We start from the raw sequence: 144,179 nt of genomic DNA, 5'->3' as shown, positions 1-144,179 counted from the left end.
TTGAGTAAGAACTATCTGCATTTAATGACTGGATTGATGAGACAGGGATTTGTGCTGGTGGAGTTAATTATGGTGACAGGTAGATTTTGGATCAAATAGAAAAAGCTACCATTGTTTTCAAGAGATTATTGGCCCAATCATCATAGGTGCCAAGAAATTTAATTGAAAGGCTTCCTAAAAGTCTTCTGACCTCTCCTGACCTCATTATACCTGCCAGGAGGCAACAAGGACTATTGGAAGGAGAAAGTGAAGATGGGAAAGAAATGGAAGAGATTCCAATTTCAAATTTGTTTCCTGAGAAACAAAACAAAAGAAAACTACTCATTGACAGTTTGGTTTTTTTGTCTCTTTTTTGTTATATCATGCTCTAGTTTTTTATGATATCACATTAAATTTGGTGATTTATGTTGCCATATATTTTAAGTTTATAATTAAAGTAACAGCTAACAGACTCTGCTTAAAGTGTGTTATGTAAATTAGCTTACCCTGCCACAAAATCTTCTATGATATATATATATTTTTTTTTTTTTTTGTGAGACAGAGTCTTGCTCTGTCACCAGGCTGGAATGCAGTGGCGTCATCTCAGCTCACTGCAACCTTCGCATCCTGGGTTCAAGCGATTCTCCTTCCTCAGCCTCCTGAGTAGCTGGGAATACAGGTGCGCTCCACCATGCCCAGCTAATTTTTGTATTTTTAGTAGAGGCGGGGTTCCACCATGTTGGCCAGGATGGTCTCGATCTCTTGACCTTGTGATCCGCCTGCCTCAGCCTCCCAAAGTACTGGGATTACAGGCGTGAACCACCATGCCTGGCCTCTTCTATGGTATTGTTAACATCATGTCCATTTTAGAGATGACGAGGCTTAGAGTAATGTGTGCAAGGTGTCACAGGTGCTAGATAATTTTATGGCGATTTGAACACTGGTGAGCCCACAGGTATAATCACACTACACGGGTTCACAAGCTGTGATCCAGCAACCCTAGCTTAAACTTGCTAGGAATGCACATTTTCTGCCTCACCTTAGACTTACTGAGCTAGAAACTCTGTGAGTGGGAGCCAGAAATCTGTGCTCCATGTGACTCTAAGGCAAACTGATGTTTGAGAATCACTTCTATATTGTCTTCTCCTTTGCATGGATGTAATTAAAATGTATATTTGCTAATCATTCACCAATAACTTGAATTACTTTACTATCTTCTCAAATCAGTGTCCTTATTTGAATTAAACTCAGCCCAGTATATGTAAATTACTGAGTTAATATCTTTGTCATGTTAAAAAATAAAGCATTCAAGTATCAATTACAAACATACATAAAGAAAAGCAGTACATCCCCTCATTAAAGGCAATTAGCTTCTCTTAATAGAATTCCTAGAAAGATATTGGAGTTGGAATTGTACAGATTTAAATTGCAGATCTCAGGCAAATATTTAACTATGATATTGGAAAGTGGGAGATTAAATGTTCATTTATGTATGCAAATAGGCAGAGATGCAATTACACAGATTCCAATGCTGGCTTACACAGTCTAGGCAAAAGACCAGTTTATTTGTGTATCGATTTTTCTTCAGAGGCCGTAGCATGTCAATCTCTGTCTAAAATAGAAAATATATGGGTTAAAAAGAAACCATGATCTAGCAATTACTGCTAGGTATTTACCAAGAGACATGAAAGCATATGTCACCACAAAGTCTTATACAGCAATGCTTATAGCAACATATTTGCCCCAAACTGGGAACAACCCAAATGTTCAGAGCAGGTGAATGAATAAACTGTGGAATATCCTAAAATAGACTACAACTCAGCAATAAAAAGAAAGTAATCGATGCTCACAACAACATAGATGAATCTCAAGCTAATTATGCTGAAAAAGTCAGACTATAGAGATCACATCATATATTATTCTTTTCATATAAAATTCTAGATAATGCAAAGTAATGTATAGAGACAGAAAACAGATCAGATTTTCTGGGAAGTAGGTTGATGATGGAGCAGGTAGGTGTAGAAAGGGGCTAATGATATGTTGAGTATCTTGATTGTGAATATGGATGCATAAACTGTGTATACTTATATATGTCAAAAGCTATTGCTTGTACAGCTTAAACATGTATGGTTCATTGTATATCAATTACACCTCAGTAAAACTTTTAAATATTTCAATTTAAATAGTTACATGTGGATAATGGCTACAGCCTATGTAGAAAAAATATAATGACTCACCATCAGTTGTGGTGACTTCAACATCCACATAAATGACTCACCCCAATCCTGGTGTCTCTGTTGTTTGACCTCCTTATTTCCACCAACTCTTTCCCTCACTCTATTTCTGCTACCTACTGCCATAGTCATATCTAAGACCAGCACTTTACAAACTGCAAGCCATAACCCAACAATACATCTAAAATATAGTAGGTTGCAACCTGCAATTTTTAATGAAATAGAATAGATGGGAAATACCAGAGTATTTCTGGTATTATCTTAGTGTGTCTCAGTGGTAACGATCAGTAGTGTTTTGTGAAACTTAATTATACATGTAGGGATATAAGCATGTGTATGTATATTGAATTGCATGTAAGATTTTTTACTGTACGTTGCCAGGCACGGTGGCTCACGCCTGTAATCCCAGCACTTTGGGAGGCCGAGGCAGGTGGATCATTTGAGGTCAGGAGTTCGAGACCAGCCTGGCCAACATGGTGAAGCCCCATCTCTACTAAAAATACAAAAATTAGCCAGGCGTGTTGGTACACGCCTGTAATCCCAGCTACTCAAGAGGTTGGGGCAGGAGAATCGCTTGAACGGGGGAGGGGGAGCTTGCAGTGAGCCTAGATGGAGCCACTGCACTCCAGCCTGGGTGACAGAGCAAGACTACATCTCAAAAAAAAAAAAAAAAAAAAGAAAAGAAAAAAGATTTTTTACCATAAAGTCAAAAACATTCCAACATTACTGCCTTGTCACCATTACACATGACTGTACTATCTCCAAAAGCCCTCAAATCATTGCATCCTATTTTTATTCATTCCTCACATGTGTATGTTGATTCTTCTGTTTCCACTGTTTGATATTTCCTTGTTTTTTTTTTTTTGTTTGTTTGTTTTGTTTTTTTGAGATGGAGTTGCGCTCTTTGTTGCCCAGGCTGGAGTGCAGTGGCACAATCTCGGCTCACCGCAACCCCTGCCTCCCAGGTTCAAGCGATTCTCCTGTTTCAGCCTCCCGAGTAGCTGGGATTATAGGCGCCTGCCACCACACCAGGCTAATTTTTGTATTTTTAGTAAAGATGGGATTTCACCATGTTGGCCAGGCTGGTCTCAAACTCCTGGCTTCAGGTGATCCAATCCACCCTCCTCAGCCTCCCAAAGTGCTGGGATTACAGGCATGAGCCACAGCACCTGGCCTCCAGTGTCTTTTCCTTTCTCCCAATCAGCTTAGATTCCATAGTCTTTCTTACAATCTCTTCCATCTCTCCCATGTTTCTTCCTTAAATTCCCTTTCTTCTTTTACTTCATAGTTATTTGTTTAAAAAATTACACCTTGGTTGGTCCCAAATCTTGATCTATTTCAACCTACACTCAGGCATCTGAACACAGCTCAAGAAAATGCAAATGAAACTGAGCTGATGTGTTGTATTTAAAAGTTTGTGAGCAAAAATGCCAGGTGGGCTGTCTTTTTTGAAGTTCCCAGAAAATTCACTTTCCCCCTTAATTTCATGCCTTCTATCCCTCCCTCAAGGACACACCTTCTGTCCCTACCTCAAGCCTCCTCCAGCAGCAATCCTATAAGCCTGCCTTGAAAAAACAGAAATGAGCAGTGAAACACCAGTATGAGAAAAGCACATTCGAGGTCTTGGTAAGATAAAATAAATACTGAAATAGGATTTCCTGAGTAAGTTAGCATGAACAACAGAAGGTGATGGAATGGTTAAAATGAAAGATACGTAAGAGAAATCCATGCCTTATCTTCGTCTACCACCAAATGTCAGATTCACCTGTACCTGTACCCATATACTTTGCCTTAATCTACCTGTGCCCAGGGCCATTTTCTCTTCTTGGGTATAAGATCTTTTTACTTCTCACCTACCCAAGTATGAAAGCTGAAGCAACTTTATCTTGGATGCTAATCACCATGTTGACTTCTGATGAACCCCTGTTCCTGGAAGATCTCTAAGGTTTCCAGTTTATCTATTGCTCCTTATATAAGAAGGCCTACTTACTGTAAATCCTGCCCTTAGATCAAACAACATTGATATTGTCATACTTCAGTTGTCCTACACATTCCTTCTGAATCACCCTTTTCCAATGGTATATAAGCCCTGGCTCTGGGGGGTAATGGCGCCAGGATCCACCATTTTGTCTTGACGTTACCTGGGACACAGACTTGGCTTCTGTGTGTAAGTCCCTATGAACGGTTTCTAAGAAGCTGGATTTGTCAGCCTCTTTTTTTGAGGCTATCAGCTTCCTTGGACTTTGGGGTAGGTTTGCCCACTGTGAAATACCAAGGCCTTAGTTCCTGTAATTGTGTCCTTCCCTTATGGACTGAGTCATTCTTGTCAACATTAAATATAACATATAACATACAACATACAATAGATCTCATCTTTCAAAAAATCTCCCCAACCTTCCCCTCCAGTTTCCAGCCTATTTCTCTGCCCTCCCTTGTTTGCCAAACTTTTCTCTAGGTTACCTAGAATGCTCTTCCTCTCAATTGGAGCATTGCCATCAGGAAACACACATGCTACACGTGTACCTTTTCCATCTGAAAAAGATGAAGCCCTCTCTAGATCTCACTATAATAATTTAATGAAACCATTATTGCCAAGCTCAGGAGCAAATTACATCTTGCTAAACTCTATCTCTTATGTCTAATTCTACTTGGTTAATAACACCACTGGACCCAGTGGACACAGCTGATCTTTCTTGAAACTAGTTTTTCCTCCACCTCGTTACGCTAGACTTATTTTCCTCTAACCCCACAGACTGCTTCTTCTTGTGTTTCTTTTCTGGCTTCATACTATGGTTTGAGTGCATCCCTTCTAAAATTCAGGTATTGCCACTGTGATAGTGTTAAAGGGTGAGGCCTTTAAGAGGTGGTTAGGCCATGAGGGCGCCTGCCTTGTAAATAGGATTAAGGCCCTTATAAAAGAGGCTCCTCGACTGAAACCATCCTGGCCAATATGGTGAAGCCCCGTCTCTACTAAAATACAAAGAATTAGCTGGATGTGGTGGCACATGCCTGTATTCCCAGCTACTCAGGAGGCTGAGGCAGGGGAATTGCTTAAACCTGGGAGGCAGAAGTTGCAGTGAGTGGAGGTTGCAGTGAGCCAAGATCGTGTCACTGCACTCCAGCCTGGCAACAGAGCAAGACTCCTTCAAAAAAAAAAAAAAAAAAATGCTCGGCACAGAATGTGGCCTTTGCTTTTGCTTCTCTCACTTTTTGCCATGTGAGTACACAGTGCTCCTCCCTTCTGGAGGCTGCAGCATTTAAGCTGCTGTCTTGGAAACAGACCAGACCCTCACCAAACTCTGCAGTGCCTTGTTCTTGGACTTTCCAGCCTCCAGAACTGTGAGAAAATAAAGTTCTCTTAGTCATAAAATACTTAGTCTTGGGTATTTTCTTATAGCAGCATGAATGGACTAAGATACTCTTCTTTCTTTTCCTAATTTTATGTTGGAATATTCCAGGTTTCAGACCTTGGTCTTCTTTACTTTTCTACTTATACTGTCTTATGCTCTCTTCTCAGGACAAAATTAAATTTATTTCCATGGTGTTAAATGCAATCAGGGCCAGGTGTGGTGGCTCACACCTGTAATCCTAGCACTTTGGGAAGCCGAAGTGGGTGGATCACTTGAGATCAGGAGTTTGAGATCAGCCTGGCCAACATAGTGAAACCCCATCTCTGCTAAAAATACCAAAATTAGCTGAGTGTGGTGACACATGTCCGTAGTCCCAGCTATTCAAAAGGCTGAGGCAGGTAAATCATTTGAACCTGGGAGGCAGAGGTTGCAGTGAGCTGAGATAGCACCACTGCACTCTAGCCTGGGTGACAGAGGGAGACTCCATCTCAAAATAAATAAAAATAAATAAATGCAATTAGTAAGTTGGTGGATCCCACATTTACATCTCTAATCTGAGTTTATATTCTGATCTCCAGATTTATATTTATTTGACATCTCCACATAGATATCTAATAAGCACCTCAAACTTAGTATGACCAAATCTCTATATTTCATTTTTGCTTCTGAACCATTCTACCCGGAACCATTCATTAGCCATTTTGCACTATCTCTGTTTCTCTAAATATTTACGTAAATGGCATAATCATTCTCTGAGCTGCTCCGGCCAAAGACCTAGAAGCCATCTTTGATTTTTCCCTTTTTTCTTATACCCCACATTGCATCCATCAGCAGATTCATTTACTCTACCTCTAAAATATATTTCAAATATCCTCTCTTATCAGTGTCTTCATCAATAACACTCTAGTTTCTCTCCCAGAAAACAAGTCTCTTCACTGATATTCTTGCTCCTTCTCTTGTCCCTATAAAGTTCATTCCATATGCATTGCTAGAGTAATCTTTTCAATAAGTAAATTGTAACATATTACTCTTATTCAAAATCCCTCAATATTTTCCCATAACAACTAGAAAGATCTCTATACTGCTTCCCCATTTTAAAAGAAGTAAATGATCAAGCCCATATTTATCTAATTTCGCATGTGTTTAATGAATAAATGAATGAGTGAACACGTACATAAGTGGAAAAATAAACAAAATGAGTAAATAAAGACAACAGAGTTTCATGCTTATGAGCATGGGCTCTGGTGTTAGATTACCTGTGATCATATTTTGGATTCAAAAAATAATTATGGGATCTAGAGGATTTAACTCTGTCTGCAAGGACTGTTTTGATTCTAAGTGATAGAAAATCATCTCAACTAGCCTAAACAAACAAAAAAGAGAGAATTTATTGACTTCTATCACCAGAAAATTCAAGGGCTGATTCTGGCTTCAAGCACATTTTGCTGTAAGTGCTCAGATGATATTATTAGGGATATGTCTCATTAGATGATATTATTAGGAATATGTCTCATTTTCTCCATAAATCACCAACAGTATCCTTGTATTGTCTTCAATCTTAGGCTAACCTTATCCAAAATGAGGAAAGAGTTATCTGTTTTCATTTTGTTTTATAGCTAGAGAGTCCATGAAAAAGAGTATTTTTTTTTCTTTTTGTTTGGAGAGTTCCAGCAGAAGTTTTAAGGAAGACTCCAGTTGACTGAATTTGGGCCACTTGCCTCAACCTGATCCTATAACTGTGGCCAAGAAAGAGTTAGCCCTGCCTCATCTGTCCACTCACCCTTCTGGTCAGGCAGGATCCACGTTTCCCAAAACACATGGACTAAGAATGCGGGTGTGTTGGCTACCCAAAGACATGCTTCACTTCTCTCGCATGTAAAATGGGACAAGAGCGTTCCCACTTCTTAGAATTGTTATGATGATTAAATGGGATGTCATATATAAGTTTTATTGCACAGTGCCTGGCACATGACAAGTAATCTGTTAGTGTCAGTTAGATACAATCAGCACATAGAAAACCTTTGGGATGTGGACAATGTTCCATTCAGAAAAAAACAAAATCCTGAACACTTCCATCACCAAAAAACAAAAAATAAAAATAAATAAAATATAATCTTTGTTCTTTCTCAAAATTCTAAAACAGCACAAGATGCATCTAAGAAAAAAAGAAAGAAAATAACAAAGTTACAAGCAAAAAAAAATCAATGAATTGGACAATAGGAAATGATAGATATATTTCTCAGTTGCTTTTGTGAACAAAATAAATAAATATGTATAACTCTAGCAAGCTTAATAATAAAGCTGAAAAGCAAATTACTAAATGAGAATTAAAATAATGGCATAAATAGATACAACATTTTTAAAAATTAGAATCGGGTACATACACTATTAGGTAAATATAATAATTTTAGCTTTTTTAATGTTTATTAATTATGCTAATAAAACATTGTTATTATACAAAGAAAACAATTAAGTATAGCAAAATAAGAATACCTTTTTTTCCATATTCTTTCCCTCTTACTCTCCTTCTTAAAGACTGAACCCGGGAGGCGGAGGTTGCAGCGAGCCGAGATTGTGCCATTGCACTCCAGCCTGGGCAACAAGAGCCACACTCTATCTCGAAACAAACAAGCAAACAAACAAACACACCACTGTCAAGGGTTGGGTGTTCATTCTTTTTCCCCACTGAAGCATTTACATGTTTTCCATGTCAGATGGGAAAAATCTACATCTGAGATTATTCTGTGTGTACTCCTCTGAAACTTGCTTTTTCACTTAAACAAATGTGTTGATGAAAAACTCAGTTAATGACATATGGGTCTAACTCACCCAATTTTACACCCTCAGAATGTTTCCCAGGAAGGTTGCCTTTTAATTTATTTAACCACTCCTCTATTGATGGATATTTAGGATGTCATCAATTTTGCTGTTACAAGCAACATGGAAATTGAACATCTCTGCATAAACATCTTTGAATACAAGTGCGAGTATTTCTTTAGCATAAATTTCTGGAGGGATTTATCATTTCTATTTCTATAGAGGGTGGCAAATTGCCTTCCTAGAAGTCAACACAAAAGTACTTTTCCTGTAACTCTTTCAGATTTTCTATTTCCTGTTTGTCGTTGAAAACATTTTCTATAACCCATGTTTTTACTCTGCCAGTATGTGGGGCCACCTAATAACTAACTCCTTTCACACATTTCACCACTCCCCAGCAGCAATTTCTACCTCTCATTGGTCAGGAGAATAAAAAACAAAGATGGTCTCTCTGTTTTTATCTCACCAGTCTTGAGAATATTCGTAAAAATCATCAGGCTTATGCCAATTTTCCAGAAGGCATAGAAGCAGAATTAAGCTTGACTCCCCAGCTCTGCTCTAATTAAATGAGATTTCCTCTCTTTTCCTTTTATTTTAATTGATGGATTTTAAAATGGGAGAGAGGTAAGTTATTTCTTCATGTTCACCAATTCCTTTATTGGGAAAGAGATTTTCTGTGTAGAAATTTCAGTCGTAAGGTGGATGTCTACCTCTTTTCTAGGAGTGTAATAACCTCTTGATCCTCTCTGATATTAATTTTACTTATTGAAAGTGTTTTTGCTGTTGTTGTTTCCTCTGTTAGCTATTTTATCTCCAGGTGTTTCTTCTTTTAATCCAATTAAGTATTGACCTTTCCCATTGGTTCAAATTAGGTGGAACTCAATGCCATTACTGATGTCTAACTGTTTTGTAACCCACAAAAATGGCTATTTCACTTGTTCAGCCTAACATTTGGCAAGTCTTGTAAGAGTCCTTCTTTTCATGCCTCTTTTTCTCCGTGTAGTTTGGTCACAGTGATAAGGGGTTCGAGCTCTGGCCAGCTTGGCCCGTGAGGACCAGAATGGCTGAGGGTTTTTCCATTTCTGGGCCACACGAGCACACACTGTGGGTGAGAGGGTAGGGCAGACGGTTGCATCACCCTGAAGAATGGCCCTTCTGTGTTTGGAACCCACCCCTTGACTGTGGCATTGTAATCACATGAGACCACTCTCATCTCTGTAATGGTTTTCTCCAACATTATTTGGACAGACAGTTGGCTCCATATACCTTATCTATGCTCCATTTTGCTTTCATCCATTCTGCAACATTTCTAGTCTACTTGTTACTATTTTTCCTCTCCCTCCACCTAAACTAATAGATTCACTTTGAGTGGGTAGGAACATGGAGGAGTGTGTTCAGTTTACCATCTTGTTCTGACTTCTCATGAGTGATTTTAAGGAATAATTACTGATTCAAGAAATGGTAGAAAATTTTAATAAAACAACCATGAACAAATATTTAATTGCCAATTAAGGCTCCAGACCTGAACTGATTTATGAATAATTTTTATATTACCTGCAAGAAATATATAATCCACAAGTAATTTATATTTCTTGGAAAAACAGAAAAAAGTAAACAACAACAAAAAAAATTTAAAGTTTTTATGTCATTTTAGAAATTTGCCTTAATCATTAAAATATACCTGGCAAAAATTGGATACAACAAAACCTGGTCTTTTGAATAAATATAGCTGCAAACACCCCAAATAATATCCTAGCAAAACACATACAATAGCAAAATGATAATAATAATATCACATTACCAAGTATGGGGATATGTGTACACTTCAACATTAAAGCAAATTGATGTAATATAAAATGTTACTAGATCACAGAAAGCAAAAAAGCGAGTATCCCAATAGTTGTAAAAGGCATTAAACAAAATCCAACAACTATTTGTAAAATGTGTATTTTTAATATTAGCGATAAAGTTAGCTAATTCCTTAATTGGATGAAGAATGTGTAGGAGAAAAAGAACAAATGTCATTCCTAAAGATCCAACTATAGAAACATCCTCATTATTAACATAAACATAAGAAGGATACCTGCTATTTTACTATTATTTTATACTTTTCTTATACTTGTAACCAATGCAACATGACCAAAAAAATGAATGAGTTAGACGTTTTGGAATGAAGATTTTAAATTGTCATCATCTATAGATTAGAAAATTGTCTACTGGAAACCATTGAAACAAATAGAAGGGCCTGGTAAAGATGGAAATTATTGAATGTATATGTGGAAAAGTTAATAACTTATTTATATATCAGTGAAACATTATGAAAAATATTATAGGGAAAAGATTTATTCACAAAACAATTATATACCTAAATGACTTAGGAATCAGCATAACAAATGATGCAGGAATTTTATGAAGATACAGAAAAATTTTTCCTCTGTGATGAGCTAGGATAATTGAATGAGGCAAAAAAGGTATACCATGTTCATGGAAGGAATTATATTATATTATAAATATGTGAATCCCCTCAAGCAATATATAAATGTAATAACAGTTCAATAAAAATGTAAGTATTAAGGGGGTACTCGATCTTATAAACCTAAAATTTCTAGGAAAATAAATACATAAAGATAGCTGAGACATTTTGAAATGCCAGTGTCTCAGTTGGAGCTTAAACAACAAACATTTATTTCTCACAGTTCCAGAGGCTGGAAGCCAGCTTCGTTGGGTTCTGGTAAGGGTTCTCTTCCTTGTTTATAGGTGGCTGCCTTCTTGCTGTGTCCTCTCATGGTGGAGGCAAAGATCATCTTCCTTACGTCTCTTTTAATAAGGGCATTAATCTCATTCATGAGGGCCCCACCCTCATGACCTCACAAGGGTCCCATCTCTAAATACCAAAATATTAGAAATTAGAGCTTTAACATAGGAATTTGAGGGAGAGGCATTTAGTCCATAGAAGGTGGTTTAGGGTTTGGAGTCATAAGATGAATTGCATAATACTATGATAATATGTGGTTCTGATTAAAATGACGGATTAATGGAACAAAATAAAATGGCTCAGGATTCAGGCATGTGTCAAACATAAGATAAATGCATCATTTCAAGTCAGCAAGGAAAGACTAGGTATCAGGAAAACTACTTCATTATCTGGAAAAAAAAAAAAAAAAAGGTTAGACTTACCTTACAACAAATAGAGAAATTGATTAGGCAAAAAATTTTACACAGAATTGCTTTCTCAGTAACTCTCCCTAAACTTACTTTTTTCCTTGGGATGTTTAATACATCAGTTTGAATTTCTCTGCCTACTCACAAAGAGATCTAATCATATACAAGAAAAATATGGGATCTCTTTTGTCTCAACATGACTATGTCTAAAAATGCTATTTTTTCCTTTGTAAATGGGGTTTTCTGATTTTTTTTGTTTTTTTTTTGAGGCAGGGTCTTGCTTTGTCATCCAGCCTAGGGTACAGTGGCACAATTATAGCTCATTGGAATCTCAACCTCCCACACTCAAGCATTCCTCCCACCTCGGTCTCCAGAGTAGTTGGGACCATAGGGTCATGCCACCATGCCTGCCTAATTAAAAAAAAAAAAAAAGAAAAGAAAAGAAAAATTGGTAGAATCAGGGTCCCACTATGTTGCCCAAACTGTTTTCAAACTCCTGGGTCCAAGTGATCCTCCTGTCTTGGCTTCCCAAAGTACTGGAATTATAAGCACAAGCCGTAGCACTTGGCCCTAAATGAGTCTTAAAAAGTTGTGTTCTTAGATAGTCTGGGATTTTAGTCATTCTAAGTCCTTTAAAAGAATATGGTCTGTGTCAGAGGTCAAGCTGTAAAAAGCTTAGAGGTGAGTTTGAGCTTTTAGTGTTTAATTAGTAAAGTTAAGCATTATCTTCATAGCCCCAGCTAATATAATTCCAGCAGTTAAAGGGCAGGGTGTTAAAGAGATGAATGAGGCTATAAAATGCTCCCTTTTTTGGATAGGAAATAAAAGATACCTTCAGAGTAGTAACACTGGAAAAATCAATCTCTCTCTACCTCCAGGAATTATGAGAAGTGGTCAAGTTTGCAAGAAAATCAACTATAGGCCTTTTCTAGGAAATGACAAAAGTTAGAATGAGCAGAAGCTCTGGGAGAAGAAAACTTTGGGGAGTTTTAACATGTTGAGGATGTTTCTATTTGTCCTAAAAGTGTGAACGAAACAGAATAAGGAACTGCAGATTGAGTTGAAAAAGTGTGTTTTAGTCTGAGATAAAATAAGAGTATCTTTTAAGAGTAAGTTGTGTTAAGTAGGACAATGCCCAGCGTAAGGATTAATATTGGCTTTGGAGTTAGGCAGAGGTGTGAGAGAGCTTGATCATGTCACCTCCCAGCTGTGCAACTTCTGGCATGTTTGCCCATCCTCTTTGGACCTCAATTTCCCCAGCTGTCAAATGGGGCTAATACAACTTACACACAAGCAGGCCCTGGGAGGACTCAGTGAGATAATGGTTGCAAGGCACTTAACACAGTGCTTGACAGATAGCAAAAGCTAAAACTAATTCGCTATTATTATTAATTGTATAGACTAATTGTTGCATTATTATTATTATTATTATTATTTTGAGGTGGAATTTCACTCTTGTTGCCCAGGCTGGAGTGCAATGGCTCAGTCTCAACTCACCACAACCTCCACCTCCCAGGTTCAAGCGATTCTCCCTGCCTCAGCCTTGAGTAGCTGGGATTACAGGCATGTGCCACCACACATGGCTAATTTTGTACTTTTAGTAGAGACACGGTTTCTCCATGCTGGTCAGGCTGGTCTCGAACTCCCGACCTCAGGTGATCTGCCTGCCTCAGCCTCCCAAAGTGCTGGGATTACAGGTGTGAGCCACCGTGCCCAGCCTATTGCATTATTAATTAGCTATTATTATTAATTGCATAGTCATGTGTGCTGTGGCTTGAATTGGTTCCTCCCAAAAGATACATTTAAATCCTAGCCCTCAGTACCTATGAATGTGACTTTATTTGGAAAGAGTCTTTGCAAATTAAGATTTAAATTAAGATGAGGTCATACCGGATTAGGGCAGGCCCTAAATCCAATCACCTGCATCCTTAATAGAAGAGACACAGACACATAGACAGGGAAGATGATCATACGCAGAAATTGAAGTAACACATCTACAGGCAGAAACATCAAGGGGTGCTAGCAGGCACTAGAAGCTAGGAAGCAAGGAATGGGTAAGGAAACATCCTTTCCTAGAGCTTTCAGAGGGAGCATGCCCTGTCAACACCTTGATTTTGACTTTTAGTCTGCAGAGCTAAGAGAAAATAAATTTCAATTGTTTAAACACACCTAGTTTTTGGTAATTCATTACAGTAGTTCTAGGAAATGAATACAGTACTTAATCTTTCACTTTTAGTTGCTTAACAATACGCCTGGAAAAGCTATATTGTTGTACAGAAAATAATAACTAAAAATGTACATTTATTTAACTGTTGTTCTATATGTGTTTTCATTTAAAAAAATAAATTGATGCAATCATTCTGTCCCAGAAGTTTCAGTACAACTTGAAAAGAACTATTAGACAAGGCAAGAGAAGAGACGGACATTAGTGCTTTGGGGTTGACATCATTTAGATTTTTGTCTCCAATGGCAAAAATGCAATGGAGGATGAAGCAGTAAAGGGAAGAGTGTTGCAAATAGTACCGTAAGAGCCTGAGCCCATATCTGACCTGGAATAAAAACCTCATGGGACACAGAAAATAAAAGTCCTCTTCTTTGTAGCCACTGTCTACTTCGTTTTCAGTTACCCAACTGTGCACCAAGCCTTCTGTGATTTTGCAGATAATGCAATATTTTCCATCATCTCTAAAATTTCATTTATTTTCTACCGTCTCCAGGGGGTTTATGTGCTTTATGAACTAACCTGCTCAAGGTAAAATTTGCTTAAGTGGAATATTAAATAACCTGAGGGGCACCTGCAATGATTATTCTAATTCCAGTCAATATTGAGGCTCAGCTGTATTCGTCATTTTTTTTCTACTTAAAAAAAATCAATTACTAGCAGGAGAAATGAGATGGGTCCTAAGAGAACAATCAATTCAAACTTCTTGCAGTAAATATAAAGCTATTCATATTAATGTGTGTCTGTATACTTGTGTATGATGTGTCCCTGTCTCCACTAGTTATTCCAGAAATGAAGAGGAGATTATTTTGGCAATGAGCGTAGAAGAGATCCCTGACTTGAAAGTATAGCAATTCTTAAAAGCTCTGTAAATATTTATTAACTTAATTAAATAAGAGCTGTTTAGACTGCAGGAGATTGAACCATCCATACTTTAAAACTGTATTTAATTCTGATTAAGTAAATATGCATAAAACTACCAGTAATTAATCTTTCACTCTGAATGTTTAATCATATAACTCAAAAATCTATAGTGTGTAGAAAATAATTAGAACTAAAAAGAAAAACAAAAAATCATTTGTTGAAAAAGGTGGCATGGATGGATGTTTTAAGGTATGCCTTGTAGGTTCCCATTAGTAAATTCATTTAGTAAACTCCTTCAATGACTGTTGCAGACACAAAATGTTGGGTAGGACAATCAGGTATGTAAAAATTAACTTCCTTATGCTTTTTGAAAATTGAACTGAATTTCCATTTCCAGGGCCCATTTTTCTTGGTCCATTCTGGGTAATCTCAGGGTCTCTCCCCTACTCCCACCTCACAGCCTTTATCAGTTCCTCTGATCTTGCCCCCAGGTCTCCTGAGTGGTCTTAGAGAATGCCAAGACATAATACGGAATCTGGCTTTGGCTGCCATTATTCATACATGGGCCATCTGGCCCTTGGTCACCACTCCATAGTGATCACAGCTGTATCGGTTACAGAGACCCTGGCTTCTCCAGACCTGGCTACTTTTTAGTTGTTTCTGTGCCTTTTCCATTTTGGAGCTTTGAGGGGACCCTGGAGAGTGGTTGGAGGTGCTACATCACAGGTGTTCTTTTTTTCTGCTATCATGAATCTCTGGGACTCTTTGAGACTTACCCCTTTCCTTGGCCCTCCTACAGACCTCCTTTGCTTTCAGATTCCCTCAAGCTATCTCAGGACCCACGTCTTTCCTCCAGCTTCTGCTAGACTTGTGGCTTAGAAATGGTTCCTGCTTAGGAACCAGCAACATTTCACTCTCACTTTCCCCCTAACTTACCTCCCTCTCCTACAACACAAGGAATGTTTTTAAGCCTCCTCTAGAGATGGGGAACAAAGAAAACTAACTCAAACTCCTCTTACTTTTCAGGTCTAGTATATATGTCCACCTCCTTCAAAAGATCACCTAAAGATTAATTTTTAATCTACTATGAAAAGCATATGGTACCTTTAAAATAAAGGAGTACCAGTATTATAATAAAACAAAAAATAGTATGGTCCTCTACTTTCAGAAAACAAATTGAGAAGAGAACAAATAAAATAACCACATCACCCTCATTGAATCAACTTTTAGCAATACGCTACTTATTTCAATATGTCTCATTTTCCAACTATGAGTTTTTCTTTCTTCTGATGCTTTGTTTTTATTGTATCCAATTTTGAAAACCTGGATGCTGTACATGAGACTCAAACATGCCTCTTGACCTTTTTGCACACCAATTTATTTTTAAATGAGCTATATTTCAAAACCTGCACCCATTTCTTGCATATATCACAGAATAGGAAAGAATTTACTCAGGGTACAAGCAAGAAGCATGAGGTGATCTCTATGTAATTATAAACCTTTTCAATTATTTTTGGCCAAATCAATAATTCATGAAAATTGCCATTTGTCAGGACCTTAGTTAAACCCCATCCCTTGGGGAAAGTGGGCCCTCCGAGAAATAACAGAACAAAGAAAATTCCAGATATTTGGTGAAATATCCCCCCACCTGGTCTCAAAGTAAACCGGGCCCTTACTATATGCAGCTGAGGCCCCAATATGTTCACAAAACATTCATCCTCCGAGGTTCCTGATAATAGCAATCCCTATAAAGCTGAGGATTGTGTTTGCTAATGTGTGTTCCTCGGAACAATGAATGTCACCAGATAGGGCATAAACAAAGAGATCCCATGGTCCTAAAGCTTGGAAAATGTTGAATTCAACTAGTATCTTTACTGCAACATCATCTCAGAGACTGTAATATGCTAATGTTTATCAGGAATGTTCAAGAGGGGATATGGTCTCCCAAATTTATTTCATCACAGCATAGTTTTTTATGGGACACTTTTCAGGGTAAAGATTACACCTGGGGAAATGCTGGCCTCTTTCAATACTGGAAGTGACAAGAAAAAAACCTGAGCATCCACTCAGAGAAAGACCTGCTAGGAAAACCCTGGTGCTGTGTGTAATACCCAGCCTTTAGTAAATATCAGCCTCATTTCCTCTCCCTTCCTCATCATCCCTCTGGTCCAAACTACAAAGAGTTTTGGTCATAATATTGGTAAGAGCAATTCTTACCATTGGTAATAATTTTCATTTGTTTTATTTCTCAACCTGGGACACCCACATTGCTCATATTCATCTGCAAAAATCTTACTTCTACAAGGCCCTATTTAAATTTCACTTATTTGGAAATTCTTGGTGATCTCTCTCTCATTTTATTTTAACTCACTCTCAATAATAACTCACAGTTTAGCAATTGATAGATTTTTAATCATCATTTCACCCAAGACTAAGGAAACAATTTTGCCCCCAACATGAGATTAATAAGAATTGTATATGGTTTAGACAGCAGTTGAAATAGTCACTGTGACTTCATTTCAGGCCTGCTTCGTCCTACAGTGAGAGCTGACTTGTGACCAAAGCTGTAGCTTCGATTCTAAAAGTGACTTGACCCGACCTTTGTCCCTGCTTGCCCTTTTGTCTGCTGCCCACTCAGGGCTACCCCTCCTGGCACATCCTCAAGTCAATTTGGAGCAGGGCATCCGCATGCCCGACTGCAAAGACAGAAGACAAAACCAGCCAGTAAATAAACACAAGGCCAACTGTGAAGGAACCATTCAATGGCAATACTTGGAGTGGCTTTTGATTTTTGCTTTTCTTTCACCTGCTTTATCTACCCCATCACAGAGTTTTCTGCTTCTTTCTTTGGAAGATAGTTTAGATTTTTCTATTTGCACGCTCTGCTGACAGCATAGTTTGGGCTGATATGATTTCATGACTGGCACCTAACTACAGCTTCTCTACTGGGTTATCTACTTCAAGCTTTTCCAACCCATCCAGCATACAGCCCTCAAAGCAATTTTCTAAAATGCTAACTTCATTATTCCTGGGATTGAGAACAAGAAATCAGGCACTTGAATTTGAGCACTGAACATCCTGAGGTCCTATTTTTGTTGGTTTGTTTATTTTTATGTGCTTTGACTCTAAATAAACCCAAGGTTTTCAGACCAGGTAGCTTTCTATCCCAAGCAAGTCTGAATCAGTCCTTTTTTTCTCCTAATATTGTTGTGATTAAAATAATTTCAGAGAAGCAAATGGTTTTCATTCATGAACAACAAAGCTTTTGAAAACTATATTGGAATGATTTGCACATAAAATCCAAAGCAATGGGTATACTTGTTATATAAGAATAATCAATTAGACTTCAAAAGCAAGCACTCCTGTTTTATAGTCAATAATTTAGTAATGTGTTAAACCCCATTAGAGTAAATAAAAATGGCTGTTTAAAATGTCAGAAATAGTTAACTCCAGTTGAGCAGGCTCTCTAGAGTCAGGCTAGGTGGCCTCAGTTCAGGCCTGGCTGGTGTGCTGGGAGCAGGAAAACAGGTGCAGTCATACAGGTGAGAGCAGGTGCGTCCTGGTAGGTTTCACCTGGTGGGCATGAAGCAGGACAGGCTGGAGTCATTAAAAATATCACTGGTGTCCCAGCTACTCCAGAGGCTGAGGCAGGAGAATGGTGTGAACACGGGAGGCAGAGCTTGCAGTGAGCCAGGATCATGCCACTGCACTCCTGCCTGGGTGACAGAGCAAGACTCTGTCTCAGAAAAAAGGGAAAAAAAAATCACTGGTGAAAATGTCTGGTCAGGCAGGCAAGGAATTTTGTAGGGTAGAATAGAAAACCAAATTTAGGCTGGGCATGGTGGCTCATGCCTGTGATCCCAGCACTTTGGGAAGCTAAGGTGGGTGGATTGTTTCAGCCCAGGAGTTTGAGACCAGTCTGGGCAACATGGTGAAGCACTATCTCTACAAAAAGTACAAAAATTTGCCAGGACTGGTGGTGCATGCCCGTAGTCCCAGCTACTCGGGAGGCTGAGGCAGGAGGATTGCTTTAGCTCAGAAGTTGGAGCCTGCAGTGAGCTGAGATGACATCACTACACTGCAGCCTGGGTGACAGAGTGAGAACCTGTCTCAAGAAAAAAAAAAAAAAAAAGGAGAAAACCACATCTGTTGAAATCGAGAGAGATCTGATATTCTAACATCCTGATGAATCTTGAAAATGACAACAGCAACAACAGAATTTATCAGCGCATGTAACTACAAGCTCCAGGGTAGAGATGAATCCAGGGCCTCAGATTAATTTTCCTGGAATCTCTCTCTCCCTTACTTGCCTCCGCATTCCTGTGTTGATTCAATCAGAGAGGAAAACATGATAACCAGCAGCTCAGGTTTACACCCTGCCAGTCCAGCAGCCCAGAGAGAAGAGCACTTCTTTTTCGGTAGTTGCAGCAAAGTCCTAGAGTTGAACCTCTGAGCCTGACTTGATTTACTCGCATCTTTTAAACCAAACCCTCTGAACAGGAAGCTGGGCTGCTTAGACAACTAAAGCCAGAGGGTGAGGCTGGCTTTATTGGGATTTTGTGATGAGTCCGGGGAAAAGTATTTGCCCTGAGGAAAATCTGGGTGCTATTATTAGAAGAGGGGGAGAGAAAAATTAGAGCTATTCACTTCCATCGCTCCCCAACTCTCATCTGCCTCTCAACACACATAGCAGAAAGCACTCTTCCCAGGACTGGCACATGTCTGGGGCAAATTTTGTCAGGAGAGCGCTAGAACCCGTGTGAGTCCCCTTGACACCACTGTGCAAATTAGATCAAGGTACTGCTTCTTCAAAAACATTTTATTGCCATCTGACAAAACATTAGCATTATAAATTACAAATCTGCGATGACTGCCATGCAAATGACATCCTGGAACGTGATTAAAATAAGTTCGGAGAAGCAAATGGTTTCCATTCGTCAATAACAAAGCATAACATAAAAAATATAAAAATAGAAAAAATATACGTTAAGGTGGGTATAATCTTCACAGCCTAACTGTGGCCCTAAGTTTGATATTTGTTCACTGCATTCCTTTTCAGGTGAACAGGGACAACTTTGCAAGATTCCTTACTAATTTATTGATTTCAGTCCTTCTTTTCTTTTCTTTTCTTTTTTTTTTTTTTTTTTTTTTTTGGTCTTCAAGGTGGTTTCTGACAGCAAAATCCTGATGCAAGTTTTGAGAGCGAGAATGATGGAAGCGAAAATATTGGGTGACAATGTTATGAAAAAAGGAACATGACTTCTCATCTGGTAACTTCGTTCCCAGGAATTGGGCATAACCTACAGAAAACACAAGGAGTGGGTAGGTCAGAAAACAGAGACTACAACATAATGCAGACTTTCTTTAGCCCCAGAGGCTAAAGAAATCCAACGTCTGCTTCTAGGAAACTTTCTTAAGTTAAGGGATAGAAACACTTTCTTTTCTTCCTATCAGTGAGCACACATTGACTGAATTTTTAAAAAAACACTGCGTAAACCCTATAGAATAGATTTAACTATCCTCTACTTATAGACATCTAAGCCATCTTTTTTTTTTTTTTTTTTTTGAGACAGAGTCTCACTCTGTCACCCAGGCTGGAGTGCAGTGGCGCTATCTCAGCTCACTGCAACTTCTGCCTCCAAGGTTCAAGCGATTCTCCTGTCTCAGACTCCCGAGTAGCTGGGATTACAGGTGCCTGCCACCGTGCCTGGCTAATTTTTGTATTTTTAGTAGAGATGGGGTTTCACCGTCTTGGCCAGGCTGATCTTGAACTCCTGACTTCATGATCCACCTGCCTCGCAAAGTGTTGGAATTACAGGCGTGAGCCACCGAGCCCGGTCCCAAACACTTTCTTAACACTAAAATAGGGATAAATGAAGATTTGGTTATAGTTAATCATTCAACAAATATTGATTGACGGCCTCTTGAGTGGTGCTTATCCCTTGTGACTCAATGTCCCCTCTTGCCCCACATTTCTCAAGACCCAGTTCGAAATCTACCACCTCCACCAAATCTCCCTCTAGTTTCTAGCTAATAATTGATTGTCATTTTTGCTCTCTTCTAATAGGAACTGATCACTCAACTGGAATCCTGCTCTCCTGACTTGACACTGTGTAGGAGAGCTTTCTAGAAATGCAAAGTGGCCTTTTCAGTCTCCACTGATGTCCCACAAAAGTGCAGCCTGTCAAGAAAATTGTACAAGTTCCTCAAGATCTGCTCTTGACTTCTGCTCTAGTCTTATTTTCCTGCTACTTCTAGCTCCCTTCAGTACCTCCACTAAGCCAATCACATACTTCATTCCCACTGAAACACAAGCTGTTCACAGCACATCATGTCCTTTCTGGTCTCTTGGCTTTTTTTTTTTTTTTTTTCTTTTTTGAGACAGAGTTTCCCTCTTGTTGCCCAGGCTGGAGTGCAATGGTGCGATCTTGGCTCACTGCAACCTCCGCCTCCCGGGTTCAAGCGATTCTCCTGTCTCAGCCCCCTGAGTAACTGGGATTACAGGTGCATGCCACCACACCCGGCTAATTTTTGTATTTTTAGTAGAGATGGGGTTTCTCCATGTTGGCCAGGCTGGTCTCGAACTCCTGATCTCAGGTGATCTGCCCACCTAGGCCTCCCAAAATGCTGGGATTACAGGAGTGAGCCACTGCGCCCAGCGTCTTGGCCTTTTTATGCAGTGTGCTCAGGCCCTGCCCCACCTCTGGATGCATCAGTCCATTCGGCACATCTTTACTGGGCATCTCCTTACAACAGGTAATAAGCTAAATGTTCTAGGTATACTAATGGGCAACGATGTAGGGTCCCTTGGTGTGCTTGTAGTCTAAGGGAGAGGCATAGACACAACCACACATCTATATAGCAAGAAACTCTCATACAGTCTGTAAGGAACAGTGCTGGGCACTATGAGAATCCATACCAGGAGATCTCATCAAACCGGGGGCAAGAAATGGACCAGGAAAACATCCTTGAAGATGAGTTTCGAGCTGATATCTGAAGGACAGGTTGGGGTAGGGGAGTGGTGCATTCTAAGTAGAAACACCACGTGCCTCAAATCAGAAAGAAACAGGTCAGCTGGGCGCGGTGGCTCACACCTGTAATCCCAGCACTTTGGGAGACTGAGGCGGGCGGATCACCTGAGGTTGGGAGTTCGAGACCAGCCTGACCAACATGGAGAAACCCCGTGTTTACTAAAAATACAAAATTGGCCGGGCGTACTGGTGCATGCCTGTAATCCCAGCTACTCAGGAGGCTGAGGCAGGAGAATTGCTTGAACCCGGGAGGCAGAGGTTGCAGTGAGCTGAGATCGCGCCATTGCCTGGGCAACAAGAGCAAAACTCCGCCTCCAAAAAAAGAAAGAAAGAAAGAAATAGGTGAAATTTGTGAATTGAAAATGAATCTGGTGAGTGTGGAACATGAAGTCTGATAGTTTATTAAATACAATATAATTTTGCATTCTGAGGGGTGTGTTCATGTTTTGGCCGCTAAGCTCATAAGCTCTTAAATCTGTTTCCCCACTTGTGGGACATACTCTGTTCTGAATGCCTTTTACCCTTAACCTATATCTTGACCTGGATATAGATCGCATCAATGGGCTCCTGAGCTCATTGGCTTCTGTGTTGATTTGGCTGGCATGTGGTAATCTGGTAGGCGATGGAGGCAGGGATGTGACTGAGAGACAGATAAGAAAGGAGCAGGGCTCTGGAGAGCTGTAAGGGTTGTTTCTTAGATATGTGGGTCTTTGGGGAAAGGGAAAGTAAAAAATCTTCGATGAAGCACTCTAATTCTTGGAGCAGAACTATCCATGAGTTTCTGCACATCAATTATGCTTATTATTACAGGAGGCCAAAGGGTGATCTCCATATTCTCCACACTACTAGAAACTTTTAGTATTTTTTTTAAAACGTATCTGTATTTCTGTCTATCGATCAATCTGTCAATCTATATCTCTCATATATCTATATCCACTTCTCTCTGAGAGAGAGAGAAAGAGAAAGAGGTGGATGTGCATATGGATGTAATTGTTTTATTTGTTATACACTAATGTATATTAAGTTTTCTGAGTGAGTATAAACTATTGATATATGGGTCAGTGGGAGTGAGTCCTCTTTAAAAATATTACTTACTTTACAATGTTAAACCTCGGTGGTAGGGCATGAGAGATGGTAAGCAATGTTTGTACGGTAGAATAACAGGTTTATAAGATCCAGGCCTGGGAAGGGATTGAAGGTGGGAGGCCTCAGAGGACCCTGGGTGGCATTGCAAGAGTGGGCATCACAGTAAGGAAGCCAGAAGGGTACAGAGAGGGAAGCTGAAAGTCACTGAACACAGACCTCACCCATTTCACCACCGAGCATAAGACCAGCTTCTGTGATAGCAAGATAAACCTGGAGCTTTTTCCAAGGCAGAGCCTTATTGCTTTCAAGGGTCTTGAAAGCATGCTTTAACATGATGTGATAATTAATTTTACGTGTTAACTTGACTGGACTGAGGAATACCTAGAGAAGGCATTATTTTGGGTTCTTTCTGTAAGGATGTTTTCAGAGGAGATTAGCATGTGAGTCTGAGTGGACTAGGTTGGAAAGATCCACCCTCAATGTGGGCAGGCACTATCCAACTGGCTGGGGGGCCTAGAGAGAACAAAAACAGAGGGAAGGCGAATGTGTCTTTTTTTTTTTTTTTTTTTTTGAGATGGAGTCTCAATCTGTCACCCAGGCTGGAGTGCAGTGGCACAGTCTTGGCTCACTGCAATCTCCGCCTCCTGGGTTCAAGTGATTCTCCTACCTCAGCCTCCTCAGTAACTGGGATCACAGACACCCACCACCATGCCTGGCTAATTTTTGTATTTTTAGTAGAGACAGGGTTTCACCATGTTGGCCGGGCTGGTCTTGAACTCCTGACATCAGGCGATCTGCCTACCTCAGCCTCCCAAAGTGTTGGGATTACAGGCATGAGCCACTGAGCCTGGCCAAAGGTATCTTTATCTACCTCCTGGAGCTGGGATACATTCTCCTCCTCATGTTACTGGGCATCAAAGTCCAGGCTGTCTCGCTTTTGGACTCCAAGGCTTACACCAGTGGACCTGTTGTTCTCAGAACTTACACCATTGGCTTTCTGAGCTCTGAGGCCTTCAGACTTGGACTGAACTACACTACCAGCATTCAGGGTCTGCGGCTTGCAGATGGCTTGTCGTGGGACTTCTCAGCCTCCATAATCACGTGAGCCAATTCCCTAGTAAATAACCTCTCATCTCTCTATCTCTATCATCTGTCTCTAATCCATCTATCTATATTGATGTCTATTTATATCCATATATCCTGTTACTTCTATCTCTCTGGAGAACCTTGACTAATAAACATGGAATAATAAAGAGAAAGGGAAAAACAAGAAGAAGCTGTGCAATAAAGTCTATTGCGCTCTTTGGTATTTTGGTAGGCATTTATTTCCCCATTAAAGAACCATAATAATCATCAGCTCCAACTTGTTTCCATTCTAATGTAAGCATCTGAGTGGATGAAAGAAGACATGTTCTAAAAGGCCATGTAGCGTGACTGTACCTAATTTTATCATGAGACTTTAATCACCCTTCTTGATTTTCGTCACGATTAAACATAATGCCACATACCTATCCCCTATTGTCTTATCAAGAACATTTATTTCCCTGATTCCTTTTCTAAGAGGTGCCTTGGACAGGCTGTGTGTCATGACGAAAGCTTGCTGCCACTCTCAAGGGCCTCTTCTACGGACTTTTCCCCTCCTGGTTTTGGTAGCCCTTCCTTTCCCTCATTCTTTCAGACATAAGGGTAGTGACAGCGCCAGTGCTACTAGCTTAGGGTTGTTGTCTTTTCTAGTCCTTTATAAACAGATCTTTTGTAAATAAACCCTCCATGCATTATCCTAATTTGAATGTGCTGTCTGATTCCTGTTAAGACCCTGACAGATTCACCCCTCCCACCAAAACAACATCCCCATTTGTGCTGTCTTACTAGGGTAGCCACCAGCCACCTAGGGGTATTGAGCATTTGAAATGCAGCTAGTCCCAACTGAGATGTGCAGAAGTGTAACATTCACACTGGATTCCAAAGACTTAGTATGAAAAGAAAGAACATACACGACTTCAATCATTTTTATATTGACTACATGTTATAGTCACATTTTTGGATGTATGGGATATATTACGAAAAGATAACTTTCTCTGCTTCTTTTTTAACCTTTTGTAAGATGCTAAAATTTACTAGAAATTAGCCTGGGCAACATGGCAAAACCCCATCTCTACAAAAAACAACAACAAAAAATTAGCTAGGTGTAGTGGCACATGCCTGTAGTCCCAGCTACTCAGGAGGCTAAGGTGGGAAGATCACTTGAGCCCGGGAGGCAGAGGTTGCAGTGAGCCAAGATTGTGCCATTGCACTCCAGCCTGGGTGACAGTGAGACCCCATTTCAAAAAACGCAGAAAAAAATTACTAGAAATTAAAAATTATCCATGCAGCTTTTATTTGTGGCTCACATTTTGCTTCTAAAGTGCAGAGCTGTCCTACATGTCATGCAAGTGATGGTGAGAACCATGTTTCCTACATCGAGCATCTTTAATACCCACGTAAAGGAAAGACCTGTGCTCAGAAAGTGAAAGACTAAACACATGCTATGACGTCATGTTGGAGCTAGAAGGGAACTTCGAGTCCATCATTTTCCAGTCCAGGAAACTGGGGCATATTTATAAGCATTCACGGGACTGCATACCTTCAAAACAACTTAAAAATGGTCTTTGTTTTGTTGTCTTCCTTCTGCAAATCTGACTGAAGTACTTAGGGAAAAAATGTGAAAACACAGGAAAGCTTAAGTTAGCATTAGATCTCAACTGGTTTGTCAATATCCAATTTTAGAACACAAAAGGACTTTACAGCTTGGCAGGGCTTGTCCATCCTCGTAAACGCCCAGTGCTTTATGGCATCAGAATCTAAAAAGCTCTTCACTGGTTGTCGAATCAGTTGGGATTGGTAGTTCATAAGCATAAAACCATAAACCATATCCAGCAGTGAGTATTTATCTAGCAGGGCACAAATTCAGGGATCCATGCAAGCCCAGAGTTAGAACCACCGGGTCCCCCTTGGAAGCTGAAAGAGTGGAAGCTGATTTCCACTTCCGTGGTCAAATAGAGCACACAAAGGCTGCGAAGTTCCTGCATGGGGACGCAGAAATGCCTGGTAAGTTTCCTGCACCGTGGACCTTGAGCCTGCGGTGGGCCCTTGTTAGCACCCACAGTGGTCCCAGAAAGCTGCCTCCCCAGCTTGCAGGGGCTGGTATGAAGCTGCCAGGCTACCGCCCACATGGCGAGGCATACCGTGGAGGCAAGGAAACCAAAAAATAAGGAACAAATAGGATTGGAACAAAAAACCACCTCATGCAGGTTCCACGGGCCACCTCCCTCCATTAGACAGCAAGGCGGTTTGTATCCCCTGACCTCTTTCCGGGGAGCGCACGAAGAGGATATAGGGTCAGGAGAGGCAAGGGAAAGAGGAAACCGCAGTTTATGAAACGACGTTTCACCCCTTTGCGAGCGCGCACGCGCGCGCGCGCGCACATACACACACGCACACGCACAAGTACAAACAACATTAAGGAAATACACACTACATTAAAAATTGGGCATAGGGACTTGGAATTGGAGTTGAATTTTTTTTTAATTTTAATTTTGCCTTTGATTTATGCATTGTTTTTTTTTTTTCCTAAGAGGTTGTTCCTTTCTAGGCCCTGGAGGACTGGATCATCTTACACAAATCCAAGGGAAAACAATCAAAAGAAGAAAAGAAAAGAAAACAAACAAACAAAAAACAAACTGATGGGAGAAAGAGCTTTGCTCCAAGACCCGCAGCAGACAGTTGAGTAGGTAGAAGTCCAAGCTGCTGCAGAGGAATTCGGTTTGCTCCAGACAAACGGGGGCGTGGCGTGCAGCGCAGTACTGGGAACTGCTGCAAACAAAACTTCCAAGGGGACGAAGAGTAGGTTCCAGGCGATGGAAAGCGGTGGGATGGGGAAGAATAGGGCAACAGTGCCGAGAGGGGAGCAGAGCGCGGGGAACCTGGAGAGGGTCAGGGCTGTGGAGGGCTGAGCTGCGGTGGAGAGCTCTGGAGCCCCTCACCAAGCTAGTGGCGTCTTGGGTGGAAGTCAGGCCCCCAGAGATCCGGCCGGCCTTAGCAGTCACTCAGGCAACCCCGGAGCCGCCACAGACACCGGATCCACTGGAAGGGGGCGAAGCCGCCGGGAGGAATGGGGGACACTGGGGAAGGGGCGTCGCCCTGCCGCCCCCGCCCTCTCCAGTGCCATTGGGCGGCTGCTGCGGAGCCCGCGCCACCTTTTCTCCATCCCACCCCGCCCGTCTGGCCCCGCCTGGCCGCTGGTCCGCGCCCCGCTGCGCTCGTCCGGGGGCTGGTCCGGCCCGGGCCGTTGACGTCACCAGCAAGTTTGCTGCCCTCGGCGTCCCACGTGTGGCGGCGGCAGCGGCGGCCCAGGAGGCAGCCGGTGAGCGCCTGCGAGCACAGTGGCGGGGGCCGCTGACAGGTCCCGCGCAGCCCAGCCCAGCCCAGCCACGCGGCTCACAGGTGGGGTCCAAGAGCAGTTTGGAGCAACCCGGCGCGTACGGAGAGTGGACGGCCCTGCACGGGCCTCCTGTCTCCCGCTCGGGCAGAGGGACTCGGGGGGACCTCGCTCCTTGGCGGAAAGAACCTGAACCCGGGCGGAAAGAACGCGCCCAGAGGGCAAGGGGACCAGAGAAAGCCGGGGCTGGAGGTCACTGTCGCTCGCCACTGCCTGGAGTGCACGGAGCGCAGAGGGCCGGCAGCCGCGCGTGCCCTCACCGGGACCGAGCCACGGATGCAGGATCGCTGAGCAGAGATCCGCGCCGAGAAGTCTCTCGGGGCCGGGGCTGAGACGCACGTCTTCGACACCGCTGCCAAGACCCCGATTCCGGCGACTCTTGCGGGGAACCGGGGGGGCCGAGGCTGCCCCAAGCTCAGGACTTGGGAGAGTCTAAGACGATGGTTTCTTAAGCACGGACCCGCGTTCCCCTTCCCGCCCCCTTGACTGGAGGCAGGGATCCTGCGCGGGGCCCCCGGGATTCCGTCTTCCCGCGGAGCCCCGGCCGCTGCCTCCCGGGACAGTTTGCACGGCCACAGGGGCGCACGGCGATGTGGCCTCCGTCCAGCGCGCTGGCCCGCCGGGGGGATGCTCTGGCACCTGTCGGGGTCCAGGCCTAGCATGGCCGGCGCGTTGCCCGACGTCGCCTCCGGCTAGGATGGCCCCTCCGGGCCCGGCCGGCGCCCTCTCCACCTCGGCCGAGCCGCTGTCCCGCAGCATCTTCCGGAAGTTCTTGCTGATGCTCTGCTCCCTGCTCACGTCCCTTTATGTCTTCTACTGCCTGGCCGAGCGCTGCCAGACCCTGTCCGGCCCCGTCGTGGGGCTGTCCGGCGGCGGCGAGGAGGCGGGGGCCCCTGGTGGCGGCGTCCTGGCCGGAGGCCCGCGGGAGCTGGCGGTGTGGCCGGCGGCGGCACAGAGAAAGCGCCTCCTGCAACTGCAGCAGTGGCGGAGGCGCCGGCCGCCCGCGCCCCGCGACGACGGCGAGGAGGCGGCCTGGGAAGAGGAGTCCCCTGGCCTGGCAGGGGGTCCCGGCGGCTCCGGGGCCGGAAGCACCGTGGCCGAGGCCCCGCCGGGGACCCTGGCGCTGCTCCTGGACGAAGGCAGCAAGCAGCTGCCGCAGGCCATCATTATCGGCGTGAAGAAGGGCGGCACGCGGGCGCTGCTGGAGTTCCTGCGCGTGCACCCCGACGTGCGCGCCGTGGGCGCTGAGCCCCACTTCTTCGACCGCAGCTACGACAAGGGCCTCGCCTGGTACCGGTGAGCGGGGCGGTCCCGGGCGGGGGCTGAAGGATCCGGGGGTCCTGGGCTGGGAAAGACGTGGGAGAGCCCTCGGTGACCCCCAGTTCGCCTTCCTCCCCAATTCACGCAGAAGGCGAAGGGTCATCAGGGGTCTTTCTTCCCTCTCCGCCTTCTCCTTCCTGGGAAGTGGATGTTGAGGGAGAGAGTGGGAGGGAAATTCTGGCCATTTTCATCCTTGGGAATCCCTTGCCAGCAAATAGCCAGTCTGGTCCCTTTCTCCTGCTCTGCGAAAGTATTCATGTAAAAGAAGTCTCTTCTAAATTAGAAACCTGTTCAACAATTAATAGATTTCCTTCTTCTTCCCAAGGAAGCTCGTTTTCATTCTTTATCTTTTGGAAAGTTCTCTGTGGTTAACACAGTCTTTACCATCAGGTATTTATTTACCTTGACCTTTTGCCAGATAGTTGTCCTAGGTGGGAAGTAATATAGCGACTTAGTAAAAGTGTCAAGAACCAGAGAATCTGGGTAGTTTGGAAAATATATGTCTGTCTGAGCAAGGGAAAGCAGCCAGGCACTGTATTTTAAAGGACGCTTGGCAATAACTTTTGTTTGAGGGCAAGGAATGAGTTTTGTAAAGTGCTTTTGATATTTGTAGGGAAAAGTAACTTTTGTCTCTTGACTGACAGAAACTTTTCTAAAGATCTTCAATCCTCTTTACAAATAAGGTAGCCAATTAAAAGAAGAAGACAAAAGAGAGAAAAATACATTGGCGCAACTTTGCCAGTACAGTTTAGGAAATAAGTCTCTCTTAGATCTTAATCTTAAATTTGCCAGTGTCTTCAAATTCGGACCACCTTTAATAATAAAATCAGCCAGATTCTAATAAATCTAGTGTTGCCTGGATTTTGTTTGCCATAATATATTGGCTTTTTTTTTTCTTTCTTCATAGTACCAGTCAAAATTACATTGCTAGAATTCTCCATTTTATAAAGTTTATCTTATTCATAAAATATGCATTCTCTTTGTTATTTTAACTGAAACAATGTTACAAAAGTTACAATACAATTTAGGTATATTTCAAAAAGCCCATTAAATTAATCATTCATCCCCAACACAGAAATGGATATGATTTGACAAGTTTATTTACTTGAGGGGCCAATTGCACCTCAGATTGATTTCAGGAGCTGAATTTACAGTAAATCCACTCATAGAGAAAAGATTTGGCCCTAAAAATAGAATTCGAACATTAAACACTTTTAAAACAGTAACTTTCCATTTGTTGGAAAGAAAAAACAAACAACCTTCCCTTAATATAGATTATATATCGTTTAAAATCATCAGCCACTTAAAATATACCCTCGTGTTTCTGTCATCTATGTTGTATCCTCTGGGAAGTTCTTATAAAAATGACCTGTTGAATCTGGAAACAACAGGTCCTTCTTTTTAGCACAAAGGCAGCTCTGTTTTTTCCATCAAGGACACGAGAAAGAAGTGATTAAAGACCCCTAAAACTCTTATCTATAGCAGTTTGCATTGAATTCGGCCTCGTACCATGCTGTAAGTGAACACATTTCAAGCTGACTGTCTGAAACATCTAACACTACTTTGGGCGCTGAGGTGCTATTAAATATGGTGAAATATTTAGTACGAAAACCCTTTATTTTCCTTTTGCCATATAAACTTTATTTCCACAAAGTAGGATTGTTTCTTCTTATTCCAGAAATGAGTATTTGAGGGCACAGTGTATCTGCAGACCTGGATCTTATTTTCCGTGGACCTTTCTGAGATCCTGTAAGGGGAGGAAGGTTTCAAGGTAACCAGAAACACAAGTATTTTTTTTTAAAAAAGAAAGAAAGAAAAAAAAAGAAAAAAAGAGTCATAAACTTGTAGGCCAGTCTTTCCTTTGGAAACTGAATGTATGCTATAAAGTAAATCTCTTTCTGGATTGTTTACTCCAGCAGAAGAGTTTTGTAAAGCAATTTATGGTGGTTACAAAAATAACTGCACAGTAGACTTCATGGTTTGGTGAATTTAATTTTCTAAGTGTTGGAGCAATGTCTTTGTTTTACCATTTGCAGTGGTTTTTTATTGGATGCATAAATTTACGTTTAACTCAATTACATAGGAAACATTTAAAAAAAAAAATCCAACCTATGGAGCCTGGATTATGTGATTGTTTAATGAAATTTCCCCACAGTTCTCTTTCATCTTGGCTCTGAACTTGGAGTTTGATGTTTGTGAGCAAGACTGAAGGCTCAACTATGAAAAAAAAAATCTCCCACCCAGAATGCCACTTAAATATTAAGTGCATTTTAGCTACTTATATTTAGCTAATAGTTTAGAACAGGGGATTCAGTTAGACCTGCATGAGTCAGCCCAAACTTTGCAATACAGGATTTGTACCACACACTTATGACCACACTATCACAGACACACACACATGAACAGAAATAAATTCCAGATATTTGCACCCAGCAGTGAATTATGGAAGAGAAAAACCTGTATAATTATTTTTAGGTGTACATTGACACGGGAGAATCCTAAAATGTCTAGCCTTTTTTTGCCCGGTGAAATCACTCAGTTAGCCATGATAGTTTGTGGTGGCAGTGCCACCTACTGTCCTCACAAAGGGACAAATCTGCTGCAATTAGCAAGTTTGAAGAAAGTGTCTTGGAGAATGAGTTTGTGAGTTAGAAATGCCTGTTGCTGAACTTTTTCAGTCAATTACTCTCACTGGGAAGAAAATAAAATATTTCATGAAGTTTTTTCCAAGAGTGAAGTAATAAACACTTCCTTCATTTGAACACACTTGTAGTAAAGATAAAGAAAACATTTATTATTCAAAATCTCTAGAAAGAAAATTATTCTCACTAATTTAAATGTCCTAATAGACTTCCTCTAAAATAAATAAAACAAAGGCAAATTTTTATATGCTGAGAAACTCGACCCTGATGGAGTTTTAAAAAAAAACACTCCTCATTACTTAATTTAGCAGACATGATATCACTACAACAAATGTCTGTGGCTTACATGTCACAGTAAAGCAGTCCCTTGCAATGAATAGTGTCCATTTCTCTTGTATGTATGGTGGCTTCATAAAGGAAAGGAAAAAGTTTCCGTAGCTTCAGAACATTGAGATCTTTGCTGGAAGTCAGGACTGAATACCTCTACTGTAGTTCAAGAGCAGGCGAGCTTAGAATTTAATAAGGAGGCTCTCTTCTGCTTGTTTCTATCTGCACCAACTAGAAGGTATGTCTCTTTTTTTCTTGTAAGCTAAAAGATACTTATTGATAAAGTAGTTAAATATGTGTGTACGTGTGTGTACACATACACATACATATGTATGTATATAAATGTTTAGATTCAATAACAGTTCAGTCTATTATTTTGGTACAAGATAGGAAATATTTATTATCCAGTCTCTTACACTAGCATGTCTATTTCTTATATTTCAGTTTCTTTTCTTTAGCAAGTCTGGACAATTTCAGCAGAGAAGGATATCACTAGAATCATTTTATTCTAGAGCATATAGGAAGATCAAAGATTGTCCAGCTCACAGTTTAGGAGCTAGTGCTCCCCTGACTTCATCAAAATTTGAAATTTTCTGGCCTCGAATGATCATGGCCCCGTTTTCCAAGTCCATTAGAGAGGCGTACTGAGCAGAGGCCCTTTCGATTCCTAGGAGGAGAAATTGGCATTTCGTAGCAGCTGGGAGCAGCTGCAAAGTCTCTCCATGTGCAGTTTCCCACCCTCCTGTACTGTGCAAGCCCCTTCTGTGTGAAGAGTTTGAAATGAAATCCGAGCCACGAAGCTGCAGTCTGGCCACCCATGCAAGGTCATGTGGACTGAAGGCCAAGGGCGCTCTGTCCTTAGGGCAGAGGAAAGAACATTGGGAGTAGATGATGGCTAGGAAGAGAGTGAGATGTTGCTTTGGACTCTGAGTCTAGAGTACTTGTCTATAGAAGTTCTCAGTACCTAGACATTCCCCACCTGGTCACAGGTTGGGGACCCAAAATACTGTCATCTAGTTTGCTAAATGTCTGAACTCTGGGCTCATCCCCAATAGACAACCAGAAATGCAAGTTGATCAGCCTAGTTCCTCTGTGTGTGTGTGTGTGTGTGTGTGTGTGTGTGTATCTGTGTGTGTGTGTGTGTGTGTGCGCCTTCACACATGCAGGAGCAGACACCGAGAAGGCAGGGACAATGATGGAATTTATGAGAGGAAAGTTACTAAGTAGATGGGGAATTTCTGAGCAATATTGGACATCCTGAGTAGGGAACAGTTTGGGGACACTATTGAGATCATAGTCCAGGCATTAAACAACACCAAAAACACTTGGTAGAGCTTGGACTGGAATGCCTTGTGTGAATGAATGTTCCTTTACAGGGATGAGATTTATAATACGCTCTTACACTTCATGTGAAATTCATAGACTTCTATGAAAATCCACCACTACATTATAATCTCCGGCCTGCTCTTTAAAAAGAAAATACCCTGGCCAAAATATTTGTCTCCTGTAAATAAGTCTGTTGATTGGCCAGGAAAGAATAAGTGCCAAATCTGTATTTTGGCAGGGTCATAGGAATGAAATAAGCCTGTGTAATTAATGACAATAGGGGCTAACCTCACATAGACCAGATGCTTACTTCATAAGAAGGGTGTTGCAGAGCAAGCAAAACTCTCTGATATCAACAACAACAACAACAACAGCAACAACAACAACAACAAAGGCCTCGTATCTCTCCGGGACACAGTTGAACAATTGCAAATTGCAATTACCATCAGTCAAATTGCTGGGCCCAGTTGGGAACTTGATATTCTTAGCTCTTTTCCTTAGGGGGATATCTTCCTCCACCAAGTGATAGTAACTTGGCTGAAAAAGAGCATCATTTCTTGGTATGGGTTTCCTAATGATATTAAACTCCAAGCTTTTAGAACATTTGTTCTGCTTAAGTGATGAGTTGCAATTGTGAACATAAGGTTTCTTATTAAATATGTGCCTCTAATATGTAATCAGAGGAAATTGTACTCCCTCATCTTTGCATTTTATAAGGATGTCTTAAAAATGCTTGTCAGCACTTTAAAACTTTCGCTAATTTGATACAGTTTAAAAATCTCTATGGGGGATATTTATATAGTGAATAAATAAACTGTTGTGAAGCCAAAATTTAGAAATTGAATTTATGAGAGGAATGTTATTAAGTAGTTGGGGAACTTCTGAGCAATATTGGACATCCTGAGTAGGGAAGAATTTGGGTGGGCACTATTGGGATCATATTCCAGGCAATGCTGAGTTAGTGAATGGAAGCCTTTCCCCAATTTCTTGCCTTCGTGATGTAACTCTTTAATTTTTGCCTTACTATGTAGTCATGATTCTTCATGCCCCTAAAAATTTACATTTATCCTAAGATTGCCCGACTGTATTACAGAAATTTAGAACTGGCCTGTTTCAGTTGTCTGATGACAATAAATGTGAAAAGAGACAGGGGAAGTGTTTAATTAACAATGAAGTTTAGTACTTGCCATCGGGAGTTCGAGAGACATTTTTGCAAAGGTTTTAACACAAACTATTCACCGACTCGAACAGCCCACTTTGAATGTGATGTGTAGCGCCACCTAGTGGGAGGAGGAGTCAGCAAGGAACCCCTAAAGAGAGAACTTTGAAAAACCTCATCATCATAGAGCATATTTGCAGTCTCAATTTAAAAAAGAAACTACAGCAACAACAAAAGCTTGTGTTTAGGTAGCACTTATAGCAAGATGATCTGCCTAGTACGGATGAGCTGCACTTTGCCTTCTTTTCAAACAAGGATAATTCACTTCTTTTAGGCAGGGAGTTTATTCTTTGGAGAGAAATAAGAGATTTGGCTTCACAATAAACTGAAAACCAAGATATAAATGATTAGGGGATTTATATTAAAAATGCCTATGACTGAAAGGAATACCATATGCCCCAGATTACTTTTGTTAGTGTGTTTTGCCTCTATGTCTGAAAGCCAGCTTCAAATGAAAATACTTCCAGATGATTTTATTTCAACATCAGTAATGCAGGCCTGTTCCTTCCCCTGTGTGGTACAGGCTCTGGAGGAGGGTCCTGTGATTCTAAACAGAAGCCTGTTTAACCCTTCAGGTGCCTGAGATGCCCTGTTGAGAATCCTGTCCACCACACACCGGACAGCTTCACAGGAAAGCGCTTTGAGAGTTCCGACAGGACAGGCGTTTCTGCGCGTGCAGTCCAGGGCCTGGGAGAGCAGGCTGGGATGAAGGGTGGTGGTCAGATTAAAGGAAGGCAGGATGAAAGGGACAAATAGGACAGATTGAGTGGAGAAACTGACAGACACCACCTTAACCACGTGACCCAGGTTAGCATTCCCTGTTGTGTTGAGATCATAATCCCCGATATAATACAATAGGATGGCACTTCACCTGTGTGGTAATCTTCCCCCAAATCCATAACCCCGGTATAGCCATGAGAAAACATTAGACGAACACTGATTGAGGGACATTTTACAAAATACTTGACCAGTACTCTGCAAAAGTGTCAGGATCATACAAAACAACGCCAAGACCGCTAAGCTATCCCAGATGTGGGGAGACAAAGGTGAGTCATTACTAACAAGTAAACACGAGGGTGCCCTTGGTCGGATCCTGGGTCCGAACTAAGGCATTTATGGGAAAACTGGGGAAATGTGGATAATGTGTGCAGCTTAGTTAATAACATTATACCAACGTCAGTTTCTTGGTTTTGATCGTTGTGCTGTTCTAGGGTTATGATATCCCCTAAGATGATCATTTGGGTGAAAGGGGTATGCGAATTCTCTGTACTATTTTTCACAATTGTAATATCTAAAATGATTCTAAAATCAAAGGTGAAAACAGCAAAGAAGGCAGCAGAAGCCTAACAGGCGTTGAAGGATGAGGGCTCATACTGAAATCCTGTCTGTGCTTATTCTCTTTTATTCTGTGTTTCTTCTTTCCTTTCCTTCGGAAGGGCCCCCAGGATGGGCCCGCCAGCTTCCCCTCCCCTGCCCCGCACCTGTTGCTTCCAGACATGCTGATCTTTCCTTCAGCTGATTTCATAATCATATTGGCTCACGGCTCCCTCCTACTCTCTTGTTCCCGAACCAAGCACAGAGACAGTTTTGTATTCCTTTCTTTCTGTCTTCTACGGGGGGCAAATGTAAAGTGAAGAAGGTGTGAAAGTTTCGCCAAAGCTTCTTGTCATAGAGAACAAAAACGTTGATGTAAATGACAGGTCTCTGAGGGCACAAAGAGCTAAAAACTAAAGTAAGGGTCAGAGGAAAATCAGACTTGGGCGTATGACTTTTTTTTTTTTTTTGCTACAAACATAGAAGGAACAGGTGTCAGTGGTTGAAAGCTGGTTATAGGGAAAATAGATAGGGCCAGAGCTGTAGATGCACCTTATGGCAAAGATGACAACACGGTCCAGATTTTTGAGGCCAGCTTAGGAATTTTATCTGCTTACTTCACTTGTTTTAACCTTTGTTGTAGACACTTTGGGTTATGAAACTTTCCATAGGAGCAAAACAGACCTGGAGCAATTAACGCATTCAAGGAAGAGGCAGGAAGAGAGAAAGTGCAACTTTCAGAGCTCTGGAGGACCACTTTCATTGCACCTTCTAACTATGCGGGTTTATTCCACTGAAACTGCTCAGCCACGCTCCCAGCGTTATCAGACTCAAAGTTCCTGTCTAGGTGGTGTGCTGTCGTTTTCTGCTTCTGTTTTTAAATACACAATTGTGTTTATCTGGGCTTCTGGTTGACTAGAGTAATGAAAATCTCCCTCAAAACATTTCCTCTGATATTTTTAACAACTGTAAAAATAGTTTTATCCATATTACATTTTTACTTAAGCAAAACAAAACAACACCCACTCCATCAAGAGACTCCGAGAAACTAACAGTATTTTCTTTTAATCGTTCATTCACTTATCTTTATTGGTTCCGTTTTATCAACTGCTTTCGTGCGAGGGACAGACTGCAAATGCTTATGTAGTTAAAAATAATTTCTGTGATTTAATACCATCCTCTACTTGTTTGGCATTTTTCCATTTTAGTGGCTATACACTTTTCTTCATGCGTTTTAGCCTTTTTAAAAATAGCAAAATAATTGGACCCTGCAGTGTATCTTTGATGAAATCTATCATTTTAGAGGTGAGGTGATATTAACTGTATTTGTTGAGGCCACGCTATGTGCTGGATGATGCGGAATGATCTGTCGCTCGTAGTCTGATGTTATTAATAGGATTTCTATTTTTAAGCAGGTCCTATCATTTTCTACATTTTATAGATCAGAAAACAGGTTCAGAAAGATGAAATAACTTGTCCAAGGTCGTAGGACTATGTACGTCATAGAACTACTGCCAAACCCAGATTCACCCACCTCCAGCATGCCAGTGCCTCACCACTGGGGTGAATGATCTCTATGAAGGTCTCTGGCAGAACTGCCCACAGGTAGTTCCTGCCTACATAGCAAGCCATCAGTGTCTCAAAGGTGCAGGGGATTGAAAGGCTGCCCCATGTGGTAGAGTGACTTGGACATTCTGATCTTGGACCTTTAGTTAGAAAATTGGGCAGCACGTTAGGGCCAGGTGTGGTGGCTCATGCCTGGAATCCCAGCACTTCGGGAGACAGAGGCAGGCAGATCACTTGAGGGCAGGAGTTCGAGACCAGCCTGGCCAACATGGTGAAATCGCATCTCTACTAAAAATACAAAAATTAGCCAGATGTGGTCATGGATGCCCCGCAATCCCAGCTACTTGGGAAGCTGAGGTACAAGAATCGCTTAAGCCCAGGAGGCAGAGGCTGCATTGAGCTGAGATTGCGTCACTGCACTCCAGCCTGGGCAACAGAGTGAGACTCTGTCTCAAAAAAGAAAAAAAGAAAAAAAAAAAAAAAAGAAAAAAGGAAATTTGGGCAATACATTAAAATATGGTTGTAAAGTGAATTTTTAAAAGTATTTAAATATATCTGTTAGTCAATTGGCCTATTATGGAATAACTAAAACCGCCTTCATTTTTGTCAACTTTTCTCCCTTTCTCTAAAGAAGTCGTGTGATCACAGAACTTATCTTGTTGAACATATCAGAAATCTTGTGTCATTCAATTGATTTTTCCCCCATTTATTACAAAATAACAATAACCACTAAAAACACTCTCCAAATTGCTATGTGAGTAAGCCAATATGTTGTCAAAAATGTAATCAGAGCTGGGTGCTGTGGCTCATGCCTGGAATCCCAGCACTTTGGGAGGCTGAGGCAGGCAGATCACTTGAGGTCAGGAGTTCGAGACCAGCCTGGGCAACACGATAAAACCCTGTCTCTACCCAAAATACAAAAGATTAGCCGGGTGTGGTGGCCATGCCTGTAATCCCAGGTACTCCAGAGGCCGAGGTAAGAGTATGGCCAGAGCCTGGGAGGCAGAGGTAGCAGTGAGCCAAGATCTTACCACTGCACTCCAGCCTGGGTAACAGAGTGAGACTCTGTCTCAAAACAAAAAAAAAGAAAAGAAAAAGAAAATAAATGTAATCAGAAGGACGCTTGCTGCTCCTGGAATTGCAGCAAGGAGAGCTGAGGCCCATGTGCCGTGGCTAGTGTCATCGAGCTACCCTGAGGTCCCTTTTGCACTGTAGGGATCCCCCAATCCAGTGCTCTCCCGGAAGCTTGCTGAGCCACTCTGCCAGTCTGTCTTTTTCACTATTCCATATTTTCACCTTTGGATTGATGCTTTTTAAAAATTCTTCAGATATGTTAATACCCCCAATGAGAGCACAACCTGGTTGTTATCCCAAGTACTATTCTATCTTCACTATTATTGTTATTAATAATGTTTGTCTAATTGATTTCCTGTCATCTGGTCATTATTAGCACCAAGCCTTTACTGGAGTGGTCAGACCATTAGTCACATAAGACATGACTGTTGATCTGAACTTCCTTTAGTTTCAATAAGATAGAATCATAAACAGATAGGATGTTGGAGGTAGAAGGTATCCGAAAGATAAAGATAGTCTTCCGAATAGGAAGAAACAGAAGTGCTTTGCCCAAGGTTAAGCTGAAAGACAAGAACTCAGTGCTTCTAATTCCAATGGTATAATTCTTAAATGCAATTGGGAAATAATTGCATATCTCCACAAATATAAGTTTAGTTTTGGCAGATTTGCAACAATGATAAAAATATTTTTTTGAATGGAATCAGTCATAGCATTATTATTATTTTTTTGTTTTACTTCACAGAGCTATTAAATTAAAGTATTGAATTGAATTGAATCAATGGTCAATTAATCTTTAAATTTCTGGTTTTCATCTCAGATGTTTTCCACAATATTTTGATACTTAGAGGTATGGGAACCCATCGAGCGTGATTGGTCTTTGGGTCCTTGGAAATAATTTGTGTTTTATGGCCGTTGCCTGCTTGTTAAAGATTAGCAGGAGAAATCTGAGTATAGACAGGAAAAAGTTTGCTTTTTTCTCTCTTGAGTGTTCAGAGTAGGAAGTAATCAATCAAATTATGGGAATAAAATTTCTTTCCCTTTTTTCAGAGTTCTTACTTGGATTAGATCTCTCCTTTCACTAGGAAATATCAAAGTTGCCTGGCTGGTTTGAATGACAAAGTCAAAAATGATGTGTTTGTTATGGTCATAAATCTCTGGGGATTCTCATTAAGTTCAGGTATTTAACAAAAGGGAACTGGATTAAGCCGCAACGAAAGTTACATTCCTGGAGCTAACTGCTCCCCTCGTCACCTTTCTAAACGGAAGCCATGTTTGCCCTAACTCCATGTTTTGAAAAAACGCTGCAACGATGCAGTGATTTCATTTCACAAACAAAGCTTTTCACAAAGTAAACAGAAACTTACACGTGTGTGTGCATGTGTGTGTGTGTTTAATTTTCTGGTGAACTCTAATTATTCTTGTAGTTTCCTTTGTCAAATGTTGTGTGTTTGCTTTTTTGTTTTTTCTTGTTTTAAGAAAGGCAGGCCACTTTTTTCTTTCTAATGAGGCCTTACTCTTACTGCTTGGTGTAGGAGGCTTTTGGATTACAACATTATTTGTTCAAAAGCCAGAGGGTCTACTAGAATGCCTTGCTAGGGTTTAATGATGGAAAGAAAACAGATTGGATCAGTTTTATATTTATGTGGGGAGAGGTCATAGGGAGCTAAAGCTTGTGATGAAAATTCTGGGGATTTTCAGGTGCATTTGCCCTGTTGGCTAAGGGTGGCAAATTGGAGAGCAGGCCTTGGAGAAACTGCTCAGCTCCCACGGATTGTTACCAAGTGGGAAGGAGGGCTCCTAGTGCCTTGTCCTCTGACTTTTTAAAGAAACTTGGAATATCAACTTTTTAAGAACAGATTGGAAAAGAATTTATATATTAAAAACCGAACCCCACATGAAAACCAAACAAACATCTGTGTGGATGAAGCGAATCAATCTCAACTGAAGTGAATGGCTGCAAGTTTACAGCCTGTGACGTGTGGTGAAGGTCAGAGTTAGACAATCCACAGCTGGAGTGGAGCAGTGAGTTTTTCAAACTGTGAATCACAAGACATGAATGTCTGATAAAATCAATCATTCTTTAAAAATGGAACTATATATCACGCCTCTAATCCCAGCACTTTGGGAGGCCGAGACAGGCAGATCACAAGGTCAGGAGATCAAGACCATCCTGGCTAACATGGTGAAACCCCGTCTCTACTAAAAATACAAAAAAATTAGCCGGGCGTGGTGGTGGGCCCCTGTAGTCCCAGCTGCTCGGGAGGCTGAGGCAGGAGAATGGTGTGAACCTGGGAGGCAGAGCTTGTAGTGAGCTGAGATTGTGCCACAGCACTCCAGCCTGGGCAACAGAGCGAGACTCTGTCTTAAAAAAAAAAAAAAATGGAACTACATATAAAATGGACTATACTAAGAGAGTGAATCCCATGTAGTAAGAAAGACAAGTATTGTCTTGACAAACTTGGTTCTGTTTGTTATATTTACTTATATAGATGTGTGTGTGCTGAAAGGGTTGGGTGTAAAATGTATTTGTTATAGTGGATCTCAATAGAAAAAAACAGTTTGAAAAACATTGACTAGTGTACATGGAAGTCATGTTTGAAAAGACTAAAATGAATGTGCTTCAGGGCCCCTTGAGAAACTAAGTGTGAACATTTTATGCTATGGATTCTAAACTTCAATTCTTTTAACCTTATATGCCTATGGCTTGGAACTGTACCGTGAATAGAATCACTATGAGTTTAATGAAAAAACAAAAATGTAATGACCCCTTAGGCCAGGTGTCAGCAATCTTTTTTTTTCTGGAAAGGGCCAGATACTAAATACTTTAGGTTTTGTGGGTGGTACAGTGTTTATCACAACCACTCAACTCTGCTTGTGTAGCATGGAAGCAGCCACAGACGATATGTAAATGAATATGTGTGGCTGTGTTCCAATAAAACTTTATTGACCCAAACTATAAAACCACTGGCTGTTTGCAGACTTCTGGGCTAAGCCAGAGGCTTCAAATACCTCATGTGTGCTTCCTTTATTTATGGGTTACTCTCAGGTAAGCACCCGCAGCTAATATTCATGGCAATGTTAGGGAGGCAGAATGTAGGTGATGAAACTCCAATTCAAGATCCAATTCAGAGATAACAGAGCTCGCTGTGGCTGTGCAGGAATGGGATTAGGTCATGCACTCTGGAACTGCATGCCAGTGACCTGTATTTTTGAAATGCACAAAGTTGTTTGGGAGGATGACATTTTCTAGAATGTGATTATATGCTCAACTACAAATATTCTGTTTTGAAATAGACATAAACACCAATCAAAGTAGTGGTAGGTCTTTTTTTTTCAATTAGTAATCTGTTTTGATGCTTCCTTGACTTTGTACTTGAGTGTGTTTAGTTTATAAACCATCCCCTGCACTCTCTTTTTCCTTTAGATGCCTGGGCACCATATGAATTATTTAGGAGTAGTAGGGGTACAGTGAGGTCACTTTCATTGTTACCTGACTTCTGCACTGAAACAGCATGTCATTCACTCATCTGTCTGTGCAGGTGAGGAGTGAGACATCAAGTTGCGAACAAAGGTTGGGAAAGATTTTTGAAGATTATTATTATTTTTATTTTTGAGACGGGGTCTCGCTCAGTCACCAGATTGGAGTGCAGTGGCACGGTATCGGCTCATTGCAACCTCTGCCTCCTGGTTTCAAGCGATTCTCCTGCCTCAGCCTCCCGAGTACCTGGGACTACAGGCGTGCGCCACCACACCCAGCTAATTTTTGTATATTTAGTAGAGGCGGGGTTTCACCATGTTGGCCAGGATGATCTCAATCTCCTGACCTCGTGATCTGCCCGCTTTGACCTCCCAAAGTGCTGGGATTACAGGTGTGAGCCACCGCACCTGGCCTGGAAGATTATTAAGCATCATGTTTAAGGAGTTGGGACTTTATTCAAGGTCAGCACAGTCCAATGGAAATGTAATGAGAACCTTATATGTAATTTCAACTTTCTAGTAGCTACTTTAAAGAGGTAAGAGTAAAGAGATGAAATTAATTTTAATAATATTTTAACTTAAGCCAATATGTCTAAAACATTATAATTTCAATATGAAATCAAAATAAAACATCATTAGTAAGAAATCTTGCAGTTTTTTCTATTAAGTCTTCAAAATATAGTATGCATTTTTTTTTTTTTTTTTGAGACAGAGTCTCGCTGAGTTGCCCAGGCTAGAGTGCAGTGCTTGATCTCGGCTCACTGCAAGCTCCGCCTCCTGGGTTCACGCCATTCTCCTGCCTCAGCCTCCCGGGTAGCTGGGACTACAGGCGCCTGCCACCACGCTCGGCTAATTTTTTTGTATTTTTTTAGTAGAGACGGGGTTTCACCGCGTTAGCCAGCATGGTCGCGATCTCCTGACCTCGTGATCCACCCGCCTCGGCTTTCCAAAGTGCTGGGATTACAGGCGTGAGCCACCGCGTCCGGCCTAAAATCCAGTATGCATTTTACACTTACTGCAGATTTCAATTTGGGTTAACTACATTTCAAGAGCTCAGTAGCCTCATGAAGCCAATGGCTATTCTACTGGCTGCTCAAGGCACTGGAAGCAGAGTCAGAGGAGGGGGCATTGAAGGCTTGCAGTGGAGGACTGACTTCACAGATCCCCTCTGGTTCTGCTTTGGAAATCTAGTTCTCGGTGGCATACAGATGCACACTGGGGTAGGTGGCTGTTGAGGAATCTAGAGGACAGATGATAGAGGCTGGAACTAGAGCAGTGTGGTGTGCATGGGAAGTGAGGGAAAGATTTGGTAGATGTTTCAGAAGTAGGACTTACAACACTGTGTGGAATACTAGCCATGCGAAAAGGAGGAGGAAAGGGAGAGTAGCTGAATACTTATTAGTAACTTTAACTGTGATAAGGAACACAGAGGTGGGTTGTGGTGGCTCACGCCTGTAATCCCAGCGCTTTGGGAGGCCGAAGCGGGCGGATCATGAGGTCAGGAGATTAAGACCATGCTGGTCAACATGGTGAAACCCCGTCTCTACTAAAATACAAAAAATTAGCCGGGCGTGGTAGTCCGCACCTGTAGTCCCAGCTACTTGGAGGCTGAGGTAGGGGAACTGCTTGAATCCGGGAGGCGGAGCTTGCAGTGAGCCGAGATTGCGCCACTGTACTCCAGCCTGGGCGACAGAGCGAGACTCCGTCTCAAAAAAAAAGAAAAAAAAAAAAGGAACGCAGAAGGAGGAATAACAGGTCTCAAGGGGAACGAGCAATTTTGTTTCATACACATAAAGTGGAAAGCGCTCGGGGTTAAGCTGGAGCCCAGGAGTAAGGGGTCAGATTTGGGAGCCGTGATCACTACGGTTGTGTCAGTGGCCAGCACAGCCAAGATGTGAACGTATATAGAGGAGCAGACCTAGGTCTTCCGAGTCTTACTTGTGCTTATTTCTATTCTAGACCCAAAGAGAGAATTTCTGCAGTCTATACCATGCATGCAGAAATGTTTAGTGTGAACTGCTGTCCACAATTTACTTGGAAATGCATTTAAAAAAGGGGGAAAAAAAAGGAGAATAGGGCTAGGTGCAGTGGCTCATGCCTGTAACCTCAGCACTTTGGGAGGCTGATGCGGGTGGGAGTTGGGAGTTTGAGACCAGCCTGGTCAACATGGTGAAACCCCGTCTCCACTAAAAATACAAAAATTAGCTGGGCGTGGTGGTGCCTGCCTGCGATCCCAGCTACTCGTGAGGCTGAGGCAGGAGAATCGCTTGAACCCGGGAGGCAGAGGTTGCAGTGAGCCGAGATTGCGCCACTGCACTCCAGCCTGGGCGACAGAACAAGACTCCGTCTCAAAAAAAAAAAAAAAAAAAAAAAAAAAAAGCACAGAAAAATGAGTATTTAGATTGTAATTGGTGGCTAAATGGTTGTTCATGGTATAATTCTTTCAAAGTTTTGCTCTAATTTACATTTCCACAATAAATGCTGGTAATGGGGATGGGAGGATGGTTTCAAGGTCCGTGGTATCAAATACTACAGAAAGGATGAATACAGGTTTTAGTATTTGCCTTGTGAGTTAAGAAGTCATTGGTGACGTTGAAGCCAGGTGGGCTTTTGCGGTGTGACAGAAGCCACATGCCATGGGGTGATGAGTAAATGGAAATGTGTCAGAAGACACAGGAATGTAATGAACTTCACCAGTGTATCTGTGTAATCTTTGCCACCTTCCCTATCTTTCCTGGACTTCAGTCAGCCAATGGGATCCTCATACTTGCTTTGTGATGATTATGACTAGTTATCCATGTGAATAAAACTTCCTGAGATGAAAAGAGGGTTTAGAATGTGCTTACTGTATTTTTTCCTGGTCACTGCACTTATATGCCCTGGTTTCTGTGCTTATGTGTTTACTTAACTACAGTGGCTTAATAGTTTTTTTTATCAGAGAGTTTTAGCCAGATCCTTCCTTCCTTCCTTCTTTGTCTCCCTCCCTCCCTCCCTCCCTCCCTTCCTTCCTTCTTTGCCTCCCTCCCTCCCTCCCTCCCTTCCTTCCTTCCTCTCTCTCTCTTTCTTCCTTTTTTTTTTTTTTTTTTGGAAATTGCAGGTTGAATGCTTATGGTTTCCAGCCTTAATTATTAAACACATGTAGCCATGTAGCATCTGAAATGCCAGTTTAATTTTTGTGGACATTTTGGTAAAAGCACAGTGGTTCTTCTTCAAGGCAGCACTTGTACCAGTCTATTCTAAGCTCCATTGCAAGTATGAAAATAAAGACAAACTTGCTTTAAGAATCTCCATTTTTTGAATACTTGCTTGAAAATTTCATCAGAGAATGAAGAAATTTCAATACCTTATGGTTTTTCCTCATTAACATTGAAGGCTTTTTAAAAAGTTTAAACCATTGGCTATTCTTCCATCAGTGACATATTTTTATGTGTTCACTATGAATACCAGATAGCACATAGAATCCAGATACTCTTTGCTTTGCATTCAATACTTCCCTTTTTCTTCTCTGGAAATCATGGTAATGGTGAGAAACCCTCAAAAACGAAGCAAAGCAAAAACCCTCAGGAGTGAGAAAACCAAACCAATGTATTATTGCTTTATTGTCTGACTCATAAATGTATTGCTTCTGGCAAAACAAAACCAAACTAAGCCAAATGCCATTGTAGTGTTCAATTTCTCATTTAGTTCACAGCAAATATTTCTCTCCAACTCATAGAGCTTCGTAGAGAAAAGAATTAGAGAAAATTTCAAGCTGAATATTATTTAAAATAAGTGGAGTGACTGTATGTAAAGTTCAGCAACTATGTTCATGTCATCTCTTTAGATTTAATATTGGGATATTGCAAATAATTTAATGTATTTCACCATGAATTTCTTTCCCAGTTTGATAAAAAATCTAAGGGTAGGCCTTTAGCAGCATGGTGACGTGTTAAGGGGTATTTTTCTGGAGCAGATGAGGGAGAAGAGAAATTGAGAGTATGAGGAGCCCAGAAAACTGAAGAATGTAAAAGCTGGTGGCTTAAGTTTAAACAAATAAGTGCCTGAGATCTTCACTTTTCTAATATCCTGATTAAAATAAAGCCAGACTCCTTGTGACTGTCTGCATATATGTAACAAAATTTAGAATATTTCATTGCATGACCAGAAACTCCACACAACTGCAGCAGAGGAGAAAGTAGAAAACTAAAAGGGGAAGAGAAAAGAGAAAGTAGCCCTCATCAAATGCTTCAGAGGCCCACCAATAAAAGGGCAAAGAGGCCAACATGAAGGGGAATGTGATTTAAAGGCAGTTTCAAATTTTCTTAGTGGTCGAGTCAGATTTTTTCAAGGAATAACTCTGAAGACTTCTGTGAGTCCTAAAATTCACAGATGCCGAAATGTTTGTACCTTCTCTACGTCTCCTGCGTCTCATGCCTTTCTATGGCTGTGGATTTCCAGTGAATTTCCTCATACCCACAATTTATTTCCTTTTCAGTTAGTTACCACTATAATTTTGTTGACAAAGATGCATTTTTCTCTCATATCTGGAGAATGAATGGCTATAACATCTTCACAGGAATTTAAACGATCTGCCTGTACAAAATTAACAAAAGACTGAGTCTCAGGAACTGTGCAGGCTACTTACACATTATCAAAGAGCAAATGTGAATCTTTGCCTGCCAGAGGTTACTCTGTATTACAGCATTATCTAAAAAATAAGGCGCTCGGAAAGACACAATAGTATTTTAAATATGATTTCTGATAGACTGATTGATTTCTTAGGGAAAGAAAGCATGAAAATCATTAAGTAATATAATGAATGAGAAAGTAGTACTATGCAAATGAAAAGGTGATTATTTTGAAATCTTACAAATACATTGGGCATTAAATGTTTCATTTCACGTGCAACTCCTTGATCGTTTAGCAAACCACATCAGTGGACAGATTATATTTTGGCTCTATTCATGCAAGCATGTTTTTCCTTCATTTATAAAAAAACAAATAAATCATAGTTCATTTAAATAGCTACAAGAGTATATTGATTTGGACTTCTGACTTATGTATTCCTATTATCATAGGATACTAGCACAATTGTAAAGGTTCGGGCAAAATTATTGCCCTTTTAAACAGGAAGTTCTTAAAAACCAAATAATAACTGGATATTTAAGCAACTTCAATACGCTGATTTGGGCATATGACTTTTATGTATGCCTATTATCAGAATTGCGTAGAATATGCTAGCTCAGTTTTAAAAGCTCAGGCAAAATCATTTTCCTTGAAAACAGAAAGTTCTTTTTCTTCCTCCCCAAGGCCGCTAAAAATTTGAACTATTGAACTCAGATTTGAGTGATGATGTACTATACTTTGCCAAACGAGTTGTTCCCCCTTTTATAACATCCATCAGAAAAAAAAAAGAGGAGGAACACTTCCTTTCATTTGTTCATTGGTCAAACTGTTTGCCAGGAAAGTCTTTTTTTGTGCGTCTGTTTGCTTAAGTCAAGGTAATTTTAAAATAGGAAGAAAATTTCACACCGTTCTCAGGTGACATTTAGGAAATAAAAAAGTATGAGTCTATGTGTTACGTTCTATTGGCACAGAAATGCCCAGACAGTAGTTAAAGGGCGACCCCCGGGAACTGAGTTTATTTATTCTTATCTAAATATAAAGTACCTTGTTATTAAGAAAAAAGTACACTATCACAAAATCTCATTATTAGCATTGGAAATGAACTTGGGGTCATTTAGCCCAATACTTATCTGATAGACCAAAGTTTATTAAAACAGTTCTGTAGCTATTCTAGTCCTCAAATAATGTTTTTAAGATAAGTTCTCAAAACATTGATATAACATAACTTATTTGGATGGTAAAAATATTTATTCAGTCCATTGCTTGCTTTGCCTGCTCATTGACAAGCAGATTCACATCTATTTATTCTGTATTTGTGTGGCTAGTTGTTTTCAGACAGTGTTGGGTGTGAAGACAACTTTAGAAATATTATTTTATTAGCTTATGTTAAAGTTTATTAATTAGGAAGTTTCTACTTTTGTTTTTTTTTTTTTGAGATAGAGTCTCACTTCGTCACTCAGGCTGGAGTGCAGTGGCTCGATCTCAGCCCACTGCAACCTCTGTCTCCCGGGTTCAAGTGATTCTCATGCCTCAGCCTCCTGAGTAGCTGAGACTACAGGTGCGTGCCACCACACCCAGCTAATTTTTGTATTTTTAGTACAGATGCAGTTTTGCCATGTTGGCCAGGCTGGTCTTAAACTCCTGACCTCAGGTGATCCATCCACTGCAGAAGCTTCTACTATTATGTGTATATAGCACATATATAAATGTATATGATAGACATATAAGTTAAGTCAGTTCTGCTGTAATGCTTGTATTGAAATGCAAATTTTTTCCAATGGAATTAATATATTAATATTAATATCTTTGAGCATACCATTTGAACATAATGTGAGCTTTGCATTTGCTTATGTGCATTTTCATTCACAAGAAACGGCAGGTGAATACAGAAAAGCGAAAGTTGCACCCAGCCTCACAGGAATACACAAGCACACACATACAGGTACATGCCCCAGCCGCCTACCAGAGACCTCAGTTGACTGTGTGTGTTCTTTTTTTTGTTTGTTTTTGAGACGGAGTTTTGCTCTTGTTGCCCAGGCTGGAGTGCAATGGTGGGATCTCGGCTCACGACAACCTCCGCCTCCTGGGTTCAAGCGATTCTCCTGCCTCAGCCTCCAGAGTAGCTGGGATTACAAGCATGTGCCACCACGTCTGGCTAATTTTGTATTTTTAGTAGAGACGGAGTTTCTCCATGTTGGTCAGGCTGATCTCGAACTCTGACCTCAGGTGATCTGCCTGCCTCAGCCTCCCAAAGTGTTAGTATAACAGGTGTGAGCCACTGCGTCTGGTCCACTGTGTGTGTTCTGAGTCTTACCCATAAAATCTGGCTTTAAGCTGGATTTTACTTTACTGTTTTTCTTTTTAAAATTATTATTTTTTATTAACTTGTTTTTAATTTACAAATACTAATTATGTGTATAAATGTATAAACAGGGTACAGTGTGATGTTTTGCTGATCTGATTTTAGATAACCTTCCATTCACCACTTCACAATAATTCACAAACTGCAACCCCTCCAATGCCCACTTCATGAGAAAACACTAGGGCTTTTTCAAAGTCAAAGTGTCATTTTTATTTTAGAATTTCTGGATTTCTTAACCATTAACATGTATGGAACTGTGTTACCATTGTTATTTAGGTTCTTTTTATTTTTTTTAATGTACCACTGATGAAAATTTTAAGTGTTGTACCTTAATCCTATTTTCCTCTAAGTTCTGTGGTTTTTTTGATCTGTGAATTTTTATCAGCATAGTGATTTGAAGAACGCATGTGCTGGCATTATAGCAAAACAGACTGCATATGCTCCCCCTTACGAAAAACATGGCAAATGCAAGACATGGCAAATGCAAAACTGGTAGCCTTGCTTTTGTTTTGTTTTTAACCTAATTAAGGTCATAGCATATGCATAATTTCTTTTTTTTTTTTTTTTTCAGACAGAGTCACTCTGTCACCCAGGCTGGAGTGCAGGGGCACCATCTCGGCTCACTGCAACCACTGCCTCCCATGCTCTCCAATAACTGGGATTACAGGCAAGCACCACCACGGCCCCACTAATTTTTGTAGTTTTAGTAGAGACAGGGCTTCCCCATGTCGACCTCAGGTGATCTGAGGAGTTCAGTCAGTCTCTCAAAGCATAATTTCTTATGATGCTTTTTTTTTTTTTTTTTTTTTTTTTGGAGATGGAGTCTGGCTCTGTCACCCAGGCTGGAATGCAGTAGTGTGATCTTGGCTCACTGCAACCTCTGCCTCCCAAGTTCAACCAATTCTCCTGCCTCAGCCTCCCGAGTAGCCGGGATTACAGGTATGCGCCACCTGCCCAGCTAGTTTTTGTATTTTTCAGTAGAGACAAGGTTTCACCATGTTGGCCAGGTTGGTCTCGAACTCCTGAGTGCAAGTGATCTGCCCACCTCGGCCTCCCAAAGTGCTGGGATTACAGGAGTGAGGCAGTAGGCCCAGCCTAAATCTTCTTTTAAGAGTATCTCATAGTAATCATTACCCCTTTAAAGTACTTTTTAATTTGGGACTATTATAAGGGATACTTTTGATGGAAATCTTTGTTTGTAATGTTATTTCTAATATTGAGTAAGAGTTTAGAATACATTTCAGGAAGTAGAATCATAAGGTCAAAGGCTATGAACATTTGATACATACTGCCAAATCAATGTCCAAAATGGTTGTATGAATTTACACTCCCAGCAGTACTGTACCAATAGAACAGTGGTAGAGTTTCCACATCTTTATGATGCTGAAACAACAAAGATAAAAAATTTCATTAAAATGAAAAAATGTGTCCAGTTATATGAATGGCTTTCTTTTTCAAAAAGAAACACAGTGCTAGGCATCTGGGAATTTAAAAATATATAATTATGTGATATGGTCAAGAAAATGTTCAGCTTATCTAATAATAGATGTTTTCCTAGGTAGCTGCATGTTGCTTGCATATTTTGTATATTTAATAAAAATGACAAATTTGAGTATCTTTAATAATGAAAAATCAACATCTATTTTGAATACATGAAGTAATTCAAACAATCAAATACTTGACACACCTGCAAATAGTTGCTTATATTGACATGGTCTCTGTAATTCCTCTTACTCAGGTAAGATTTTGTTATTAGGGTGTGTCTGGTGTTACGCTAAAAATCTAATGAGCATTCATTTGTTCAGTATTACCAAGTCTCTTCCCTGTGGCAAGCACTGTACTGAAATACTGGATATGTCTAGGAGAGACTGGGCCCAGACTTCAGATTAAATTGAATAAATTTTCAGACACCACTGTGGAAACCATGACTTACTTTTTTTTTTTTTTTTTTTTTTGAGATGGAGTCTCGCTCTGTCACCCAGGCTGGAGTGCAGTGGCACAATCTTGGCTCACTGCAACCTCTGCCTCCTGGGTTCAAGTGATTCTTCAACCTTCACCTCCCAAGTGGCTGGGACTACAGGCACCCACCACCAAGCCCAGCTAATGTTTTTTTTTTTTTGTATTATTGTAGAGACGGGGTTTCACCATGTTGGCCAGGCTGGTCTTGAACTCCAGATCTCAGGTGATCCTCCCACCTCGGCCTCACAAAGCTCTGGGATTACAGGCATGAGCCACCATTCCCAGCCTGGAAACACTGACTTTTAAAAAGATTTTAAACATTTTTTAAAAGATTGCCTGGATTCTGTTGTCTGGATGTCCCATAAGTCACTTAGGCAATCCTTATTGTTCAATGTTTAACTTGATTCCAATATTTCACTATGACAAATAAAACTGCTGTGGACTCCTTATAACTAAATCTTTAATGTTCACCTATCATTATTTTCTTATGATAACTTCACAGCAGAAAAAATGGCTGAGTAAAGTGATATATGCATTTTTTAAATCTTTTGACGGCCGTTACAAAATCGCCCTTTGGAAAAGTTGTATCAAATACTGTCTCTGGTGGTGTGAAGAGGCCCATTTTGATTGGGTTCTAGATTAAGAGCTATTCTAGGAATTCTTTTCTCACACACACACACTAGAAACTGCTACCAAAACTTCTTGGCTTCCTTAAAATAGTCATTAGACATAAAAGCTGGGGCCTGAACTTGATGCAAATGGTAGTCATATTGACTAGGATAATAAAGCACTTTATAGTAGGGATCTAGCCGTGGCTTTGCCATTAATTAATTGGTGAACTTGTACAAGGTACTTGTGTTTTATCTGTGACTGAGTTTTTTTCATCTTCTAAATAAAAATGTCAGATTTGGTGATTTCTGTTGGTTTCCTCCAAGCCTACAATTGTATTATTGTATATGTATTCTGTCCTGGATTATGTAAATTTTGACTAAGGAAAGCTTATGGGCATAACTGTTGTCATGAATGTCCTCAAGGTCTCATTATTCCTCTGTCCCGGGAGGGAGCAGTTAGCTATACTGGTTTCCTTGCCAGATCTAAAGGCTCTTCAGAGTGGAAGGCAGTGGGGAAGGAAGGTCTTCTTTCATGGGGCAGCCAGAAAGCAACCCCAGGAATACAATGAACTGATAATAGCTTGGAGAACTGGAGACTAGCAAGATTTCCTCCAGTCCTGGCCAGGCAGACTCAGGGTGAAGAAACCTTGGTTCTGTGAATTAATAGCATGCAGAGTAGGTGTTATGGTTTGGCTGTGTCCCCACCCAAATCTCATCTTGAATTATAGCTCCCATAATTTCAATGTGTCATGGGAGGGACCCAGTGGGAGGTAATTGAATCATGGGGTTGGATCCTTCTTGTGCTGTTCTTGCAATAGTGAATAAGTCTCATGAGATCTGAAGATTTTATAAATGGGAGTTCCCCTGCACATGCCCTCTTGCCTGCCACCATGTAAGGCATGCCTTTGCTCTTCCTTCACCTTCTGGAATGATTGTGAGGCCTTCCCAGCCATGTGGAACTGTGAGTCCATTAAATCTCTTTCCTTTATAAATTACCCAGTCTCAAATATGTCTTTATCAGCAGCATGAGAATGTACTAATGTAGTAGGCCATCCTACCGACCAAATGTCTGTTCTGCCATCTAGTGCTAGACATGAAAATTGTGATTAATTACACTATCCAGTTTATTGGTTAAAAAAATCATTAGGATTGTTGCTTGCTCTAGGAATAGTGAACTAATTTTTAGGATGTGCCTTGATCTTTCCCGCTGGGGAGGCATTAATTAAAATCGGATGCCTCAGATGTTAGGTGTTATTAAAGGTTTTTGGACACCCTTAACACCGCTGTGGTGATCTTCAAGATATGTCCACAAAGTCATATACTCTTGATACTCTTTTCTTTAATAATTGAAGCGTAATCCTCCTCTTGGATGTGGGTTACACCTAGTCATTCACTTGCAACAAAAAGAATACGAGAGAAGTGATGAGATGTATCTTCCAGGCTTGGCTTGTTAAAAGATTGTGCTTTCTGTCTTGAGTGCGTTCTCTGTCTGGAATGGCTTGAAGTAGCAGAAGTTAGCTGCCATGTTTTATGAACAGCCCCTATGGAGAGGCCCACGTGGCAAGGACCTGAAGTCTTCCAACAGCCATGTGAGTGAGCTTGGAGTGACTCTTCCACTTTAGTCAAGCATCCATGTGTCTGCAGCTCCAGCTGATGACTGTGATCCCAAGAGATACACTGAGCTGAGCTGGAACCACCCACTTAAGCAGCTGCAGCATTCCTGACTCTGGGCAACTGTGTGAGATAAACAGTGTTTGTTATTTTAAGCTATTAAGGTCTAGAGTCCCTTGCTTTGCCGCAATTGTTAATGCAGCCACCACCACCATTTGCTAAGGCAGTGCTTAACCTAAGTTGCATCAGAATCACCTGGAGAGCTCATTAAAACTCAAGTTCCTCGGCCTCAGTCCCAGAAATACCAATGCAGTAGGCTTAACGTGAGGCCTGAGCATTTGCATTTCTAACAAGCTTCCAAGTAATGCTGATGCTACTAGTGTGGAGATCATCCTTTGAGCGGCAAGACCTTTATCTGCTTTCCAGAAAGACTTGCTGTGAATATGCTGTTCACAGCAGGGTAAATCTTTTCCATGGCACTTTTCTGGGAAATGTTTCTAGCTCCCCCAATCTAACTGGAGCCTCTGCTTCCCAGCATTGATGGAAATGATGGTTAATACTTACAATGGCTATTTTTGAGGCTTCTAAACCTGCTGGGCTTTCGGTAGACAGTCCAGCCACTAGTCAGTTATCAGCTCATTATTTTCCAATACAATTTCCCTCCCTTCTTAGCTTCTATTGGCAGACTCTTTGCTAACCTCTGGTATGGTCTTGTGCTATCTGGGAACCTCAGATAAAAGCAGAAGGAGCTAAAATCTTTGATTGACCCCTAGAATAAGCTGTGAGCGGAAAGATTTTTTGTATTCTTTTCCTGATGCAAGTCACCACAATTAGAAGTGAGAGAGCAAAAACTCCCTGATTGGAACTAGGAATCAACAAGGTATAGATTCATGCTCTATAGTTTCTTCTTCAAAGCATACCCCCGCCTTTATCTTACCAGTGTGTTTCATTTGCAATGTCTTATGAATTTGGCAAATTATGAAATCAAAATTGAGGCTGGGAATTTCACGTCTTTCTGACCTCATCCATTATCCATTTTTTTTAACCTAAAAGATGCTTTTTCCCCACTTAGTGTAGGAGTTTGCAATTTGATGGAGGAATCAGAAAAGAGCCTCAGCATGGGTAGTGAATATAATGCTAGGCAAAGGGTGTAGGTAATAATTATCAGAGAGTTTCACAACTGAGAGAGCAAGCAAGAGTGGTCTTGGTATGCTAAAGCAATTGGGGGAAGGCCTCCTGAAGGAGATGGGATTATTAAAAAATGGATAGGAATTAGATAAACAGAGAGACACTAAGAAAAAATTCCAGGTAGGGGCAACTGTGAAGTGGAAGAGGGAAGTATATGTGGATGCATTACAGGATGGTGGCAAGAGGATTAATTTTACTATAGGGGATATTTTGTCTTCAAGCAATATTTCAAGGTGAGATGGGTAAGAAAAAGCAGACCCTCCTTGCAGGGGACCCTGGACATCAGTTTTAGTGTTTTACAATTACCATCTATTGATATGGAGAACATTTTTGAGCAGGGTGATGATGAGACATGCCCTTCATTGTTTTTTTTTTTTTTCTTTTTTCTTTGAGACAGAGTCTTGCACTATTGCCCAGGCTGGAGTGCAGTGGCACGATCTCGGCTCACTGCAAGCTCCGCCTCCTGGGTTCACGCCATTCTCCTGCCTCAGCCTCCCGAGTAACTGGGACTACAGGCACCCGCCACTACACCTGGCTAATTTTTTGTACTTTTAGTAGAGACGGGGTTTCACCGTGTTAGCCAGGATGGTCTCGATCTCCTGACTTTGTGATCCGCCTGCCTTGGCCTCTCAAAGTGCTGGGATTACAGGTGTGAACCACCATGCCCAACCCACTGTTTTAAGAGTGATACGGGCCGGGTGCGGTGGCTCATGCCTGTAATCCCAGCACTTTGGGAGGCTGAGGTCAGGAGATCAAGACCATCTTAGCTAACACTGTGAAAACCCATCTCTACTAAAAATACAAAAAATTAGCCGGGTGTGGTGACACACATCTGTAGTCCCAGCTACTCGGGAGGCTGAGGCAGGAGAATCACTTGAACCCAGGAGGTGGAGGTTGCAGTGAGCTGAGATCGCGCCACTGCACTCCAGCCTGAGTGACAGAGTGAGACTCCATCTCAAAAAAAAAAAAAGAGTGATAGGGCAATGGGTATATACTGAATTAATTGAGCACAAGGACAGAGAGTACTGGGGTGAGAACTTCATTAGGGAATGGTCTTAGTTTACCTGCTATAACAGAATATCATTGACTTAAACAACAAATACAGATTTCTTACTTCTATGGAGGTTGGGAAGTCCAAGACCAAGGTGCCAGAAGATCTGGTGTCCAGTAAGGGCACTCTTCCTGGTTTGCAGACTGCCATCTTCTTGTGTATTCTCATGTATCAGAGAGAGCAGAGAGAAGGAGGCAAGCTCCCATGTGCCCTTAACTCCACTTTGGAGGCTCTATCCTCATGCCTTCATGTAAATCCAGTCACCTCACAAAGGCCCCCAGCTCCTACTACCATCACATTGGAGATTACAGTTTCAACATATGAATTTGGTGGGGGGGGTGGGGAACAAATATTCAGCCTGTGTTGTTGACACTCACACTCAACATTGAGCTCAGTCACATGTTGATTGTGAGGATAGAGGGTTCTGGAAGTGGGAACTCTGCCAGAGCCACAGTACTGTCTTTTGGGCTGGTGACAATGAAGATCTGGACCAGGAAAGACTGGAGAGGAAGAATCATCAGATTTTGATTTCTGGTTGGTTCGGGAGACTAAAAGGAATCACAAATGAGTTTCCCAGCTTTGCAGCATGGTGGTGTGGAAATGGGTAGAACTGAGGGAGCATGGATAAGGGGGCATGGTTGTGGATGGACAGAAAGGTCAGGTGGGGAGCTTCAAGTTCTAGGTGGAACCTTCCATGAGACAGGGGTAACACTACAAATGGAGGCTTGGAATGATCTGCTTAGAAGCGGGAAGACAAAGCATGGATGGATTGAGTATTTATGAGTCGGAAGGAGGAGGAGGTCTTGGAAGAAGCCTTCCTGTGGGCATTGGGGTATTTCTAAAATGCATTCAGAGAGGGTGGATGAGATCTAGGGCAACTGTAATGCCAAAGAGGTCAGGGGAAAGGTCATTTTAAATGTGGACAGGAAGGAGGCTAAGGAGAGCCAAGAATACTGAAAATCTGGTGGATTTGTCAACTAGGAGGTCAGGGTGAGGAATCTCATGGTGTTCAATATTTTGACTGAAATCCAGACATCAGTGGAAAAACTTTAGTGGAGTTGGCTATCATCTTTCTTCCGGGACCTCCTGAACTCCAGGACTCCACATAAAAGTCCTTTTCTGCTCATTGGAATCAGGCTGTTAAATAAGCAGGGTCTTGTGGCAGAAAAGGGTCATCTGCTTTCCCTAATTCAATATATACAATTTTAACTTATTCTTTTCCTGCCTCCCATATCCCTAACAGGACGGCTAGTTCCTTGAGTTTGTTTTGCTCAATTTTTTATTTTCCTGTGGTTTCTGGCACAGTGCCTTGCACATGGTAAAAACTCAGAAAATAGCTGTTGAATTCCCCATCTACTTAATCCTGTAAAATAAAAGCATGGGTGTGAAGATCAGGCAGGTGAAATGACCTTAACAAATTAAAACACAGCCTGGACCTCTCCTCTAGGGAGCCCAGCCTGTATGAACAGAAGCCAGAGATTTAATTACAGCCAATTCAATTGTGAGCCCTATATCAACCTCAGGATCAAATCCCTGTAGCAGCTCTCACATCCTCTCTGCTGGCCCCCTCGATGCCCTTTTGTCATGGGTATTTCTTAGCACCCTGACTTTCTCTAAACCTCCATTTACAATTTCCAAATGCGTTGTTTTCCTAGTCCTTCCAGGTAGGGTCCCACAAGAAAGTGGTCCAAGCGGTCACCCCCTAGGAAAGAAAGGATCCTTGGACAGAGGAGCCCAACCTTTGATCCTGCACCTGCCATATGATGACCTGATTTGGGATAAGTCAGTTCCCTTCTTTAGGACTCAGTATTATCCTCTCAAAAATACATTTGATTAAATGTTTTCTGAGCATATTCATTCATCTTTAGAGAAATATCCCTAAGCAATTCATAGACGTAAAAAGGACATGGTAAGGAGAGAGATGAAGAGAGACAGAAAAAATAAATCTATCCAGCAACATTTTGTTACTCAGCAAAGCATTTTCCTGTGGAGTCTCTCTGTTTTTTAAAAACATTATTGGCCAGGCACTGTGGCTCATGCCTGTAATCCTAGCACTTTGAGAGGCCGAGGTGGGTGGATCACATGAGGTCAGGAGTTCGAGACCAACCTGGCTAGCATGGTGAAACCCTGCCTGTACTAAAAATACAAAAATTAGTCAGATGCGGTGGCACATGCCCATAGTCCTAGCTATTCAGGAGGCTGAGGCAGGAGAAACGCTTGAACCTGGGAGGTGGAGGCTGCAGTGAGCCGAGATCATGCCACTGCACTCCAGCCTGGGCAACGGAGCATGACTCCATCTCAAAACAACAACAACAACAAAACACTATTATGAAAATTTCAGTATATAGCAACACTAAAATAATTTTGTAGTGAAAACTCATCTACCCATCGTCTAGATTCTATTCTTTACATTTTACTAAACTTGTTTTTATCATATATATTTCCATCTACCTATCCTCTCTCCAGCACTAATTCCCTTTTTTATTTCCTGATCCCTCTGAGGATATGACTGTCCTGAGACATCAGAGACTTGCAGGAAAGTTAGGGAAAATTGTCAATTAGCCATTAAGGTGAAGTGAGGTTGGCCAGTTGGTAACCTGTGCCATCTAGGTTGCCCTCAGAAAGCGATTTTCTTCATGCAGTCATCAAAGCATAGAGCACTTGCTAAAATAATGCATCAACTGAATTATGTAAAATATGAAAATAGGAAGACTGAGTTTCTTTGAAAACAGACACACATAATTTATAGATCCAATTAAGTAATATCCATCAAAGCAATCTCCAGCAGAGGTTATGTACTTACTCTAGTATTGCCATCACACAGAGTATTTTGGGGGATTTTTATCTGGAATTCCCTCTAGAACTTTATGTGTCACAAGGAAACTGGCTTTATTGTTTCTAGACAGGACATACACTGATTAGATTCATAATCACAGCTTCGCAAAGCCCCCTTCCTCCCACCTTTCTCCCTTTAATTCCAGTTTGGCTCTAGTTCTAACTACCCATGAGTTTGTATGGGCTGATAGCGCAATTGTGAATTCCCTAGGTTTACGGACACCTAAGAGGAGAGCCTTGGTAACAACAGGCTTCTCCTATATCTCTAATGCTGAGCAACTCATTGCCAAATGCCTGTGTCTCAGTTTCCTTCTCTGTCAAATATGGTCAAGCACTTTTACCTTGCTTTAAGTGAGAGGGTTATTGTGATTAAAAAAACAAAACAAAACAAAACAAAACTGAGATGCGTAGGAACCTAAAACTCCTGTAAATATGTGAAAAATACATGGATATTTTGATTTTAACTATGTTTAAATAAGTTGTAGGCTGGACACAGTGGTTCACCCCTGTAATCCCAGCACTTTGGGAAGCTGAGGCTGGCGAATTGCCCAGGAGTTGGAGACCAGCCTGGGCAACATGATGAAATCCCATCTCTACAAAAAATTCAAAAATTAGCTTGGCCTGGTGGCATGCACCTGTATCCCAGCTATTCGGGAGGCTGAGGTGGGGGGATCACTTGAGCCTGGGAGGTTGAGGCTACACTGAGCTGTGATTGTATCACTGCACTCCAGCCTAGAGAGCAGAGTTTGTTTGTCTCGAAAAACAAACAAACAAAAAGGAAATAACCTTAGGATGCTAGCAATGCTGGAATTATGGATGAGTGATTATCTTTTTTTTCAAAACTGTTTATAAGGTGATATTATTACCTTTATCATGAAAAAGCGTATTAGAACTAAGCATCCAATATTCTTTTCACTTTTAGGACAAACAGCAAGAAATGACTTTTGTAGTAGTTAGTTAGTTTAAGAAGGAAACAACCAGTCATTTGAGACAGAGATTGAAATAGCGTGGAGAAGGTCCTTCTTTGTCGCCTGGTAGCATTGAGTACGATTTACGTCTTCCATATCCTAAGACCATTGGTTTACTTTGCATCTCTGAGTAACAGCTGGAATCTCTCAAATGTGGTGAGAATATTCATATATCAATCATTCTAGAAGATTTTTCTTCTACCAGTTTTGAGCTATAAGAGGATTTTGAAAGGTTAGAATAACTGTTTGTTAACCAGCTAACTCCCATCTTCTGCACAGTGCCACTTTCCAACAGGGATTAATGGGAAGTCCCAGAATAGAATTTCCAGCCTACACATGTAGGACACAGCTTCTGTAAACAGGAAGGTGGGAGGAGTGGGGAATGGTTAAAGACCCATTTTAGATGGAGACGAACAGAGAATGTGAAAACCAGGAAGGTGACAGCCAGAGCTGATGATAAGCCAGCTCCAAAGGAGAGGTAGCACTGGGATTCTTCAGACGTGCTTCTCAGTTATATTTTACTTTTTGTTTCACTACCTTTCCCAAGGGATTGAATTTACATCAGAATTTTACTCCCAGTGGAGGTCTCTTGCATTAAAGTTTCAGAAGTTGATAGTTGTAAAAAATGAACACCTGAAAAATCGCTACTGGTTGTATAGAGAGATAGAAATGGAAAGAGCTGGCAGGGCATGGCTGGGGGACACCGGCCGTGAACCACCTGATTCATGCAGGCTTTGTGTACTTGCTGGCAGGCCGCAGCAGTCTCCAGTGGAGGGCTGGGACTGGTGTGTGTATCTGCCATGTCTTGCAGCAATGCATGTGGAGCTTGGATGCCTAGCCTCTGTTCACATAATATGGTGCCAATAAAGCATCATAATTAAAATCTTTAATTATCACAGAAACATTTCCAGCAATAAGAGGGACTGAGCTGAGGAAAGAAGTGATCTACTTCTCTCTTCTTTCCACCCAAAATAAACACAAAAGAACGCCGCATAAAATGTAACAGCTACCACAACAAAAACAAGTATACCCAGCCAAAGTTCAAAGAAAGGAAATCCTGCCAGGGCAGTAAATGGGAGCTGAGGCTGCTGTAGCCCACAGACGATAAACAGGAGAAAAGACCTGGGTTGAAAGCTGGGATTCAGGAATTTGGCCACTGCCTGCATTTGCCCCAGGAGACAAAACCATGCCTATACATAAAGCCAAGCATCTTGACATGCTCTATGCTCCTTGACCTCATAGATTAGAAAACCCTGCCTCCCAGGCTCAGCAAAAGTGCCAGGAAGCTTGCTCTCTCTGTAGACTTTTGGACAAAAAATAACAATAAAAGTCACTCATAAGGAATTAAAACCACAGGTCTGAGCTGTATGTTTGCATGTGGCCTGAGTTTATGCTTCCCGTGAAGTGTGAGAACCACAAGCTGAGAAATCAACAGAAGAACTGGTCTCAGGACCATTGAAACCCTTGGTATCTTTGGCAAAAGAAAAACTGAAGCTGTTCCGAATGATTTTTTTACAACTTGGTTCCCAGGAGACTACCCCAGAGGGAACGACCACAATTGAGGATGGGAAACACAGTTAGAAATTTCAATCACTCGAAGAAAGAAACCTACTGTGTGGAAGAGGCAGTAGAACCAACAAACCCCAAACTGACCTCAAAATCATAATACTCTGAAAGATACTTACATGCTTGTTTCAAATTTATTAAAGAAACAAAAGAAAATATTAAAATTATTACGAAAAATCTGGGCAGCATAAAAATATTTGACAAAGAGCCAAATAGAATGTGAAATGAAAAATTGTAAATGTTGAAGTTAAAAACTCAATAGGAAGGATAAACTGCAGAGTAAAATAGCAGAAAAACATAGTCCAGGCATACCTCAGAGATCTTGCAGGTTCTGCTCCAGACCACTGTAATAAAGCAAATATCACAGTAAAGCAAATATTACAATAAAGTGAGCTGAACAAGTTATTTGATTTCCCAGTGTGTATAAAAGTTATGTTTATGCTATACTATAGTCTATTAAGCATGCTATATAATTATATCTAAAAAAGTACATACCTTAGTTTAAAAATACTTTATTGCTAACAAAGTGCTAATGATCAGCTGAGTCTTCAGTGAGTTGTAATCTTTTTGCTGAGAAAGAGTCTTGCCTCAGTGTCGATGGCTGCTGACTGACTAATCAGGGTAGTGGTTGCTGAAGATTGGGGTGGTTGTGGCAATTTCTTAAAGTAAGGCAACAATGAAATTTGCCTCATTGATCCACTCTTCCTTTCATGAAAGATTTCTCTGCAGCATGCAATGCTGCTGTTTGATAGCATTTTACCTACAGTCGAACTTCCTTTAAAATTGGAGTCAATCCTCTCAAATCCTGCTGCTGTTTTATCTACTAAGTTTATGTAACATTCTAAATCCTTTGTTGTCATTTCAACAATGCTCACAGCATCTTTACCAGGAGGAGATTCCGTCTCAAGAAACCACTTTCTTCGTTCATCCATAAGAAGCAACTCATTATCAGTTCAAGGTTTCTTGTGAGATTGCAGCAATTCAGTCACATCTTCAGGCTCCACTTTTAAGTCTAGGTGTCGGGCTATTTCCACCACATCTGGAGTTACTTCCTTCTCTGAAGTCCAGAACTTCCCAAAGTCATCCATGAGGGTTGGAATCAACTTCTTCAAAACTCCTGTTTGTGTTGATATTTTATAACCTCCTCCCATGAATTATAAATGTTCTTCATGGCACCTAGAATGGTGAATTCTTTCCAGAAGATTTTCAGTTTACTTTGCCAAGATCTATCAGAGGAATCATTATCTATGGTAGCTATAGCCTTACAAAGTATATTCCTTAAATAATGAGACTTGAAAGTCAAAATGACTCTTTGTCCTGTGGGCTACAGAATGGATATTGTATTAGCGGGTATAAAAAACAACATTCATCTTATACTTCAGAGATCTTAGATAACCAGATGCATTATCAATGAGTAGTAATATTTAGACAGATATCTTTTTTTTCTGAGCAGTAGGTCTCAACAGTGGGCTTAAAATATTCAGTAAACCATGCTGTAAACATATGTGCTGTCATCCAGGCTTTGTTGTTCCATTTGTACAGCACAGGCAGAATAGGCTTAGCATAAATTGTAAGGGCCCTAGAACTTTTGAAATGGCAAATGAGCATTGGCTTCAGCTCAAAGTCACCAGCTGCATTAACCCCTAACAAAAGTGTCAGCCTGTCCTTGAAACTTTGAAGCCAGGTATTAACTTCTCTGTAGCTATGAAATTCCTAGATGGCATCTTCTTCTATCTTCCATGTTGTCTACATGGAAAATCTGTTGTTTGGTGTAGCCACCTTCATCAATAATTTTATGCAGATATTCTGGATAACTTTTTGCAACTTCTGTGTCAGTACCTGCTGCTTCATCTTACACTTTTATGTTATGGAGATGGCTTCTTTTCTTAAACCCCATGAACTAGACTCTGCTAACTTCACACTTTTTTTTCTGCAACTTCCTCACCTTCTCAGCCTTCATAAAATATGAGAGAGTTAGGGCCTTGCTCTGGATTAGGCTTTGGCTTAAGGGGATGTTGTGGCTGGTTTGATCTTCTGTCCAGATCAGCGATAAGGCTGTTTCACTTTCTTATCATTTGTGTGTTCACTGGAGTAGCACTTTTTGTTTCCTTTAAGAACTTTTCCTCTGCATTTACAGCTCGGCTAACTGTTGCAGGAGGCCTAGCTTTCAGCCTGTCTCAGCTTTCAACATGCCTTCCTCACTAAGTTGAATCATTTCTGGCTTTTGATTTAAAGTGAGGGAGGTGCAATTCTTCCTTTCCCTTGAATATTTATAACATTGTAGGGATATTAAATGACCTAATTTCAATATTGTTGTGTCTCAGGTAATAGGGAGGCCTGAGGAGGAGAGAGATGGGGGATAGCTGGTCTGTGGAGCAGTCAGTACACACACATTTATTGATAAAATTCCCTGTCTTCTATGGGCATGGTTTGAGGCACCTCAAAACAATTACAATAGTAACATCAAAGACCACTGATCACAGATCACCATAACAGATACAATAATAATGAAAAAGTGAAATATTGAGAAAAATACCAAACTGTGACACAGAGACACAGTATGTGAGCATGCTATTGGAAAAATGACCCCGATAGACTTACTTGATGCAGGGTTGCTGCAAACCTTCAATTTTTTAAAAATGTAATATCTGCAATACACTGTAAACCAGAGCTCAATAAAGCAAGGTATGCCTATAATAACTAAAAGATAAATGATAAACTTACCGAACAGCAGAGGAAAACAGCTGAAAAACGTTAATAATGAAAAGATTTGAGAAACTTCTTAAAGAGATAAAAAGATGGGACTGTCAAAGGGTGGTTTACACACTCGGAGTATAGACTTATTAGGTCCAAAATGCATTTAATAAAACTTCCAGAGGACAGAACATGGAGAACTTTCAGATAAACAAAGAGAGAAGTAACTACACAAAACCTTTACTGAAACTACTAAATGACATTCTTTAGCAAGAAAGACTGAATCCAGAAGGAAAGCAAGATGTACTAAAAGCAAGGGTGAGCCGAGAAGATGGTAAACACACTCATCCATCCAAACGAGCTGTGACTATAAAATTAATAAAAGTAATATGTTGCTTGGATTAATAGCAGTTTTACCAATGGTAAAATTAGAATGAGAGAAAGGTGAAGTGGAGGGCAGTGTTAAAGCATTTTATTTTTTATTTTACTTATTTATTTATTTTTTGAGACAGGGTCTCACTTTGTAGCCCAGGCTGGAGGGCAGTGGCACAATCACAGCTCACTGCAGCCTTGACCTCCCAGGCTCAAGTGATCCTCCTGCCTCAGCTTCTGGAGTAGCTGGGACTACAGGTGCGAGCCACCATGCCGAGCTAATTTTTGTATTTTTTGTAAAGATGGGGATTCACTATGTTGCCCAAGCTGGTCTCGAACTCCTGGGTGATCTGCCTGCCTCGGCCTCCCAAGGTGCTGGGATTATAGGCAGGAGCAACTGCGCCTGGCCTCAAGCTTTTTAAATTCTTGCATTGATAGAGAAGGATTGCAATAGTAATATGAGGTTTTCTTAAATTAATTACCATGCAAAAATTGAAATGTAACCACTGAAATAATAATTTCTAAACTGGAAAGGGATTCAATAAAATAAACTTGACTACTCCAATAAAAGAAAAGAAAAACACAAACAGACATAGTACATGGAAAGCATCAAATAAGATGGTAGAAAACAAGTCCAAATTTCGTCCAGGCATGATGGCTCATGTCTGTAATCCCAGCACTTTGGGAGTCCGAAGCAGGCAGATCACTTGAGGTCAGGAGTTTGCGACCAGCCTGGCCAACTTGGCAGAACCCCGTCTCTACTAAAAATACAAAAATTAGCCGGGCATGGTGGCATGCACCTGTAATCCCAGCTACTTGAGAGATTGAGGCATAAGAATCATTTGAACTCGGGAGGTGGAGGTTGCGGTGAGCTGCGATCGCACCACTGCACTCGAGCCTGGGTGACAGAGAGAGACTCTGTCTCTTAAAAAAAAAAAAAAAAGAAAAAGAAAAAGAAAAGAAGTCCAAATTTCTAAGCACAGGGGACAGTCCACATCTGTGGGTTCTACATTACATTCAAGGATTCAACCAATCTCCAGCCCCCACTCCCACAAAACAATACAATAATAAAAAGTAATATAAATTCTAAAAAATATGGTCTAAGAGCTATTTACATAGCATTTCCATTCTGTTAGGTATTACAAGTAATCTAGAGAAGATTTAAATGTATACAGGAGGATGTGTGTAGGTTATATGCAAATACCATGCCATTTTATATAAGGAACTTGAGCATCCATGGATTTTGGTATCCTTAGGGGGTCCTGGAACCAATCCTTTGTGGATACCAAGGGACAACTGTAATCAAAATAAATTTAAATGGATTTAAATCAAATACTAAAAGAGTCTCAGATTGGATAATTTACTCAGAAAAAATAAATCTCTGCCAAAAAGCATCTGAACCTTTTGAGAAAATCCCTACTGCCTTTAATCTTCCTCAGAATATTTCACTTCTGTTATTTTCTGCACCAAGGGGTAAAAATGCATGTTGCTGAGCACTGGCAAAAGGAAGTTCAGGGTACAGAAAAAATATCATTAACACATGTCGTGAGGTGCTGCTGATGGAGGCAGAATTGCTTTCCTGGATTAACAGTAAAAACTTCCTAAAACCCATCTAATCTCTTTAGCTTCCTGAAGAGCAATGGTAATTCAGCTTTGTGGTCCAGAGACGAGTCCAAATGTTTTATTGTGCAATCGTAGATTGGCCCATTTATTCAACAATAATTCATAAGAAATTAATTTTTCTTAATAATTAAGAAAAACTAGTGCCTGGCACCGGTGCTCATAGTTGCAATTTTGTGATCTTTAAGTTGTCCTTTCACAGTTAATTAATAGCATTTAAAAAGTACAGAAATGTGTATCAGGAAAGGAAGGAGCTGCAGCCGCGTACTCCAGGAACAAATACCCATTGCCAGAAAGACGGCAGCCTTCAGTTCTGCGTTGGGGACTCATGCGTGTCCTTTGAAAAGGCTGTTTCTTGAGGCTTTGCTCAGCTATGACCCTCTGAACTCCATTGACTTAGTGATTCCCAGAGTTAGAGAGTGTCAGAGCTGAAAGAACCTCTGGATTTCCGTGAAGCTGCTCTAGAGATGAGGACAATTTACATGCTCCGTCTCTGCCCCCTACACTGGGGTCAACACTTTAGACTAGTAGCTGGACATATCTGACATTTTCTTAGTTCGCTTAGTTGCCTACATACATCCTGCTCCAATTCCCTTGGCCCCAGCTGGCACAGGTCCTCTTGCACAATGGCTTGAGTGAAATAAATGTAACATTGGTAGCAAACAACACACAGACCCTCCAGGTAACTGAAAGAGCCCAGAATATGTTGTCCCTTCTGCAGCAGGAAGCTCCCTCCTAAATCCCTTTGTTCCCCTTGTACCCCAACTTCAGTTTCTTTCCATACCCTTACCAACCTAAATTGATGACGTGGTTCTACCCTTTGCTGTAGTTCTGGCGAACATTTCAGAGGCTCATCACTGTCCCTTTTTCCAAATGGGGTCTAGGTAACCCTGGAGAAGGCAGGGCTGGGGAGGTTAGATAAAATGATTCTCTTCTCCCTGCTTCCCATTTGCAGCATACAAGATAACAGGTATGTGTTTTTCCCACTTATCGTGGACCTTCAAGAATCTATGGAATCTTGTTTAGGGCCTCTTTAGGTCTGACTCAATTTTCTTTACCCCAATGAAATGAGCAAACAACAGCTGGATTTTCAGGCTCCGTATCGGGTCCTGACACACAATCCCCTTGTAAAAGAAGCTAGGGCCTTCCAGGCAACAAAAGTTAGGCAGAAAAATCGTCTTTTTATGAACTCAAATACTGTCCTGTCATAGTAAATATAAGATGGTTTACGGTCACAGGGCACATCGACTGGCTTCATAAACGCTGGCTCCTGGAGCTCAGCTGGGTGCCTTGATATTTGACTCTGGATGGAGTTTGGCCCAGTGGAAATGTTTGCCCGTGATTTCCATCAATGTAGAAAAACAGGACTTAGAGCTCATAAATTCTCTGCCTGGCCAGGGCTGGGGATGGGAGTTCTATTGTAGGGCCTGGGGGAAGGGCCTGAAGCTTGAGGGTGGAGGATGTTAAAGGACTTCCATCAGGATACTGTTTCTTCAGTTTTTGAATCTGTCTTTCACGGTGGACATTTTTATAGGGCCATTCAATCCCAGGATGTAATGGAGATCAGAGCGGGTGTGAGGGGGCTGCAATGTCAGGAATTGGATAGGGTTACTGTCCCCCCCACCCACTGTCCCTCGTGTGTGCCTGAGCAGCCACACTGGTGACAGGATGTGAAATGTTCGCGGAATAGATGAGGCTGTCTGTCCACGGCACACAAGTCTGTCCCTGCCTCTTGCAGAATGAGTGGTCCTGGACTCCTCCAGACCATGACTGTGTCTGACTCATCTCCTGGGACGTGATGGAAGCTCAGTCCACTCTTGCAGGCTGCGGCTCCTTTTTCCTAGAGACGGAGCCAAAGTTACTGCTCGCCTATTCCAAAAAGACAGGGTGGTCATGGCGATGGGGAGAAGGGAAAGAAGAGGGAGGTATATCCGTTATTTGTTCACATTGTCAGGTATTGTGACCTGTCACAAATGCTGGTCTTTGCTTGAGAATTCAACTGTTTATAAGGCACATGGGCGGCGTGACTTTGTCAATTACAGGTTTCTTCCCCAGCTAAGCTCCTGGGCCCAGTGACAGCCCACACCACTGAGAGCTTCATCTGAGGAAGCTGCCTTCAGCACTACACAGATCCGCACCCTACACCCTCTTTTTGCCCTTTGTCTCTCCTCTTTGTACCCCGGGATCCGGACATTGGCACTGGCACAATTCACAGCTCTGTCATTTTGCGCTTGTGTGAGTGAAATGCCTGCTGTTGGGTGTGGCATCCATCTCCTGCTGGAATTCCCCAGTGTCTCCAGCCTGGTGGGAGGTCTGAGACATTATGGACAATGCATTTAAGAATGGTCTGGTGGCTAGGTCCAGTGGCTTACACCTGTAATCCCAGCGCTTTGGGAGGCCAAGGCAGTTGGATCACGAGGTCAGGAGTTCGAGACCAGCCTGGCCAACACGGTGAAACCCCGTCACTACTGAAAATACAAAAAATTAGCAGGGCATGGTGATAGGTGCCTGTAATCCCAAATCCCAGCTACTTGGGAGGCTGAGGCAGGAGAATAGCTTAAACCCAGGAGGAGGAGGTTGCAGTGAGCCAAGATCACACCACTGTACTCTAGCCTGGGTGACAGAGCAAGATTCTGTCTCCAAAAAAAAAAAAAAAAGAATCATCTGGTATCTCAGGGTGAATGCTCGAATGCTCACAAGAAAATCAGCAGAGGGAAGGAAAAATGCGGTGCAGTGTCACTTCCAAAGGCAAGAGACTTAGGTAGGGGTGGACAAGAATACACAGCCGTACCCAAAGTCCAAACTTCCTTTCCTCTAGGGCAATGGGTCTCAATTCTGGCTGCTTGTTAGAATCACCTGGGAGCTTGTAAATACCAGCATCCTTGCTCTGTCCCCAGTGATTTGTACTTTTATTGGTCTGAGGTAGGCTCCAAGGCATCTCTGCATCTTTTAAAAGCTCCCAAGATGATTCTAACATCCATCGAGGAATGGAGACCTCTGGCTGAGATGTGTTACAAACAGAAATGAGGGAGATGGAAGCAATGTGTTTCTGTTCTCTTACTGGATCATCTGTGCCCATCTCTCCCATAGGCTACACGGTGTCAGGATTTGTGCTTTGCTGTGCAGTATTGCTGGAAGTTAAGTTTGAATTTTACCAACCTTCCTTCTGTAAACTTGAGGAATGTCACTTTAATTTCCCACACTTTGGTTCCCCTGTCTTTTACAAGAAGAAAACATTTTAATAAGTTTTCCTGAGGTACTAAGTACTTCCGTTTCAAACCAGATTCTCTGTCAGGCACCTGTGTTGAAATTGTACTTTGATCAAAATGGAATTGCAATAATTAATTATTTAGAGATATTTACTCATGATTTTTAGTATAATGGAGCTATATTGTTAGTCAGCTCACTTTACCATAGGCATAATCAGCAGGGTATTCAGACTAAAAGAAACTCTATATTCCAAACCAAAAATCCAGACACATGCTGTAATAAAATTTGTTTTCCTCCATGTTAAATATCCTGAGCATGATGATTGTATTATGATTACTTAGGAGAATGTTTTTGTTCATAGGTAATACACGTGGAAGTATTTGAGGTGAGATGTCATGATGTTTAACTCTATTACGGTTCAGAAAGAATATATACAGTTACACACACACACAGAGGCAAAGGTGGCAGGAGAAAAGAAATGGTGACTCTAGTTGAAGAGTATGTAGGTAATACGTAATACGCTTTTTTTTTTTTTTTTTTTTTTGAGACGAGTCTCCCTCTGTTGCCCAGGCTGGAGTGCAGTGGCACTTTCTTGGCCCACTGCCACCTCCACCTCTCGGGTTCAAGTGATTCTCCCGCCTCAGCCTCGCGAGTAGCTGGCATTACAGGCATGTGCCACCATACCTGGCTAATTTTTGTATTTTTAGTAGAGATGGGGTTTCACCATATTGGCCAGGCTGGTCTTGAATTCCTGACCTCAGGTGATCTGCCTGCCTCGGCCTCCCAAAGTGCTGTGATTACAGGCGTGAACCACCACGCCCAGCCAATACACTCTTACTATTGTACCTTTCCTGTAACTTTGAAAATTTTCAAAATATAAATTTAGAGGATCAAAGAATTGTTAAGAAAACAAGACGGGCCTTTTGCAAAAAAGCCAAAACTAAACTTGCTGCTTGAAAAATAAATATTAATTGTACAACCTAAGCAAAAAATAAAATAAAATGAAAATGTGTATTTACACATTGCTCCTCAGTCTCCTCAGTTGCCTTAGGGATAGCCTGTGCTTCCATCCTGTACCTGGAATGTGAAGAAGAAAATGCTGTTCACTGAATTTGGTAGGAACATGTTCATTTCCATTTCTAGAGTTTTCTAGGGGAAGGATACTTTAAAGATAATCAATTGCCTAAGACCTTAATAACAAATAAATTAGACAATAACAAATTAAACATATGATAAAAGATCAAACTTTTATAATATATAATATAAATAAAATTATATCATAAAATATAAAATTATATCTAATATGTAATTAATGTAATATGCTATATAATTAAATTGTATAGAGAATATTAAAATATATGTATATAATTGAATATATATTCACATGTAATAAAAACAATATATTTTCAAAAATATTTTTACTTTTTGGTGTAAGAAGAGTGTGGAAGTAGAGTTTGGACACATAAATGTCTGAATTTCTAGATGCTTGAAGAGGTGTGTCCATTAATACGATATTACCTGTTCCAGATTTGCCTTGGGTGGTAGCCCCCAGCTGAGGGGCTAAGAGACTGGAGTAAAACAAAGCATCTCCACCCAGTCTCTTTTTTTGTTGTCATAATAATACTAACAGTTTATATTAATTGACTACTCATATGTGCCAGGCTCCAGGCTGGTTTGTATTCATTGTTTTACATAATAGTGTTCTGGATTTGTATTCTTTGTTTTACATAATTGTTACAATTTCCCCATGAGGTAGGTATTATTATTAGCCTTTGTACAAGGGCATAGCTGAGATTCAGACAGGCATTGTAACTTACTGAAGGTCACATCACTGCTAAGTGCTAGAGTCAGAATCTGAGCACAGAGCAGTATTATTCCTGCGCTCAAGCCTTAAACCATTGTAATCTACCAGCTGGCCCTTTATTATTACTTTTCAGTAGCATTGTGATTTTTTTCTTCAAGGGCTATTTTTTACACTGGCATTTCGTAAACATTTTTGTGACAATTTTTTAGACTTTCGTGTTTAGCTTATTTGATGATGCAACTCTGCAGTCTCTAATCTCTTCATTATTCAGTTCTTTTAAAAAGCATGTACAACATATTAAGTCTGCAAATGATACAGTTAACCTCTCACATGCCAGATTTGATATTTTGCCATGTTTGTTTGTTTCAGACATAGCTACAGATAGATAGACATAGCTACAGATAGATAGAACTCCAATTTTAAAGAAAATAAACTGGAATAGTTACAGGAAGGTGTGCCTGTATCAGATTCCACCCTCTGCCTTCCTTCCCCCGAGATAATCATCTTCTTTAACATTTTTATCATTTGCTTTCTTACTTTGAATTTTTTATTACTTACATATAGCATAGATCACTACTGTTTTTGTTTTTAAATTGCATAATAGATCTTTGAAATTTTTATTTTATCTATGTATTATTGAAGTACATAGTACTTTATATATATTATAAATAATACCATATGTATATAGTATAAAGTAATGTTTTCAACATTTAAAATTTTTTGCACATCCAATTTTTGTTTGTTTGTTTTAAACAGTGTCTCACTATGTTGTCCAGTCTGGTGTGCAATGGTTATTCACAGGCACAACTGCAGTGCACCACAGTCTCTAACTCCTGGGCTCAAGGGATTCTCCTATCTCAGCCTCCCAAGCAGCAAGGAGCTACATGCTCGAGCCACTATGCCTGGCTTTTCCATTTTTTTCTTAAATCTTGTCTTATAAATGAAATCTTGGTGGACTATAGCTTTCCTGAGTCATAGACATTTCCCTCAAATTTCTGCAGAATCTGCTCCCAGGTCTTATGGTATTTAATGGTGTTAAGTAAAGGCCTTAGACCATTTCTTTTATCTTGATTTTAGGTAACTTACAGGATTCTGTCTTTATTCCTAAAACTCAAAACGTTTACCAGGACACAGCAAATGCTTGTCCCTTTTCAGTAATTTTGTTAACGGTGAACATTTTCTCTCTGAGAATTCCAGGTCTTGAGATCTTTTTCCAAAACATTCAATGACCTGCATCGTGGAGCTTCATTCCCTGATGTCAACCTGTCTGCTCCTCTTCCTGTTCCCATATCTGAGTAGCTTTTCTCTGCAGCTTAAGAGGAGATGGCTTCAAGCTTGGCCTCCACAGTGATACTTAACCTTTCTACTTTTGTATGTTCAGTTTCTTTGAATGATTTCACCTGTCCTTTTTTCCTGCTCACCTCTTAAGTAGCTGCTTCTTAACCTGTCTTTATTCTTACTATTCTTTATTCTCACTATTTCCAATTTCATCTCTGTTTCATGAAGTCCATAGTTACATTTAGTGAGAGTATTGGACAGGTATCACTTAATTCTTACCTCGGGTTTTGTTGTTGTTGTTGTTACAAATCTTTTTTTTCTTCCCTCTGAAAGTTGCCTTTGTTGTCTCTTTCTCTTTAGAGCTTGTCTTTTTCTTTCAATCTTGTAACTTCTCTTTCTGATGTCTGTTGACTCATGCTTAAATGTTCAAGGGTTTTACTCAGGCCTTTAATTTGCTCAAAAAGTAGAGTGTGTGATTCGCCTCAGATAAACAGGAGGTCTAGCTAATGAAAAATCCATTCTTATTAAGTGATTCAGCAACTGTGAAGAGGGGAAAAGAGGTGGAATCGCAGGGCATCCATTAAGGAAACATTTCTGGGCCTTCCTCCGACCTGTGCTCATTTTTATGAATCTGCTGGGCTAGATGTTTGCTTTGTATGTGTCCTTTTGTTTGTTGGAAGTTTGTTATTCTCATTTGTTTTAATTTGGGTGAGTTAAGGCGTCTCTGTGGCTATATCATTTGACTGTGTCGAACCTGTTGCCTATTCTGGTACCTGCTCTTTCAGGGAACCTGTTTGCTGTCCTGAGGATGTTCTGCTGGGTGCAAGCATGTGCAAGCATGGCTGCCATTGAGTTTCTGAGTGCATTTCTGTTTGTGCTGATTTCACCTTGCTTTTTTTTTTTTTTCAGACAGAGTTTCGCTCTTTTGCCCAGGCTGGAGTGCAGTGGTGTTATCTCCGCTCACTGCAACCTCCGCCTTCCGGTTTCAAGCAATTCTCTTGCCTCAGCCTCCCAAGTAGCTGAGACTACAGGTGCCTGTCACCATGCCTGGCTAATTTTTGTACTTTTAGTAGAGACGGGGTTTCAACATGTTGGCCAGGCTTGTCTCGAACTCCTGACCTCGTGATCCGCCTGCCTCGGCCTCCCAAAGTGCTGGGATTACAGGCATGAGCCACCATGCCCAGCCTCGCCTTGCTTTCTTTTTATTTTTTGTTTATTTTATTTTATTTTATTTTATTTCTTTTTTGAGACGGAGTCTTGCTCTGTCGCCCAGGCTGGAGGGCAGTGGCACAGTCTTGGCTCACTGCAAGCTCCGCCTCCCGGGTTCACACCATTCTCCTGCCTCAGCCTCCTGAGTAGCTGGGACTACAGGCGCCCCCACCACGCCCGGCTAATTTTTTGTATTTTTAGTAGAGACGGGGTTTCACCGTGTTAGCCAGGGTGGTCTCAATCTGCTGACCTCGTGATCTGTCCGCCTCGGCCTCCCAAAGTGCTGGGATTACAGACGTAAGCCAGCGCGCCTGGCCAGCCTTGCCTTTCTTTCTAATTCTCCCTAAATTGAGGGAGATTGAAGTCCTTCTGGTGTAGCCCCTCATCACACCACATACTGTTTTCAGGAAGGTATTATATCTGTGCAACATGGCCCTAGGTGTCATCCTTTAACTTGATTCCTCAAAGCTGAATGTGGATGCCACCCTTCACTAGGGCTTAGTACTGAAGAAGGGCTTCCCAGATTTTTCTTCTTTGGTCATTTTGCATAAGATTGGGAAAAAGACAAGAGAAGGAGGAAATCTAATGAAACCAAAGGTATCTTTTATTTCATAATTTGTGCCTTTGCTTGTATGCTTAGAAAACAGTTCTTCAGGAATGACTTCATATTCATCTGTTTTCAAGTTCTCATATGTAATACACTCTCAGACACATTTAACTCAACACATCTGGGGTTGACTTTTGCATGTGATTTGAGGTGCTGCTGGAGCTTCATTTCTTATCTCAGGTAGTTAAATGATTGTCTCAGCACCTTCTGTTAATTATAAATATCTTTTGCATTTTTATTATTTTATGAAAAAAATGACATATTTGTGCATGTAGAGGAATCATGTTTTGTTTGGGTGTTAGGTACAAAACTCCACGTGTAAGCAAGTTCTTAATACAGTCTAACATCGACTTGAGAAACTCTTTAATCAAGTCTAGGATGGTTTTGAGGCAAGATGCTTCCACTCTAAGGGGCCCTCAGGGATCTGGGGACCTTGGAGAAGACAGGTGAGTCTCAGCCCCGTTTCTGTTTTCTAGGACACAGGCTCCTAGTTGAACACCAGGCTGAATTGCCTGCATCATTTCAATTGTGCTGTGTCTCCCCATTGACAAGTTGAATCTGTGTAAGTGAAATGGGTTTAATGTTGAATGTGACGCACCTTTATACAAAAGTAGATTACATTTCTTCCTCCGCCTGTTCCATTCCCATACTGCTTGAACCATGGTAGGTTTATAAAAACAAGGGTTTGCGAAAGACTTCCTGGAGTGGAATGGAGAGAGGATGAACTCCAGGCAGAAAAGGCCCACCCAGCGGGAGGCATAAGGGTGTAATCTGTGCTCAGGAAGCCATAAGTGTTTTTGTTCAGCAGAAATGGGGGTCACCGCTGGGGAGTCGTGGGTGAGAACACTGACGAGGTAGGTAGTGTGGGACCCCATTGGTGAAAATGGTGAATTCTAGACTGAAATGTCTGTAAGTTATTTGCAAATCAGGCACATGCTGCTGAATGAGGTTAAGTGACATTATTCTCAGGGGGCTTGAGGAATACTAATTTGGCACACCAGGACACAGGGTGGAATAGAGTTAGGGGGCAGTCTGCCTGTGGGGAGATAATATATGGGGATATTGCCATCGTTTAGTTTCAAGATAATAAGGTACTAGAGTTGTTGGGGGTGGAGGGGATGGTGGAGGAAGGTGGTATCTGTTAAATCCTCAGGGATGGCATCTTATCCCAACCCTGCAGGTTTTGAAAATCTGGATGAACATTTCCTCTTTGTGCTTGAAAGACAAAACCTTTGCCTTATCTCTCTTTCAAAAGGAGGCTGAGCATGCTTCAAACTAGATAGCCTTGGTAGGTCTGGGGACTTGACAGTTTCGAAGTCAGCACCCCTCAACAAGAAAGGTAGTAATCAGCTGCGCGCCCCTTGGGGGTTTGCCCTGAGCTGCCTTGAGCACATAGCCCACAAGGCATCACAGAGTTATCAGCACCGCACAGGGTCTAGCGGCTGTCAGATGTCAGCTCTGGTAATGACTGTATCTTGTAAAACTTTGTGAATTTCCCATTCCCCTTGTGAGCACTTTCATTTCTCATTTATATTTTTTAATAAGCTTGATACATTATACATTGCTCGTTTGCTACTAAAATTGGAACCAGTAGAGCAATAACTGGCAATTACCTCCTGAGCGCTGTGAATTTTCCTGCTACTTTTCTGGAATCCGTGGAAGGCTCAGAGCTACTCAAACCACCAGGCTTCGGCCTTAGGCTTTGCAACTGGACCAGTAGTCTTGCCAAGCCTCTGCCTAGAACACAGACTAGCCACTCAACAGAAACTCTCAGAAAAAATGTACAATCGAACGTCTTGCTTATGAGGCAGGAAGTTTTCAAAAATGTTCTTTTTCCTTCTGAATCTGTGATTTTTTTTGAGACTCCGGCCCTCATGCTTCCTGGTGATGATATCAGTGGCATCACTCCCTTACTTTTGTGTCTAATTTTCCTTGCAGACTCCTGTCTAGAGTTTTTATAGGACAATTATTAGATCGTCTATTGCTCTACAGCTCCTATCTGTAAGCGGTATCAGTGGAATAAAATTCCTCCTGGATGTTATTTTAAGGGAAGTTTGATTAAGATGTGGATAGTTAGGTCAGGGGCCTACTTACAGGTTTCAAAGGAAGTACCTGAGAGGCGAGAATGTGTGAGAGAAGGGGATTAGGGATGATGAGCTTAAAAAAAGGTATTTTGATAAACTAGTATTATTTCACATGTCTAGAAAGAACTCTAGGAGTTGCCAGAAAAGAGTAAGGTTAGCTGGCTAGGGGCATCTCAGAAGAAAAGCTTTTAAAACAAGGGATGATGTGGACAGGTGTTTGATTGGTAAAGAATCAAATCGAAGACATTCAGGGGATTTGAACTGCTGTTCAGAATTTGAGATATGGATTTTTTATTTAGAATGTAATCCAATCTGGACAGGTCTTGAGGGCCCCAACAAAATCAAGGGTAGAGAAGATCTTAGTTGTTTCCACTAAGAGAGAAGGCACAGTATCCTCATCAAAGAGGTCCGTAATGATGCCGTTATCTAAAGCTGCCAGTGCAATCATGGCCTCTGGCTTAAACCATTGGTGAGTGCAGCCACAAGACCCACTCCTTTCTGCAAGCAGCTTCTCTCACAAAAGGTATGTCATGGTGGTCTTCACGGCCAACCCCAGTGCTGCACCTGCTGGGGCATCAGTGCTTCCTGTCCTGTGAGCTTACAGAACACCTGTCCTCAACCCAGCACTGTCATTGCTGGAGGGAGGAATGACTCCAGCTCTCCACTTAGCCATAGAGACACAGTGGAATCATTTGTTACTGGGACCCTGTATTTTGTTTGCACCCTTTAGCCAAAGCAATTCTTGTAGACTCTGCCCCATGAAAAACATTTCAGACTCTGCCCCATGAAAAACAAAAGAAGCTTTAACTAACATGGTCCTAGAAAGACCAGGAAGCCTTAGACCCGGGGGACTAGAATTCCAAATGGCACCACAGGCAAGTTTTCTAGGCAGTCAGTTACAATTCTCCTTCTGGCTTAAAGGGGAGGACTGTAAGTCTACCAGAGAGGGAAGAAGTTCTTGACTTGATTTATTCAAGGCTCAAATAATGTGCATGCAATGGAAAATGTGAAAAGTGGGAATCACTTTTCTCCAGTATACCACATCCATTTCCACTTCTCAAGCACAAAGGCAACTGATCACGCTGAACTGGGAAAGGTTTTAGCTATGCCTTTCTTTGTCTTAATTTACATTTGAAAAAGTTCTCCAGACTTGCCTAAAATAGTTAATCATCTTGGGTTCAGCACTGTTCCTCCAACCAGTAGGCAGAGTTCTGGAGAAAGACATATTTCTGTATACATAGGGATTCTCTTTATAAGTAAACTTAGAAATGAGGTGACAGAGCCAAAGCCAGCCAACTAAGATGAGGCAGAAACAGCCTCCTCTGAATCCCCCTTGGACGTTGCCCTTGAGAATGCTTCCATGGGGAAGTTGTATTGAACAACACTGGAATCGTATTTTGCCCTGCCATGCCTGGTGCTTAGGTTATCAGTATTGTGGTCAGCCAAGGGAAAATTAAGGTGTTCAAGAACCGGCCAGGTGCGGTGGCTCACGCCTGTGATCCCAGCACTTTAGGAGGCCGAGGTGGGTGGATCACGAGGTCAGGAGTTCGAGACCAGTCTGGCCAACATAGTGAAACCCTGTCTCTACTAAAAATATACAAAAAATTAGCAGGGTGTGGTGGTGTGTGCCTGTAATCTCAGCTACTCAGGAGGCTGAGGCAGGAGAATCGTGTGAACCTGGGAGGCGGAGGTTGCGGTGAGACAAGATCGTGCCACTGCACTCCAGCCTGGGTGACAGAATGAGACTCTGTCTCAAAAAAAAAAAAAATAAAGTGTTCAAGAACCAATACAGCAATTGCCAGTCACACAGCAATAAAATCAGGTGTAAATGAAATCTGTAAGTGCCCATCAGTAGTGTCCTCTGCAGGTGGGAATAGAAAGAGGATTCAGACAGGGTTCCTATTTTTACAAAGCACGCAGCTTAGTTAGAGTAGACTCAGATCTGAAGTGTTAGCTAGTAATCCTCAAGTTAAATTATATAAGAAAAAACATACAAGAGGAAGAGGAAATGCCACAAGGAAATACCAAATGCGTGGAAAATAAACCATTATGGTCAAGTTGCATAAAGGAGGTCATTGGACCTTAACTAATAAGGATTTGGTATGATCAGGAAGATGACCAAGAATGAAATTCTAGGAATGGGAAGCTGTTTGAGGACAAGTATGAAGAAATAAGTGAATACAGTATATTCAAAATAACGTAAAAATACTCCTCCACCTTTTTCTTTCTTGGAATGAAATTTATTTAGGCAGGGAAAATCGTTTAGAGCCAAAAGTGAAGAATTCTAGCTGGGCAGTTTTGAGATATCTAGTAACCCCTTCTGAACAGGACAGTGATATGGCCACAGTGGTGGGACTGTTTATCTATCAATTGCTGTGTGAGTGTTGGAAACCTCTGTCAGCTGGGTATGGCTGCTGTAACAAGTAAATGGTGATCCTGTATTTATTTTTATTTATTTATTTATTTTTATTTATTTATTTTTTTTTTGAGATGGAGTCTCTCCTTGTCGCCAGGCTGGAGTGCAGTGGCCCGATCTCAGCTCACTGCAACCTCTGCCTCCCAGGTTCAAGCGACTCTCCTGCCTCAGCCTCCCAAGTAGCTGGGATTACAGGCACACACAACCACGCCCAGCTAATTTTTATGTGTTTTTAATAGAGACGGGGTTTCATCTTGTTGGCCAGGATGGTCTCGATCCCCTGACCTCGTGATTATTGGTATTTTACTCGTTATAGATTTTTTTGAACTGATTTGATTTTTTTTTTTTTTTTTTTTGAGACAGAGTCTCACTCTGTCGCCAGGCTGGAGTGCAGTGGTGCAATCTCGGCTCACTGCAAGTTCCGCCTCCCGGGTTCATGCCATTCTCCTGCCTCAGCCTCCTGAGTAGCTGGGACTACAGGCACCTGCCACCATGCCCGGCTAATTTTTGTATTTTTCGTAGAGACGGGGTTTCACTGTGTTAGCCAGGATGGTCTCGATCTTTGGACCTCGTGATCCGCCCGCCTTGGCCTCCCAAAGTGCTGGGATTACAGGCGTGAGCCACTGCACCCGGCCGGATTTGAATTTTTAAAAAATATTGCATCTTGTTTATCTTCATATCTGTTTTATTGTTGTTGTTGTTTTGGTGCTGTCCTTCGATTTTGCACCTAAAGCAAGTAAGTACCTCATTTGTCTTATCTTAATCTTGGTCCTTAATATATCTTCAAATTTTAGTGTCTGCATAACAAAGTTTATTTTTCACTCATAAAACTGACAATGCAGATGTTCTTGGTCAGGTGACTCAGCTCCAAGTGGTGATTCAGGGACCCAGGCTCCTCACACAGTGCATGCTTCTAAGATTGCTCATGGGCTCAGCTCCATTCTAGCAGCCAGAACCAGAAAAGAACGTGGGGGACGTGTGTGGAGGGAGGTTTCCAAAGACCAGACTAAGAAGCAATGCACATCATCTCTACTGTAATTTCCTTGGCCAGAGGTCATTCATACCTTATGCCATACTGGAAGGGAGGTTGGCAAATGAGGTGTAGCTGTATTCTCAGAGAGAAGAGGGAATAGGCTGGGTGAACAGCCAGTGAACCTTCCTGTCATGAGTCCTGAAAAGAAAATTTAAACTAAAGTCATTCAAAATTTAGTCCATGCGCTCTAAAAAATTAAAACAAAACAAAACAAAATGATTACTACTACTAGATTCAGTTATCACATAACTTGTATATGCTGTGTGGTGTTGCATATACAACATCTAGCAGATTCACAATGCATGCTAGTGTTTTAAGGCTCTGAGAATAAATGAGACAAGTTTATTTAAATTTAGCCTTATATTCCCCCAATATCTATATGACCATGGAACCTTCTTTCCATAGAATATTTATCAGTATCCTGTCAGCACTTTGGAGATAGTGGGTCTACAGGAAAGGAAAGTTTAAGTTAATCAATAAGAAATGAATCAAGCGTCCTCAGAGTACAATAACTAATTCAGTTATGAGAGTTGGCAACTCTTTACGGTGAACTAAAATAAGCTAGTTTTGTGACTTTTCCCAATAATTTTCCTGGAGGCTAAAAGGAACAAAGCACATGGCTGAAGAGCTTCCTGTGTGACAGTCGGCATGGAACCATGTTAAGTCTGTATGGGGGTTTAGGGGGCTTGGCTAGGTGATGTCCAATAGTCCAGTGCTGGAGCCCAGTAGAGTAGGGAGCAACCAACATCAGAAGAGGATGAATGGTCTTAGTGCTTTGGAAGTCATCAGTGTTCAGGAAACTGCCCTGAGGTCAGAGAATTGTCGATCAGCGGTGGAACAAAGGAATGCGGCAGGAGGAAATTTTTACACAGAAGGCAGGAAGAGAGCTCAGAGGCTGAGCAGTGCAATGCAATAACAACTATGATCCTTTGTGGGTAGATGACATTGTGTCCCGAATTTATTCCTTCCGGTGGGTTCTTGGTCTTGCTGACTTCAAGAATGAAGCTGCGGACTCTCACAGTGAGTGTTACAGTTCTTAAAGATGGTGTGTCCAGAGTTTGTTCCTTCAGATGTTCAGATGTGTCTGCAGTTTCTTCTTTCCGGTGGGTTCGTGGTCTTGCTGACTTCAGGAATGAAGCTACAGACCCTTGTGGTGAGTGTTATAGCTCATAAAGGTAGTGCAGACCCAAAGAGTGAGCAGCAGCAAGATTTATTGTGAAAAGCAAAAGAACAAAGCTTCCACAGCAGGCAAGGGGACCCCAGCAGATTGCTGCTGTGGGCTCCGGTGGCCAGTTTTTACTCTTACCTGGCCCCACCCATGTCCTGCTGATTGGTCCATTTTACAGAGTGCTGATTGGTGTGTTTTTACAGAGTGCTGATTGGTGCATTTGCAAACCTTTAGCTAGACACAGAGCGCCGATTGGTGCATTTTTTACAGAGTGCTGATCGGTGTGTTTACAAACTTTTAGCTAGATACAGAGCGCTGATTGGTGCGTTTTTACAAAGTGATGATTGGTGTGTTTAAAAACGTTTAGCTAGACAGAATGCTGATTGGTGCATTTTTACAGAGTGCTGATTGGTGTGTTTACAAACCTTTAGCTAGACAGAGTGCTGATTGGTGCGTTTTTACAGAGTGCTGATTGGTGCGTTTACAAACCTTTAGCTAGACAGAGCACTGATTGGTGTGTTTACAATCCTTTAGCTAGACAGAAAAGTTCTCCAAGTCCCCACCGGACCCAGAAGCCCAGCTGACTTCACCTTTCAACATGTGGAGTGGAGAGTGCCAGTGAAGTCTAGGAATATGGTGGACTGGAGGATAGGATTAGAGATGGTTTGTTAATCTGAACACTATCCAGGATGTTAAGACACATGGTGGATATAATGGACTAAACATGTTTCTGCAAAATTCATACATTGAAGCCCTTATCTCCCACGGGATGGTGTTGGTATAGGTAGCACCTTCAGTAGATAATCAGGCTTAGTTGAGAGGATGAGAGTAGAGATGCTATGATGGGATTAGTGCCCTTATAAAAAGAAGAGACCAGGGGTTTCTCTGACTCCTCCATGTGAGAATGCCACAGAATATGGCCATTTACAAACCAGGGAGAGAGCCCTCACTAGATGCTGAATCTGCCTACACCTTGATCTTGGACCTCTCAGCCTCTAGAACTGGGAGAAATACATATCTGTTGTATAAACCATCTTGTCTGTGGTATTTTGTTATAGCTACCCAAAGTAACTGTAACAATTTAGAGAAGTAATACAGATGAAAAAGTCATCAGACAATGAAAATGGCTGCTGGAAACCACGAGAGTGTGAAAGTGAGAATTTAGACTTGGTTAGTGTATTTAAATAATCGGGACTACTGTGCTGTGTTTAATAACACCATACCTGATGCCAAACATGTGGGTTTTTTTTTTTTTTTTGGCTCACACCAACCAATTCTCCAGCTCTCCAGACACCAAGTAGGTGTCCAATAACTCAATTCAATTCTGACGCTATCTACCTGGAATTAGCATCCTATCCCTGGAGTTAAGGGCTCAGTCCCTCCCACAAGGCTGCCCCAGATCAGATGCTAATCCCAAGTCCCAGGCCTCCTGTACTTCTGACTGACTGGCTAAATATCAAGCGTTCTCATAACCCCTTTCTTGGGTTCAATAATTTGCTGGAACAACTCACAGAACTCAAAAAAGGCTGTACTTATTATAACCAGTTTATTGTCAAGAATACAACTCAAGAACAGCCAAATGGAAGAGATGCTTAGGGAAAGGTGTGGAGGAAGGGCATGGATCTTCCCATGTCCTCTCTGGGTACACGGCCTCCCAGCACCTCCATAAGCTTTCTGAACCCTGGTTGTTTAGGGGCTTTTATGGAAGTTCCATTAGATAGACATGATGAACTAAATCATTGGCCATTGTTGATTAGCTCCAATTCCAGCCCCTTCTCCCCTCCATGGAGGTTGTAGGGTGAGGCTAAAAGTTCCAACTCTCTAATGGCACCTTGGTCTTTCTGGCAACCCGTTCCCTTGAAGCTATCTAGGGGCCCCCCAACCATCAGTCATCACATTTACTTGCAAAAGGCATTTATTACTTCCAAAATTCCAAGGGCTTTAGGAGCTGTGTCAGGAACTGGAGACAAAGACCAAATTTTTTTTAATGATCACAGGACTTTAAAAGGAAAGACATAGTGTTAGATGCTATGGGGAGGGATGAAGTTGAAGACTTATTTTCTTCCCTTGAGGTGAATGGAAGTGATGGGTGGGTCTCTGTGTAAGACACATGGTCATAGAATTTAATAGCCAAAGGCAATTTGGTAATCATTAAGTCTAATGTATATTCTGTGACGGGTTCCTAGGCAACTGCAAAACATGAAATTCCATGGTTAAATACGTTTGCTAGAAGTTGCATACCATATGAAGTTTCATACTGCTTAGTAGCCCATTGGAAGTTCTGAAAAGTTTTAGAGTAAAGATTAAACACATTTTTTCTCGGCTCTCCCTACACTTGTCTCCAGAATTCCTTTTATCATGGCACAAGTATTTTCATTTATTCAACAAATATTTATTGAACATCTTTTGCTTGGCACTGTACTATGAAAAGTTGGTATTCTAGAGAACACAGTTTGAGAAATGATGATCTTGTCCAACTTCAGCGTTTTTCAGGTGAGCAAGTTAAGTCTATGAATAATCATATTTTAGTCAAAGGAGGTAGTTAAAAAGAGAGGCTGAAAGAGGGGGTGCCATTTCCATAGGGAAATCAGTAGGAAAAATCTACTGCAAGATAACGGCAATTAAGAAGCGTGATATGGGCTGGGTGCAGTGGCTCACGCCTGTAATCCCAACACTTTGGGAAGCCAAGGTGGGCAGATCACGAGGTCAGGAGATCAAGACCATCCTGGCCAACATGGTGAAACCCTGTCTCTACTAAAAATACAAAAATTAGCTGGGCGTAGTGGCACACACGCTTGTAATTTCAGCTTCTTGGGAGGCTGAGGCAGGAGAATCTCTTGAACCTGGGAGGCAGAGATTGCAGTGAGCCAAGATCATGCCACTGCACTCCAGCCTAGCAACAGAGTGAGACTCTGTCTCAAAAAAAAAAAAAAAAGAAAGAAAGAAAAAGAAAAAAGAAACACGATATGGAGTTGTAGAAATGGTTTCAGAGGCAGATTAATTTTTTCTGGGAGTGGCATATAAAGATAAAGGACTAGATAAGACGAAAGTGCTTGCATCTTAGTGGTGAGGAGTTGGTCCACATGGTAGACAGTCAATTTTATGAAGTCAGAGAGGGAGGACAGGTGGAAATTAGTCAGATAAATGCGCATACGCATCCACTCTCTCAAACGACTCCCAGAGCTGGCAAGAGGCTGGAGATCAGATTCACCTGGTACTTTGTTTTTAAATTATTTTGAGATGGAGACTAGCTCTGTCACCCAGGCTAGAGTGCAGTGGCACAATCTCGGCTCACCGCAGCCTCCGCTTCCTGGGTTCAAGCGATTCTCCTGCCTCAGCCTCCTGAGTAGCTGGGACTATAGGTGCGCACCACCACGCCTGGCTAATTTTTGTATTTTTAGTAGAGAAAGTTTCACCATGTTAGCTAGGCTGGTTTCAAACTCCTGACCTCAAGTGATCCACCCACCTCGGCCCCCCAAAATGCTGAGATTACCACCTGATGCTTTTTAGCATTGTGCTGGATGTAATGAGTGATACAGACATGAGCAACGGAGGTTTCTCCCGGGACTCTGTGGAAGAGGTGATGCAGCCACAGCTCCAGGACCAGCAAACATTGGTGTCCCAAGCATAGTGGGATCATTTCAGATATCACAAAAACAGAATCTGTGTGGCCCAGTGGAGTGTAACAAAAGATACACAAACCTCTTCCATGCAGAGAGATGCATAGCTCTCCGGTATAGCTAGGGAGAAAGAAGGAAAGATTTCTCAGATGGTGAAGGCAGGCCAGTCGAAGAGAAAATACCAGATATAAAACTCCATCACGATGAGAAGCAACCTCTGTGAGGAGTTACTGGGGAAAGAGCCCCCTGTGGAATGAGCATTGATGTCTCCATTCATTGTGCAGGTCCCTCTCACACTGCTTTCATTACTTGAACACTTATCTGGTGTCATTAAGGTATCAATTTTATTTAGGTATATCTGCATTGGCAGTTTAATTATGTCTGGGTAAGGCCCAGTATTTATTCATGGGTGATCTTGGTAGTTGTCAGACACCAGCCTGAAGATAAAGGCGTCCATGCCTGAAGAGTGCTAATGCTCCCCAGCCTGCCATTTCACAAGCACACATGCCAGTTACTACCAAACTGATTATTTCAATCATTAACAACACATACATCAGCCTCCTTCACCAAGATTGCCACATGCATTCATCTTTTCATAAACAATTATCTGACAAGGGTGCTGAGAATTGATGTTCTGCGGGGAATTGCCCAACTTGCCTTAGCCACGGATGCAGCAAGCTGAACGCCCCGCTTAGCATCGTCATTTCATTAATCAGATTAGCACAATGCCCAATTGAGCGAGCACCATGTTCCTAAACAATCTCCAATCAGGGTTTCTTTCTGTTGTCCATGCTGGTGGCTGCACTTTTTTTTTTTTTTTCCTGGGGGGTTCGGCTTTGCAGATCCCCTTAGAAAACCTGGATCTTTGCTTATCCCACCACCCATCCCATTTATAAAAATTACTCTTGTTCCAAGGAGCAGGGTGCGGGGAGAGGCTCTGGGTTTGTGGAGGCGCCATCTGCTCCTTATTGCTCACCTGAGTCAGAGCCTCCTGACATCACTTCTCCGCAGCAATGAGAGCCAAACATTCACACAAAGAGGCCGGGGCTGTGCCAGACGGCGCAGGGCCTGAAAAGTGATGAATGAAAGAAATGTGAAACAGCAAAACTGCTCCCAGGCAGCGAGCCCTTCCTTCAAAGGGTGACTCACAGAAAAGGCAGTTTTGCCTTAGTTAGGAGGGTCGTCCCAGACCCTTACAGCTGAAGGACTAGCATTTGTTTCTCTACACTCACAGCTTGTGCAGATCGCATCTCACCCATAGGGGAAAAGAGAACACTCTGTTCAGTTTCACTGAGGCTTTTTGTTGCTCTTCTTCTTATGATGTAAGGCAAACTTCCAGGGTTTGGGTTTTTAATGGTTTTATACGATTGCCTTTTCATGAGACACACAGTTATATTTGTATTTTTAAAGCAAACCTAAAGTAAGAAAAAATTTATATATTTTCATCATATGAATGGAAAGCATTATATATTTTTTCTTTTCTTGGAATATTTTCATTTGATGACACCAATGGCATGATGATGATGATAATGTTTTCTATTTATTTGATGCTTTACTAATATATTCTTTGAAATTTTCACAAAAACTGTACTTTGTTTTTAAAAAGATTTTTGGAAACTGAGATGAAGAGACTTCGGGCGATTTGCCCAAGATAATGAGCTACTTAGTGGTAACCCTTGATGAGAGGGTTTTAAAATCCGACTTTTACCACTTAAAAGTCATCGTAGAGTCCTGGTAGTCCAACATTCTTTGCGATGCTTCGGAATCCAGATCGATGGTTATTTATGTGACGGGATCTTACCCACTTTTGTTATGTAGCTCATTCTCATTCTCCTTTTAAAAAGCTTTAACAGTTAAAAATTCCTTTTTTTATCATTGAGACAAATTCCTTATTTTTTAAAACATTTCCAAGCAGTTCTAGATTTCCTTCTAGATTCACAGAGAACAAATCTGATTCTCCATGTATTAGGTTGGTGCAAAAGTAATCACGGTTTTTGTCGTTGAAAGTAATAGCAAAAACTGCAATTACTTTTGCACCAACCTAAAAGTAGTCACTGTCTTCAGATATTTAAAAACAGCCATAATGTCTTCTGGAAACTTCTCTTCTTCAGACTGATTCCAAATGTTGAAGTTATGTGGCACTGTATTAGTCTGCTTGGGCTATGTCAGAAAAAAAAAAAAAAAAAAAAACACAAAAAATCTTTTTTCTCTACTTCTACACATCTCTGGATATAACAATTTTGACACTACATTCTCCAGCACACATCATCTGGGTGTCTTATTCAATTCAGTTCTGACACCATCAACCTGTAGATAGCATCAGATGTCATAGGTTAAGGGCTCAGTCTCACAAGACTGCCCCCCACTTTAAATGCTAGTTGCAAATAGTATACCTCTGATTGACTGTCTGGCTATAAATTGGGGTTTTCCATGAACCCTTCATTAGATTTGTTTAATTTGCTAGAGTGGCTCACAGAACTCAGGGAAACACTTATGTTGACCCACTTATTACAAAGGATATTACAAAGGATACAGAGGAGCAGCCAGATAGAAGAGATGCATAGGGCGAGGTATGTAGGAAGGGGTTTGGAGCTCCCATACCCCTGGTTGCACCATCCTCCAGGAACCGCTGTGTGTGCAGCTCTCTGGAAGCTGTCAGAACCCAGTCTTAGGTTCTTGTAGAGGCCTCATTACATAGGCATGATTGATTAAACCATTGGCCATTGATGATGAACTCAATCTTCAGCTCCTCTTTCTACCCCAAAGGTGTGTGTGTGGTGGTAGTGGGGGAGCTGAAAGTTTCAACCCTCTAATTACAACATTCCCCTGGCAACCAGCCCCCATCCTGAGGCTACCCAGGAGCCCCCAGCCACCAGTCATCTCATTAGCATTCACAAAGACATTTATTGCTTTAGATTCCAAGGGTTTTGGGAATGATGAGCCAGGTAACAGGAAGACCAAATATGAAAATATATGAAATATCACAGGCTACCATAACAAAGTGCCACAGGCTGGGGGACCTAAACAACAGTCTATTTTCCCACAATTCTGGAGGCTGGAAGTCTGAGATTGAGGATGGGTAGGGTTGTTCTCTCCTGTGACCTCTCTCCTTGGCTTGCACATGGCCACCTTCTCTCTGTGTCTTCACACATTTCCTCTGTGCAGACATACTCCTGGTATCTCTTCCTCTTCCTTTAAGAACACCAATTCTGTTGGATCAGGGGTCTACTCTTACAACCTCACTTAACTTTTTTTTTGGAGACAGAGTCTCGCTCTGTTGCCCAGGCTGGAGTGCAGTGGCGCAATCTCTGCTTGCTGCAACCTCCACCTCTCCCGAGTTCAAGTGATTCTCATGCCTCAGCCTCCCAAGTAGCTGGGACTGCAGGTGCATGCCACCATGACCAGCTATTTTTGTATTTTTTGTAGGGATGGGGTTTTGCCATGCTGGCCAGGCTGGTCTCAGACTCCTAACCTCAAGTGATCCACCCACCTTGGCCTCCTAAAGTGCTGGGATTACAGGCATGAACCACTGTGCCCAACCCCTCATTTAACTTTAATTACCTCCTTTAATGCCCTTTAATCTTCAAATACAGTCACATTGAGAGTTGAGGCTTCAACATACCAATTTTGAGGGGACATAATTCAGTCCATTCCAGGTATCAATGAAGTCAAGGCATCCATTTCTTCAACATACTTTACTACATGTACAGAAACCTCAGCAAGCCAGGACTGTTCACAGTTGAAAGAGGTTTCTGGAGGTGTGTGAGCCATCTGAACTTTATCCTGTTTCTTCAAGTAGGCTTCAGGATTTGTGCCCACTGAACGAATGCTATGGAAACTGCCAACAGATGACCATCTGGTCACGATGTTCAAAGGCTCAACCTAAACAACATTGAAAATTACCAAAACTAAGGCAAAGGGTATGATTCTACTAAAGAAAGAGACTTCTTAAGGAGCAAGAGTCTCTAGGAACTGACTCTTCGGCGGTACTAAATGTAAAATTGGAATAACCACCCTCTCAAATCTCAAAGAAACTGGACTTAGGGCTCTTTTTTTATTAGAATGTGTTTGGGAAGGGGGACAGGGTGATTATATTAACTGGCCCTTCCATTCCCAATGTGTGTACCAAGAGCGAGTGAGACAGTGATGAATTACCCAGGATGAGGTTAGAATAATTTAATAAAAAGAGGTGGAAATGGGGTCTTTAATTCCTAACCTTTTGAGCTGTGGCTAAAATCCATTAATAGAACATGGATTAAGAGTCCAAAGTAAGATTACTCAGCATCATCCGCCAGTGAATCACTCTGGCACTTGGGTCAAAATTAATATCTGAGAATTCTTTGAAACTTTATGGCCAGAATTTTTCTTTCCCCCTGGCTTGGCTTCTTTTGTAGTCTTAGCCTCTTTAGCAGAGGAGATAGGAAATCTTTGGCATCCATTCAAAAACTCATTCAAACCACAGGGTAGAACTTTAAAGGAGGCCTTTGGGGATATGTGGGGTCAGTTGGAATAGTTTATATCATAGCTTTCAGTTTAAAACACTTTTTTACAGCATCAGTAGGGAGAATTATATCACAATACATAAATAGATTTAGCAGGATTTACAAATCCACATGTGTTCCCTTAAGCGGTAGTTTTCAAATATTTGATGACCTTAGAATTCCTAGTTCAAATGAAATTTTACACTGAAGTGAAAATGAACACTGATAAAAGGGGAGTTTCTCTGCTTAAATAAGGATGTGAGGTCTCAGAGATCCCTTCTGCCTTTCCCTTTTGCTCTTTTGGGTAGCCCCTAAGGGGAATGAATGCCAAGATCTTCCAGGAAGATAGATTGAATGCTTTTTCTCTAGGAGACTCTTGTTCTACAGTGAAGTTCGCTCAGTGAACCACAGAAATGTGTGAGCAAAGGCTGATCATTAAGTAGTAAGTCACACCTCTCCTTAAGTTTTGAAAAAATATTTTGAAAGTGATATCTGGTCTTCCAACATAAATGCAGAGATGAAAGAAAACAGACTTTTCTTTCTCCACAGCAGGAGCACTTAAAAGTCTTTGACTATTTAAACTACTGGAAAAAGGTACATTTTATCAACTGAGCATGCATTTTTAACCATCAAATCATACAATGTTGAAGATGGAAGGAACCCTAGAAATTGAAATCAAATGAGGCAATTACACAAAATGCTTTGGAACCTGTGAAACATTTTGCAAGAGTAAAATTTGATGATGATATTTAACCCCTTCCACTAACTAGAGCTTTAATGTGCCTTTAATGTTTAACCCCACACCCTTTGGCAAGAACTCAGAAAGGGAAAAATCACCCTGCCCAGTGTCAAGCTGCTGGTCAGTGACACAGATAACACTAGAACATTATAGATTGTTGCTTGAAGACATTGTGATCCATCATAAAAGCCTAGGAATCAGAGGTCAATCAGAAATTAGAAAGAAATCATTTACTTTCTCTTGCACAAAAATATGTTTTATTTATACCTAAGGTGGATCCCAAGGGACTACTTTCTGTTGGACCACAAAAGACAAGTCTATCAATCTTGATCTGCAAATCTAAACCATGTTTTAGAGAAGGAATTTAGGCTTATTTACTAACTAAGGCCAAATTGGGGTGCACAGGAGCACCCTCTCTTTGTAGCTCTAGTGACACATTTTGAGCAAATGGGTGGAATTTCATCTTAAGTGGTTGGTGGTGAGCTTCCAAAATGAGTAAAGAAGTTAAAGATCATATAAAAATCAGAATTTTTTTCTGAGGACCCTTCAGACTCTTAGAAGCTCAATGACAAATCATATGTTAATATTATTGTCTGTGGAAATTTCACTGACATGTTCCTTTTCCTGTGACATTGGAAGCTAAAGTCTCTTTCGAATTGAGGAAGGCAGCATAAATAAGGTGTGTTTTGTCTTCTTTGTGCTTGATTGGTTGAATATGAATCATGTGCTCTGATTCCTAAACAAGTTGCCTGTTTGACTTACAAATTGACTCATGGTGCTAGAACTGATTTGAAGCTCAAGTTAATTTGAAATGAGGATCTAATAACAAACATGCAGTGATGTTTAAAGAAAAAGATGTTCTTTGCCAATGTCTCTAACCTGTGAAGTGAAATTATGGAGAGTGACCACTAACTACCCGAGCTGACCATTAGTACCCTCATCCATGCTAGGGTTGAGAAAAACATTGGGAGCTAGTACAGTTGACTGTCCCCATAAATATGCCAAATATTTCTCCCACCCATATTTGTGCACTCCATTTACCCCATCCAGATATGGAATCATAGAATCTAATTATGTCCACTCCCCTTGGATTTGAGCTGGCCTTGTGATGTGCATCAGCTACTAGAATGCGGCAGCAGGAATGTTGTGTGAACTCCAGGCTTAGCCACTTAGAATCCTGACAGCTTCTGCTGTGGCTCACTTGGAGCCCTGAGCCACCAAATAAGGAATTCAACAACCCTGCTGAGGAGAGGCCCAGCCAGCTCCCAGATCTTCAGCCACCACAGCTGAGGACCCAGATATGTGAGTGAAGCCACCTCGATATCATTCTAGCCCTAGCTGACCTCCCCATCAACTAAAGCTAAATGAGTGACTCTAGCTGATATCACATGGAGCAGATGAATCACTTAGCTGAGCCCTTTCTAAATTTCAGAATTATGAGCAAATAAATGTTTTGTATTGTTGCAAGCATTAAGTTTAAGGATGCTTTGTTAAACAGCAGTACATGACAGTTAGTTGGCCAAGAGATTTCTGATAGATTTTGTTTTATAGACTCTTGCATGATCTCTTCCTTCTTCAGATAGGCTCTGCTGCTTTGGTGTCCTCTGATTTTACCCCAAATCTTGATGAAAAAAAAGCAAAACCAAAACTACTGGGACTTTCTCACTGGTAGACCCTTCACAGTCTTCCCTTCCTTCCAAGCAGATAATGTGGTTGGGGGATCTTGCCTGAGTCTCTTAATGTTCTCACCTTGCAGGAGTGGTCAGAAATGTGGGTCAGAGTATTATGCTGGCATTTGGTTTTCATTTCCCATTACAGAAGAAGATATGGGCAGGAGGCCCATAATTACTTTCTAAAGAATTCAATACCCCAGGGAGAAGGGGTTAGTGATAAGCATCAGAAGTGAAAAATTAGACAATTGTTGGGTAACCAGGGTAAGCAGAATGAATTTCTAAGAATTTCTAAGTGCTACTATGAAAATAGCAACAGACAACCTTGATGACTTGCAAAATGGTCAGACCGCTTCTGTGGCTAATTGGGATGGCTTGGAGTCAGTCAGTAATTGAGCCATTTCAGTCAATTCTGAAATAAATTTGTCTGCAAAAAAAGTAGAACGGCCATCTATAAACACAAAGCGTTTATCCCAGCATCCAATATCATGGTGAATTTCATTCTGCAAAATGCAGTTGCTGGATGTTTAACCATTAAGTAGTAAGACACATTATTTCTGTTGTACTGAAAAACACTATAGAGATAATGTGTCATTTAAAATACACAAATGTAGCCCTGACAGACCAAATAGATGTTTCTTAATACAAGCATCTTTTGAAACCCTGGCACAGTAAAGCAATTGCTAAAGAATGTTTATTGTATTAGTTGAACAACTCTGTTAAATCCAATAATGTTATCACCTAAGAAAACACCAAAGCTGAGTTTTTAACCTTACAGAAATATTGATGGCATAAAGTGGAGGCTGATGAAATAAAGATTTCTTATTACTTTTACTACCTTGGGATAACCTTCTACCTGTGAACTGTAGGAAAATGCTTTGCCAGTGCCACCACCTGCCCTCCAGGGTAGCTCTACCCTCAGTTGACAAGTGTTTGTAGAAATTTTATAGGAGTTTTCAGTGAGGCATCAGTTATTTTTAATACTTGAAAGAAAATTGAATGGAAGGATCCAATTACTTATGTGAAAAATTAATCTTCTACCCAAGATTTGGCCACTGCTGGTATGCTTGTTTTAAAACTGAATTATAGGCGCAATACATTTGCCAGAGACACAGGCATTAATTTTTCTCAAACCATTCAAGATTGGGAGGACAGAATAGGAGGGAGCAGAGAGAAAATAAGATAATAAGAGCTTCACGTTGATTTATTCACCTTTGTGCAAAGTAATGGGGACAAGAGGGAGGTGGCCCCCGGAGCCTGGAAGAGAGATGGAGGAGCTGAGAAAGGAAGGATTGCAGGGCAGCCTGCCAAATAGAAAGTCAGATTGTTGTTCTTAGATGATATAAGATTGCTTTATTTCTCTAGCTGCTTTATAAAAATACATATGCATAAAATATGCCACATGATGCAGCTGGAGTGAACGAAGGCCACTCTGTTTATCCAAGAAAGGATTGTATTCCTAACCTACACATCTGTTAGCTCATTCTTTTAATAAAGATAAACTGATCCTATACCTAGCAGAGCTCAGGCTATGATTCCAATGTGTTTGATGCTAAGAGTGCATGAGAGATTGGCTCACGACCTGCCCTGGGCAGGTGGATGGATGGATGCTCTGAAGCACAAAGTTGACACCATATAGAAGTCTGTGTATGTGAGCTATCATAGTTGCAGAGGAGGTTCTGTCCTTCACAGACCTGATGTCAGGTCACTTAGCATAGGTCGAAGAAGTATTGGACAAGGAGTCTGTGCAATCCTCCCTCAGCTACTAACTAGCTCCAAGCAGGACTAGGCTTATAATTTTCAGGGCCCAGGGCAGTGAGAAAATGTAGGGATCCTTGTTAAAAAGAAAAATGAGAATTTTAAGACTTCAGTGTCAGTGTGTTAAACCAAAGGCAGAACCCTTCTAAGTATGGTGATCTTTTGAGTGCAAGACTCTGTGGGACTGCGTGGGTTACATGCCCAGAAAGCCCAACCTGGCTCCATGATTTTGTGACAAGAAGCTTCTCATTTGGGACTGTCAGTTTCTGTGTGTTAACAGCAGCCAATTGGAAGTGATCGGCAGCTTTCACCCTTAGGGGTGTTAAATGTGGGTGTGGTCAGTAAGCAACATTATTGGTGAAGCTGGATCTTCTCTGTATTATGGAATTTCAATCTTAATTCCAAGAAAACTTTCCCCTTCCTGTTTTTGGAACCATGAGACAGTGCAGAGGGGAATACCCACTCTCTTGGGTACCCAGGAGATGGGGAGCAGAAAGCTTGTGTCCATTGTCTCATGGAGCAAAAGAAAACTTATATTAACAAAGAGTATATTTTCTCATGTCTATAAAAGAAAATCAAGTCCATTCCGTAAATTATCCCTTGCCTTTCTTCTAAAACAACTTAAATCTTTTTTTTGTCTCAAAACAGAAATTTTAAAAAATAGCATAAGCTCATTTATCTTGGAAATGACATTGCAGACAAAGTTGACAGGTTTATCTGTTTGAAAAGAGACCTTGAAACCAAAATGCCTTCTTTAAAGCTTGGGCTCTGAAGTTGAACTTCTGGGAGATGACAAATGAGAATGGGATGAAGTATAACTTTTCTTATTTTAACCATAACAATATCACTAAACCCAAGCATATTATTTGACTTATAAGTTCTGAGAAATAGAACTCTGTGTCCAACAGTTGCAAAATTAGTAACTGGTTCTCTAGGTCATTTTGGGAAGGTTCTGGAGTCGCCAGAACCTTGCTGATATTTCAGTTTCTCATCTTAATGAAAGAATCTAGTATAATTCTGTGGATTTGCTATTTTTCCCTGTTCACACCCCAGAGGGTAGCCAATGGGTCAGTAAAACCTTAGAAACCATTCATCAGCATTGGAAAAGCCATTTGATACCAACTTGCCATTTTGCACTGAACAGGTGTGTTTCTGACTTATAAATGTTCTTACTTTTTAAAAAAAGATTTATTTTTAAGAGGGAGAAAGCTGATTTGGAAGAACAGACATCCCAATATATTTGGCCTATTTTCATGGGTTTTTAATTTCTTTTTTTTTATATATCCATTTAACAAATGCAGTTGATCCTCACTGTTCACAGATTTGTGTCTGCAAGTTTGCCTACTTGCTAAATTTATTTGTAACTCCAGAATCAAGACTTGCAGCACTTTCACAGTCATTTGTGGGCATGTCCAGAGCTGCCAAAAATTTGAGTTGCTTGAGGTTTGCAGCTGAGGTTGAACGAAACAACACTCTCCCTTCTTGTTTTAACTCTCATACTGTAACCTGGCTTTCTTGCATGTATTTGGTGACTTGGTTTTTGCACTTTCATGTTTTTTGTTGATTTCACTGTTTAAAATGGCCCCCAAGTGTAGTGCCAAATTGCCATCTAATGTTCCTAAGCACAAGAAGGCTGTGATGTGCCTTGCAGGGAAAATACATATGTTAACAAACTCCCTTCAGGCACAAGGTATAGCACTATTGGCCATGAGTTTGGTGTTAATGCATCAACTATATATTAAATAATGTGTCTTTAAACAGAAACACATAAAACAAGATTATGATTTGAGTATTTGACAAAATGTGACCAGAAACTCACAGGAACCTAGCCCTATGTTTCCTCTAGGAGCACTGGTTCAGTATTCACTAACTAATGTTTCATTTTATTTATTTATTTATTTATTTTTGAGACAGAGTTTCGCTCTTGTTGCCCAAGCTGGTGTGCAATGGCACAATCTCGACTCACCACAACCTCTGCCTCCCAGGTTCAAGTGATTCTCCTGCCTCAGCCTCCCAAGTAGCTGGGATTACAGGCATGTGCCACCACACCTGGCTAATTTTTGTATTTTTAGTAAAGACGTGGTTTCTCCATGTTAGTCAGGCTGGTTGCGAACTCCCGACCTCAGGTGATCTGCCTGCCTTGGCCTCCCAAAATGCTGGGATTACAGGTGTGAGCCGCTGCACCCTGCCATTATTTATTTTTTTGAGACAGGGTGTCACTCTGTTGCCCAGGCTGGATGGCAGTGGCACTATCACGGCTCACTGCAGCCTTGATCTCTCTGGGCTCCAGCAATCCTTCCACCTCATTCTCCCAGGTTGCTGGAACTACAGGTGCATGCCACAGGTCCCGCTAACTTTTTGCGGTTTTTTTTGTATTTTGTAGAGATGAAGTTTTGCCATGTTCCCCAGGCTGGTCTCAAACTCCTGGGCTCAAGCAATCCACCTCCCTCCACCTCCCAAAGTGCTGGGATTACTGGTGTAAGCCACCGCACCTGGACTGCAGCAACTTTATAGAACATAATTACTTAGAATAACGAGAACTGATTGTATGTGTTGAGAGTCTGCTCTGTTCAAATGCCCTGAAGGAGGCAAAGTACAATAAAAGGTATCCTATCTTCAAGGAGTGTGTTTAATAGCAATCTTTTCCATTTTTGAGTACTTATTCCAAGCATCTTAAATATGTATCTGCTTTAATTTTCTCAGTAACACTGTAAGTTAGACATTAACCCCCTTTATAGAAACAAAGACTCGAGTTATCACAGCTACTACTAAGTAGGGCAAGCAGGATTTGGACTGTCCACATCATGCATTCATCCTCCCACTTTCTTCTACCTACCTAGCCAAGGGGAAGAAAAGTTGCAGGTTATGGTTTCATAACAAGACTAATGCTTGTGATTGCTTCAGGATCTATGGAATTGAGACAAACGAAAAGTACCCAAATTGATATTTCTGGCTAGTTTTCTTAAAAACACTAAATTCATCCTAATTTTTTTCTCTCTTTCTCTGAGACATCTGTGAAAATGCTCTCAGAGAAGCTCTTCAGGGATTTACAGTCCTTCCTATGTTAAGTTCTTTCTCTTCTGATTTGTTACATTAAATATAAGGCAGGAATTTTAAACAAGCAAGAAAAGAACTTTATACTCTAGACTATGATCTTTGACGACAATAAATATCACTGAAAATTTTGTCTGGTTTTGTTTCTTTTTGGGTTATTGCTCTCCTATTTGATCAAATTGTACACCCTATCTAAAGCTTTAGGAAGTTGTTTCCATGAAAGTAACATCTTTCTATTGTGATGCAATCAGATTTCTCCTGCTTTTTGTTATTTTGATTTAAATACTTTGCAATGAATGTAACCAATCTCAAATGACAGATACAGAGTTGCCTTAAAAATTAATAACTTCAGATTATAAGAATTCTTTGTATATTTTCGTTATTATTTTTCTTATCTCCCCTTTAAAGGTCTGGGAACTCATTGAAAACAGAGTCTCTGTTCCAGACCTTTCTCCTTCCAAACAAAACTTAGGACGATGACATTTCCTTTTTCTGTGTCTTCAAGGTTGCTGTAAGGGTAAAGTGAGATAACCTACAAAGTCACCTTAAGCAGTGTGTGGATTGTAGCAGATGTGTATTAAATGTTAGTTTCTTTCCTATTTTCCTTATTAAGCAGTTTAATTTCTATCTAGCAGTGGATGCCATTTACAAGGTTGGTACGCAAATGAGAAAGCCTAACTTGACTATATATTAACCTTATACATGTAGATATTTTACACTTTACACAGTTCCCCCCTCCTCCACAATCTTGACATATTCTATTCAATTTAATTCTTACAGCAACACTATAAAAAGGATGGAGCAGGTGCTGTTGTCCTTTTTTGATAAGATGATGGGACTGAGGTCTAGAGTGGATGAGATTATTCAGGGTGAGATCCAGATGTCACTGAAAACAAACTATTATATTTCTTCCATTTTCATCATAAGTCAAAGCATATATATAATATATATATATTTGTGTGTGTGTAACCATAACCAGATTGTTTACTAGTTGCAAATATGTCTTGGAAATATTCAACAAAGATGATAAAAACCACCAGAACCTGAATCCTGCAAGCTGCTCTCTGATGCTTCTATCTCCTGCTGTCCAGATGTCCCCAATTTCAGACTTTTGTCTCATAGGACTATGGAAAATGATTGTCTTTGCCCATCTTCAGTGTTCCATCAGCAGATATTTAAGAGCGACTCTCTGGTAAACTCCTAATACCCAGACATCTTGCTTGTGTTGATCTCCACTTTATTCCCCTTTCATTCTGACCCCCCTCGGGCCCTGGACTCTCCTGGAAAACTCATTTCCTCACGATATTGCCTCCATCTCCTTGTTGCTAGGTGTTCAGCTAGCTCCTGAAGTGCTAGGCTTTGTTTCTCAGTTTCTAAAACCCAGGTTTCTTTGAAATTTGCTTCTGACCCCCGACAGCCTTAGGACCCTGTTTCCTAATTTGAACTCAGCATTCTCCTGGCCTGCCCCTGGTCTTCCTGGCACCATTGCTAACTAGAACCACTCTACCTATGCCCCGCTGTGTTACCTGATGACAATCAGATCTTTTACAAATGCAATGGTAAAGGAACACAAGTGCAGCCAGCACTTGGGAGGGCATAAGAGACGTGTAGAAGATCCTGTGTTCAGCAGCCCGTTTTCATCTGAAACAGAATTGCCAGAGAAGTCACTGGTGAACTAAGTCCGTGGCTTCTCCCCTTAAAATATGCTGTTTCAACTCATCTGGCTGATTGTGCTTGCAAAGAGCCTTGATTTTGAGCTCTAATTACCAGCCGCTAATTCAAGCCTGGCTTCTGATCATTCATCTTTTAAGTGTTCAGCTTCTGAATCCCATTTGGTTCCCTGTCCCCTCTCTCTTTCCTACCACCTCCCCTTGATGTGGCCAGAATAGTTAACTCAGACAATTAGTAAATGCTGAATCATTGAGTCAGTGAATGAGGCAAGTGTCTGTGTGAGGTATACAACTTCCTGAGTGGGTTTAATGGAAGCCTAAAGAGATTTTTCACAGATTCATGGGTTTTCAAAGGAGAAATTTGCATATTAATAAGAAGCTGTTCAGACTGATTCGCTTAATGTGTTTGGAGTAAGTATAATTAAATGTCAAGGGAGATATATCATGAAGTAATGAAGCTGAAGCCAATTTATCAAAAATAAGGTCTGGAGAGAGACATTTCAAATAATAAACAGTTCTGTAACCTTCCTTTTTAAGGTGATTTGCTTAGTCTGGGCCAAGATTTACATGTTTTTTGAGACTTGGTTCAAACAAAGATGCTGGGAACTGGGTGGGGGTGGGGAAGGAGAATGAACATTTTTTCCCATTCAAGTTTATAACATTCAAGGAGGTCTTTCCTGTCTGAAACACTTTTAAAGGGGACAAAACCTATTTCGTTTTCCTCACTCAGATATTGGGATGTGGGTAGGATCAGCACCCCACCCAAACCCCACAATTGCAGCTGCTATTTGAAAACTCCTTTCTGATGAAAGGGAAGGTGATATGCAACGAGAGCTAGTTCATCAGGAATTACAACTGTGAGAAAAATGGATGAAAATACAACCCTGAGTTCTTGATTTTGAAGAGTGAGCTATTTACTAATGAACATGTTTTGAGAGTTGGTCATCCTTTGAGCAAACTCAATCCATGCTTTGCCTTGAATTCACTTAGGAGAGATATCATGATAAAATTGCACAGCCGTCTTTTGGTGCTTATTCCCTAAATGTTGGATTAAATTAAGAAGTTTAGGTTCATGCAATACATGGATTCTCTTGAGTTCAGATGACACTGAATTGACCTCAGGAATAGTTGCCTGACCCAATCAAATGGAAACACTCAATAGCATCTGATTCTGTTTATCAGAACGTGAAAGTCACTGGGTTCATTTCTAGCCAGAGAAGAGGGATCAGGATCTTTACTGGCCCACCTCAAAGAGTTCTCAGGGGAAGAGAGGAAGGGCTTGAGTCAGTACTGTAAAACTACTGGGTGGAAGAAAGAAAACGCCTGCCTCGTTTTCATTTGTCACACTGAAAAAATGAAAAGCCACATACAGAAAACTGAGAGGTTGAGTTGCTTATACTTGTATTGACTGTGACTTGTGCTGACTGTGGCCATGGGGAGGATAAAGCAGAGAAAGGCCATGATTCAGGACTATCAGCTTTTGGGGTGGTGGCAGGCTCCCACAAGTCTTACAAAGGGAGATAACTTTGAGAAGCATCAATCTATTTTGCTTCATAACCAAACAGATCGTTAGATTGTCTATACATGATTTTTAAAACTTAGTGTGATCCACTGCCTTTGTAACAGGACCACCTTTGAGATCTGCCTGTCTTGGGTTCAAGTCTCTCCACACCTCCTTATCATCTGGCTAACTTGGTACAAGTTACTGAAGCTTTCTACACTTTAGTCATTTGGAGAGTGGGAATAATAATGTCCACCTTGCTTGGCATTTGTCAGGATTAGAGATGATGTATGTCAACCACCTTGTTGATATTATTGTTGGGATTGTCATTTGACCCATAACTTCTTGTCGCCATCTTTTCTGGATATCATTTGTAGACATCGTTTACACCTCAAATGATTAGTGATAATGAGCCTTGCAATTTTCTCTTAACTTATTCAAAGCTAAAAATAAGAACTATATTTTAGGTGGGATTGCATATGTCTGAGCAGGAGTGTCCTTTGAGAATTTTGTGTTGCATCTATTCAAAGGAATGAAAAGGGGGCATTTCTTCTTCTGAGATCAAGCCCCTGGTCTTTCTCCTTTTCCTACTGGTAGATATATGCCCACCCCAACCCGTGTGTGTGTGTGTGTGTGTGTGTGTGTGTAGTTAGATAAATTGATTGATTGCTGTTGTGGTTTCAAATATTTGTAGCACTAGAACTCATTTTTTTTTCTTAAATATCTGTTACAAATTCTTAATATGTAATACAATTCATGATGACTCAATTGGGGAGGGGGGCTCTAGAACCCACCTGCTTAGCCACCCTCTCATTTCATGGAGTAACCCTAAAACATTTACAAGGAGACTTTGGGGTTGTGTTCAGCAAGTTTTGATAGGAAATGCTTTTGAATTCCTCAAAGTCAACCCACAAAATGTTTTCCCTGTAGTGTTATTTCCATATCTTTCATGGAGTCGTGAAGGTAGGAGGACTTTGTGATCAAATATGAATAGGAAATGAATTCAACAAACATAAATGGATTTTTTACGGTAGACTTTTAAAGTCTGTGGACTTCTAAGATTCACTATGAAAAGTCAGATGGGATTTGTCACATACAGTGTTTCGCATATCACGATGACAGTGGAAAGCATTTTAATGAAAAACCCACAGGACTCTGTGTTTCTTGGAATGTAGTTTGGTAATTTTTTTTTAATAAAGCAAATTATGATTTATAAAATAACTTCCTTAGGATGGATGGTCTTCCTTGTTAGAATTTGATAATGGGCTTAAGGAAGTTATTTTAGAACCACATAAACATGTCTTTTTCTTCTCTTGAATAAGTAGTCAGCAATAGGAATATGAACTGCCATTTTCTTTCCTCAAAGCGTGGGCCTAGAGAATGAATTTTACATGATAGATTGGTGTTATGATATGATTGATTTGACTGTATCATGGGACAAGCAATTCATTCTCTCCCTAACAAATAGCAGGCGCTATTTTTTCAAGGAAACCACCTACATAGAAGTAAAATATCTGTTTTAGGGCTGTCAAAAATACTATGCTATGGAATTCTACATATTTTATTGCTTTGTACAGCTCATTCTTCTCCCAGGACTACCATTTCCCTTTATCAGAGTCTACAAACCAATAGGAGTGTATACACAGAGCGTTTGTGACAGCTGTTTATCTTGGATCCCAGCTTTATCTCCCCGCTTCACCCCCCCACCCCCACCACTGCACATGTCCACATGGTTCCATGCATTACCCATGCTCCCACATCCTGCTCTTTATATCATGCCTTTGTGCATGTGTCCATCCCGCTGCTTGAAATGCCTATTTTCTTCTTTCCTACTCATTCAACTCCTGTTCGTCTTCAGAGTCAACTCAAATGCTGTTTCCTTCATGACTTTGCCTTCCTCAGTTCCCCAAGTGGTCGGATCCATCACACCCTCTTCTGCACTGCACGCCACTTTGTTTGCAGCTCATCCTCTGTCACCATGGGGGTTCTCCAGGAAGCAGATCCTAAGAGGGAGTTAGAAGTACAAAAGGTGTCTTAGAGAGGGAACTCTGTACAAGTAAAGGGAGGAAAGCTGGATTGGGCAGACCATGGTGCAGACCTGACAGTCTCTGCCAGACCAATGGGGAATTCTGGAGCAAAGATGGCTCAGCACAGGAGTCACTGGGCTAAGCCTTGGTGCCACCACCTTGTTCCACTATTGACCAAGCTCTGCTCTGAGCAAATCATGAGCTCGATAGTGAGATGGAGCCTAAAGCCTCTAACAGCTGAAACGTGTCGGCTGCCCACACGTCACACAGCTGGATGGCAGGCAAGTCCTTTTCTGAAGGGTGATCTGAGTAGCACATCTCCGTGCCTGTCACATTTCCCATCCTTTTTGTTCCCTGCCAGAGTTTTTATTCCTTGACCCCACATGTCCAGAAGGTTAGAGGTAGATGGGACTTTGGAGCCCATACAGTGCAGCCTTCACATTCCATTAGGAATGGAGACGTTCGTTACTCTACTGCATTATAACTTCCCTGACTGTAGGATCCATTCTGAATTGGATCCCAAATCAGAATCCAGTAGATCCCCTCCTTCTTTCCAATGACACGGATCAGTATACATGTATCTGGCCACCCTAGGAGGTACTGCCTCTTCCTGGGGGCCAAGAAGAATGAATGTTGATAGCCGTAAAAAAATAAGAACATTATTAGTGATATCGTGATATCTGCAGTAGGTCATTGTACTTTAATTATACATTTCCCAAAAAGGCAAACAGCAACCAAGAATATTGACACTTTAAATATTAGCCTTTTGTGACTTGAAGTCCCCACACAATTACAGATAATGAAGGGGAGCTAAAATCTACAAAGCCACATCCGCTGCAGCCATAGTTGGAAGCCTACGAACAAATGTTTGTTTGTAAAAGGAGGAAAATCAATGAGCAGAATGGGAATACATCGGAGCAGAGTTTGTTTCCTCTTCTGTTGATCAATCAGTCTTCCTAGAAGCTGCTGGGCTGTAAGCTTATCTTAGACGCATTTCCAAAGACCCTGGGCTCTTGGTACTTTGTGGTGAGCAATCTCTGTGCTGTGGGGAGCAGGGGGGCTTCAGTCTCCCACCAGGGTCCACTCCGCTCCCGGGGTGATGGATAATGCCTTAATTACCAAACCCAGAGCAGGTGATGTCTGTCTTCTTGGTCCTGAGGGCTCTTGATTACTTAACTCCCTCCCTAAAAGGAAACACTTTCCACATCAATAATTAAACAGAGCAATTAGGGGAATTTAAAAAGTATAATTAGACAGAATCAACTCTGTGTCCCTTGGGCATTCTATCTCTTTTTCATTTTAATGCTTCAGGCCCTGCCTCTCCTTTTTCTAAAGGATCATTTTGCGGATATAGCAGATAGGAACATAGTTCAGTGTCTTTAGTCCAGGCAAGAGAGAAAAAAAATCAGTTTAAAGGAATGAAAGAGGAGTGGAAGGTAAGTGCAGACCCAGGCCGTCTGGGTTCAGTCCTGGGACCTGCTGTTTCCCACGTATAGCAGCCTCAGCTCTTGGGGCTTGAGGAAGGCAAAGCAGGTAGGTTATTTGGGGCTGGAACAGTCCATTGTGCAGGAAGTCTCTGGAAATGGGATTCTCAGTCCCCAGAATAGTGCCCAGCCAGCTGCAAAGTATGTGGCAGCCCCCATAGAAAATGATCACTGTGGGCCGGGTGCGGTGGCTCACACCTGTAATCCCAGCACTTTGGGAGGCCAAGGCGGGTAGATCACCTGAGGTTGGGAGTTCGAGACCAGGCTGACCAACATGGAGAAACCTGTCTCTACTAAAAATACAGAAAAAAATTATTTGGGCGTGGTGGCACATGCCTGTAATCCCAGCTACTCGGGAGGCTGAGGCAAGAGAATCGCTTGAACCTGGGAGGTGGAGGTTGCTGTAAGCCGAGATCACGCCATTGCACTCCAGCCTGGGCAACAAGAGCAAAACTCTGTCTTAAAAAAATAAAAAATAAAAAATAAAAATAAAAATAAAATGACCACTGTGAGTGGCTTTAACTTTACTCTGATCTGCCTAGTATCCTCCAGTGAGGAGAATATATATTTTTTAACCTTGAGGAAATGAAAATTAATCACACGCCAACCCAATAATATATATAAAAAAATTAAAGTTGCATCCAAGTTCAATATGGCAATAAAAACTTTTGCTTTAAGTGTTTACTTCCCCCCAATTCCCAGTGACATGGCCAAAGAAATAGTAGCAAGAAGGAAAAAGCACTGTCAGTAATGGAAAAAGAACAATCACCGTCTACCTACTAAAGAGCTCATAAATTCTCTAAGATACAACGCAGGGAAGTCTGGATTGAGGCGACAGCAATTGGCAAGTTGGGACAGGAGCCACTGAAGGAAAGCTTGTTCTCAGAAGGAAGCAGAAGAGACCATCTGCAAACCCCAGAGCTCAGGTACTGGACTCCAGGGAGGGCGCACTGCAATGCAGTGACACAGGGCAGATTCTAAGACTGCCCTGTGGAGACGCCAAGGGCCAGGACTGAACAAGCAGGATTCAGGCCTGCAGATGGCAAGGTTGGTGCCTGGAGGACTGATATCCCAGTCTCCTAGGATATCATGTCAAGTACAGCTGGGGGCTTAGTGCAGCCAGCCTCAGGTCTCAGCCTTGGCATACCAGTTCCTGTGCTGTCTCCCTGCCTCCTCCTCTTGGAATATTTATTTGACTTTTAATTTGATAAAGTAAATCACAGAAAAAGAAAAGGGTAACATTTCTCTTCTCCCTTCTTCTGGCCCTGAACAGACTTCAACAGGCACTCAGAAAAACAGAAGCCGTTTCAGTCCCAAATATGGACAAATATAGATTCACCTCTGGTGCCCTGTAACGTCAGCAGGAAGGAACATGATCAAACATAAAACTCAGTCGTTTAGAAGAACAGAGTCAATTGGAGGGATCAGAATGAATGTCCTCCCTTCCTGAGCCTCTGTGATATAGAGTTTCAGTATGAAATGGGAGAAAATCTCTAATTTGTTTTCTCCAGATTTCAGACTGTAATTTGAAAAAGTTAACTGAGTATCATGCAAAAGTGATGATAGTAGCCTAAATGTATCCTGATTCCAAGGAGAAAAGTTTAATCAAGGGAAAACAACAGCATCAACACACAAAAACCCTGCAATTATCTAGATGACAAAAACAGGTTGCCTCAGAGGAAAAAAAAATAATGCTGGCATTAGATGCCTTCCTTGAAATATTACATTTCAGAAAGCATTAGCCTAATATTACAGTTTTAAGGAAAAAAACATTTAGGACAATAATTTTTAACTGTCCAAATTACCTGATATGGTTAAGGTATAAAGAAAGTTAAGACATCACAATTAAAATGAATGAACTAAAATTATATCATAATAGGAGGAATAAAAATCTGTGATCATTATTTCTTATTTGTAACAGACATACTAAAACAATATGAAATAAGTTTAAAAATATAGGATGGTCAAAGCTGACTTACCAGACTTGCGAGTATGCAGACACACTCACACATACATACTCCAAGACAGAAAAGAAAGAAAATAAAAGAAAGCAAGCTGGGGTAACAAAATTAGCATCAGGCAAAGTAAAATTCAAGGTAAAACATGTTAAATAAAACAAAAGTATCTATTTTTAATAATCAAGGGTATAATTTATAGCTTAATATTTATGAACCTTTATGTAGCAGATGACATAACCACTAACATCAAAATATATGACATGAAAGCTGTTAGAAATGCAAGTGGTGACTTTTTAAATGTATTTTTACTTTTATTTGGAAACAATTATAGATTTGTAGGAATGTGAATAAATTTTGCAGAAAGTTCCTGTGTACCCTTCACCCAGCCTCTCCCAATGTTATCACCTTCTATAACTATTGTACCGTATTAAAGCAAGGAAATTGATATTGATACAATGCATAGAACACGTAGAAATTTTTTAAAAATATCACAGTACTGGTGGAATATTCTAATATGTTCATTTGAACTTTTGCCAGAGCAATTGGAAAAACAAGAATAAATATAGAAATATCAAAAATATGCTTAAGCCAGGCTCAGTGGCGCACACCTGTAATCCCAACACTTTGAGAGGCTGAGGCAGGCAGATCACCAGAGCCCTCAGCCTGGGCAACATGGTGAAACCCCATATCTACAAAAAACACAAAAATTAGCTGGGTGTGGTAGTGTGTGCCTGTAGTCTCAGCTACTCAGGAGGCTGACTCAGGAGGATGGCTTGAGCCCTGGAGCTTGAGGCTTCAGTGAGCCGAGATGTCACTGCACTCTGGCCTGGGTGACAGAGTGAGACCCTGTCTCAAATATATAGGCTTAATTTTGATCTGATAAATAGCTATCAGAAGGCTACTTATCTACAAACAGAAAATAGTCTTTTCAAAAGTCTGAAATATTTGTAAAATGTGTATATACGTGGCCACAAACTCATACTCTATGAGTGACAAGTAATAGCAAAGGAAAAATAAAATTAATAAAATCAATATAAGGTTAAAAACTATTTTTTAAAACCTTTAAAGAGGAAATCAAACATGCAGTTAAAGACCATTTATGTAAGAGCCAAATGATAACACTATATACCTATCATATTTGTACAGGCAGTGATGTAAATAGAATGAATTCACATTTTTATGTATTTTAATATTAAGGTAGAAAGAATGAAAATGGGTAAATAAGCATTCATGCCCCAAAACTGGAAAAACAACAAAAAGTAATACAACAATGAGACTAGATACGGCCAAAAATAACAAAGAAATTATAAAACATACATTACATAACTCTACAATAATGAATTTAAAATATATCTGAAATAAATTCTCTATCGAAAGACACAAGTTGCTAAAACTCTCTATGGGAAACAATGCAGGCATCTGTTATTGAAAGGCAATTCAAATTAAAAACAACCAATTGAAACAGGCAAAAACTTACCTAGAGAAAACCATTGGAGATTTCTCCGTGTAAAACTAACTCTTATCTATTTTCTGTAGCACCCAGAAAACCTCTCTTAGTGTGGAGGGCACAAATTCTATGGAAACTTCTTTCCAGGGGCAATAGCAATCCACTATTATCAGATCTGCCATTTCTCAACATCTTTGTAACATTTGATATTCAACACTATAGATCACAGGTACATTTGAAAATGATTTCCTGCATCCTTTTCGTTTCCTCTTCCATATGACACTGCCCTCTGTCTTCCTAATTTTCCCCCAAATGTGGGCTCTCAAATATCCAGGCTTTGTCTTACTCATTACTACGTTGTTTCCGTTAACTGATCAGTTTCCTGCTCAAGAAATTAACTAGACAGACCATATTCTTTGACTTTTCCTTATTATTTCACCCACTTTCCACACAACTATATGGCCAGATCTTCAAATGCAGATTGGGTTTGTTTTCTTTTCTAGAAAGGAAATATTTAAGAAAAAAATAGGGAAAGCTTCACTTTGTCTTTGGCTTGATCCTAGAGTCTCAGATGCTGGACTCTTGAGACCTAGTTCATCCTCTGTCTTCTGTGAACTTCCTAGCTTATATAACTTATTACTTCTGCCTTTGGTTCCTATCTTGACCCATTTCTATTTTTTTCTAAGTATTCGGCATTTCTCACTCACCTTAGCTGTCTGTTTTAGCTTGAATATGTGCTTTACCACTCTCAATAAAACTCCAGTTCTGTGTTCTATGGTTACCACAAACTTATGGCCAAAACTGAAAAGGTTATCTTTTGTACTTGCTTGTGTGTGTGTCTATGAAGCTTGACTTGACTTGAAACAGCTTTGGTATCATTAAATATTATTTTGCCATTTTTTATTGTTTCAGTTTTTATGTGTTCATGCATATGTCCCCAACTGACAGAAAATGCCATTTTCTTGTCTAATTTGACTTGGTATTAACCATCTAAGCTGTGTCATCTGTCTATAAAGTGAGATTTAAATACACATTGCTTAATAATTGTCTCCTGAAATATATCATAAGCCCAGAGATGGCAAGATTGGGCAGCTTCGCACATATTTTGCTATTTCCCTCAGCATATAGACTCCCTAATCTCCTGGATGACCCATGATATTTTGTTTTGATACTTTTATATTATCTAAGGTAGACAGAAATCACTAAACTTGTGTTAATAAGGTAGAAAACAAAGTGCCCATTAGTTGTTCAAAGAAAACCATATTAAATTAAAAACAACCAAACAAAAGCATACAATACAATATTGAAGAGAAATAGAGATTTCTAAGTGGGAGACTATAACCCATCTCTTAGTAATAGCACAGATAAATAATAGGCTTTCTGAGGGTCAAGATACTCTCTGAGTATTGTTAACTTTTTTTTTTTTACCATAATCCATGTTATTTATCTGCATATACATACACACAAGCAGATGAATATGAAATACATGTTCACGAAACAATTATTTCTCTTATGCTATGTTGTCTGATATTTTTTATCTGATCCTATTTTACTGTATTCCACTTTTTAAATTAAATGTTGGTGGCAATTTTCTAAAGCAGTGGTTTTCATCAGAGGACAGTTTTGCCCCCAGGAGACATTTGGCCATGTCTGGAGACACTAGCAGTTGTTATCACACCCTAGAGAGGGAGTGGAGGGAAGGGAGGTTGCTACTGGCATCTATCTATTCAGTCCAGAGATGCTGCCCAAATTTTACAATGCATAGAACAGCCCCCAAACAAAGAATTATCCATCTTGGAATGTCAGTAGTGTTGGGGTTGAGAAACCCGTATCTAAAGAGTTGTATCCACAGATCTAAACACACTTCCATCAATCCTAGGGTTACCAAGAAGAGAGGAACATTGCCTGTAACAATATGATAAAGTTCTTCTAAGAGGAATAATTAGGGCGATTTTTGTCTATATGAGGACCCCACAGTGTAGGCCCATCTTTCCTATTATAGTGCTTGATGTGCTCTTTCTTCAAGTTTATATCAACTTGTGAGACCTTGAAGGCCATGCAGGGCACGTTGAGGTTAAACGTTAACGAATGCCTCTCTAAGTGTCCATGAAAGCGGATTCATCACTCAGGGAGATTAGCTGTGTTGGGTTAGAACTAATGAGCTTTGAGTGCCAGTAGTTGCTATGTGAGCTTAGTGGGGCATTGAAACTCAACAGCACTCAACTTCTTTCTGACCTGCCTGGCCCTCTATTACTTCAAAACCCAGTAGTGAGAAAACTGCTGAAACAGCAGTTTATTCCCCATCAGGCTAATTACTTCTTTTCCCAAGATCGAGACTACATTTTGGAAGGGCTGACACATCTGAAAGCAGAGAACATCCTGCCTACTGGGGCAGGGAAGCTCAGGCAGTTTTTGTGCCCCTCAAAAGAAAGAAGCAATTAGCGAAGGATCTGAAAGCAGAACACAAAACACAGAGACTTCTGATGGAGTCTGTAGACCAACCTGGCCAAGAGGCAAATGGTGACTCAAACTCAGAAGCAAGAGTTTGGGAGTTCTGCCACCACAGACAGCTGCTGCCATGTAGAAGAATGGGTGTCAGTGGGATTGGGGAAGCCCAACAGAATGCTTGTAAACCATAGAGAATTTGGAAAGAAGCCCATGAAGTTGCTTTTGATTGGAAGGTTTGAGGTTGTCAGAGAAAACTCTCACCAAACTCAACATACAGGGATATTGTTCTAGTTTTCCAATGAATAAGCACTTAAAAATCTAAATGATCCCACCACTTTGGGAGGTCGAGGTGGGCAGATCACTTGAGGTCAGGAGTTAGAAACCAGCCTGGCCAACATGGTGAAATCCCATCTCTACTAAAAATACAAAAATTAGCCAGGCCTGGTGGCGGGTGCCTGTAATCCCAGCTATTTGGGAAGCTGAGGCAGGAGAATCGCTTGAACCCAGGAGATGGAGGTTGCAGTGAGTTGAGATTGCTCCATTGCACTCCAGCCTGGGTGACAGAGCGAGACTCTATCTCAAAAGAAAGAAAGAAAGAAAGAAATGAAAATATTTGCATATTCGTCAGCGTTGTTAGCTCACTATGGACTGGTTCTACAGACATAGACTGGTTGGGAAATATTTCAGATGTTGGTCTGGCCTGGAGAATAGGGTCCTAGATTTTTGTTCCTATTCGGTTGATGTAACATTTGGCAAGTGACCCTGTCTTCTGATCAGGATCTTATAATATCCGAATGTGCAGTAGGACTGATACAATTTTCAAAGGCTTGTTTCCCCTCAAACATACTGTAGATTTAAGAGGATTGGATGATAATGAAACTGTCCTAAATTATATCAGATTTTGTTTCGTATCACTGCTTAAGCAGACATTAGAAAATAATAGCATACTTGGGAAAGGAAAATTAATGAGTCAAAGCAATAGCATAAGAGACATGAAGAGTGTCAATAGCAAAAGCATATCCATTCTTTATTGAACCTTTACCAGCCTTTTTATTAATTGGAGGATAGATTGTAGGGAGGTGGTGGCAAGTAACTGAATTTAATTTCTATAACATGAATTTTCTATTCATTATTTCTTTTCAATGGATGAGGAAACTAAGACACAGAAATTAAGAAAGTTAGGGTGAGATAGTTATTAGAAGATGGAACTAGGTACTTTTAACCCTCAAACTTGACATATTTTCACGCTATTTTCCCATCCTGCTACCTCTAATAAGTTCTACGCTTCACACAGGAGAAGACTCTGATATTTTGGATGTCTACAGTTATTTTAAATGCTTGCCATTTGTTAAAACTATTGGTTGAAGCTTAATGTGGGGTGGGCAAGCAAACCAAATCAATAGCTTGGAGTTACTTTTTTTTTTCTAGACTTGGTAAAGATTAAAACAATAATTAAATTTTCTCCCAGAGAGTTGGCATGAATGAATAAAATAACCATATATCAGAATCCACTTACTTATAAAATAGCTCAGCTGTTTTAATAATCTGAAAGGCCAAATTAGGTCAATCTCAAGAAGATTAATAGCTCATATGGCAATTGGCTCTTAGTGTGGGTTAAAATTAACAAATTGTCATCATCATCATCATCATCATCGTCATCATTGCTATTCTGAGCACTTTCAGCTTATAATACATTTATACAGAACTTTGGGTACTCTTAACAGTTTCTTATATGGCTGTTCCTCTTCAAAATAGACATAATCATTATCTCAATGATCTCATCCCCAGCATCAGCCGTTTGCAGCTTTACAAATAAGGAAAAATGGGCTAAAATAGAGGTTAAGTGTCTCATTCACTGATGTTCAACCTATCAGCGTGATAGACAAGAACAAAAGCCAATTATTCTCAAACTTTTCAGAATGTTAGTTCTGTAACCATTCAGACTTAATCTTAAGGCCCTAGGCAGCCACCAGGATCAAGACCTATTTTCTTATCCATTTTTGGTGTTTTAAGAACACATTAAGGAGAGAAAATGGATCAAAGCAAAAACAGCAATTCGATTTCTTAGAGGGTACATCAATACTTGCAGTGTGTGGAAGTACAATGTTAACCAACCATTCCATTTCCTAGAGGTAACCACTGTTAATAATTTGTTATGTATCTGTCCAGATTTTTGGTAAGCACATATTATATACAAATATAGCCTATCAGTTATCTAGGGCTAAAATAATGCTTCATAACATTACCACAAAACCTCAGAGACATACAATAACAGTTATTTATTTTATAAGTCTGCAGGTTTTAGCTGATCCAGGCTAACTTGGGATCTCAGCTGGCCTTGCTTATGTGTCTGTGGTCAGCTGTGGGTCGACCAGATGGCTCTGCTGATCTTGGCTGAGCCTGTGCAGGAATTAGCTGGCTGAAGGCTGACCTAGGGAAGGCTTTCCTGGGATAACTGAGGTGCCTTGACTTTGTTCCATCTGTCTTTCATCCTTCAGAAGGCTAGTCCAGACATGTCCTCACAGTGATGGAGAATTTTCAAGTCTCTTCTTATAGCACAAGTGCTAATGTTCCATTGGCCAAAGCAAGTCACATGGATAAACTGAGTATCAAGAAATGGGAAAACAGATTCCACTCCTGATGAAAAAACTCAAAACCTTTTTTTTATTGCCTGTTTTTACCAACATGAGATAGTATCTTATTGTTTTATGACTTGTTTTGTAACCTAATACTATTTTGGGGATCTTTCTAAGTCATTGGAAACAGATGTAACTCAATCTTTTCAACATTGGGAAATGTTACATTGTATGAATAAATTAGAGATTTTTCAGCAGTCCTCTAATGATGGATTAAGCTAATAATGATTAAGTTATTTCCTGTTTTGAGAAGTTTGTTAACAGTGCTACAGTAGACACCATCTTACATAAATATTCGTGTATTTCCACTGTAATTTCTGTAAATTAAATTTGTGTAAGTCAGACTGTAGGATCCTTTCTACTTCACCCTCCAGCAAGACTGAGCCACTTATAGTTCTCTGAATATGCCTCCATTTTTACAAGCACCAATCTCTTATGCCTCCATTTTTTCAAGCACTTTTCTTCTAGAATCCTTCCTTTCCCAGTTGACCCTGATAAACTATAAAAAAACTGTATTAGAAAATAAATTTACGGCCAAGCACAGTGACTCACGCCTGTAATCCCAACACTTTGGGAGGCCGAGGCCAGCGGATCACCTGAGGTCAAGAGTTTGAGATCAGCCTAGCCAACATGGCAAAACCCTGTCTCTACTAAAAATTAGCCAGAGATGGTGGCGGGCACCTGTAATCCCAGCTACTTGGGAGGCTGAGGCAGGAGAATAGCTTGAACCTGGGAGGCGGAGGTTGTAGCTAGCCAAGATTGCACCACTGCACTCCAGCCTGGGCGACAGAGTGAGATTCCCTCTCAAAACATAATAATAATAATAAAATAAATTTACATATAATTGATGATTAGCTCCCATTCTCTATATCTGACTCACTCTGCAACATCTCAAGTTTACAGAATATGCAAATTATTGGGAGGTCACTTATGGCTCTAGTTTTATCATCATTCTTTTCTTCACTCAAGCACTTCTGTATTTGTGAAGTTTTTCTAAATTCCTCAGGCAGATTCAGTACTCCTTCTGTGAACATAAGCATTCCCTTATAGTAATTTTCCCATTGAAATACATTTGTTATGTCTACCTGCCCTCTAGATGGTAAGCTTTTTGTCTCAGAGACATTATCTTTTTATTCATGTAGCCAATAGGATGCTTGGCCAAGGTAGACATTCAATAAATGTTTACTAAATAGAAGTTTTGCACTTTAGGTCAAGCCTAATGTTAGCCATTTATTAATAACATTCATTCACTAAATATTTATTAAATTTGTTCAGTGATTTAGATATGTTTGAAATGAGAGTGTGGGTAGAATGTGAATGTGCCTAATTGAAAAGGGATGATCTTTTTAGAGTATCTGATGACATTTCAAATTTTTCCCTCAGAAAAACGCATGTATGCTCATTTCCACACTTTTACATACACTTATTGTAAGTTCACTGTTTCCTGATACTCATTCTTGGAATTCAAGTTAGGAACCTCTGCCTTGGCCGGGCACGGTGCATGCCCGTAATCCCAGCACTTTAGGAGGCCGAGGCGGGCGGATCACGAGGTCAGGAGATCAAGACCATCCTGGCTAACACGGTGAAACCCCGTCTCTACTAAAAATACAAAAAATTAGCCAGGCGTGGTGGTGGGCGCCTGCAGTCCCAGCTACTCAGGAGGCTGAGGCAGGAGACCATAATTCTGTATAAATACATTGATCTGTTTGATTTAATGGGAGAAAGAAAAAGTTTCAAAAAAATCACTCGATTGAAAATATAACTTCTGCATCCTAAAAAAGAACAGCTTAAGGTATATTTAGATCAAATGAAACATCAAGATCTCGTTCACAATAACAGTAAAAATTAAAGTATGTTGAAATAATCTCAACAAGAAGCATGTACAACTTGCCTGTTAAAAGCTTTATTGAGGCTTCATGACTTGGGTCTAGGCAAAGAGTTCATACACAGGTGCTAAAAGCATAATCCATAAAATAAACTGACAAATTGGACTTCATCAAAATTAAAAAACTTTTGCTCAGCCAAAGACACTGTTAAAATAAATGCAAAGTCAAACTACAAACTGGGAAAATACTTGGAAAACCCTCTTATCCAACAAAGGACTTTTATTTTGAATATATAAATAACTTTTATTTATTTATTTATTTATTTTTATTTTATTTTATTTGTTTTTTTTGAAACAGAGCCTTGCTCTGTCACCCAGGCTGGAGTGCAATGGCGCAATCTCTGCTCACCACAACCTCTGCCTTCTGGGTTCAAGCGATTCTCCTGCCTCAGCCTCCCGAGTAGCTGGGATTACAGGCACGTGCCACCATGCCTGGCTCATTCTTTGTATTTTTAGTAGCAACGGGGTTTCTCCATGTTGGCCAGGCTGGTCTCAAATGCCTGACCTCGTGATTCGCCCACCTCGGCCTTCCAAACTGCTGGGATTACAGGTGTGAGCCAACACGCCAGGCCCGTGAGTATATAAGGAACTTTTAAAACTCAGCAGTAAGAAAATAAACAGCCCCATGTAAAAATGGGCAAAAAACTGTAATAAACATTTCAATAAGGAGGCAATTAAACACATAAAAAGATGTTCAACATCATTCATCCATAGGAAAAGTTAAATTAAAACCACCATGTGATACCACCACACAACTATTAGAATGGCTAAAATTATTTTTAAAAACTGACAACATTAAGTGCTGACAAGGACGCAGAGCAAAAGAAACCCTCATATATTGCTTTTGGGAAATGAGAAATGGGAGACACTCTTTAAAAAACAGTTTGGCAGTTACTTATAAAGTTAAACATATACTTGTTAAATGACCCAGCAATTTTGCTCCTTACTATTTAGCCTACAGAAAAACTTGTATTCACATATAACCTCTGCAAAATGTTAATAACAGTGCTAATCATAAATGTTGAAAACTGTTACTGACCAAGATATCCTCCAACAGTTAAATGGATAAACAAATCGTGGTGCATGTAGGCAATAGAATACTATTCAGCAAAAACAACAACAACAAAAAAAACACTGAAACAAACTGGTTGGGCGCAGTGGCTCATGTCTGTAATCCCAACAATTTGGGAGGCCAAGGTGGGCAGATCACCTGAGGTCAGGAGTTCAAGAACAGCCTGGCCAACATGGTGAAACCCCATCTCTACTAAAAATACAAAAATTAGCCAGGTATGATGGCACATGCCTGTTATGCCAGCTACTCGGGGGGCTGAGGTGGGAGAATCGCCTGAACCTGGGAGGTGGAGGTTGCAGTGAGCCAAGATAGTGCCCTGCACTCCAGCCTGGGCAACAGAGGGAAACTCATCTCAAAAAATATATATTATTGCAATTTTATATGCCTCAAATCTAATGTGAAATTTCCTACTCTAGAACATTTTTTATTGAATGTATTTTCTTCCAAATACATTGAAGAATTGTACAATATTTTAATTAAATCCCCTTTCCCTCTTCATTTCCATTTGAATTGGCATTTCATAAAATGTAAGTACTAGTTTAGGAAGAGATGACTTTTTAGTACATTTAGTTCATTAATCCAGGAAAATTATATGGCTTTTATTTATATAAATTTTCTTTTATGTTCCTCAGTAAAATTCTTATTTTGTTTTATATTTAAATTAACAGTTAGCAAAATTGACATTTCTGGAGGACAACTCTATGAAATCCAATATGTGTACTGATTTGCATAACCAACACCACCATCCAAATATAAAACAGTTTCATCACTTTAATCTCATGCTATCACTTTGTAGTCTTACCCTCTCCTCGTCTCTGGCAACGTTTCCTCAAAAGGAAATGCCATAGCTATAAACACGTGACCTCACGTGATCCTTGGCCTCTCAAAGTGCTGGGATTACAGGCATGGGCCATCACGCCCAGCCAAATTGCAATAATTAAAAGAGTGCTCTACTAATGCCAAGATAAGCATAGAACAGTATCAAAACTCCAAACACAAAATGAAGGATACATAGCAACTTAGTATATGATGTAGGTGGCACATCAATGCTGGATAAAAGGACAGGTACTTGTTCATAATTTTAAAATACATATATTTCAAATTTGACTTTAACCATAATTTAAAGTGAATTAAAAAATAAATAAAATACAAGTCAAAGATGGATATTTATTTATTTAAAATTAAGATTAGAAAGACCTTTCTTAGGAAACATCATAAAGGAAAAGCAAAAGTCATAAAGAAAAACATTGATGGATTTAAAAATATTTTTAAAAAACCACTATAAACAAAAAAAAGAAACAAGAAAGGATAAACTGGAATGTTTGCTACATAAAAGACAAGGGATAAATATCATTAATATAAAGAAAGTGTTTGAAACCTAAGAAAAAAAATCCCATTAGAAAAAAATAGACAAAACATACATAACCAGAAAATGTCTTTGAAAATCATAATCTTGATAAACATCTGGGAAATGCTCTAATTTAAAACATAAATATTAAAATATTAAAAAATCATTGCCCTATGCTTATTGGAAGCAATTTAAATATCATAATACAAAGTGTTAATGAGTGTATGAGAAAATATGTACTTTAATATACTGAGATGGAACCAAAATATTTTAAATAATATATTAAGATTCAAAGACAAAATATAAATACCTTCATAGAAGTTTTACAGTATGGCTCCAAAGCTTTTCAAATACTCATGGCTTCATTTCTACTTCAAGGAAATAATTAAACATGTGAATGAAAATGTTTGACTTTAGAAACAACCCACGTATCCAATAACAAGGGATTCACTAAACACTTTATGGCATTTCATAAAATAGGATACTGCACAGCAATTTAAAACGAAGTAGATGTGTAATTAATGACAAGAATGGTGTTTCTATTTATTCCAAAGTGCAAAAGTGTGTGCACAATATAATTGAATTTTATAAATAAGTTATTAACATAAAGCTCTGCATAGAATGAGATCTGCACGGATGTATTTTTAAATGCTATATCTGAGCGGTGGGTGAGTAATTTTACTTTCTAGAATTTTGTGCTTCTCTGAATTTTCTAAGTTTTCTATAATGAACCTTTTTTACATGTAGAATTTTTTAAATGTTGTTGAAGTTTAATTTTTTTAAAAGCCCATTTGGAAAGCAGCTATTTTCCAAATGGGCTGCTCCCCCCAGAGCCTAGCATGTTTTGTTTTCCTGTGCTGAAAGAAGAGGGATTTCTGTTCGGTCACACAGATGTGAGGCGTCTGCAGCATTTCTGCTGCGGTGGAGCCACCTAGCCCGCGTGAAGTGCCTCATCTGGAAAGTTTAGCTCCTGACAGCCCCAGGCTTTTTTGGAATGGACAGCCTGTCTGCCGGCCTTGTTTTCCTTCACCATGACTTAGCTCTAAGTCCCGGTGTGTTTTCTTCTGGCCCACCCTTTACATTTCAGGTCCCTGAATGAAGACCCGCATACCATATGACTGAACATTTAAAAAGTTATGAATCAAGCTAATAAACTGTTACATGAAATACATCCTATTCTCCTATTTTGACAAATATTCCTTCCTAACAACAAAACAGAAAAAAAATATAAATCTATTATTTTTCTATGTCTGAAAGTTGGCAAATGACCAAAAATGACTCAATTTAATTATTATTGCTCATTTGGGCATTCTGTTGATGGGCCAGCAATGTTGGGATGAGTAATAAAACAAAGACATACGCAGATCATGAACTACTACATACTTAACGCAGTACAATTTATTTTTTATCCCTTAATTTCAACAAAATACTAATTATGCTACAATCAAGATTTTGAATACTAATTTTATTCTACTGACAGCAATGATCTAAAGCATGAGGTGAAAAATGTTTTATGAAAAGGTCCAGATAATGAATATTTTGCAGGCCACGTGACCTCTGTCACAAGTACCCAGTCCAGTGTTTGCGGTTCAAAAGCTGCCGGAGAGGATACATTTGCAAATGGACGTGGCTATGTTTCAATAAAACTTTATTGACAAAAATAGCTGACCACCACTGCCATCCAATCCCAGAGCACTTTCATCTCATCAAAAGGAAAATGTCATGCCTATTAAGCACTCACTCCCATTGCCCACACCCCTCAGCCCTTGGCAACAACTAATCTGCTTTCTGTCACTATAGATTTGCTTATTCTGAATGTGTCATATAAATGGGATCATGCAGTTTAAAAAACTAGCTGATGTTGGCCTGTGGGCCATAGTTTGATGACCTCTGATCTAAAGGATTTTTGAAGTGCAAGTATACAAATTTGAATATATTTTGATCCAAAATATGAATTAAAGTAAATGTAAAATTTAAGAAATGAAAATTATTTCCATGTGTATTTAAAAGTTGTCTTTATTTCTAAAATATTCCAAGTTATCTATCAAAATTCAAAGACAAAATATAGATTCTAATTAATAAATATAAAATGTTGAAATAAAAATTATTTTAAATTGACTTCCTAATTTTTAAATTGTAATTAAATCTCAAACATATTTATAAAGTTAGAACTGTTCTCCATTCTAGCTTTTAACATCCATCTAGTTGCCACTAGAAAGAATCAGTACCATACTTCAGCTGTTTCATCTAGACCTACATATTTATACATGTCAGAGTGGCATCATTTGCTTCATTATAAAATATGCCCCTCCACCTCCACGTGCGAATGTTGTGAGTACCTCCATAATGTGTTAATATCTTCAGGACCGTGAACTGGATTAGGAGGAGAAGCAGAGAAATGAGCACTCAGTAATACCAGGAAATGATACTTTTACTTCAAGAGGCTATTTCATGCTCTCTGATAGGCAGCACTGGATAAGCTACTTAATTTGATTTTTTTTTTCTCCTAGCTAACCACTTCCCTTACCCACTCCTTCCCCAAACTTGAAGCAGTGTCTATCTGCTGCAACACAACCCCTGTATGTTCTCAGCATTTGGCCCTTTTGTTTTAAAGACACAGGGCAAGAGGTTTACAGAAACATTTCCCTGGGATTTAAATATGAGAGTGGATATTTAGGGTTTCTGGTTGCACTATGCTGATGCTGAAGTGACCGTTTCTGTAATAAATTTGTGTGTGTATCCAATTTATGGGAACTACCAAATTGTGGGACTTAAAGTCAGAGCCCTTCTTACCTGTGTCCCTATTGGATGGATGGTTTTACTTCTTCGTAGTGGTACGTGGTACAGCTGCACTAAGAGGCTGTGTAAAATGCGCACTTCAGGATGGCTTTCCCAAAGTTTATTTTGTCTGCATGCCTCGTTTCATGATGACATTATTATTTTGGAGGTTTTATATCATAAGAGTGATTAATAAGAGATTATTTTGGAAGTTTGTTTTGATCTGTATGAGACAAAATGTTTCTCCTTTTCTGCTGTTCAAAATCAAGGACATGGTGGCGGGTGCCTGTAATCCCAGCTACGCAGGAGGCTGAGGCAGGAGAATCACTTGAACCTGGGAGGTGGAGGTTGCAGTGAGCCAAGATCACGCCACCGCACTCCAGCCTGGGTCACAGAGCAAGACTTCATCTAAAAAAAAAAAAAAATCAAGGACACTGAGATATTCACACAGGGTGAGGATGGCAAATTTTAGAAAGAATATCCTAGCAGTTCAACACCCCAGACTCCTGCCAAAATCATAGCTGCAAGTCACTTTTCCTGGTTCAAACTTAAAAGACATATTGATTTAGCACCTACTGTGTGTCCAGAATCTAACTAGTAGAATAAAATCAACTGACAGAAAAATAGCGAATGAACAACCAACAACAAAAAAAACCACCATTGCCAAAATGTAACGAAGAACCTTTCTAAAATTTTGATTTATCCTCATCATGTTTCTCTCTCAGCTTCCCCACTCTCCTTAGATTGTTGATTTGCAAGCAAGGAAAAACACGTTTTCCCCCCTTATCTCCAGCTGCACATATGCAAAGACTCGATAATTCCTGGCTGATGAGAGCTCTGTTCCGAAGCAGCTGCCTGCAGTTGCACAAAAGCCGATAGCACAGCTCTCAAACTAATCATTTATAAAACTCCTGTCAAGAGCACAGATCAGCCTAGATGTGGGGTTTGCTGTGGCAGCCACTACAGAGCCAAGAGAGGGGCCTGCCCTTGGCCCAGGCTCTCCCCACTTTGAAAAAGAATTCCATTCTCCCCTTCTAGATGCTGAGCTGAGAACCAGGTAGGCTGAAGAAAAGCCAGTTCTTCCTTTAATCAGGACTCAACATTTAATGTAACTTTCACAGTTCAGAAGCACTACAAGAGAATTCCACCCCCAGCCCACATGATGAATTTTGTTTTTCAGATAATCAAGCCCTGGGCACATTATATTTCTAGAATTCAGGCAGAATAATGTAACATAGAAAGAACAGTGAGCCAAGCATCAGAAGACTCAGAATCTAAGCATGGCTTTTTGTGTTCTTTCGGCTGAATGACTTAGGACAAGCCCCTTCTCAAACCTTTAAACATCTGTGAAATGAAGCAGCTGGATTAGGGGATTTCTAAGGTTCTTTCCAGTTCTAATTTTTAGTGGTGCTGCTTGGAAGAATACAGTCCTTGCACTTTCCTATCTCTGGTAGATCCTAGATTCTTCTCTTTTTTTCTCCTATCTTCTTGGTGTCTTCTCTGTCTCCTTGTAACCTATCAATCTCTCTCTGTCTTTCTCTTGCACACAAATACACACACACACATCTAAGGGCTTGTAAATATTGATCAGGCTTTAGATCCTAACTAACTTATTACATTTTATTTCTGCTATGTATTTGTCATCATTTTTATGGACACATTAAGAATAATTCTTTAAGACATTTCTATTTTGACTGATTTTAGATGGCCCCTCATTTTACTGAAATACACTCACTTTTTCATTCTTGTGCTTTTAATTTTTCTCTGTCTATTGTTCAGTTGAAATGAACCTTTGAGTTTGTTTGTTTCACAGGGTTACATGGGTGTTAAGTTTTTTAAACCATTGCATATCTGAAAATGTCATTTTCATATGTCATCAGATGAAATAAAACTTAGCTGAGCATAAAGGTCTTTTTCCCTTTAAGCTCTTCTCCACTTTGGGCACTTATTACTGAAGGCTAAAGCCCAACTCCCCCGTCTCCTCCTTCATTTGTCAGTAGTCTAGGTGTTGTGTTATTTGTTTCTCTTCTTATGAATACATGAGTTCCCCCAGTGAAGTTAACATAGAAAGGGGGATCAGGGGTTGAAGCAATGAGCCTTGTAAGTTACTGGTTTATTTTTACTGTTTCTAAGAGTCAATGAAAGAGAAAATGTGTGGAATTGCTTGGGAAACTCTAAGATCCAACAGAAACATAAAGGATTCTTACTGGAATTTATAAGCCCAAAACACTCTTGCCCCTTTTCTTTCAGGAAGACTCTGATCTGACCTGACTACAGATGGATTCGTTATCTTTTCATGACTCCCCAAAATTAACGATCAAGAGTCCTTGAGTTTTCTCTTCTCCCCTAGAGTCCAGGGAACCCTGTGCTGTTTTCTTGAAGTAAGCTTGGGTACATATTGTGTCATAAAGACTAGTGAGAATAAGAATCCATTTTTTTTTCTCTTTCTTCTTTACCTGGTTGTTAAAAGTTTTAAAAGGAGTCTGCTATCAGTGGCACTGGTCAGTGTCCTGGACTCTAACCCTGATGTTTAGCTTATCTTGATGACGATTTGGTTCTTAGAATTGCATATCCAGATCCGGTTAGTGTGGGAGCTGGTTCAAAAACATAAGTCTTCCTCTCCCACAGAAGCCAATTCAAACAACAAGTAAAGGGAGTTTTCTTTCCATCCTTATAAGTCACGTTTTCAGAGGGGTCCCACATAACAACAGCAGGAAAAGAAATATTGATGTGAGTGGGGCTCGGCCCAAGGGATGGCGAGCTGACAGCACGGAGAGTTTCCAGCAGTTTCCCCTGCTCCCAGACACACACCATCGAGGACCCACAGGAACTACCTTCTTGCCATGGCCATGAAAAGAGCATGTTTTTCTAGCATGTTCTGCTGCCGGAGGCTTCCAAAAACAGGCACACAGTTCTGTTTGGTTGTATAGACTTAAAAAAGGTACATGTACATGGGCCAGATTTATTTATTCCTCAAGGCACACTACCTTTGCATTACAACTCAGGGACTTCCCTTTGCAGGATATTCTTCCCTTGCAGAAGATAGCCTTTGAAAAACATGTGATATATATTACCTGTTCGCAAGATTTCAGGAAGGGTGATTTGCATTCAGAGATGGATAGGTAAAGAATGCATTTAACACTCATGTGTTTTGGCAGAATGTCAAAGATGGCCAGGAACATCAACCAAAAGAGTCACTCTGATGTTCCCTGGCTGTTTGGGAAGGCTGAAAGAATATGCACTTTGGAGCCGGATGGACCTGGGTTTTCATTCTAGACCTATTAGCAACTATGTGTGCTTGGATAAGTCACATTATCTCTCTGAGCCTATTTCCCCATCTGTGAAATGAGAGGAATAATTCTAGCTCTTCATTTTAGTTGTGAGACTCAAGAAATAATACATCAGACTTTGTTCTATGGTAAATGCTCAGTACGTGTTCATTTTCTTCTATCTTCATCATGCTCTTCCCAAGGACCCTGAACTTGAATTTCTGGCTGCCCTGGATCTATTAGTTTTAATGTAATCCTATCCATGACTACGAACTTCATGTTCTGACTTTGACATCTTTTTTTTTTTTTTTTTTTTTTTGGAGACAGAGTCTAGCTCTGTCATCCTGGCTGGAGTGCGGTGGCACAGTCTTGGCTCACTGCAACCTCTGCCTCCCAGATTCAAGCAATTCTCCTACCTTAGCCACCTGAGGAGCTGGGATTACAAGCCTCCACCCCCAGGCCTGGCTAATTTTTTTTTTTTTTTTTTTTTTGTATTTTAGTAGAGACGAGGTTACAGCGTATTGCCCAGGCTGGCCTCGAACTCCTGAGTTCAGGTGATCCTCCTGACTCGGCCTCCCAAAGTGCTGAGATTACAGGCGTGAGCCGCCGCTCCCGGCCTCCTGACTTTGACATCTCATTTCAACGTGTCAGGCACAGAGGAAGTATAGCATAGACATGGGTCTCCTCCATCACATGCCTTGTGGAATATAGTGAGACCTCTCTGCTCATAGATTTCCTGGTCTTTCTGCTGCTCCCAAGCCTTAGGGATGTGTCAAGTTAGCCTCCATTTGAACTAACCTCAGCACTTTCTCTTGGCATCAGTTATTTGAACTGCATTTTTTCAGACCTCATTGATTTTGAAATCAATTCTGTTGATGCAGAATTGCTCTGTGTAATCATTTATACAAATCTCTCGATGTGATTGGTGGAGCCTTACTTCAGAACACAGCAGCATGATGCTATGCAGAGCTCTAAATATGACAAGTTAAAAATGAGTTAAAGTCCCACTCCCTACATGGAATCTTAGAGGTGGAAAGTCCTACAGACATTGAGGACAACAAACTTTTTTTGTTTATGAAGAAATCGAGGCCAGGAGAACGAAAGTGATTTGCCCAAGATCACACAGGTTATTAATAGCAAAATCAAGGCTGAAATCCTTATTCCTATTCCTGCTTTTGAGTTTCATATAAAACTATGTTGTCTTCATGGAGATACATGATCCATCTGTGTCATAGTTTAGAATAAAACTAATACTATTTTGTCTCCATCAGAAACCTCATGCAGAAACCCTAACTTTAAAAAAAAAAAAATTAACTCCAACTCTACTGAAACAGAAATCCAATTTTTTTTTTTTTTGAGATGAAGTCTTGCTCTGTTGCCCAGGCTGGAATGCAGTGGCGAGATCTCGGCTCACTGCAACCTCCGCCTCCCAGGTTCAAGCGATTCTCCTGCCTCAGCCTCCTGAGTACTGGGATTACAGGCACACGCCACCACACCCAGCTAATTTTTGTATTTTTAGTAGAGACGGGGTTTCACCATGTTGGTCAGGCTGGTCTCGAACTCCTGACCTAGTGATCTGCCCACATCTGCCTCCCAAAGTGCTGGGATTATAGGCGTAAACCACCACGCCCAGCCCAAATTTTCTTTTTTTAATGGGGAGAGGGGACCACTTCCTTCTTCAAAATAATTGTTCACTTTAATAAAGTTTTTATTCTTTTCCACCTTTTTTTTAAAGATGTCTACATTGTTTCAGTCATAAATCAGCTATCTAGCCTCATCGATTATACTCTAAGTATTTTTTTTGCCCTCACCCACCCTGTCTTTCCCACTATCAGCACCCTAATCCAGGTCTTTAACTCCTCAAGCTTGGATAGTGTTGGAAGAACCCCCTAAATTATTAAACCACCTGCAGTCCTTTCCTGCTCCAAACCTGCACACTGTTTCAGATTTAATATATCACTGACATTAATCAAATCATCGTCTTTTTGGTCTAATTTCATACAGCTCCCCAGTTCAAGCAGACAAATTTCTTCGTCTCATCTGTATTCAATTCACGATTTAGTTCTTTCAGGATCTTCACAGCTACCTTCTGGATAACTCTCTCAGGTTCCCATGTTTTCCATCTGTTGAATTTGCTCCATTGGAGCCTTCGTCTGTATATTACTTTTGTAATCTTCTTTGGCTGCTGACTTTCTCTTATCTGCTGCAATAGAAATACTCTTGTACTAGGCATAGGGAGGACCACCCATTACCGTCCATACCCTGATTGTGAAGACGTCAGCGTACTGCTCAGACTCTCTGAACCTCAGCTTCCTTGTCAGAAAAATTAGGGAATGTAATTACCTACCTTATCTCTTTTTTGGCTGCATAAAGATTAGCTGAGAAAGTCATCACCCAAATGTTTTGCAAGTATAACTTATTCTTCAGTTCTTTCTTTTCTGAATTCACACTCTTGAAACACATCCTCCAGGTTACACTGCACACCACTTTGCTCACAGTGGCCCATGTGAGGGGCAGCTGCTGTCCTTATGATTTGCCTGAGGTGAGGGAGAAGTGGTTTTGGAGAGGACGCCTGACTCCTAGGTATATGATCTCCACTCCTTTTCCTTTGTGATCTGAATTTACACAAATTGGAAACATAGTGGGCTTTGCAAATACCCTTTAAAAAAAATCATGCTTTTCTTGGAGCATTATGGGATATTGGTCCATTTATTTTTTATAAGCATAGTAAAATGTTTATTCAAGTACAACATAAATATAAAAAAGGACACAAATCACGGGACACAACTCAATAAATTTTCACAAAGTGGATACGCTTCTGTGGCCAGCACCCAGGTCGTGAACTGGGACTTTTCCTTCAGCCTGGAAGTCCCTCTCATGCCCTCTTCTAGACACTGATCCCTCTAAGGGTAACCACCATTTTGATATTGAATAGGATAGATGAGTTTGGCCTGTTTAAGAACATTTTTTATAAAGGAAATCATACAGTGTTTCCTTTTTTGTGACTGGCTCTGTTTGTTAACATTGTAATGTCCACCCACAGGTTTTTTGTTTGTTTGTTTGTTTGAGATGGAGTCTCGCTCTGTCGCCCAGGCTGGAGTGCAGTGGTGTGATCTCAGCTCACTGCGACCTCCGCTTCCTGGGTTCAAGTTATTCTTCTGCCTCAGCCTCCCAAGTAGCTGGGACTTGTAACAGCTGCCCACCACCACACCTGGCTAATTTTTGTATTTTTTGGTAGAGACGGGGTTTCACCAGTTGGTCAGGCTGGTCTTGAACTCCTGACCTCATGATCCACCCACCTTGGCCTCCCAAAGGGCTGGGATTACAGGCGTGAGCCACCACGCCCGGCCTACTCACAGGTTTTAAGTCATTCATTCTGTGTGCTGTTTAAGATCTCATTGTGTGTCTACGTGCGTCTATTTTGGGTGGACATTTGGAGAGCTTGAATTGGGGACTATTAGGATTGTCTGTGAACATTCATGAACATGTCTTTTGGTGAACATATATATGATTTCCATTGAGTATAGCCCTGGCCATCAAATGGCTGGGTCACAGTGAATGCGCTTGTTTGGTAAATAGTGCCAAAGAGTTTTCTAAGTCGCTGTGCCACTTTACTCTTTAACCACCAAAGTGCCAGTTCCACATTCTCGCCCAAACTCAGAATTCTCTGTGGTTTTTATTCTAGATGACCAGTGGGTGTGTCATAGTATGGTATTGTGTTCTAATTTACATTTTCCTGATGACCGATGAAGTTCAGTGCCTTCTCGTGTGTTTATTGATTACTTAATTTATTTTTCATTTCATTTTTAGTTGACACCTAATAATTGTACATGCTTATGGGACACAGAGTGACATTTCAATCCATATATACAATGTAATAATTAAATCAGGGTAGTTAGCATATCCATCACCTCAAACATTTATTACTTTTAGTGTTGTGAGCATTCAAAAATCTTCTCTTCTAGCTTGTTGAAAATATACATGAAATTGTTGTTAACCATATTCACCCTACAGTGCTACAGAACACTAGAACTTATTCCTCCTATCTAGCTGTGATTTTGTGGATACTGTATTTTGTTAACAAAACTTTACTTCCTTCAAAAGTGCTAATTCCAGCTTTTGCCTGTTTTTCTTCTATGCTGTGTAGCTATTTTTACTTATTGATTTATAGGAGCTGTTTTTTTTCTTCTTTCTATTTTGAGATGGAGTCTTGCTCTCTTGCCAGGCTGGAGTGCAGTGGCCTGATCTCGGCTCACTGCAACCTCTACCTCCCAGGTTCAAGCGATTCTCCTGCCTCAGCCTCTTGAGTAGCTGGGACTACAGGCACACGCCAACACGCCCAGCTAATTTTGAATTTTTAGTAGAGATGTGGTTTCACCGTGTTGGCCAGGATGGTCTCGCTCTCTTGACCTCATGATTGGCCTGCCTTGGTCTCCCAAAGTGCTGGGATTACAGGCGTGAGCCCCCGCCTCCGGCCTTATTTTTTTTTCATTATTGTTACTCCTTTAAGAAATTAACAAAACTTTACCTCCTTCAAAATCATCAAGATGTTCTAGGTTTCCTTCCAAAAGGTGATTTTTTTCACCACTTATATTTTTATGTGCAGGCAATCTGGAATTAATTTTTCCTAAATAGCTAGCGGCAAATGCCAACATTTATTTTTCCATATATTTATATAATATAATATATATTATATACTATATATAATATAATATAATATATATTATATAATATAATATTTATTATATAATATATTATATAATAAAATATATATAATAGAAATATATTATATAATATATATATTTATATGGAAAATTGACCAAACATCATTGATTAAAAATAAAATGGGGAACGGTAATAGGGTAATTGTTTTTTGGAAGAAGTACTTCCAGAGAGAGCCAGTAGCAGTGCCAGAGGGAGGGTGAAAGAGCAAAAGACAATATGAGGGCAATGAGAATTCAGGGCAAATGGCCCAAATTGATAAGAAGAGTGAGGCACATGGGGGAAGTTCTTTTTATTCTTTCTTGCACATATTGGATGCACCATGCATATGTGTTGTTGAGTGTCATGGAGAGCTCTCCCAGGTGGTTCCCTGATCATAGAGGTGGCAGTGGTGCAGCCAGTGCTAGAGTGTTAGGCTTGCCTCTTGGACCATCATTAAGGCACAGCCATGGAGGCAGGTCTGTCCCCTCAGTAGTGTGGCAGTGGGAAAGTCCTCTGGGTCATTTTAGTACTCCCACCATTAACTCCTGACCTGGTTGAAGGCTGGGGTAGAAAACAGAGGACAACTTAGCATGTCTACCGTGGTTCCTGCTTGACCATAACACTTCCTGCACCACAGACAGACAGCAGCTCTAACAACCCTAGGCCCTGAGACCCTTACCCAGGGTAACAGATCAGATCCAGAATAGAATTCCCTAGCACAGTAGAGTGGCATGATGTTTGAGCCAGAGAGGAAAATTGCCAAGCAGTTTCCTTCCTGGCACAACTGCACCCATACCATGGAAGGAAATGAAATCCCCTTAAAAACTGTGCCCATCTCTCTCTCACCATAATAAGATAATAAGCCAGGCTCTGCCCTTCCAAATAATGTAGCCAGCTCATGGCCTTCAAACCAGGCATCCTCACTGTCTGAATGACAAATGGGGAGGTGTGTCAGGAACATGGCAAAGAGTTCTAACTCTCTGAACCCTTTGTTAGCTGGACTAAGTGGGGTTCTTCATGTGAAGTTGAGAATTCAGAACACTGGGTGTCACATTCTTAACAAGAGTGCTTCCATGTATTCCCGGTAGTAATAATGGCCATGTTGACACTTTATTACAGTCCAGGAATTTTGAACCTTTGGCTTGATTTTTCTGGTAAGGTGAATAAACTGAGCATAGAGATGCTAAATTACTATCTAGTGATCACGCAGCAGGCAGTGGGCATGGACTACAAACCTCATTTTTTGATTTGAGATCAGCTGCACAAAAATCTCATAAACTATTATACTTCCCTTTTAGCAAAACCACAGCCCCCTTCAGCAGTACCTTGTTCTAATGTTTAATTAGCCATAAGGCAAAAAGACTCTTTTGTCTAACTAATTTCTATCAATGCCACTGAAATGTTTGTCCTCCCTTAAGTTCTTTTTTTAAAAATTGTAGTAAAATACACATAACATAAAATTTACCATTTTAACCATCGTTAGGTTCAGTAGTGTTAAGTACATACACGTTGTTATGTGATCAATCTCCAGAACTCTTTTAATCTTACAAAACACATAACATAAAATTCACCATTTTAACCATTGTTAGGTTCAGTAGTGTTAAGTACATACACGTTGTTATGTGATCAATCTCCAGAACTCTTTTAATCTTACAAAACTCAAACTTCATACCTACTGAACAATAACTCTCTGTTCCTCTTCTCCACAGCCCCTGGAAACCACCATTCTACTTGCTGTCTCAATGAATTTGAGTACCCCAGATATATCGTATAAGTGAACTCATATAGTATTTGTCTTTTTGTGACTGGATTATTTCACTTGGCATAATGTCCCCAGGGTTCATCCATGTTGGAGTGTATGTCAGAATTTCTGAATAGTATTCCATTGTATGCATAAACCACATTTTGTTTATCCATTCATCTGTCAATAGACACTTGGGTTGCTTCCACCCTTTGGCTATTGTGAATTCTCTTTGTGTTCTATGGGGAGAAGAGCAACTGTGTATAACCTACCTTGTAATAATTCCTAATTTGCTTGTGAAATTTCTGCTTATCTTTGCCTCCCTCAGGACAAAACAAATATACTTCTGTATTTTTTCTTTATAGTGTTGGTCTCAACCCATTTCCTCATCCTCACACCTACTATAAATGTCTCCAAATCCTGTTCACTATTTAGAGGGGAGGTTTGAATGGTCTATACTACTTAGCTTGGAAAGTAAGTTCTCCTAGGACTTATGCCTCCCATCCTCCAGTTGAATTTCTCCCATCCTTCTTCACCTGTTCTGTCTTCAGGCAAACCTCACGTGATTTATCAGTGCACACACCTTCGTGCTCCCATAGCCTGCCTCGTATTTCTACAGACCTTTTGTAATACCATAATAGATCTTTCATTAACCATCCCAGGCCCCAACTTTTACACAAAGCACAGTCATAGTATCAGGTTGATGCAAAAGTAATTGTAGGTTTTGCCATTAAAAGTGTTAGGTTGGTGCAAAAGTAATTGTGGTTTTGCCAATAGTTGCAAAAGCCACAATTACTTTTGCACCAACCTAATTTGTGCCTTACTCAGGTAAAGAAGAACGATTTCCAAGTTATAGACATTTTGAAATGCAGTATTCCAACATACATATGCCTTTTGTTTTATATGATAGTGTGGTGCTTTGTTGAACATTAAAATCCAGTAACATTTGCAATAAAAAAGTATGAAGTAATTTATCCCCTTCGTTGACTTGTTTAAAAAAAATTTTGTATCCCTTTTATTGACTTTTTTGAAAAAAAAATTTTAAGATTGCAATTTAAAGAATTCTGTTGTGAGTCCTGTTACAAAGCAACCATTTTCTACAATGTAAGCTTGATTAGCATTTATTTAGACTATCGTTTCTTTATTTTTGCAAAAAGAAGCTTGCAGGTAGCTTATAGTTAAGCCCAACTCTCCACACCCACCCCAGGCTAAATCAGTCAGTTTTCCTCACCCTGCAGATGACAGTAATGAGTATGTTTTTCTTTTGCAATCCTATTTTAGCTGTTTCCTCTTTAAACTCCTGTTATGTTGGATAGCTCTTTTCCCTATTCTATTGAGATTATTTAAAATATGGCTCCTTTTTTAGTGGTTTTAGCAGTGTTTTCTCTGGCCCAGAGCAATCTATAGTCTCAATCTCTGCAAAAGTCTCCTACAGCTCTTCCCCACTCCAACCCCACCCATAACACCCAGCCCCTTCCCCAACAGGCCAACCAGGAGCTCCCGAGTGAAGTATTATGCTCTCTCTATTTTACTCATCAAAATTTGAAATAAAGTAGTTAAAAGTCAAAGATATATAGAAAAAAAGAGAAAGTAATGATAGCTTTTTCAAAAAAAATCTATAAATACTCTTTCTTATCAGTTCAGTGTAGTTGATGGTTGCTTTTCAAGCCCACAACTTTTTCACACATCTGATTAAATTTCCTTCACTGAGAAATTCCAGCCATCTCTGGATAGAGCTCCTGGCTTACCTCAGACAAGAGTAACATAAGCTTTTATATTAGGCTGGCCTAGCCAACTTTTCAGTTCTACAAAAGGAGTCACAGAGGGATGAGTTCTATGCATTCATGTCACACCGCGGAATCTGCGTCACATAGGTGGTTATGCCAATGTGTGTCTCCTTTGTGTCAACACCAAACTCTCTGGTGTTCACTTACTCTTACCCAGACCTTGAGGTCTGTCTAAGAGGTGGGTAATGAGGTCCATTAAGAGTTATTTTGAAAAAGTTAAAAGCTCAGAAACAGAAAGCAAATGTCTATAAAAAGTAAAGATAACCTGACTGAAATGACAAAAATAAGCCTCACCCCCAAAATAAAAAACAAAAATGGGAGGAAATCTGAGTATGGGCTAAGAGAAAACTTTCCCTTCAACTCCTGAAGGGTTGCTGAAAATCATTGATGAGAGGCCGATTCATAGGAGAAAAGGCGTACATGTTTATTACTGTGTATGCAAGAACCTTCAGGGCGAAGACCCAAAGACACAGAGGAAATTGTCCATTTTTATGCTTGGGCTTAACTAAACTTGAACAGTTGTATAGAAATATGATTGGACAAAAAGGGTATGATCTAACCCAAATAGACCCAGTGGGGGAAGCCTGCAAGGCCTCTCTGTTTAGATTCTTCTTGGCCTCTCCGCGCATGCCTTCCTTCCTTCTGGGTGTGGGGCAGACCCTCTCAGGAACGAAGGTCTTATGACCTACAGTCAAACAGGATAGGTCAGATAATTTCTTTATGGACAATTTTTATACAGAAAAGTGGAAGGAAAGTTAGAGTAATGTTTTTAGGTTTTATGGCTGGCTTTGGGGAAAAGGAGTTCCGATCTCTATGACTTGCCTTGGGGGAGAGAGATTTCAGTTTCTGTGGTTAGTCTTTGGTAAGAGTAGGATTGAAAGACAGAGGGGCAGGAGAAGTTCAGAGAAAAACTTCTGCTACTGAGGCTGCTTTTGAGGCCTTCATTTTGGAGTACTGTTTTCTGAGTCCCAGTACCTGCACCATTAAAACGAAGGAAGTTATCAGGGCCATCAGATTGCCCAAGAGATTGAGGAATTTGTGCAGGAAATAATGCAGATGGGAGCAGGAATACTTATTAATCCATTAATAGGATGTCTGTGAATGACTTTAAAATAATCCAACTGGCCTGGTGGGGCAGCAGAAATGAGGGGATTTATAAATAAAATTGGCCATTATGAAGTTTTGAAGCTGGATGTGAGGTGTATGAGATTGATTTGACAATTTTCTCTGCTTTTGTTTATGTTTGACATGTCTCACAAAATATAGTTAGCCCAGATAGTGTAGGTGGGACAAAATCACAAGGAATTAATAACCGCAAGCTCCCATGATACAAAGTGTATCTTTTCCTTGCAGATGCAAAATAAAAACTCATCACAAATTCCATCAACCAAAGTAACAAATCTATCATCAGGATTAAAGATATAATACAATCCTACATAATGCCTACATTAAAAGAGAAGTCAAAACTATAAAATGAAATAACTAAAGATCTCTATCTATCCATCTGTCTGTAACTGTCTCAACAAATAGTGCATTTAATCACAGTATACTTAAGTTGGAAGAACAAATAGATTTGATCTCTCCTGTTCATGTGTTTTGACTGGCCCTGACTGAGGCCAGTAGAAAGCCTGCTTGAACAGAGAAGCAATATCTGCTGTATCAAGACTCCAGTTGGATTTTTGTTTTTAATGTGACAAAGTGACAGCTCATTTGTCAGGAGGAATAAACAGATAAGAATCATCAAGGACGTGTTGAACAACAGAAAGTCAGAATTTACTTTGGTGTACATGAAAATAAACTATCACACGATAATAACTTATAATTGGGCCAATGTAGAAAGGAATCAACATATTTAGAATATGATAATGATGGCATTTCATATCATTAGGCAAAAGATGGATTCTTTAATAAGTCTTGTTTGTTGCAGGAAAACTCAGGAATTACAAACATAAATATTTTGTGTAATATGCTACGTTATGTTGAATATAATTGCTTTGTTTATAAGAAAACTACAGGAAGGGCTCAGGATATTTTAATACTATCTCATAGCAGTATAATTGTGTTTATGACAATATTCTAATTCACCTGAAGATTTTGACCAAGGTTATTTTCTTACAGCATTGTGGATAAACAATAATAAAACACAGAAACTTAACATGGCATTTATTCGGTGCCAGGCAGTTTTCTAAGCTGTTGAGGTATATTAACTCATTTAATCATCACAAAACTGTATGCAATGGGTGATATTATTATTCTCCGTTTAATACACGAGGAATCTGAGGTGCGGGGCTCGTTGTGCGACGTCACCATCAGACATCTAGCAAGTGGGGGGGCTGGAATTGCGGCCTGGCTCCAGCGTGTACTTTACAGTCTCTCCTGGGACTGAGGTCTTTATGCACACCTCTGACATGCCTTTTTGCTTTTCTCAGGGACCTGATGCCCAGAACCCTGGACGGGCAGATCACCATGGAGAAGACGCCCAGTTACTTCGTCACGCGGGAGGCCCCCGCGCGCATCTCGGCCATGTCCAAGGACACCAAGCTCATCGTGGTGGTGCGGGACCCGGTGACCAGGGCCATCTCGGACTACACGCAGACGCTGTCCAAGCGGCCCGACATCCCCACCTTCGAGAGCTTGACGTTCAAAAACAGGACGACGGGCCTCATCGACACGTCGTGGAGCGCCATCCAGATCGGCATCTACGCCAAGCACCTGGAGCACTGGCTGCGCCACTTCCCCATCCGCCAGATGCTCTTCGTGAGCGGCGAGCGGCTCATCAGCGACCCGGCCGGCGAGCTGGGCCGCGTGCAGGACTTCCTGGGCCTCAAGAGGATCATCACGGACAAGCACTTCTACTTCAACAAGACCAAGGGCTTCCCCTGCCTGAAGAAGGCGGAGGGCAGCAGCCGGCCCCACTGCCTGGGCAAGACCAAGGGCAGGACCCACCCTGAGATCGACCGCGAGGTGGTGCGCAGGCTGCGTGAGTTCTACCGGCCTTTCAACCTCAAGTTCTACCAGATGACCGGGCACGACTTTGGCTGGGATGGATAACCATATAATTTAAAAAGAAAAAAAATCAAAATATAATATATTTTTTTACCAATCGGTAGAGAAGAGACAGTTTAATATTTGTGCTGAAAATATGTTTCAGTATTTTTTTCAATGAATGTTAAGAGTTTGTTCTCACTCCCGCCCCATCTTAATGTATAACCAACACCAAACACGTGGATCAACAGAAAAGGAAAATTTCACTCGTCTAAACCCTTTCAATTTTCAGTTTTTATTTTATGTTTTGTATACCCAGTCATGAAGTATAAGCATCAGTTGCCATTAAAAGTTTTCAGAAAATCTTGAGGTTAAACATCTCTCTGTCTTTTTTTTAAACACAAGGCCCTGATAAAATTGATATCTATCCTTATATTTTTCTCCCTTTTTCCTGTGCCACTTTTTCTTAAATTATTTCCCAGTTAGTATTATCATATGTTTGTACCCTTCACAGTTTTCATAGTGCTTTCAAATACACCTTTTTGATCATTAAAATAAAAAAATAAATCTTGCTCTGTTGTATAAGAGCACAGTAGGTAAATATTATTATCCCCATTTTACAGAAAGGAAAACTGAGTTTTTGGGAGGTGAAATAATGTATCTAAAGGTCAAATGGTGGATGGACCCTGGACAAAATTCCATCTTCCACTTGTTCCTTATTTCATGTCACTTTTTCCAGGGAGAATGGAAAAGAAGACATCTGCACCTTTAGAAATGGTTAGCTAGTTTTCAGATGATATGAAAAGGGACACAGAGTCCCTTGTTTTCTAAGTTCCCAGGCTACTCCTCATGGCACCCAGTCTCATTACATAGTTGTGTTCAAGAAAACCACTCAGACCTGGACACAACCTCTCTTAAGAGCCAATCTTGCCTCTTGGCTATTTAAAGTACACTGAGATATGGAAATCTTGACTGATGGATGCTTGATTGAATTGGAGAGGAATTATTGGATTCTTGCATGGAGGACAAGGTGGCCAGCCACACTAGGGGTAGCACAAGATGTGTTAGGAACATAACTTACCCATTTGTTGATTTAACTGACTTTAAAAAAAAAGAAAAACAGATTTCAATTAGCGCTTACGGGTATGAGTCTCATTTGTTTTTTAGTTTACCTCTTTTTAAAGAGAGAAAACCTACCTTTCTTTGTAATATCTCACTTCTAACTTTGGAGCTAGTACTCTGAAAGAATTAATTAGCAATTCATTTACAATGTTTTTATTTTTCATGGATGGAACATTATCACTTTGTCACTTTATTCCCCCCTCCCACTTCCTATTTATACCATTTATAACCTAATGTTCAGTAATATTTGGAAAAATATTCTAGGAAATGCATTTGTGGGTAAAATGGTGGCTTTTCCTCTTCTCTCGTCTATTTCTGCCCATCCCCCATTTAAACCACTCAAATAAATCAATAGTTTATTAAGAGTATTCCTTTCCTCTCTGAGTGGGTATTAACAAGGTTAGCATTAATGGGAATTAAATTGGTTTAGAGAGGAACACATATGCACGAAATATATAAAACATTTATAATTAGCCTGTCAGCAACATTTTATTAGACGTTTAAACCCAAGAGGAAAAATGTCTTCTATTTCATGGAAGTTTTCTTTATCTGCCAAAATTTAAAGGACCAGACACTCTAAAATAATATTCTTTTTCTTCTCTAATGTTGTCAATCAAAAGAAACTAAAGTTGTTTTAAAATATGCAGTACAATTGTACATGTACCATAGCTGCTGCATCAGGTGATGTAAATATTTCTTGAGAAGCTTAACACAGGATTAAAATGAAGGAAAAAATCTTTTAAGTGTTAGATATTTTGTCATTGCTCCAAATCTTTGGATTTATCTGGTAATATCCCATTTGTAGAAGTTAAGTAAACCCCAAATCCAGGTCACCTTTTTTCAGTTGATTTCCTTCATGTTTATGCCCTCAATTTCCCAGTGTCACAGACTGTTTTTATTCTACTTGAATCACTAGCTGCAACGATACTCATTTTAAATTCTTATCATCATTTTTCTTAGCTCATTTTGTTTGTACAACTGATTCTTTTGTGTTTGCTTGGCATTATGCAAAAGTGGCTTGCACAAAGCAACAATTGCATTCTGCAACCTTCATTTTTTTTAATGTGAAAGAAATAATAAAAGAACAGAATCGAATGCAAAGCATCCCTTTTTGAACATAAATATTTTTGTTCATATTATTTTAAAAATGAATGACTATGCAAAACACCAGGAAAATCTTCAAGCTTCTATGACTTCCTAAGAGTGTTAGAAGTAATAAGTCCCAGCAAAATGTGTAAAGATTTAGAGTCAGTATTCTCTAAAAGGAATGTCCATTCATTTCTGCCTCTATATAGTACTCATCCCTACTGTGCATGAACTTGGCCTCACATTTATTTTGTCCATTTAGCTACACCAAATAATAGGCTTTGACCTTGATTGGAACATCTTAGCGTCCATTCTCTGAGCTGTCTGCTCCAAAGCCATGCCTTCCAATCCCCTTCCTGTTTCTTAGAGGTAGAGTGTTGTCTTTCAAGAAGAATATCTAGAAAATATCTACAGCTTCGTTTTGAGCAGTTTGCTTCCAAGGTCACATCTACAGTGTATCCATTCTCCAGAGAACTTAGTCACTTCTAGGGAAATGAATTTTATTTCAATAAATGGAGATTAATATGCTTCTACAGAATGGATATTGATTATTCTAGAAATATTAATCCCACTCTAATTTTCTTATTTTCAAAGGATCTTCAAAGCTGACATCAACTTCAATGGTCATTTGGATCAAATCCCTGTTCAGCACCTGAATCCTTTCATTAACTTGTTATGCAGGGGGTTAAAACATTGATGTGTCTGTAAATTCTTAACTCTTGATATTACAGTTGAAAAGAGGATACATTTCTCCTAAACAGCTTCATCGTATTCTGCCAGCTGAGACCTGCTGAGTCCCCAGCTCCCCATGAAGATATCTGAAATTCAATATATGAATAAATAAATGTGTCTATAAAATAATAATGCCTTATATGTATATTGCAGACTAATCTTTCAAATACATTATTCCACCATATACCAACAACAGCAGCTCTCTACTCTCATTAGTTTCACTTTACAGATGTTTCACTAAGTTTCACTAGGGCTTAAGGCACTGGTTCTCAACAAAAGGTGATTTTGCCTCCCAGGGCAACGTCTGGAGATATTTTTGGTTGCCTCAAGGGTTGAGGAGTGTAGGGTGCTACTAGCATCCTGGATAGAGGCCAGGGATGCTGCTAAACATTCTGTAAAGCTCAAGACAGTCTCCACTACCAAAAATGATCTCAACCAAAACGTCAGTCATGCTGCAGTTCCTGAGTTAAGATGTGTATCAGTCACAGCTCTTGTGTGCCTCAGGTCGAAAAGCCAGATTCTAATTAATGCTAGACTGATAATTCTTCCAGTCACCATTCTATATTTTCTCTTGAAAACCTCTTTTCTATTATTTTCTTCCCTCCCTCTCTCCTTTCTCTTTCTCTTTCTTTCTCTTTCTTTTTTCTTTCTTCTTTCTTTCTTCATTCTTTCTTTCTTCTTTCTTTCCTTCCTTCTTTCTTTCTTTTCCTTCCTTCTTTCTTTTTCTTTCTTTCTCTTTCTTTCTTCCTTTCTTTCTCTTTCTCTCTCTCTCTCTTTCTTTCTTCTAATAAACAGAGCAATGTTTACTGTTGTGCTTTGCTGGGAAAAATGCTAAAGGCAACCAAACTGTGTTTTTATAATGAAGATACAGAAGCAGCTTGTAACAAATGGATAACTGCAATTGTGAGAAATGGAATCAGTCAGCTTCAGGTGGAAAATAACATTCCAATAAAACATTTCTAAAGGCTCTTTCAAGTTCAAGTCTTGCAGTTTCTATTTGCCTCCACAACAGGGCTGTGACTGTATTTCTTGTCACCTGACAAAACCAAAGTGCCTAGAGAGGGAAGTAAATATCTCCATTTCCGTTAAACGCTAAATTCAGATGGATGTGCTATGGTTACAAATAGCCTCGAGTTGCTGAATAATAGTAAAGGAAAGCAAATTCCTATTGCCTCATATCCTAGAAACCCCAGAACTTTGTGCATAATTTCGATAGACTCAGAGAACAGAAAAACTTATGGTTCTCAAACACAGGAAAAGTATTGCTGGGATTCATTCCAATATAAGCCTTGGTGTAGAAAAAAAGGGCCCCTACTTATTCTCCTATTGTATCCTGTAATCATTGAAGGAGAGTGGAATTTTAAAAGCCCAACCTCAAGCCCTGTTGGTGAAGCATTGGTGTTATTGTAGAATTTGTGGTCCTTGAAATATCTTCATCAACATGAAAACAGATTTGCACTGAGTTTCTAATATTCAGAAGAAGAACATGGATAGGAAAATTATAAATCTGTTTGCTACATAATGGAATGTTGAAATGGCAGGCCTTTCTTTAAAAGCTTGAAAAAGGATGAATTTGGGGAAATTATGAGGCAGTGTGACGTCACATAGAAAGTCATAAAATAATAAATTTTAGTTACGCTAGGAGGAAATAAAACTGAAAATAGAAATTGCTTCTAATATATGGTTCTATTGTGGGATATTAGAAAACGTTAGTATGTTTCAGGCTACAGCCCAATTGTTTTAGTTTAATTTCTAACTGTTGGTTGTGTTCTTTTAATAACAATATGCTCAACAACTTACTCTCCTCTAGTTTTACTGTAAAAATAAAAGGGAACACTGAATGGGGAACACACATTCTGCTGTGAGTCCTTTTTGCTCTCAAATGTCTGGGTATGATGTTTTAGTTACCTTTGAAGGATCAGATAGGATGAGATCTGGTGTCCTTCATTAGCTCTGCCTGGATGATCCATGACTATGCTAGATATTGAACTTGGTGCTAACTTTGATTATTACTAAGAGGGCTTTTGTGTAACTGTCTGGTCTGTACGTTGACCATTAGGTCTCTCCCAAAGTCATTTTATAATAAACCTAGAGTGTTCTCCCACACCCCAAGGGGAGCTTGCTTTCATTGCAAATAGGAATAATGAGTCTTTCCCCCTCCCATCTTCTACCTCCATGCTTCTCTCACTTTCCAGTGCCTTCTGCCACATCCTGCCTGTGACTAGTGATCTTTGGCATCTGATTCTTCCCTCTCTTCAGATGTACCATATCTGAGGATGTCCATTTCCTACTTCAGATTCCTGGGGAAAAAACTGCAGCCCACCTAGGGCACTTGCTCTCAGCTTCAGCTCCAGGAAAAACAGTCTGAATATCTGATATAGACCCCTAGAGAGATGAAAGTCAAGTAGGCTTAACTTTCCCCAAGAGGGTTTACATTAGGAAAAAAAAAAAAAAAAAAAAAGGCCCCAAAGGAGGATGGATGGAACTGAATCTGAAAGAATGGAGGCATGTCTAACATAGGAGATGGGGGTGTTGTTGAAAGGATGCTTACCTGGCTTCCAGTACCCCAACCCCTCACCACGGACCTGAAGAACTAGGGGCAGCAGTGTGTGGCCTTCCACTCCTGAAAGGTTATCTGCCTCTGGTCTGGGCAGTGGCATTTTTCTCCCACCTGTTTTCCCAGAAAGCCTTATCTAAGCTCAGATTTCTTTATTTCAGGCCTGTAACAACTGGTCAACCAGGGAACTGTAGGAAGCAAGGAAACTTTAGAGTCATTTCACTGCAATTTTTCAGAGGCAACAAGAGTTTTTGATTAAGTGCTATCAACTGATACCTTTCTAGCCAAACCTAATTTTTATTTCAGACTACTTGATCTTACCCCTAAATTCCAGATCAGTTGTTCTTCATTAGACAAAGTCCAACTAAATATCCTATAATAGTAACACCTTACCTTTATACAGAATGATTCAAAACATGTTTATATCAAAGAGGGTATGGACTTTAGACTTGAATAGTTTTTTTTTCTTTTTCCTTCCTTTCTAGATTAAAGAAAAAAAGTTGATATGGTCTATTACAGCTCATTCCCACCTTGGACAAACCCCACATTTCCCCTCAGCTGAATTACTTACAAAAGTCTTTTCAGCATCTTTCTTTCTACCCTTCTTGATTTTATTTTTTTCCTCATCTGAGTAAACTTTTACTCTTCAATTTTTTCCTGTATCAAAATCCTTATGTCAAAAACCATTCTACATATTTTTTTTATTCCTCCTTTCTTTCTTTTTTTTTTTTTTTTTTTTTTTGAGACAGAGTCTTGCTCTGTCGCCCAGGCTGGAGTGCAGTGGCGGGATCTCGGCTCACTGCAAGCTCCACCTCCTGGGTTCACGCCATTCTCCTGCCTCAGCCTCCCGAGTAGCTGGGACTACAGATGCCTGCCACCACACCTGGCTAATTTTTTATATTTTTAATAGAGACGAGGTTTCACCGTTTTAGCCAGGATGGTCTCGATCTCCTGACCTCGTGATCCGCCCACCTCGGCCTCCCAAAGTGCTGGGATTACAGGTGTGAGCCACCGCACCCGGCCTCCTCCTTTCTTTTCAACAAGACCCCTAATTGTTATTTTCCCCCTTTTATAACAATCTGGCCTCAAAATTATACCTTACTTTTCATTTCATTTGAAAGTGCTTGGCCTTCATCCTACCCTCTTTGATGTTCTTTGCCCTTTCTCAAATTGTGTTCTTTCCACGTTAGGGAAAGTTCTCTTTAGGGAAAAATCCCCTCCCTACTATCATTCAAGCATAAGGCATTTGAAACTTTCTTGTGGATGTAGCTTTCTTATTCCTTCCGACCCACTGAAATGCAAAAATTCCAACTGGTATTGACTTCCAACTGTAAAGTGATTCCGTATTGAACACACCTAGCTCTTTTTCTTCTAGCCATAAATAATGAGCTCTTTTTCAGACTCTTTGGCCCCTGCTATTTGGTGAGGCCATTAATAAAAAGTTCTTTATCAACGAGATGATGCATTTTACTAGTCCAAGCTATATATAACGAACACACAGAAAAAATTGGAAGCAGATCTGTTTCTACCAGCCTCATCCTGTCTTCTAACTGAAGTTGCAAATCTCCCACGTGTAACAATGCCCATAGTCTGTTTCCCTCATCATTCCTCCATGTCTGCTCCTAGGTTTCTCACCAGTCTGGTCTCTGCTAGTTCATTACCATTTATTTCTGTGATGCTTTCATTATTTAATGGACTCTTGTTCCAGTTCATCATTTTTACTATTGTGTCCCTTAGTTATGTGGTTGCCGCTTTGATGTTTTCCAGGTCTCTAAACCTGTGCTGAGTCGGCTGTTCCCTGACACTCTGTCATCAGCATAAGCAACCTTCCTTCATTTCATTCCACTTACCTTTTGAGCACAGGGATACAGCCATACAGGCAAATTATATATATATATACACACACACATATATATGTATATATATACACACACACATATATATGTGTATATATATATATATATTTGAAATGGAGTCTTGCTCTGTCGCCCAGGCTGGAGTGCAGTGTCACGACCTCAGCTCACTGCAACCTCCACCTCCCAGGTTCAAGCAATTCTCCCTGCCTCAGTCTCCTGAGTAGCGGGGATTACAGGTGCCCACCACCATGCCCAGCTAGTTTTTGTATTTTTTTGTGGAGATGGGTTTTCGCTATGTTGGCTGGGCTGGTCTTGAACTCCTGACCTCAGGTGATCCTGCCTTGGCCTCCCAAAGTGCTGGGATTATGGGCATGAGTCACCGCACCCGGCTTATTATATGTATCTTTTACCCTTACATGGTGCTTCATACCATGAAACAGAAAACAATGGCTTATCTAATCTGTCATTTTCTTGATCCCGTCCTTTTTCATGATGTTCTTTAGACGCACCAGCTCTTTCCGTGCCCTAATGATGAAACCCCATCGCTTGTATATAATCTTGTGAGTAATTTTTTATTTGGCCACAAATAATGAAAATTTGCATGGATAATTCAATCCCACTGAACCTTAATTTTTTCATTTATTAAAAAAGTGAATAGGATTAACAGTTCTGTTAGTCTCATTCCAACTGTGATATGTCTGGAAGCATTCTATGGTTGAAGCTGTTATTAATAATTATTTTTCTTCTGCCTCTTAAAATGGTAATCTTTAAGTCAATCGCTTTACTAACTTCCCATAGGCTGCTGAATCTGTGACCAAAGTTTATTTTTAGTAATAACAATCAGTGCTAGCTGGCCACTGAACCTTTCCTTTCAATAGAAATTGATCACATTTGTCAATGTTGGAGAAGTGGTCACTGCCCTTGAATTGTGTGTTTCTTCCTACTTCCCCTGAAGTCCCGACATTGTCACCCTTCCTGAGCTCTAAGGCTTCTGAAATAGTTCTGTTTAAAAAAAAAAAAAGAAAAAAAAAAAGTCCTTAATAACAGTTTCTACATCGAGGGTATCTTAATCCATTCATTTTTGACTCTTTAATTTACAGGCAATCTCCTACCTTGAACAGTAAAATATAGCTATAAAGAAACTTAATCATTACTTCTATCATTGCTTTGATCTGGCCCAGAGTGGTTTTCCTTTGACGTATGCTATTTTCTGTGAATTTTTATGGCCTGGTTTTTCCTGCCTCCTGCACCATTCCCTGCTTTTTGCAAAAGGAGGTAGGCACCTTACCTTTTGAATTCTTTCTACAGACAGTGCACCATTTATAACCATTTGGAAATGGGGACCAGGCTTCTCGCCTCTTGATAGGCCATACAAATGCCTTCTGAGTCTACAATTTACACAAAGGTTATTAAGTGACCAGAAAAGGCAGTATCTGTTGCTTTATTTCCCAGCCTCTATCTTCCTTACAACTAAACCCATGGCTTTGATTTGTGGAATTTTACTTAGGTTCTGGGATGTCTTTTGAATTCACTTTTATAAAAGGATTTTTTTATTTTGTTAAAATATATGTAACATAAAATTTATCATCTTAACCATGAAGTATATAATTCAGTGCATTAAGCATATTCACAATGTTGTTCTAGAACCATCACCAATATTCATTTCCTGACTATTTTATCATCCTAAACTGAAGCTCTAGACCCACTAAACAGTAACTCTTCATTCCCTCCTCCCTCAGTCCCCAGCAACCACCATCCTACTTTCTGTCTCTATTCCAGGTACTAGAGGTCCCGCCTACCTTGAAGGCATACTCAAATTTTGATCACTCAGCTCATTTTGTTTTTCTGTAAGCAAGCTCCCAATTGTTCAGTCCTGCCCAGCAGCTGAGTGATGTCTGCTATAGCCAGGTTTTAGACTTTCCAGCCCTTCCCTCAGTTACTCCAGATCGGGAGGTCCGCCCAAACCCATCTGTTTGACTGCATGCCTGATATCTCTTGCTAGACCTCCCTTGCTTTTATCTACCAAGGCAGATTAAGAGATTGGACAGTAGTCTTCTATTTCAATCCACTCAAGCCCTGGAAAAAAAATCTCTGTAGCCCTCTTCATTGATTTTACTACCTTAGTGATCTCCTCCCTTGTCTATTCTAAAGCCAAGGGAAGCCCAGTTATAATGAAATTGTTCCAATGGCTGTGGCCCAAGTTTCTCTTTACACATTTTTAAATAAATTTTCTGCATGTTATCTTTTAACTTGACGATATTTCTCATAGGAATTTGAAAGGTAGCTTATGCATCTTTGGTTCCTCTCGATTTAATTCATAGTCCCCAGGTAGCTGTTGTCTCTCCTGAAGGGTTCTCGTGAAGAAATCTCCAGTCTACATGGGGCACAGAGATAGCAAAAGTTCCTCCTGCCTTCTCCTGCCTCTGTCATATGCAGGTGAATTCACAACTCGCTACAAAATAAGTAAAGCTCAAGCTTCAGACTCTTCACTGGCAATGAGTGCCTTCCAGCGTCCTTTGCCCCTACATTTCTACTTTTGTATTTTTTTCTTGAAGGGACCCCTAAAATTATTTGAGTGTCAGGGTGTCAGGTGCCATTAAACCTATATCCACTTCTGCTTGCTTGATTTTTTTTTTTTTTTTTTTGAGACAGAGTTTCGCTCTCATTGTCCAGGCTGGAGTGCAATGGCGCTACCTTGGCTCACTGCAACCTCCGCCTCCTGGGTTCGAACATTTCTCCTGCCTCAGCCTCCAGAGTAGCTGGGATTACAGGAGCCTGCCACCACATCCAGCTAATTTTTTGTATTTTTAGTAGAGATGGGGTTTAACCATGTCAGCCAGGATGGTCTCAAACTCCTGACCTCAGGTGATCCACCCACCTTGGCCTCCCAAAGTGCTGTGATTACAGGCGTGAGCCACTGCACCCGGCCTGCTTGCCTGATTCTTGAAGAAAAATTTGCCATATTAGCAGAATGAAACTTCTTCCCTTTTTACCACATTTTTTTTTTTTTTTTTATACAGGGTCTTACTCCAATGTCCAGGCTGAAGTGCAGTGGCGTGATCACGGCTCACTGTAGCCTTGAATTCCCAGGCTCAGGTTATCCTTCCACCTCAGCCCCCCAAGTAGCTAGGACTACAGGCATGTGCCACCACAGTGGGGCAATTTTTTGTACTTTTTGTAGAGATGGGTTTTACCATGTTGCTCAGGCTGAGTCTTGAACTCCTGGGCTCAAGCAATCTGCTCACCTGGGCCTCCCAAAGTGCTGGAATTATAGGCATGAGCCACTACGCCTGGCCTCACCTCCTTCTTGATTAGTACATCTCAAATCCCATGCTCCCCTAGTTCCTCAGTTAAATTCTCCAGTTCCTCTTCCTCATTCTCATCATTCTCATCTGGCTGATGGCATTCGTTTGACAAAGGGTGGCTCATGGGTCTGTGTAAGAAACAAATGACAAGCCACTGCATTGGGAGATCATTCCATCTGCTCCATTTGAAAGGACTGGTGATGATGCAGTTTAATTTTAGCTGGTAGTGCCAGGTGAAACTGGTCAGCATAGGCCAAAACCCACAATAACTAAGGAATTACAACTTACAAATCACCTGGCACCCTTTTTAGGCCCTTCTTAGCCTATATTCTAATATAAATATTTACTACAAAGAATCAATGTAATGTAAATTATTAGTTAAGAGGATGGCCTTTCAGTTTGAATTCTAGATTTGCCTATTTCTAGCTTTGCAACTTTGGTAACAGGACTTAATCTGTCTGTGCCTCAGTTTTCTCTTCTGTAAAGAGGGAATGTTAATAATAGCATTCACAACAAAGGATTGTTATGAGGATTAAATTATTATGCAAAATGCTTATATCAATGCCTGGCACACGGTAACTAGGATGTGTTTCAGCTTTTATATTAGCTGTTGTTTGGAAGCTTTATATTCACTCACTTTCTTGGTTCTAAAATGACAGTGCTATGCATGAATATGTTTGTGTACTTAGACATTCTTATATTCCAGGCCTGTTTGCACAGAGATTATATAATTTGAGATAATTGCATTACATCATGTGATTATTTTACCTTGAAATTAGAGAACTGCTAAAATATGCACTGGAAATTTCCAAATCCTAAAGCTCTCTAACAGCTAAGTAGAAATTAGAAGTAGAAAGGAATAATTTGAAGCCATTGTCTTAGACCATTTGGCATTCCATAACAGGACGAAATAAACTGATTGGTTTACAAGTATTAGAAATTTATTTTTTCACAGTTCTGGAGGCTGGGAAGTCTGACATCAAAATGCCAGTAGGTTCTGTGTCAAATGCGGGCCTGCTTCCTATTTCATAGGCACCCGTCTTCTCATTGTATCTTCACATGGTGGAATGGGCAAGGGCACTCTCTGGGCTGTCTTCTATGAGGGCGCTAATCCTATTCAAAAGTTCCCCACCCTCATGATCTAATCACCTGACAAAGGCCTCACCTCCAAATCTAATCACATTGAGGATTAGGGTTCAACATATGAACCTTTGGGGAGACATAAGCATTCAGTCTATAGCACTGATTGATGGAGTCTGGTTTCATCATTTCATAGTTATGTATCTCTATTTTGCAGACATAAGTCATGGGCAGGAGGGTGACCACAGAGGCGTCCCCATCGTAAGTCATCTAACAGAAAGCAAAGCTTAGGGTTACTTGGTAGAGTGACTCATAGATCTCTTCATTGCAGGGCTGTGAAACTCTAGAAGTAGCAGCCCTTCACAGCATGAAGATCTGGGGTTTTGCTCACGAATGACACTATCTTATGACTTTACGTAAACGCTTGGGGGTTCTCAGAGTCTCAGTTTGCTCATTAGGGAGTAGATTAAATGATTTCAGAGGTTCCTACTAGCTTTAAACAAGTATAAATGTATAAACAAGTAAAAACAGTTCATCAAACTGACGGGTGAATCCTAGTGGTGACACATTTCAATTGTAGAACACTTCAGGGTTTGCACAGGTCTTTTGTAGGCACGGACTAGTATTTGTTTTTTTCTTTAG

At 40.5% G+C, this 144,179-nt stretch overlaps 1 protein-coding gene across 1 annotated transcript; it reads left to right on the top strand.

Annotated features, from left to right (window-relative positions):
- Nucleotides 1-27,918: 27,918 nt before the first annotated feature.
- HS3ST3A1 (heparan sulfate-glucosamine 3-sulfotransferase 3A1) lies at nt 27,919-135,332 on the top strand. Its single transcript, XM_002827057.6, has 2 exons — nt 27,919-28,517; nt 131,244-135,332. Exons 1-2 carry the CDS (start codon nt 27,919-27,921, stop codon nt 131,863-131,865), a joined length of 1,221 nt encoding a protein of 406 aa, XP_002827103.2. The 3' UTR covers nt 131,866-135,332.
- The last annotated feature ends 8,847 nt before the right edge of the window (nt 135,333-144,179 follow it).

This window comes from Pongo abelii, chromosome 19 (genome assembly GCF_028885655.2).
Source record: "Pongo abelii isolate AG06213 chromosome 19, NHGRI_mPonAbe1-v2.0_pri, whole genome shotgun sequence".
Taxonomy (NCBI): domain Eukaryota; kingdom Metazoa; phylum Chordata; class Mammalia; order Primates; family Hominidae; genus Pongo; species Pongo abelii.
The sequence above is the reverse complement of the archived record's forward strand: the minus strand, read 5'-3'. Positions and strand labels throughout refer to the sequence as shown.

Coding starts and splice junctions, on each gene's coding strand:
- HS3ST3A1 (XM_002827057.6), top strand. CDS start 27,919: ATGGCCCCTCCGGGCCCGGCCGGCGCCCTCTCCACCTCGGCCGAGCCG. Junction 28,518..131,243: donor AAGGGCCTCGCCTGGTACCG/GTGAGCGGGGCG, acceptor TGCTTTTCTCAG/GGACCTGATGCCCAGAACCC.